Source organism: Telmatherina bonti (assembly GCF_933228915.1).
Source record: "Telmatherina bonti genome assembly, chromosome: 5".
Lineage (NCBI taxonomy): Eukaryota > Metazoa > Chordata > Actinopteri > Atheriniformes > Telmatherinidae > Telmatherina > Telmatherina bonti.
In genome coordinates this window covers 42233149-42377327 of record NC_136623.1, presented here as the reverse complement: position 1 = coordinate 42377327, position 144179 = coordinate 42233149, and the positions used below count along the sequence as shown (strand labels likewise).

At 51.2% G+C, this 144179-nt stretch overlaps 2 protein-coding genes across 4 annotated transcripts; both read right to left on the bottom strand.

Annotated features, from left to right (window-relative positions):
- Positions 1–27995: 27995 nt before the first annotated feature.
- preb (prolactin regulatory element binding) lies at positions 27996–78727 on the bottom strand. 3 transcript variants are annotated; one of them, XM_079240931.1, is made up of 10 exons: positions 78580–78727; positions 43595–43802; positions 43081–43258; positions 37952–38205; positions 37783–37863; positions 37568–37695; positions 37313–37486; positions 36631–36703; positions 28590–28749; positions 27996–28509 (listed from the first exon to the last, which is right to left on the bottom strand). In XM_079240931.1, exons 2-10 carry the CDS (start codon positions 43727–43729, stop codon positions 28415–28417), a joined length of 1278 nt encoding a protein of 425 aa, XP_079097057.1. In that variant the 5' UTR covers positions 43730–43802; positions 78580–78727; the 3' UTR covers positions 27996–28414. The 3 variants fall into 3 exon arrangements, with proteins under 3 accessions (XP_079097057.1, XP_079097055.1, XP_079097056.1); XM_079240929.1 differs by having other exon boundaries at positions 27996–28749; XM_079240930.1 differs by lacking the exon at positions 78580–78727 and adding an exon at positions 74368–74499 and having other exon boundaries at positions 27996–28749.
- A 1659-nt stretch (positions 78728–80386) lies between these two features.
- wdr26a (WD repeat domain 26a) lies at positions 80387–128697 on the bottom strand. The gene is made up of 14 exons (XM_079240060.1): positions 128403–128697; positions 109042–109141; positions 108877–108933; positions 98711–98847; positions 96526–96623; positions 96291–96447; positions 96055–96193; positions 95835–95975; positions 94189–94308; positions 93960–94105; positions 88909–88987; positions 88686–88815; positions 88324–88518; positions 80387–82115 (listed from the first exon to the last, which is right to left on the bottom strand). The coding sequence occupies exons 1-14, from the start codon at positions 128654–128656 to the stop codon at positions 82093–82095; spliced, it is 1776 nt and encodes a 591-aa protein (XP_079096186.1). The 5' UTR covers positions 128657–128697; the 3' UTR covers positions 80387–82092.
- Between the last annotated feature and the right edge of the window lie 15482 nt (positions 128698–144179).

The following is a 144179-nucleotide window of genomic DNA, read 5'->3' as shown; positions in this document are numbered from 1 at the left end:
GGAATTGTGGTCTTGATATCTCAAGGAACTAATAATTATATAAGATTTCATTCATGTTGGAGCATGTGCTCCACCTACTTTCAGTTTGCTATTGACAGAAAAGGAACAGCACCTGAGCAAATTTATGACATGAAATTTAAGCAGCGGATTATTACTTTCTAACAGCGAGATGAGACGAGCAGTGCTGTGCAGCCATTCTGTTGAAGAGCGACCATTATAAGTTGAATTTTGAATTTTGGGGCCAGTGACGGCTCTCTGGTTTAAGTTGCTGGGAGCTCTGGTTGTTAGGGCGGCTGCCCCTGGCTTGTCCTGGTCCTCTAGGGCCCTGGAAACGGGGGGAGTGCCAAGTGCCGCTGGCGGCTCATCTTCTGGAGGTATCTCACTTTCCTCTGGACAAAAATCCCCGGTCCCTTCTCCTTCCCCGCTCCCCATCACACACAGGTAGGGCGTTGGGGGGTGGGCACGGTGTGCTGGGTGGTGAGAAAGGTCATCAAGGTGGTCTTGATCACTGCACCCAGTATCTGCTCACCTCTCAGTTTTAATCACATTTAGTCACCACAACACAAAACACTGACGACTCATGGACAAGTTTTGGGGGGGCGGGACATGCAGTGTACGGCGGGTGGGGCTGCTTAGGCGGTTCCTCCCCCGACACGGCGCGGTTACCCCCCTCAATATTAATTGCAATTAACAGACACTTCACAATCATTCATTAGCGGTGGAGGAGGCAGGGGCGATGGGGTCCTCCCATGCCCCCATTTCCCCATTGTGTGGGTGGGGCCAGATTGGCATGATCACTCCTCTCTGAACACGTTCCCAAAAAAAAAAAAGAAAAGAAAAATAATAAAAACAAAAACTACTGCAACCTGAATTAAATTGTAAATTGTTTATGAAGAAATGAATTCCTGTCTCTGTAACATTTTAAAGTATAATGCATTGAAACAGTAGCATGTTAATTCTTATCAAGCTAGAGGAGGTGAACATTGCGAAACAATGCTATGGTGTAGCTTACTTTAAAACCTTCAGCAGCTAGAAAGAGTTCTAGAACATTCATTAGATGCCGCCACAAGCACAGTGTTTGGTTAAAGCTTTGCATGATACCGGTGCTGTTTGGACGTGAGTTGGTGAACTGAGAAGCATTGCGGTGTCTTAGTTTTAGTACTTAGCCATGTCCCGGGCTGTCTGTGTATGCGCGAACCGGCCTGTTTTAGGCGGTGAAAACCTCATTTCACTTTTATCCTTTGTAAAGTTAGTTATGTAAACTTAGCTAAACAATGCTAGTGTAGGCACTATAAAACTTTTAAACCGTTAGCAAGAGTTTGATAACATTCACTCCATTACCCAGAAGCATGTTCATATTACTTGGTTTAATGTTTGCAGGTGCTCTTTGCAGATGATTTGGCAGTGTAGAGGCAGCCTTTGTATCATTACTTAGCCTTGTCCCACACACACCAGAGTGGATGAGTTGAAGCTGTGGGTCAGGCCATGGAGCAGGAAAGATGACATTAGGTTACTTTAACTGTTTTATTGCAGTAACCAAATCGTCTGAGATTGTCAAAGGTGCTGGTGGCAGTATCATCAAAGTAAACCCTGGCTAGTTTAATAGTTTTTGTCATGTTTCCAGTTCATATGGCTAATGCTTTTCTTCTAACACTAAAATATATGTTCTGGATTTTAGGAAGTTTGGCTACAAGGGCAACTGCGGATGAAGTGGAGTTGGAAGTTTTTTAGTTTTGCCACATACAATGAAAGAACCATTGTGAGTCATTATAAAGACCCTCATGGATTCTGTACTTTTTCAGCACCAACCATCAGACACTATTTTCTTAATTTAAAGAAACATGTGATATCTCAAGAGACTGTAAATTGTCCAATTGCAGGGTGCTCTTTCAATTCAATTCAATTCAATTCAATTCAATTCAATTTAATTCAACTTTATTTATATAGCGTCAAATCACGGCAATGCCATCTCAAGATGCTTTACAGACAGAGGGGAAAACATAATGAAGGCCAATTCATAATAGTCTATATGAGGAAACCAACAGATTGAGTTGAGTCCAACTCAATCTCCCATCCTGAGCAAGCACACTGGCGACAGTGGGAAGGAAAAAACTCCCTTTTAACAGGAAGGAAACCTCCGGCAGAACCCGGCTCAGGACAGGCAGCCATCTGCCTCTGCTGTGTGGGGGGAAGAGGACAGAAAGACAACAGACAACAGGAACTGCTACTCCCGGCCAGGGAGACCTGCTGAGACAGGAGACATACATGTTAATGATGCTACACTGTTATGGGGGGGGGGGGGGGAATAAAAGAGACAGATAAAGAGAAAGAAGCTCAGTGTATCAGGAAATGTCCCTCAGCAGTCTAAACCTATAGCAGCATAACTAAGGGATGCTAACCATCCCTAGCTATAGGACTTATCAAAAAGATAAGTCTTCAGCCCAGTCTTAAAGGTGGGGAGGGTGTCTGCTTCCCTAACACTAACTGGGAGCTTATTCCATAAGAGAGGGGCCTGATAACCAAAGGCTCTGCCTCCTGCTCGGCTCTTTGAGACTCTAGGAACCACAAGTAAGCCTGCAGTCTGCGAACGAAGTACGCTGCTTGGTATATAAGGAACTATGAGGTCTTTGATATATAGTGGTGCCTGGTTGTGGAGGGCTTTATATGTAAGGAGAAGGATTTTAAATTCTATTCTAGATTCAACAGGCAGCCAATGAAGAGAGGCTAAAACTGGAGAAATATGATCTCTCATGCTGGTTCTGGTCAGGACTCTGGCTGCAGAGTTCTGGATCAGCTGAAGGCTTTTCAGGGCATATTTAGGACAGCCCAGTAATAGAGAGTTACAGTAATCTAGTCTCGAAGTAACAAAAGCGTGAACCAGTTTTTCTGCATCACTCTGAGACAGAATGTCCCTAATTTTGGCTATATTACGTAAATGAAAGAAGGCTGTTTTAGTAACCTGCTTAATATGTGGGCCAAAGGACAGGTCAGGGTCAAATATTACTCCAAGGTTTCTCATTGTAGCACTGGAAGCTAAAGTAATGCCATCCAGGTTCATTACAAAACCGGAAAATTTAGCTCTGAGTTTTTCAGATCCAACGAGAATTACTTCAGTCTTATCTGAGTTTAAGAGGAGAAAATTTCTAGACATCCAAGTCTTTATGTCTATGAGACAATTTTGTAGCCTATTGGGCTGATTTGTTTCATCTGGTTTAAAGGATAAGTATAGTTGAGTATCATCTGCATAACAATGAAAGTTTATTCCATGCTGTCTAATAATTTTGCCTAAAGGGAGCATATATAGCTTGAAGAGTATTGGTCCAAGTACAGAACCTTGAGGAACTCCATGACTTACTGTAGTTTGTGAGGAGGACTTGTCATTTACATGAACGAACTGAAGTCTATCAGATAAATATGATTTAAACCAGCTTAACGCTGTACCTGTAATTCCAATCACCTGTTCTAGTCTTTGTAACAGAATGTTATGATCGACTGTATCAAATGCAGCACTAAGATCAAGTAAGATAAGTACGGACACAAGTCCTTTGTCTGAGGCCATAAGAAGGTCATTAGTAACTTTCACCAATGCTGTCTCAGTGCTATGATGAGCTCTAAATCCTGACTGAAACTCCTCGCATAAATTATTTCTGCTCAGGTGGGCATGTAGCTGAGCTGAAACTATTTTCTCCAGAATTTTGGACATAAACAGGAGGTTAGATATAGGTCTATAATTTGCTATCACCTCTGGATCCAGAGATTGCTTTTTAAGTAAAGGCTTGATGACAGCAGTTTTAAATGATTGTGGTACATATCCTGTCACTAAAGACATATTGATAAGATTTAATAGAGATGTATCAATTAAAGGGAAAATGTCCTTAAAGAGGCTCGTTGGGAGAGGGTCTAAGATACAGGTGGATGGTTTAGATGAAGCTATTGTTTTAGTTAATTCAGAGGGTTGGACAGGACAGAAACTATTTAGACACAAGTCAGATCCTGGTTCTAAGGATGCTTCGGAGACCACAACAGGCTCAACATTATAGGTAGAAGGAAGAGTATTGTGAATTTGATCTCTAATAGTGTCAATTTTATTCCTGAAAAAATACATGAAATCATCCCAGCTAAGTGAGAAAGGAATACATGGCTCCACAGCGCTCCGGCTCCTAGTAAGCCTAGCTACAGTGCTGAAAAGAAACTGAGGGTTGTTTTTGTTTTCCTCTATCAATGATGAATAATAAGCTGTTCTTGCCGTACGTAAGGCTTTTTTGTATACGATTAAACTTTCTTTCCAGGTTAAGCGAGACTCCTCTAGTCCTGATGAACGCCATCTGTTTTCCAAACGCCTTGACGCTTGTTTTAGAGCTCGAAGCTGGGAATTAAACCAGGGAGCCTTCATAATCTTACCTAATTTCTTCTTCTTTAGGGGAGCAACATTATCCAAAGTTGTACGCATTGAAGCTGTTATAGTATCAGCATGCTGATCAATCTGAGCAGGAGTAAAGCTTAAAGGGGGACTCTCAGTCATGCTAACACATGGTAGAGGGGAAAAATGTATTCAATTGATTGTTTAAATTTTGTAATATTATTGTCTGATAAACATCTACTATAGTAGAATTTATTTTTGGTCAGCGAGTAATCAAATAAAGTGAATTCAAAGGTTAATAGGAAGTTATCGGACAAGACAGGGTTTTGAGGAAATACTTTGAGCTTATCAGTCTCAATACCAGATGTTAGAACCAGATCAAGAGTATGACCATGAGAGTGAGTGGCTCCATGGACATTTTGTGAAAACCCAATTGAGTTTAGAATAGAGCTAAAGGAAATGTTTAAACTATCATTTTCATGGTCAACATGAATATTAAAATCACCTAGTACAATGACCTTATCAGTAGTCAGCACTAACTCAGACAGGAGATCAGAGAATTCGGTCAGAAACTCGGAGTAAGGTCCAGGTGGGCGATACACTAATGCTAAAAGCAGCAGTTTCTCTGAATTCCATTTTGGATGAGATAAATTTAATGTCAGGAATTAAAAGGATTTATAGTTAGTTTTGTGCTTAGGATTAATTAAAAATTCTGACTTAAAGATAGCTGCAACACCTCCTCCTTTGCCTGTAGTTCTAGGAATGTGAAAGTTTAACTAGTTAGCTGGCGTAGCTTCATTAATACTAACATAATCCTCTTGCTGTAACCAGGTTTCCGTAAGACAGAATAAATCAATGTGGTGATCACCTATCAAGTCATTGACTAATAAAGACTTATTTGGGAGGGATCTGATATTCAGTAGGCCACACTTTATTGTCTTGTTTTCAGATTTTATTAGATCCATTGTTTTTATTTTTATGAGGTTTTCACGATTAACCCCAGAAGTGTTTTTGTGTTGTTTAATTCTTACTGCTGGGAAGTTGTATAAGGTCGGAATGGGGTTTTGGGTGGGCGGCGGCAGGTGGGAAGCTGCAGAAAAGTGTGTAGGACTACAATTCTGCCTCCTGGTCCCAACCCTGAGTTGTCAATTTAGCTGACTAATAAAAGAGTCCATATTGCTAGATAAGAGAGCGGCTCCATCCAACGTGGGATGGATGCCATCTCTCCTAATAAGACCAGGCTTTCCCCAAAAAGCGCTCCAATTATCTATAAAACCCACGTTGTTATCGGGACACCACCTAGACAACCAGCGGTTGAAAGATGACATGCGGCTAAACATGTCATCGCTGATTAAATTTGGCAAGGGACCAGAGAAAACTACGGAGTCCGACATGCTCTTGGCAAAGTTACACACCGAAGCAACATTAATTTTAGTGACCTCCGATTGGCGTAACCGGGTGTCGTTACCGCCGATGTGAATTACAATCTTACGGTATTTACGTTTAGCCTTAGCCAGCAGTTTCAAATACGATTCGACGTCGCCCGCTCTGGCCCCAGGAATGCATTTGACTATGGTCCCCGGTGTCTCTAGAGCCACGTTTCTGACTATGGAACTACCTATAATCAGGGTTTCTGCCTCAGCGGGTGTGTCGCCGAGCGGGGAAAATCTGTTAGAAACGTGAACAGGTCGGTGGTGGCCAGTGGGTTTTGGTTTGGGGCTACGCTTCCGCCTGACCGACGTCCAGCCCGCCTCGGCTACCGGCTGCGCGGGAACTGTTGAGTGACGGCTCGGGATGGCTGCCCTGGCTGGTAGCTCCGCACTGGCTAATGGGGGCTTGCTGACTAACTGCTTCCCTAACTGAGTGCGGAGCTGGGCTTCTAACTCGCAGAGCCTCGCCTCCAAAGCTGCCAAGCTGCTACACTTAATACACCTACCGTTATCACTAAAGGAGGCGGAGGAGTAGCTAAACATCAGACACACCGAGCAAGAAAAGGCAGGGGACCGGGGTGTGGGAAGAGAGCTAGCAGCCATGATAAAACCGAGTGCTTGAGTTGTTTAAGTCAGTAAACAGAAAGCCAAAGATCCCAAAAATAAATGCAATATATAGAACAGTGGTTTGAGAAGATTTTGTGCGCTGAAGTGAGTGGTTGGTTAACAATAGATAGAAGTTAGAAAGAAGTTAAAGGAGCCAACGGCTCGTAGCAATCCGCAGTGATACACGCTAAGGAAACAGGAAATGACACAATACGTTACCGCAACGTCAGCACGTCGGGACACAGAGAAGCTAGTTACAGCCAAATCCAGGTTTTTCTCAACTTTCACTGCTCATAAGAGTCGATGTCGTTATGCTGTTACATTTGTTGATTTTAAGCCTGACGTTGTAGTAAAATGTCCAAGTTCAACATTTGTAAATGATGAGGAAGAAGACTTGGATGATTTAGTGTCATCAGATTTATCGTTGCTGGAGTGTGAATTTCAGCCTGTTCATATTTCCATTCAGTGGCAGATTGCATCCCTTTTACTTCGCCTACAAGCAGTGCTTCAGTGTCACAGTCAGCAATTTAAGAAATAGCTGAGTTTTTTTATGTTGGCAAATGGGCTGGACAATTGACTAGGCAAACAATTGAGGAACTAACAGCATCTTTGACTAAAGCATTACAGAGTGTCAAATCACTCGGTTTACTTTCATGAGAGGGGCCTTTAGGAACTGAATTTAAAAGACATTTTTATAAACGGAACTTTACTGTAATTGAACCTGTTGAATATGTCTTAGCTATACATAAAAGGTCTCATACTAGTCTATGTCTCAATTCAAGTGCTTTCTGAAATTTTCAAAAGAGATGAGGTGCTGCATGAATTAAGGGTAAATAGACCAACTGAGCAGCCTGGGCAGTACAAGTCATGTCTGGATGGTGACTAAGGAATCAAATTCTGTCATATGGAGATGTTAATGTATAGGTTTGTACATAGATGACTGACATTTGTAATCCCTTAGACACATCCAGAAAAAACACAAGGTTTGTGGTGTTTATTGGGTTCTTTCCAATTTGCCAAGAAGATAAAGGTCATCATTGTCATCAATCTACCTAGCATTACTCTGCAAGACAGAACATGTCAAGATTTATGGGTATAATAATGTGTTGGGGTCACTGATAAAAGACATTCAGCATCTAGAAACAGTGGGTGTGTTTGTTAAGAAACTTGCTTGTTATATAAAATTGACCATTTTCAATGTTGCTGCAGACAACTTGGCTGCACACTCCTTAGGGGGCTTCCAAGAGTCATTTAATGTGGACAAATTTTGTAGGTTTTGTCTGTGTAATCGTGAACAAATACAGACTTTGGTTTACGAACACCAGATTTGTATAATGAATCTAAATTTGTTGAAGTGTCTGTTGATGGTGTAAAACAAGAATGTCCTCTAAACAGACTGACAGGTTTTCATGCATGCCAAGGTTTTCTACCAGACTTTCTACATGATGTGCTGGAAGGTATTGTACCTATAGAGCTAAGTCTGTGCCAAGCAGATTTTATTTCTAAGAACTATTTCACATTGGATGAGCTTAATAGTGAAATACAAGGCTTTCTTTTTAAGCTCTCTGACAAGACAAACCGGCACCAGAAAGTTCCATCAGTCTTAAAGTGGAATCGAACTCTGGGTGGAAATGGACACAAAAACTGGACTCTTGTGCATTTCCTTCTTCTCATCATTGGTCACTGTATTCCATAAGGTGATCAGACTTGGGAATTAGTCCTAGAACTTAAAGACTTGGTGGAGTTATTGTCAACACCATATTTCAATTCAGATTCACTTTGTTATTTATAAGCAAAGATATCCCCCTTTTAAAGAAGGGGGACCGGAGGTGTGTTCCAATTACAGGGGAATCACACTCCTCAGCCTCCCTGGTAAGGTATATTCAGGGGTTCTGGAGAGGAGGGTCTGTCGGCTAGTCGAATCTCGGATTGAGGAGGAAGAGTGTGGTTTTTGTCCTGGTCGTGGAACAGTGGACCAGCTCTATACCCTCTTTGGGGTCCTGGAGGGGGCATGGGAGTTTGTCCAACCAGTCTACGTGTGCTTTGTGGACCTGGAGAAGGCGTTCAACCGTGTCCCCCCCTCGGGTACCCGACCCTGAGCTGTGGGTCGTGACTGAAAGAACAAGATCTTGTATGCAAGTGGCTGAAATGAGTTTCCTCTGCAGGGTGGCCGGGCTCTCCCTTAGAGATAGGGTGAAGAGCTTGGTTATCCAGGAGGAGTTTAGAGTAGAGCCGCTGCTCTTCCACATCAAATGAAACCAGTTGGCTCGGGTATCTGGTCAAGATGCCTCCTGGACGCCTCCCTGGTGAGGGGTTCTGGGCACATCCCTTGGGGAGGAAATGCTGGATAAGACCCCGGACACGCTGGAGGGATTAAATCTCTTGGTTGGCTTGGGAACGCCTTGAGAACCTCCTGCAAAATTTTCAAATGTGGCTCGGGAGAGGGACGTCTGGGCTTCCCTGGTTAGGCTGCTGCCCCTGCAACCCAACCCTGGATAAGTAGCAGAAGATGGATAGATGTAGATTCCAGCAGTCACATTTCAAGCTTTGTTATCAAAACTGTAAGATCTTCAGACTAAAGATTTTATCATCTGCACACAGGAAAAAATTCCTCTGGTGGCCTATCATTTTCATAGATATTGCTATAGGCTCACCCCAAAATGGTATACCTATTTTAAAACCAGTTAAAAGACAGTGGGGAGAGGAACACAGCTTTACTACAACCCCTATCCCTGTGACTACAACCCTTATCCCTGTGGATACAACCCCTATCTCTGTGGATACAACCCCTATCCCTGGATCCCTGCTGACAAACTACTTTACTACAGTTTATTTCTCTAAATTTCCCTATATTGGTATTATCATGATTATTATGTTGCTATGTAACTTTGTGACCCTCTAGCTCTGAATTCTGGACTTGTTTGATGGCACACTGACATTTATTCTGCATATTTCTGGGCCATTGCTGTCCAGTAGCATCCAGAAGCTGACAAACTGCTGATGTTACAGATGACCTTCTCTTCACATGCCTGGCCACCCCACTGGAATTTTCCCCATATATGACGCGTGCTGAGCCATGTTATCTTCATTCACTCATTATCCACACCCCTTCGTCCGAATAAGGGTCGCAGGGAAGCTGGAGCCTATCCCAGCAGTCTTTGGGCAAGAGGCCCTTGTTATCTTAATGAACATTTTTCATGATTTTTGTTTCTGAATATTTTTTTCCAAAACATTTTTATTTGAGTTTTCACAGTTTAAACAAACACAGTACAATTATTAGTTGTGACAGTGTTAGTATTGCTTAAAGACACTGTGTTAAATCAAATTAAAATAATATTTATAATCTAACAAAAGGAAACAAAAGAAAAAAGAAAGAAAAACCTGAACAAGTGCCCCACATAGAGTTTTGGTCATAGTGCAACCTATCTAAAACTATAAGTTATCTACATAATGATATATAAAATACAGCAGTGCAACTACATTGGCAACTGCAGTAAATGCCTCTCATTGCTAATCTGTACCATCCTCCAGCATGCTCAGATCTTTAGCATATTCAACAAAGGGATTCCAGATACATTCAAACAAACCTTGTTTTCCTTTCTGTATATATGTAATCTTTTCCAGAGGGAGAAGAGTTAGCATCTGTCGAATCCATTGGTTGATCGTCGGTCTATGTGTCTTCTTCCAAAATGACAATATAATGACAATATGGTGGAGTCCTGATCTACCTGAAGACCTGTGAGATTCTGACAAGAACTAGCAGGCTGCCAGAATTCTGCAATGGTATGTGCCGGGCTAGCAGTGCACAGACCGGACTCGACCGTAAGCAAGATGCCCGTTGGTCCATACTGGTCATTTGGCCGAGGTCCCGGAGCTGGTCCACAGAGTCGATAACAACATGGAGAAGATGTCTGCTAGAATCGGTAGAAATTGATCCCCCTATTCGGCTGTCTGGAGCTGCCAGCCTGAGACCAGTTATGGACTCAAGGCCGAGGGCAAACTGTTTTCCTCGCCTGGAACCTAAACAACAATCATATATGGATTCGGCTTCCCAGCGGCCTTGGGCCGACGCAACCCCCCCTGAGAACGGAAGAAGACATGTTCATAGACGCTCTGTCCCCCCTCCTCATCTACCCCTAGATTTAGTCCTGTGTGTAGGGTGCTTAGTATATTAAAACATCATGGACCTCAACTGCACTGCATAATAATACAGAAGAAAATTTGGACATTTCAACCCACCACGTTCATAAGGAAGGTACAATAAAGATAAACGAAGTCTTGGCTTCTTGTTGTTTCATATAAAATATGTTATCTTCTTCTTTATTTGTGAAAAGAATTCATGATGTGGTGGAAGGGCAATGTTTTGGAATACATATAACAATTTTGGCGGTATGTTAATTTTCATTGTATTTATTCTCCACAACATATATTAGCAAAGGCATCCATCTCTTGATTAATCTATCAATTTAATTTTTCATAAGTCTGTCATTGGTCTCAACGACTTGTTTGAGATCTAAAGAAATATGTATTCCCAGATATTTCAATTCTGTCACTACTCTAAATTGTACTATATTTGAGGTTGAACTAATTATTTCATTTGTATTTATTAACAGAATAGATGATATGGTATTATTTATTTTGTAGTCAGATACGTTACTAGATACTTTAATAATTTCTTTTTTTTTTTTTCTTTTTTTTTCGTGTCTTGTCCAGCATTTAAACAAGCAGAATGATGGTCTGGATGCTGTGTTCTGCTGAGCAAATTTACTTTGCCAAAGGGAGCATTACTGGTATGATGATCCCCTTGATTTTCTGGATTCTTATTTTATATCTTTATTTATTTTCTATAATTGTAATACAGAGTTTACAATTAATTGTAATACAGAGTCTGTAATACAGAGAAAGAAAAAAACAGACATTTGCATGAACATATGCATATACACCCATACGTATTCCCCTATATAAACGCATGTACACACACATTCACAAACATATACTCAAACAGGCCAATCTTAGATTCATGCTCCCCCTGCGGAGGACTAAGCTATCAAGTGACAGCAGCACCAAAAACTGTTGGGTTAAATATTAATGGGAGACAAGGAAAACCAGCTGCTGTAAGTGAATAAACCTGCAGACGACTCAGTGACTGTGTCACATGCAGAACATGCAGAGTGGAACGTGTTCAGAGAAGAGTGGTCATGCCAATGTGACCCCGCCCACACAAAGACAAGGAGCAGGCCAGGAGGACCCCGAGACTCAGGTAGCTGGCAGCCACCCCCAAGCACAGGAGCCAACCACCCCGGAGCCAGCTATGGACCCACCCAGGAGGTGTGAGGGGAGCCCCAGCCGGAGTCCCCCCGCCGGCCACCCAGGGCAGATAGAGTGCAGGCCCCAGGGCCCCAAGAGCCCTAAGGCAACCTCGCCCCCGCGGGCAGAGGGCCCAGCCCACACCGATGGAGAACCAGGATCCCCGGACCACCGCCGAGTGGCAGTCAGGCCGCACCCCAGTGCACCAACCGCGCTCCCCGGGCACAAGCCCCCCCAACACACACACACACACACACACACACACACACACACACATATACAGGGATACACTGCCACCCACACACCTATTCCCACACACACGTACCAACTCACTCACACGCACATACTCCCTCCCGACACAACATACCCACACACTCCATCTCACACTCCCCTACCCCCCTGTAGGGGAGTGTGAGAAGAAACAGGGCAAGCCCTATTTCTTCTTTAGTGATTTCAAATCATCTTTGCTCTCATTTGAGAGCTTAGGAATGTCTAAAGTCTGTAAAAACGTATTTATATCCTTCGGTTCTGTACTTGTTTGTGCTTTATACAGCTCTTCGTAATAGTCCTTAAATGCAACATTAATGTCTTGGGGATCTTGCAAGGTTTGTCCGTTAATTATGATAGATGTAATTGGCTGTTTGGTTTCTAGTCATTTTCTTTGCCATGCTAGCAGCTTGCCTACTTTATCATCCTGTTCGTAGAATGTTTGCATAAGACTTGACGCAGCTCTTGAAGCAGAGTGTTTATCATATTCTGCTCTCAAAATCAATAGTTCCTTTTCTATTTGAGGATCATTGTCCTTATTTACTTTATCTTTCTATTTTATTTAGTATTTTTTATTCTGTTTTCTAAAAATATCCTAGCTTTTGTAGTTTGTTTTGATTTAGACCCTGTATAACAACTAATATGGCCTCTAAAGAAGGCTTTAAATGCTACCCATTTTATGCATGCTGTCATTTGTTTTGTATTAATTTGAAAAAATTTGTTTCCCAAAGTATTTCACAAAATTTTTGTCTTGCAGCTATTTATGCTGAAATTGCCATCTTGGAGGGTCTTTCCTCAATTTATCTTCTTTGTAGGTCAGATTACATGGAGCGTGATCTGAAATTACAATATTGTCATAAGAGCAGTCTTGGATTTTGAACTGTAATTCTGTAGAAATTAAGAAAAAATCTATTCTAGAGTAAGTTTTGAAAGTGCCTGAGTGACAAGAGTAGGTTTTAGTCTCTGGATTCCTCTCTCCATACATCCAGCACCTTCAGTTCCTTCATCAGTTTATGAATCGCAGCTCTACACTTGCCATGTGACTGATCTATCCCAGTCAACTTGTCCATACCAGGGTCCAATGTACAATTAAAGTCACCCCCAATTATATGTGATCCCTTAAGTGCAGAAAGTGTAAGAAAAAGGTAATCATACAAGCTACTGTCGTCTACGTTTGGGCCATAAATGTTGGTCAAAATTCGAGTTTCTGAGAAGAGGGAGCCTTAGAGTATTAAGTATCTTCCTCTTTTGTCCTTAAGTTTTTAATTGTGTTACGTTCCGAGACAAAAAAACATAAAAACATAACTTGTAGGTTGCTCAGTGTTATAGTCATGTGAGGCACATCAAAACTGGATGTTAGAATATATATCCAACAAATAAAACACAAATAATTCCCATCTTCCAAGCCACAGTTATTATGGCTCTGTTATTGCCGAAGACCAATCCACACCGAGTGAGGATTAGTTGAAACTATCGCTGTCTCTGCTAGCAACAATTTTAACCCCTGTTCACTAATATCAATTAAAAATTGAACAGCTTTACATTGATAGCTTTTAGTATTTACTTAGGATCACAAAAATAGAACAAATCAAATGTATTATATAAGAAAGTAGAAACAAAGTGAGAGTAGTTCCGAAAAAATTTCAGTTTCCCAATTTTCATAGTCTGTTCATAACTACATACTGTACCATCTTTGGCATCCTTCTTTATTCATTGTCTTGCTTGCCTCGAGTCTTCTTGGATTTTCCTGAGGAGCATATTTTCCTCCGCGGTTGTCTTGAATGACAATGTTTTGTTTTCATAAGTCACTAGAAGTGTCGCCATTACGAATGCCCAATTATCGAAGCTCATCTCAAATCAGACCGAATTTCTTCTTCTGCAGGTGTACCACGGTGGCCAAGTCAGGGTAAAAGTGAACTCGGTCTTTGAAGTAGATGTCTTTCTTGTCCCGTGCAGCTCGAGTGACAGCTTGCTTGTCTCGGTAATTGAGGAATCTCATTATCATGGCTCTCGGACGTGAAGCGCTGTCTCCTCTCGGACCAATTCTGTGAGTTCTTTCTACATTTATCGAGAGCCATGGCTTCCCATCTCCTAATGCTTTAGGAATCCATTTCTCCAATAAAGCACACACGTCTTGTCCCTCGGCGCCTTCTGGTAGATTTACAAGTCTCAAGTTATTTAAGTGGGACCTTGTTTCTAGATCTGCCAGGTTGTCCTCAATCGTTTAATTTTGGCCTGTAAGATGAACACTTTAGCCTGTAGGTTAGCTACTTCATCCTCAGCGGTAGCAATGTGCTCTTCTACTCATGACATACGTTCATTATAGTCTTTCATTTCCCTTTTCACATCTTGTAATGTCGTTGTCACATTATCAAGTTTCGAGGAAAACTCGCTTCTTAAAGATTCCAGTGCAGCCAGTATTTGTGGTTTTCTGACTCGCTTACCTCTTCTTGTGTGCCACGTTTTTGTTAGCGTCTTCAGCTTCCCCTCAAAGGTTGTGGTCAAACAGCTTTGTTTGTTTGGATGCCTGATTTTTTCCTTTGTTTCCTTTAGTTGAGTTAGGCATTATACCTTGAATGGGCCCACTTTAGCATTAGTTGTATGTGAACAAGTTGTTTTAAGATCCTATTACTGCAGAGCGAGCTCCAACACATCTTCCTACGGGGCCACTATAACTGGAAGTCCTTCTGAATATTTTAAACAATATTTTCAACAACTATAATTGCTGTATTTGCTGAGAAATATGAGACACTTGTGTCTATCAGAGGTCAGATAAAAAACAAGCTTGATAACTAATTCTAGAGCCTACATACCTTCTTTCTTTATTTTATCACATGACTCATTCAGGGACCAAAAACCCTTCCAAATCCCACCTCTTTTGGGGACAATGTCTGGAAAGGGTTGCTATGGTGACAAAGCAGGTCCTCAGGAGTGTGATAATGTTGTTTACAGTAGCATTTATTAATTTGGGTTTGAATGAAAACTGATATTTTTACCATAAAATGTTTTTCATTTGATTGCATGCAGGTTTATTATCCCACTTAAATTTAAAAGTAGAATTTGAAATGACCTTGAAAAGATCTATTAAAGTTATGAAGCAGTCCCAAAATAACAGCAAACTAAAGAAAAAATTGTATGTACCCTCCAAGGTGACTTTGACTGTTGCTGATGTGAGAAAGCGTGTGGTGATAAATCTAGGGCAATAAAGAAGGACAGAAAACCCCTGAGTATATTTCACATAATGCTGGACATGAGGAGCACACCCTGAAACACTGACATATTTTTATTGGGGGAGGGGGAACTCAGACATACAAGGGACTGTATTCTCACCATTTCTCTTCAAACTGTACAACTGAGACTTCTAGTACAACTCTGAGTCCTGTCATCTGCAGAAATACTCTGATGATTCTGTAGTTAAGGGAGTATCAGCTGAGTGCAGAGAAGAAGTCAGTCAGTATGTTAGATGGTGCTGAAACAATAACCTTATGTTGAATTTCAACCAAACTGAAGCAGAGAATGTTGACTTCTGTTGACATTTGACACTTGCTTTTATCCAAAGCAACAGACAGAGATAAGTGATCAAGTAACTCAACACATTTTGTTGGTGGGAAGAAGCTGGAGTATCTGTAAGGATATAGGGCAAACTACACACAGAAAGGCTGCTTCTCAAACATCTCCCCATAGCCAAGTTGCTGTGAGGTCACCATGCTGCCCACTTCAGGATGAACAGGAGAAATCAAAAGACTGTTTATATCCTGGGAGAAGAGGGCAAGGTGGTGGACAACAGACTCAATTCAATGTTCATATCAGCTTTGTTTCCCATGTCATCTCACTTTACCATCAACTCCAGTCGATTCATCAGAAATAATAGTCTTGTTAAGGAAAACAGACAGAATGGAGCCTTGATTTGGATCAAATCCTCCATCCTGAACTGCACAAGGCAATAGTGGAAAGGAAAAACCTCCTGGGAGGGCAGCCATCTGCCTGGACTGGTGGGGTGGAGAGGACAGGAAAGAAAGACCAACATGATGTCACTTTTATCCAGGAAGACCTGCAAAAAGAGGAGAAATGTCAATTCTGTTTCTACATGAAAGATGAGCAGGGAGATGAAGAGGAAGAGCTCAGTGCATCATCTTCAGCGGTATAAGCCTGGCAACATCACTAAGAGATTTCTTGTTGTTTCTACTTAATCATTTCACAGCTTAGTTATTCAAAGATGCCTAACTGTAGTGAAATATTGTTTGTGGCTCTAAGTCTGCAAAAGACATCTGTAAAGAATACACACCTTCTGTAATCTATAAAAGAGTGAGCTGATCTCCTGTGTCCAGAGCCCTCATTCAGAATCCTTGTGGGTCTGTGTGACAGTTCTCCTCATACATAAGTCTTAATAAACTTTTGGTTGATTTTCTCATCAAGACTCATCAATAACTTCTTTTTTCCCATTAAAAAATGGTCTTCATCTTGATCTTAAAGGTAAAGAGGGAGTCAGACTGGGATCTGGCTCCATTGGAGCCTTATAGCCTAAGGGCACATTCACATCAGCCTCTCTGATCCGAATCCGAGTCCGTTTTTTCAGAAAGTCTGCTTTGTCTGGGAAAATGTGAACGTGGCATACGAATTCTGATTTGGACCAAAGAACTCGGTCCGCCTTCAAACACAGGTCTCGGTCCGTTTCAAGTGGAACAAATGCAAGAGGTGGACTACAAACCAAGTCCCTTCCTGCATGTGGCGTAGCATTGCATTGTGGGTAAATCCATAGCGATGGCGTTAAGGATCCTCTGCCCCGTCTGGTGTTCATACTGCATCCATTGTTGCAGTGGATTTCTGCAGTATATTTGCATAAGACACAATAAAAACCCAAAACAGCCATAGTTTGGTCTCCATGTTTAACTGGCAGGTGGAGGAAACAGAGTTTTCTTCTTCACGCCGGTCTGGTCCTCTCTTCTGCTAAATACTAGTGCAGCGCCACCTCTGGTGGGAATGGGGACATATTATTCTAATGGTTTGGCTGGTTTCACCAAAGTGCAGCTTGAACACGATCTCGTTCCAGCTGGATACACCCCCCTACAATTCCAAATTCTGCATAGAACTCATTATACAGGACACAGGATGTTCAAGATGGGTCTGTTACACTCACATATCTGTCCACACTGTACTGACAACATGATTGACAGCTACTACCATGCCTTATGGTCTTGTCCACCTGTCCAGAGGTTCTGGCTCCAGGTATGTAAAGATCTGTCAGACTGGTTTAAATGTAAAATCCCTGCAAACCTCAAACTGTGCCTCTTGAGTCACTTAGGTGAAAATAACAGGGTTTAATTTAGCAAAACCAATCCTCAGCAGCCTGTGCATTGCAAAGAAAACTATCCTTGTGAACTGGAAAAGCAAACAGAATCTGTGTATCCAGCAGTTTAGAAATCTGTTATTAGATTACATCAGCATGGAAATGATGTCTGCCTCCTCAAAGGATCAGTCAGCTGGATTTCACTCTCTCTGGTCTCCTGTGATCAGCTCCATCACTTAGTATGGGTGGGGGGGGGGGGGGGGGGGGGGGGGGGGGGGAATGTGACCTCGATGCACTGGGGGTTGGGGTTGGGTTGGAGGTCTCTGGTGGCTGCGGGTCGGTGGTGGGCCCCTGAGTGGGGATCTTGCCTGCCTCACCACTGGGTTCCCAGCCCTGGGGGGGGGCCTTGGGTGGGTCAGTGGTTGGGCTTGCCTCGCGGTGGATGGACGAGGCCACTGGCGAAGGCTGGGTCGGCAGGTTCTGGCTCTGTGGCGGGGTGGGCTGATGGAAACCAGGGTAAAAATCACACAAATACAGCTTGTCTTTATGGGGTCTTGGTTTCACTCCTTTTTATCAAAGAATACACCAACTTAAACATGAGGCACATGTAATGGGGCTAATAAGTCACCAATATGTGAAACCTTGATACAGCAGTATAGAAATATGAGCAGTTATTAGGTGGTACAATACAGCACTGGCTCCTAAATGAATAAATAGGAAGAATAATCACCACGCTGCCTCTTTACATGATAATACAAATACTGTGCAAAACATATCACAAAAAATTCCTCATCCAAAATAAATGGGAACATATTACACAAAACAAAATGATAAAACTGCATTTAAGCAAAAGGCAATGACATGTAACACACAGATGCTGGCATTCCATTCCCATGGAGCACAGCAATAACAGAATATGTAGATTGTATTTAGCATAACAACAAAACTCTGTCATTATATTAACAGTATTGTGGTAATTGCTTATTAAATATTATAGGATGGTTAGCAAGTCTTTCCTCTCTTCTGACATGTGCAATCATCCCCTTCCAGAATGCCTGGAATTAGTTTCCCATGAGCACCTCTACCAAAGGGATCACCTTAAATATAAATAGGCCCTCTGCTATTCACAATGGACAGCTTGTCCATCCATCCATCCATCCATATATTTCCTTATCTGGGGTCGGGTCGCGGGGGCAGCAGCCTAAGCAGGGAAGCCCAGACTTCCCTCTCCCCAGCCACATTTGCCAACTCTGCGGGGGGGATCCCGAGGCGTTCCCAGGCCAGCCGAGAGATATAATCCCTCCAGCGTGTCCTGGGTCTTCCCCGGGGTCTCCTCCCAGAGGGACGTGCCTGGAACACCTCACCAGGGAGGTCCAGGAGGCATCCTGACCAGATGCCCGAGCCACCTCAACTGGTTCCTCTCGATGCGGAGGAGCAGCGGCTCTACTCTGATCTCCTCCCGGATGACCGAGCTCCTCACCCTATCTCTAAGGGAGAGCCCGGCCACCCTGCGGAGGAAACTCATTTCAGCCGCCTGTATACGAGATCTCCTTCTTTCGGTCACGACCCACAGCTCATGACCATAGGTGAGGGTAGGAACGTAGATCGACTGGTAAATCGAGAGCTTCACCTTCTGGCTCAGCTCCTCCTTCACCACGACAGACCGGCGCAGAGTCCGCATTACTGCAGACGCCGCACCGATCCGTCTGTCGAACTAGCGCTCCATCCTTCCCCCACTCGTGAATGAGACCGCAAATTGCTCAAGTGAGAGCTGGAGATCACGACCAGATGAAGCCAACAGGACCACATCATCTGCAAAAAGCAGGGACCCAATCCTGAAGCCACCAAGCCGGATCCGGCGTCTGCAGTAATGCGGACTCTGCGCCGGGCCGCACCGATCCGTCTGTCCATCTCGCGCTCCATCCTTCCCTCCTGAGATATTTAAACTCCTCCACTTGAGGCAGGACCTGACTCCCGACCCGGAGAGGGCAATCCACCCTATTCCGGCTGAGGACCATGGTCTCAGATTTGGAGGTGCTGACTCTCATCCCAGCCGCTTCACACTCAGCCGCAAATCACTCAAGCGAGAGCTGGAGATCACGACCAGATGAAGCCAACAGGACCACGTCATCTGCAAAAAGCAGGGACCCAATCCTGAGGCCACCAAGCCGGATCCCCTCAACACCTCGGCTGCACCTAGAAATTCTGTCCATATAAGTTATGAACAGAATCGGTGATAAAGGGCAGCCTTGGCGGAGTCCAACCCTCACCGGAAACGAATCCGACTTACTACCGGCAATGCGGACCAAGCTCTGACACCTGTCATACAGGGACCGGACAGCTCGTACAAGGGGGTCCGGTACCCCATACTCCCGGAGTACCCCCCACAGGAGCCCCCGGGGGACACGGTCGAATGCCTTCTCCAGGTTCACAAAGCACATGTAGACTGGTTGGGCAAACTCCCATGCCCCCTCCAGGACCCCAAAGAGGGTATAGAGCTGGTCCACTGTTCCGCGACCAGGACGAAAACCACACTGCTCCTCCTCAATCCGGGATTCGACTATCCGGCGGACCCTCCTCTCCAGGACCCCTGAATAGACCTTACCAGGGAGGCTGAGGAGTGCGATTCCCCTGTAATTGGAACACACCCTCCGGTCCCCCTTCTTAAAAAGGGGGACCACCACCCCAGTCTGCCAGTCCAGCGGCACTGTCCCCGATGTCCACGTGATGCTGCAGAGGTGGGTCAGCCAGGACAGCCCCACAGCATCCAGAGCCTTAAGGAACTCCGGGCGGATCTCATCCAGCCCCGGGGCCTTGCCGCCAAGGAGCTTTTTGACCACCTCAGCGACTTCAGCCCCAGAGATAGGAGAGTCCACCCCTGAGTCCACCAGCTCTGCTTCCTCATCGGAAGACGTGTTGGTAGGATTGAGGTGGTCTTCAAAGTATTCCCTCCACCGACCCACAACGTCCCGAGTTGAGGTCAGCAGCTCCCCACCTCCACTGTACACAGTATTGATGGAGCACTGCTTCCCCCTCCTGAGCCGCCGGATGGTGGACCAGAATCTCCTCAAAGCCGTCCGGAAGTCTCTCCATGGCGTCGCCGAACTCCTCCCATGCCCGAGTTTTTGCCTCGGCAACACCCCTCCCTGAGCCGTCACCTTATCGTGGTGGAGGGGTTTGTGCGTCCCAAAGATCCTAGCAGCTATGTTGTCGGGGGCTTTATGCCCCTGGTAGGGTCACCCCTGGCAAACAGGTGTCTAGGGGAGGGACCAGACCAAGCACGGCTCATAGACCTCTACGATGACGACCAACCTGGGCATGAATGATCCCTTGCCCGGACGCAGGTTACTGGGACTCCCCCCTCTGGAGCCAGGCCTGGAGGTGGGGTACGAGAGCGAGCGTCTGGTGGCTGGGCCTTCGCCCATGGGGCCCGGTCGGGCTCAGCCCGAAAGGGTTACATGGGCCCCACCTCCCGTAGGCTCACCATCTGCGGGAGGAGCCGTAGGGGTCGGGTGCAGTGTGAGCTGGGCGTCAGCAAGAGGCGGGGAGCCTGGCGGTCCGATCCCCGGCTGCAGAAGCTGGCTCTAGGGATGTGGAACGTCACCTCTCTGGTGGGGAAGGAGCCTGAGCTTGTGCGCAAGGTTGAGCGGTTCTGACTAGATATAGTTGGACTCACCTCGACGCATGGCTTGGGCTCTGGAACCAGAACCCTCGAGAGGGGCTGGACCTTCTTCCACTCTGGAGTTGCTCATGGTGAGAGGCGCCGAGCAGGTGTGGGCATTCTCATCAGCCCCCAGCTTGGTGCCTGCACGTTGGGGTTTACCCCGGTGGATGAAAGGGTAGTTTCCCTCCGCCTCCAGGTGGGGGGACGGGTCCTGACTGTTGTCTGTGCTTATGCACCGAACAGCAGTTCAGAGTACCCACCCTTTCTGGAGTCCCTGGAGGGAGTGCTGGAGGGTGCTCCTTCTGGGGACTCCATTGTTCTGCTGGGGGACTTCAATGCTCACGTGGGCAATGACAGTGAGACCTGGAGGGGAGTGATTGGGAGGCATGGTCCCCCCCCTCTGAACCCAAATGGTGTTTTGTTATTGGACTTCTGTGCTCGTCATGGATTGTCCATAACGAACACCATGTTCCAACATAAGAGTGTCCATATGTACACCTGGCATCAGGATTCCCTGGGCCGCAGTTCGATGATGGATTTTGTAGTCGTATCGTCGAACCTGCGGCTACATGCCTTGGACACTCGGGTGAAGAGGGGGGTGGAGCTTCAACTGATCACCACCTGGTGGTGAGTTGGCTCAGATGGTGGGGGAGGAAGCTGGTCAGATCTGGCAGACCCAAACGTGTTGTGAGGGTCTGCTGGGAACGTCTGGCTGAGTCCCCTGTCAGAGCGAGCTTCAACTCCCACCTTCAGCAGAGCTTCAACCATGTCCCGAGTGAGGCGGGGGACATTGAGTCTGAATGGACTGTGTTCCGTGTCTCTATTGCTGAGGCGGCCAGCCGGAGCTGTGGCCGTAAGGTCGTTGGTGCCTGTCGTGGCGGTAATCCCAGGACTAGTTGGCGGACACCAGCAGTGAGGGATGCCGTCAAGCTGAAGGAGTCCTATCGGGTCTTCTTGGCCTGTGGAACTCTGGAGGCAGCTGATGGGTACCGGCAGGCTAGGCGGCATGCGGCGGCAACCTCAACTCTATAACTGAAAGTGTCCAACAGATTGCACCTAATTAGAGAGATGTCCACAAATGTCTGCCTTTGGCATGGCTGGCCGCAGAATTTAGCTGAATTGAAGAAACTTAGCTGTGTGTCCATGCAGATCCAGAGGAAAAATATGTGAGTAGTTAGATATTTAGGTTGCTAGCATAAGGGCTCTTTATGCCTTACTGATCTGTAGTGACTGTGGGTGATCACCTGCTCCAACCTTGGTGAAAGTATTGGAAAACAACCAGTTGCAGTTACAGCTCCTCCTTTGGTGGATCAATCTGCTCACCGTGCCCTTCCTCAGCGCACCGCGAAACAACAAAGTCTTCCTCCTTCAAAAAGGAGTATTAAAAAATAAAACTTTACCATATTGGCGACAAATGGAACATCCCTGTTCATCATACCAGTTGAAAGGTTTGCGGGCCATTTCATTGTCTCCACTGTGGCCTCGGGGATAATGGGGCTGGTTGGGGAGGATGGTCATGGAGCTGTCTGTTGAGTAGAGCCTTCGCTATGATTTTGGTTGGTGGGCACAGCTAACCCTAGGCCCAATTCTGCCTTCAGCCCCTTAACCAGTTCTTGGGCAATGGCAAACATTTGGTCCTTCATCTCAGCAGCAACCTCTTCCTAATGGCCTTTTTCATGTGCTGATGTCCAGAGATGCAATGGTGCGTGTGTCTTCCCAGCAGCCTGGTGGCAATAGGTAGCTGACTCCAGATCCTCCTCCTCGTTTCTGCTCCGTGCTTCAGTCTTTACAAAGGTAATAGAGGGTGTAGAAGAGATTATTGACTTTAGGTCTCTCCTTAAATGTTTGTCCAAGCTACCATCCACAAACTGATCCCAGCGTAGACGATCCATGTCCGCCAAGCAATCTGGATCCCTTCTCTTCAGCTTGTGGAATAGCTCCTGCAGCCTCAATGAGAGATCCACCACTGCCTCTCCCAGATTCTGTCTGCAGCCAAAGCACAAGAAGCGGAGGGTGAAGAGGGGCATTTTCTAACCATAAAGCTCATTCAGTATTTGGAAAATCATGTCCACAGTTCTTTTAGATTCATCAAAAATGATAACATGCCTCTTAGCTTCCCCCTCTCAACAGCTAATGGCCATGTCTGTCTGACCCTGTTCAGATACATTGTCTAACCGAAACATTTTCAGGTTAGTTTGCCTTTCCTCCAAGTTCACCTTTAAATATTCCCTGAAAGTTTGTGCCCCCATACCCCCAGAAAGAAATGGTAACATAAATGAAACGCCCATCTGGCTTGGTTGCTCTGATGAGGACATGCTACCTGCTAAAGCTTGCTGGTAAGTCTGCCCATCACAAAAATCCTACCAACAGCACCAATTATGTAACACCAACAGAGGAGGCAAAGAAGAAGTGGCCCCCTTAAGCTGCCCTGGTAAGGACACCCCTAGGCAGAGCACTTCAGCGAGCCAAGGACTAGTTGATGATTAAAACATTTATCGTTTCCTGCGCATTACAAGGCCTGTCTGCCACCTGTAATGAGTATAAGATTGACTGATTTTAAGTGGTGCAGAACCCTAACCCACCAAACCAATCATAAAGAAGCAATAAAGCTAAAAGTACATGCAATTTAAAAAAAAAAAAAAAAAAAAAAAAAAAAGCCACTAAAATCCAATCTAAAAATCATACTCGACCATCAGGCAGGCAGAGGTAGTTCAGTGCAGCAGAACACTAAAAGACAAACAGATAAAACAGTTAAAATATAAAAAGTACTAAGACAAATGTTAATGGGAATCACAATGAAAATAGAATATATACAAGAAGAGAAAGGGAAACCTCCCAAAGCCCAACCAGGGTGAGTGACTGGGGTTCAACAGTCTTAAGACTCAAGGTTATCAACTTTACAAAGTTCACAAGCTTTTACGTTACCAGTCCTCCTTGCCACTTTCACCCTGCTTGCTCCAGGACCAGCTCCAGTGTCTATTATAATGCCATTGGTTCTGATTACCAATTGGCAGCACCTGTGACCCAGACGCAGCAGGAAGGCCAGGTGAAGCAGAGGATTGAGAGAATAGTTCTGCCCAGGTGCTTACATTAGTAAAACAACTTTGTTTTATAATAGTAAGTAGTTTATTTCTAAACTAAAACTAACCAACTTTTCTTTGTGTTCATGATGAAAGGTTATCAAGTGGTGTTGGAACTCATTTGGCTTCATACTTTATGTTAGATTATAATATTTTAATACATGCAGCACACTGTGGTCTCTTCATGACCCACCATTGATTATTAGTTAGCTGACCATTACCTGGACAAGAAAGGGCAGATATGCTCCCTATAGCGTTGAGCCTGTCCACACCAGATGTCAAAACAAGGCTGAGTTCTCCTCCTACAATTACAATATCATCTAGGTGGTTTGAGAGTGCAGCAAAATAGCAGTGGAAGGAGGAGTCGTCATCAACATTTGGACCGTAAACATTAGCTATGCATATTTTAAGATTCTGAATAGACAAGGTAACTCTAATAAATCTACCTTCAGCGTCTGTGCTGTTTAGGGTGAAATTCATTTTCCTATTTAAGAGGATTGCGACACCTCTCTGTCTAGAGTTATAACAGGCTGCAAATACATGGGGAAAGATTTTAAACCTCTTTTCTCTGGAACCAGCTCCATGTACATTCCATGTTACAAAGGCAAATGTTTTCAGGTCCGGGTTACAATAAAGTGTCCACAAAAGTGTGCATGCACATATGCGTGTGACATTGTAAGAGGGCTGTTGTGTGTAGGATGTCATCTTATCTAATACTGTCTCATGCAGGACATTACAGGTGCTGTTTACATGATTAATATCAAATAAACTACAGGTGAAGTCAGCAGTGATAAGGTGAAAAGTTAGAAAGAAAAAAAGGAAAGATAGAAGAGATATGAGAAAAGAAAGAAAATGTTTATGCCCAAAAAAAGAACAGAAAACCATCTTAGAGCCTCTGAGACTGGCAGTGATGTTAAATTCTTTAGTCTGAACTAGATACATTTAACCCTCAGTGCAGAAAAAAGAAGTCAAAAGAAGGAAAGAGAAATAATTTTTACAGCTGACATGGGATTAGTAAAGCCAAGGTGTAATGGACTGTTCCCTGTAGAGCGTCCCGTGAGCAATCCTCCATGAATCTTTTCCTAATTGGGAACAGAATCCTGCGTCGCTCCAAGATCTGACGGGGAAACTGGTCACTAAGGCCAATTGGAACCTTTGAGCTCTTTCCCACAACGTTTGACCTGTTCTTTTTGCTTGAAGTGCTCACACTTTGCCACGATGGGTCGTGGTTGGCTGAGAGCGGGTCTTCTAGTTCTGATATGGTGGACCCGGTGAAACGTAATATTTAAAAAAAAAAAACAACACACACACCTCCAAACATAAAAAGCACACGTTCACAGATACAACAAAGGGGAACAAATGGTGGGGGTCTCCCAGAACTTGCTGTCCGTGAGTGGAAGGAGGGGCAAGGTCAAGAGAAGGCGGTGAAAGATCTATCTGTAACAGTGAGTGTGTGTTCAGTGAGTGAGTCTGAACTATCCCCAAGTCCATCCCAGTCTGCCACCTGTTGATGTAAATGTGGCCTTGAGAGCTGAGAGCGGGGGTGAGGGCGTGACCACCGACTATCAGACAACAGAATTGATAACCAGCCTGCAAGGCCAGTCAGGGAGCCAGATCCAGATAACAGCTTTGGCTGTTTGTTTGGCTCAGCCTTAAGTCCTTAGTGGTCTCAGTCGGACTCCAAACCAGCCAAATCGGGAGTCAGTTTCCACCAAACCAAGCATCAGCTCTCCAAGATGTTTCCCACCCCAGCTCCAGAACCACAACCAGTCTGCCAGTTCGGGCCAGACTGGCATCCAGTTTACGGTCCAGCCCTATCACCGCATGAGTTGGAATGCTGCTAGCTGCTCGGCGTAGTCCATCACAGATCTTCCAGAATCTGCGACACACCAGGAAACTGCACACACCAAACAGCAGAGACCAGTTATCATCAATCCAGTTGTGTAGAAATCCTCCACGGAAAGAAGCAACAGACACATGACCTTCATAACGTATCCAGCAGCATGAACCCAGTCAGGACAGGCGGATCCACTTCGCCTGTTCTTCGGGTAGAAAAGATTTCATCAGTTGCATTGAGAGACCAGCTGACCAGATTATTTAAATCCAGAAGGAAATGCAGAAAGATGCTCAGATAGACGATACAAAGAAGCAGCAGGCTGAGTGGGAACAGGAGGGAGAGAAAAAGTCTCCATCCTCTCCGAAGGCAGGAAGTGAAGTTTTGAATTGGATATTAAATGAACGAATGACACACAGACCATATGAGGTGTCACAATAAATGTATGAATGACTTAAATTTAACATATTTCTGAGGCTAATTAATATCTCAAAGAACCCCTCATCCATCACCGTCATTCAATCACCCATCTTTGTTTTGTTTTGTTTTTTTTAAATGGTCAAACTTCCTGTCTGAAGAGTAACTGGTTGCTCTGGTCACAGTTGTATGGCTGCAAGGTCTTCTTTCCTTTTGTTTTCTTGGCAACCAAGCCAGTGGGTGCATTACTGCCATCAACTGGTCAGCAGTGTGGACCAGAATTTCAGCTGCAACAACCAAGTGGCAACCATAGTCATCCTTTAGATAATGCAGTAAAAATTAAAAAAAAAAAAAAAAATTAACGAGTTAATAACCAAAATGAATCTTCGCATTCACACGTTTTGTATGATCAGTGATTTGTGCTGTGATTCCATAAAAGGTCCATTGGAGGTTATGATACTGACAGTAATTTTAGCTTTTTCTGAAACAGTCCTTATTATGTAAGACAAACTTTTAACCCAAATATTATCCTAATGTGAGCAATAATGGAGGACTTCTGTGGTCAATATCCAGTACTTGATGCATATTGGCCCTGTGATGGAGTGGTGGCTTGTCCAGGTGTACCCTGCCTCTCATATGCTAATTGCTGGCATAGCCCCAGCCCCCCCCCGCCCGCCACTAAACACACAGCGGGCTCTGCTTTGTGCTACTTTTTCCACCTTCAACTCAAGTTTATCATGACTAAATGAAGTAAAAGAGGCCAGAAAGAGAAAGCTGGGAAGGGATTGCTCTAGGGCAGGGGTGTCCAAAGTTGGTCCACGAGGTCCAATGTATCCTTGTTCCAACACACCTGATTCAAATGAATGTATCACTGTGCAATACTTCATTGGTAGTTGGATCTAATTAACGGGAATCAGGTGTGTTGGATAAGGGACACATGGAAAACCTGCAAGACATCGGTTTTTGGGGACCAACTTTGGACACCCCTGTTCTGGAGACAAGTCCACCTCGGTAAAGAATTGTCTGGTTGGAGTCTGACGAAAGAACAGTGTGGATGTAAAACCCAGTCTCTGTTTGCCTCAGTACTATAACACTAAGTTAGCTCTTTGCCTGTTGTGCAAACGTGCCAACATGTGGTTTATTTGTTCACATTTTCAGCCAGTGTTTATCAAAAACAATGGCATTAAGTGCCTGATGACTGCAAAACGGAGTATACGTCTGGTTCTTTATTTTTGTGTGTTTAGATTCAACTAGCCGCATTTATTTTCGATTAATCAGCTACATAAGTTGGGCTGGTTTCCAGCAATAAAAGTATTTACAACTATTCAGGAACATATCAGAGAAGTAACAGAACAATCAGCAACTGGCCTGGTTTAATTTGATGGACTTTCTGTTCAATAGGAAGCAGTACTCCTGTAATGTCCCATTAGCTAAGAGCTAATGCAGACGTTTGCATTACAATAAGTCTGAGTTGTTGCAAAGTTATTGCTACATTCGATTATCAAAACACTGACTTATCGAAGAGAGTGTTGAAGCTTGCAACGGTGTCATGTAGCGTGCGAGAAGTTGCCAGTTTAACGCCCGAAGTGCTCAAAAGTTGCACATTATCCCTTTAAAAAAGCACCTAAAAAAAATGTAGAAATGTTAAATTTAATGAAATTCAACATTTTGGTCTCAGTCACTTTGTTTTCATGTAAAAGAAGTTTATATAGATTCTGAAACAAACAGTTTGAGATCTTCGTGGCAGATCTGAGATATTACTGTGGAGTCTTCAGTAAAAGCCCTGGTCAGGAGGTCAGCAACATTTTGATGAATTTACATTAATTCTTGTTTGTTTGAACATGTATACCATCAAAATGGACTTAACGTTCTCTTCTGGAAAACAAACAACATAGCTGTTTAAACAGTATTGAAAACAAAAATAAATTCTAGCTATGTTTTCACATTTCTCTGAATGTATCCAGAACACAGTCCTACAGAGTCATTAACCCTTTCAACAGTAGATCATTTCTAAACAGAAATAGAGGAATTAACAGCTATTAATCCAGAATAAATACCACAACGTCTTGGTCAGGATACAGTGGGGGCAGATACCTTGTAGTACAGTTGTAGTACAACATTAACATGTTGGTCTGAGCACTGGCAAAAATAAATATGATTATTTAAATAAATCCTGGAAACAGGTGCTGAAGGAGAAGGATCACCGCCACGACCATAAGGCCACAGAAGAACAGCACCAGCCAGACTGGGAAATATCCTGAGGAATACACCAACAGTCAATGGTCAGTGGTCTGTAGTTCAGGAATTTATTCTGCAGAATGATGATGCCAAACTTACTTCTGTTAGGTATAGCATGAAGCTGGCAGCGACTGTCCACAGCTACACTCAACATGGTCGTTTCGTTGTTCCCTTTTATATTTCTGCCTTTCAGGGAGCCAGGCAGGAAGGCCAAATCTGTCACAACAATACCGTGGGACTCCCGAACATAATACAGCTTCTGCATATGAAGAACAGAAAAATCAAATTGTTCACTCGCTGATTGCTGATCATTAAGTCCGACTCGGTCGCTGATTTCTGACCAGTAAGTCCGATTCAGTCGCTGATTTCTGACCAGTAAGTCCGACCCGGTCGCTGATTTCTGACCAGTAAGTCCGACCCGGTCGCTGATTTCTGACCAGTAAGTCCGATTCAGTCGCTCATTTCTGACCAGTAAGTCCGACTCGGTCGCTGATTTCTGACAAGTAAGTCCGATTCAGTCGCTGATTGCTGATCATTAAGTCCGACTCGGTCGCTGATTTCTGACCAGTAAGTCCGATTCAGTCGCTGATTTCTGACCAGTAAGTCCGACCCGGTCGCTGATTTCTGACCAGTAAGTCCGACCCGGTCGCTGATTTCTGACCAGTAAGTCCGACCCGGTCGCTGATTTCTGACCAGTAAGTCCGACTCGGTCGCTGATTTCTGACCATTAAGTCCGATTCGGTCGCTGATTTCTGACCAGTAAGTGCGATTCAGTCGCTCATTTCTGACCAGTAAGTCCGACTCGGTCGCTGATTTCTGACCAGTAAGTCCGATTCAGTCGCTCATTTCTGACCAGTAAGTCCGACTCGGTCGCTGATTTCTGACCATTAAGTCCGATTCGGTCGCTGATTTCTGACCATTAAGTCCGATTCGGTCGCTGATTTCTGACCATTAAGTCCGACTCGGTCGCTGATTTTCTGACCATTAAGTCCGACTCGGTCGCCGATTTCTGACCATTAAGTCCGACTCGGTCGCTGATTTCTGACCATTAAGTCCGACTCGGTCGCTGATTTCTGACCATTAAGTCTGATTCGGTCGCTGATTTCTGACCAGTAAGTCCGACTCGGTCGCTGATTTCTGACCATTAAGTCCGACTCGGTCGCTGATTTTCGACCATTAAGTCCGATTCGGTCGCTGATTTCTGACCATTAAGTCCGACTCGGTCGCTGATTTCTGACCATTAAGTCCGACTCGGTCGCCGATTTCTGACCATTAAGTCCGACTCGGTCGCAGATTTCTGACCATTAAGTCCGACTCGGTCGCCGATTTCTGACCAGTAAGTCCGACTCGGTCGCCGATTTCTGACCATTAAGTCCGATTCGGTCGCTGATTTCTGACTATTAAGTCTGATTCGGTCACTGATTTCTGACCATTAAGTCCGATTGGGTCGCTGATTTCTGACCATTAAGTCCGACTCGGTCACTGATTTCTGACCATTAAGTCCGACTCGGTCGCTGATTTCTGACCAGTAAGTCCGACTCGGTCGCTGATTTCTGACCAGTAAGTCCGACTCGGTCGCTGATTTCTGACCATTAAGTCTGATTCGGTCGCTGATTTCTGACCATTAAGTCCGACTCGGTCGCTGATTTCTGACCAGTAAGTCCGACTCGGTCGCTGATTTCTGACCAGTAAGTCCGATTGGGTCGCTGATTTCTGACCAGTAAGTCCGACTCGGTCGCTGATTTCTGACCATTAAGTCCGACTCGGTCGCTGATTTCTGACCATTAAGTCCGACTCGGTCGCTGATTTCTGACCAGTAAGTCCGACTCGGTCGCTGATTTCTGACCATTAAGTCTGATTCGGTCGCTGATTTCTGACCATTAAGTCCGACTCGGTCGCTGATTTCTGACCATTAAGTCCGACTCGGTCGCTGATTTCTGACCAGTAAGTCCGACTCGGTCGCTGATTTCTGACCATTAAGTCCAACTCGGTCGCTGATTTCTGACCAGTAAGTCCGACTCGGTCGCTGATTTCTGACCATTAAGTCCAACTCGGTCGCTGATTTCTGACCATTAAGTCCGACTCGGTCGCTGATTTCTGACAAGTAAGTCCGATTCAGTCGCTGATTGCTGATCATTAAGTCCGACTCGGTCGCTGATTTCTGACCAGTAAGTCCGATTCAGTCGCTGATTTCTGACCAGTAAGTCCGACCCGGTCGCTGATTTCTGACCAGTAAGTCCGACCCGGTCGCTGATTTCTGACCAGTAAGTCCGACCCGGTCGCTGATTTCTGACCAGTAAGTCCGACTCGGTCGCTGATTTCTGACCATTAAGTCCGATTCGGTCGCTGATTTCTGACCAGTAAGTGCGATTCAGTCGCTCATTTCTGACCAGTAAGTCCGACTCGGTCGCTGATTTCTGACCAGTAAGTCCGATTCAGTCGCTCATTTCTGACCAGTAAGTCCGACTCGGTCGCTGATTTCTGACCATTAAGTCCGATTCGGTCGCTGATTTCTGACCATTAAGTCCGACTCGGTCGCTGATTTCTGACCATTAAGTCTGATTCGGTCGCTGATTTCTGACCAGTAAGTCCGACTCGGTCGCTGATTTCTGACCATTAAGTCCGACTCGGTCGCTGATTTTCGACCATTAAGTCCGATTCGGTCGCTGATTTCTGACCATTAAGTCCGACTCGGTCGCTGATTTCTGACCATTAAGTCCGACTCGGTCGCTGATTTCTGACCATTAAGTCCGACTCGGTCGCCGATTTCTGACCATTAAGTCCGACTCGGTCGCAGATTTCTGACCATTAAGTCCGACTCGGTCGCCGATTTCTGACCAGTAAGTCCGACTCGGTCGCCGATTTCTGACCATTAAGTCCGATTCGGTCGCTGATTTCTGACTATTAAGTCTGATTCGGTCACTGATTTCTGACCATTAAGTCCGATTGGGTCGCTGATTTCTGACCATTAAGTCCGACTCGGTCACTGATTTCTGACCATTAAGTCCGACTCGGTCGCTGATTTCTGACCAGTAAGTCCGACTCGGTCGCTGATTTCTGACCAGTAAGTCCGACTCGGTCGCTGATTTCTGACCATTAAGTCTGATTCGGTCGCTGATTTCTGACCATTAAGTCCGACTCGGTCGCTGATTTCTGACCAGTAAGTCCGACTCGGTCGCTGATTTCTGACCAGTAAGTCCGATTGGGTCGCTGATTTCTGACCAGTAAGTCCGACTCGGTCGCTGATTTCTGACCATTAAGTCCGACTCGGTCGCTGATTTCTGACCATTAAGTCCGACTCGGTCGCTGATTTCTGACCAGTAAGTCCGACTCGGTCGCTGATTTCTGACCATTAAGTCTGATTCGGTCGCTGATTTCTGACCATTAAGTCCGACTCGGTCGCTGATTTCTGACCATTAAGTCCGACTCGGTCGCTGATTTCTGACCAGTAAGTCCGACTCGGTCGCTGATTTCTGACCATTAAGTCCAACTCGGTCGCTGATTTCTGACCAGTAAGTCCGACTCGGTCGCTGATTTCTGACCATTAAGTCCAACTCGGTCGCTGATTTCTGACCATTAAGTCCGACTCGGTCGCTGATTTCTGACCATTAAGTCTGATTCGGTCGCTGATTTCTGACCATTAAGTCCGACTCGGTCGCTGATTTCTGACCATTAAGTCCGACTCGGTCGCTGATTTCTGACCAGTAAGTCCGACTCGGTCGCTGATTTCTGACCATTAAGTCCAACTCGGTCGCTGATTTCTGACCAGTAAGTCCGACTCGGTCGTTGATTTCTGACCAGTAAGTCCGACTCGGTCGCTGATTTCTGACCATTAAGTCCGACTCGGTCGCTGATTTCTGACCATTAAGTCCGATTCGGTCGCTGATTTCTGACCATTAAGTCCGACTCGGTCGCTGATTTTCTGACCATTAAGTCCGACTCGGTCGCCGATTTCTGACCATTAAGTCCGACTCGGTCGCTGATTTCTGACCATTAAGTCCGACTCGGTCGCTGATTTCTGACCATTAAGTCTGATTCGGTCGCTGATTTCTGACCAGTAAGTCCGACTCGGTCGCTGATTTCTGACCATTAAGTCCGACTCGGTCGCTGATTTTCGACCATTAAGTCCGATTCGGTCGCTGATTTCTGACCATTAAGTCCGACTCGGTCGCTGATTTCTGACCATTAAGTCCGACTCGGTCGCTGATTTCTGACCATTAAGTCCGACTCGGTCGCTGATTTCTGACCATTAAGTCCGACTCGGTCGCCGATTTCTGACCATTAAGTCCGACTCGGTCGCCGATTTCTGACCAGTAAGTCCGACTCGGTCGCCGATTTCTGACTATTAAGTCTGATTCGGTCACTGATTTCTGACCATTAAGTCCGATTGGGTCGCTGATTTCTGACCATTAAGTCCGACTCGGTCGCTGATTTCTGACCATTAAGTCCGACTCGGTCGCTGATTTCTGACCAGTAAGTCCGACTCGGTCGCTGATTTCTGACCAGTAAGTCCGACTCGGTCGCTGATTTCTGACCATTAAGTCTGATTCGGTCGCTGATTTCTGACCAGTAAGTCCGACTCGGTCGCTGATTTCTGACCAGTAAGTCCGACTCGGTCGCTGATTTCTGACCAGTAAGTCCGATTGGGTCGCTGATTTCTGACCAGTAAGTCCGACTCGGTCGCTGATTTCTGACCATTAAGTCCGACTCGGTCGCTGATTTCTGACCATTAAGTCCGACTCGGTCGCTGATTTCTGACCAGTAAGTCCGACTCGGTCGCTGATTTCTGACCATTAAGTCTGATTCGGTCGCTGATTTCTGACCATTAAGTCCGACTCGGTCGCTGATTTCTGACCATTAAGTCCGACTCGGTCGCTGATTTCTGACCAGTAAGTCCGACTCGGTCGCTGATTTCTGACCATTAAGTCCAACTCGGTCGCTGATTTCTGACCAGTAAGTCCGACTCGGTCGCTGATTTCTGACCATTAAGTCCAACTCGGTCGCTGATTTCTGACCATTAAGTCCGACTCGGTCGCTGATTTCTGACCATTAAGTCCGACTCGGTCGCTGATTTCTGACCAGTAAGTCCGACTCGGTCGCTGATTTCTGACCATTAAGTCCAACTCGGTCGCTGATTTCTGACCAGTAAGTCCGACTCGGTCGTTGATTTCTGACCAGTAAGTCCGACTCGGTCGCTGATTTCTGACCATTAAGTCCGACTCGGTCGCTGATTTCTGACCATTAAGTCCGATTCGGTCGCTGATTTCTGACCATTAAGTCCGACTCGGTCGCTGATTTTCTGACCATTAAGTCCGACTCGGTCGCCGATTTCTGACCATTAAGTCTGACTCGGTCGCTGATTTCTGACCATTAAGTCCGACTCGGTCGCTGATTTCTGACCATTAAGTCTGATTCGGTCGCTGATTTCTGACCAGTAAGTCCGACTCGGTCGCTGATTTCTGACCATTAAGTCCGACTCGGTCGCTGATTTTCGACCATTAAGTCCGATTCGGTCGCTGATTTCTGACCATTAAGTCCGACTCGGTCGCTGATTTCTGACCATTAAGTCCGACTCGGTCGCTAATTTCTGACCATTAAGTCCGACTCGGTCGCCGATTTCTGACCATTAAGTCCGACTCGGTCGCCGATTTCTGACCATTAAGTCCGATTCGGTCGCTGATTTCTGACTATTAAGTCTGATTCGGTCACTGATTTCTGACCATTAAGTCCGATTGGGTCGCTGATTTCTGACCATTAAGTCCGACTCGGTCGCTGATTTCTGACCATTAAGTCCGACTCGGTCGCTGATTTCTGACCAGTAAGTCCGACTCGGTCGCTGATTTCTGACCAGTAAGTCCGACTCGGTCGCTGATTTCTGACCATTAAGTCTGATTCGGTCGCAGATTTCTGACCAGTAAGTCCGACTCGGTCGCTGATTTCTGACCAGTAAGTCCGACTCGGTCGCTGATTTCTGACCAGTAAGTCCGATTGGGTCGCTGATTTCTGACCAGTAAGTCCGACTCGGTCGCTGATTTCTGACCATTAAGTCTGATTCGGTCGCAGATTTCTGACCAGTAAGTCCGACTCGGTCGCTGATTTCTGACCAGTAAGTCCGACTCGGTCGCTGATTTCTGACCAGTAAGTCCGATTGGGTCGCTGATTTCTGACCAGTAAGTCCGACTCGGTCGCTGATTTCTGACCATTAAGTCCGACTCGGTCGCTGATTTCTGACCATTAAGTCCGACTCGGTCGCTGATTTCTGACCAGTAAGTCCGACTCGGTCGCTGATTTCTGACCATTAAGTCTGATTCGGTCACTGATTTCTGACCATTAAGTCCGACTCGGTCGCTGATTTCTGACCATTAAGTCCGACTCGGTCGCTGATTTCTGACCAGTAAGTCCGACTCGGTCGCTGATTTCTGACCATTAAGTCCAACTCGGTCGCTGATTTCTGACCAGTAAGTCCGACTCGGTCGCTGATTTCTGACCATTAAGTCCAACTCGGTCGCTGATTTCTGACCAGTAAGTCCGACTCGGTCGCTGATTTCTGACCATTAAGTCTGATTCGGTCGCTGATTTCTGACCATTAAGTCCGACTCGGTCGCTGATTTCTGACCATTAAGTCCGACTCGGTCGCTGATTTCTGACCAGTAAGTCCGACTCGGTCGCTGATTTCTGACCATTAAGTCCAACTCGGTCGCTGATTTCTGACCAGTAAGTCCGACTCGGTCGTTGATTTCTGACCAGTAAGTCCGACTCGGTCGTTGATTTCTGACCAGTAAGTCCGATTGGGTCGCTGATTTCTGACCAGTAAGTCCGACTCGGTCGCTGATTTCTGACCATTAAGTCCGACTCGGTCGCTGATTTCTGACCAGTAAGTCCGACTCGGTCGCTGATTTCTGACCATTAAGTCCGACTCGGTCGCTGATTTCTGACCAGTAAGTCCGACTCGGTCGCTGATTTCTGACCATTAAGTCCGACTCGGTCGCTGATTTCCGACCAGTAAGTCCGACTCGGTCGCTGATTTCTGACCAGTAAGTCCGACTCGGTCGCTGATTTCTGACCATTAAGTCTGATTCGGTCGCTGATTTCTGACCATTAAGTCCGACTCGGTCGCTAATTTCTGACCATTAAGTCCGACTCGGTCGCTGATTTCTGACCAGTAAGTCCGATTCGGTCGCTGATTTCTGACCAGTAAGTCCGACTCGGTCGCTGATTTCTGACCAGTAAGTCCGACTCGGTCGCTGATTTCTGACCAGTAAGTCCGACTCGGTCGCTGATTTCTGACCATTAAGTCTGATTCGGTCGCTGATTTCTGACCATTAAGTCCGACTCGGTCGCTAATTTCTGACCATTAAGTCCGACTCGGTCGCTGATTTCTGACCAGTAAGTCCGACTCGGTCGCTGATTTCTGACCATTAAGTCTGATTCGGTCGCTGATTTCTGACCATTAAGTCCGACTCGGTCGCTAATTTCTGACCATTAAGTCCGACTCGGTCGCTGATTTCTGACCATTAAGTCCGACTCGGTCGCTGATTTCTGACCATTAAGTCCGACTCGGTCGCTGATTTCTGACCATTAAGTCCGACTCGGTCGCTGATTTCTGACCAGTAAGTCCGACTCGGCCGTTGATTTCTGACCAGTAAGTCCGACTCGGTCGCTGATTTCTGACCAGTAAGTCCGACTCGGTCGCTGATTTCTGACCAGTAAGTCCGACTCGGTCGCTGATTTCTGACCATTAAGTCCGACTCGGTCGCTGATTTCTGACCAGTAAGTCCGACTCGGTCGCTGATTTCTGACCAGTAAGTCCGACTCGGTCGCTGATTTCTGACCAGTAAGTCCGACTCGGTCGCTGATTTCTGACCAGTAAGTCCGACTCGGTCGCTGATTTCTGACCAGTAAGTCCGACTCGGTCGCTGATTTCTGACCAGTAAGTCCGACTCGGTCGCTGATTTCTGACCAGTAAGTCCGACTCGGTCGCTGATTTCTGACCAGTAAGTCAGACTCGGTCGCTGATTTCTGACCAGTAAGTCCGACTCGGTCGCTGATTTCTGACCAGTAAGTCCGACTCGGTCGCTGATTTCTAACCATTAAGGCCGACTCGGTCGCTGATTTCTCACCAGTGATTTGACACTCGTACCTGTAGGGAAAAAGCGATGTAGATTGCTACAGATCCAGTCACAGTTCCAAGGCCAAGAAATGTCCCAGAGTCACTGTGAAAGACAAGTTCAGCTTAAAGACTCACAGACACCTTTCTAAACAATACTTCCTCCATCAGAAGAACCAGACAGACAAAACATAGACTTGCATAAAGTGGCTGAAGGACGTAACAATGCCAAAAAAACAAAAGTCAGGGTCAAGCCTTATCTGAAAAATGTGGATTTGCTGAGATACAGTTCCAGTCCCGGTTATGCCATGTGGGTTTTCCCTACACAGCATGTTTACATCTGTCAAGGAAATTCCAATTCATATTTTACATTAATAAATATTTTTGGTCAGAAAAGGGGCAAGTTATACAAGGCTAATCTTTCTTGCCTCCTTTTGTCCATGTAAAAAAATATTAATGTTGCTGTAAAATACTGCATTAAATTGACAATAAAGTAACAAATTCTTGTCACTTTATATTAACAGGAGTAACCCCTGCAGAAAGATCTGGCTGTTCTCTTTAGCCTAGCTATTTAGTTTTTTCTCTTTATTGTATCTGGTGTACATCTGTTTAGATCTAGATCTACGCCACATATAACCCTCTGGAAATAGATGCTACAGGTATTCCATCAGAAAAAAGAAAAAATCTTGGTTGTGCAGACGTTACCATCAGTTACCTAACGGCCAGGCTGGAGACGACCTCAGTCCCGCAGGGAGACGTCAGCATCGGCAGGAAGCTCTTCCCATCCCACTTTGTTAGATAACAGGAGAGGGGCTTTCGCTCTCGTTTGTGGGGGATTTGAACTGTGTAGAGCCTCAGAGCATCTTTTTGGTCCTCTACCTTCCCAAACCTGAAATACAACACAGCTATATGCATCGATATTTGTATTAAGAGCTTTGTTTTTTTCAAAACAATTGTAATAATATTTCACCTGCAAGCCAGATATCGGTAAGACTTTTCATCCAAATGAGGCATGGTTTCATTCCATTTCAAACCCATAGCCAACTGGTTACCACTCCATACACTGCAGGAGAAATCTCTGCCCACCGTCACCAGGTGCTGCATGAAGACACGACATGCTGATGATAAGCAATGAACTCGTACCACTTTTATTTTCACACTCCCAATAAACAACACAGTGGTCACCTTATTCCCTGGACTGATATCCAAGTCTTCAATCTCTCCTTCATGTGCTCTAAAATCAAATTTCTTCTTCAGGGATGGAAACTGGAGGAAACACGGACATGTCCTGGACTGTAAACACAAGGTTCAAAACAAATAAATGAGTATAAAAATGACAAAAGACAGTGTTTACCTCCCAGACTCTGATGTGTCCGTCAGTGCCTCCCGTCAGCAGAAGACTCATGTCAGGACTGAACCGGACCACTTTCTGAAGCGGGTCCTGTGGGTTCAAGTCCGACTGAACTTCAGTGAGTCCAATCACTGTAATTTGATCCGTCTCATCCACAGTATTTGATACGTCTCCGGGCCCTGCGGTTCCATCCTTCTCAGCCTTTTCTCCTTTCCCTGCTCGACGCCGGGTGCTAGTTTGCTGCTCATCATCCCTGGCTGCAGAAATAATGGTTGATTGACTTTATAGCAGATTAAAGAAGTGAGACACAACTTCATATAGAGTCAAAGCATGATTTAAAAAAAAACAAAACACCGCAACGTGTCTGCTGACTGTTTTTACAGATTTGGACATGAAAAGAAAAGTAAGAAGTTGGAACTGCAGGGCTTTTTAATCACTGTTTAATCTTGGACATTTCTCTGAAGTGACCCAGACAGTTTATCTGTGTTATTCTGCTAATGGTCTGTATCAAACGGTCTTTAGGAAGACCAGAGCATAACCCTAAAAACCTAATCTAACAGAACTAAACATGCTCAGTTATCATTATCAGATTATATCAACTATGCATCAAGTATCCCAACAAGAACAGTAATGTGCTTTCCAGCCCTGGATCACCACTGACCTAAAAAGCTGCAAAACAATAAAGAAAGCCTTCAGCAATAAAGACAGGGAGCTATTTTTAAAGTTAACCCCAAAGTTAGCAGATCTAATGACACAAAAGGCCTATTTATGATGGGATATGCAAGTTCATCCCATGTTGCAGAGAAGATCTTCATGTGGACATCTCAGGGTTCATTGCGAAAACAGAAACCAATGGACTGGTTGGAAGACAGTCAGAAGTAGGCTCACTCTTCTCCACCACAAGCAGCAGGTCTGGCTCTTTAAACACACCAAAAAACATTTCTGTCACGGAGAGATCCTCTCTAAGCATCAAGAAGCTGCAGCAGAAACACGTCGAGATGTTCGGAGCGTTGCAAAAAAAGAAAGAACAGCAAGAAACTGGTCGACTTGAAGCTGAACTTAGAAAGAAGGCTACGGAGCATTGCTTAGACAGCGGCTGGTGTCTGAGAGGTGGAAGAAACCAGCCAATAATAGTTTGTTTTCTGTAGTTTTCTTCCTTTTGGTTTGTTTTTAGTCAAAGTAAAACGAACATATGTCGGCAAAAACATAACTTTAAACTACTTCCTGGACAGACAGTTTAAACTGGACATTAATCTAAATGGACCAAACAGAGACGACAGAATGATGTTAGTTTACATCCCACTCTGTAAGCCAGGCTGGGATCAGCCGTGGATTTGCATGTGCACTATTCATTGTGACCGTGCACGTGGACTTGTGCAGGTGTCCTCTCTGCTCCTCTGACCTGGGAGTGCGTTATGATGGGGAGAGGCTCCCACCGCTCGTTCCTGACAGTCACTTCTAAACAAGATGTGCTTTCAGGTCAGTCGCCAAAACCCCAGTAACGTCTCCAGTAACGTGTCCAGTAACGTCTCCAGTAACACCAGAAACGTCTCCAGTAACTCCAGTAACGTCTCCAGTAACACCAGAAACGTCTCCAGTAACACCAGTAACGTCTCCAGTAACACCAGAAACGTCTCCAGTAACGTCTCCAGTAACACCAGTAACGTCTCCAGTAACACCAGAAACGTCTCCAGTAACACCAGAAACGTCTCCAGTAACACCAGTAACGTCTCCAGTAACACCAGTAACGTCTCCAGTAACACCAGAAACGTCTCCAGTAACACCAGAAACGTCTCCAGTAACACCAGTAACGTCTCCAGTAACACCAGTAACGTCTCCAGTAACACCAGTAACGTCTCCAGTAACACCAGAAACGTCTCCAGTAACACCAGAAACGTCTCCAGTAACACCAGAAACGTCTCCAGTAACGTCTCCAGTAACACCAGTAACGTCTCCAGTAACGTCTCCAGTAACGTCTCCAGTAACACCAGTAACGTCTCCAGTAACACCAGTAACGTCTCCAGTAACTCCAGTAACGTCTCCAGTAACACCAGAAACGTCTCCAGTAACACCAGAAACGTCTCCAGTAACGTCTCCAGTAACACCAGTAACGTCTCCAGTAACTCCAGTAACGTCTCCAGTAACTCCAGTAACGTCTCCAGTAACGTCTCCAGTAACACCAGTAACGTCTCCAGTAACTCCAGTAACGTCTCCAGTAACACCAGTAACGTCTCCAGTAACACCAGTAACGTCTCCAGTAACTCCAGTAACGTCTCCAGTAACTCCAGTAACGTCTCCAGTAACACCAGTAACGTCTCCAGTAACGTCTCCAGTAACACCAGTAACGTCTCCAGTAACTCCAGTAACGTCTCCAGTAACACCAGTAACGTCTCCAGTAACACCAGTAACGTCTCCAGTAACGTCTCCAGTAACACCAGTAACGTCTCCAGTAACTCCAGTAACGTCTCCAGTAACTCCAGTAACGTCTCCAGTAACACCAGTAACGTCTCCAGTAACACCAGTAACGTCTCCAGTAACGTCTCCAGTAACACCAGTAACGTCTCCAGTAACACCAGTAACGTCTCCAGTAACGTCTCCAGTAACACCAGTAACGTCTCCAGTAACGTCTCCAGTAACTCCAGTAACGTCTCCAGTAACACCAGTAACGTCTCCAGTAACACCAGTAACATCTCCAGTAACACCAGTAACGTCTCCAGTAACGTCTCCAGTAACACCAGTAACGTCTCCAGTAACTCCAGTAACGTCTCCAGTAACACCAGTAACGTCTCCAGTAACACCAGTAACGTCTCCAGTAACACCAGTAACGTCTCCAGTAACGTCTCCAGTAACACCAGTAACGTCTCCAGTAACTCCAGTAACGTCTCCAGTAACTCCAGTAACACCAGAAATGTCTCCAGTAACACCAGTAACGTCTCCAGTAACGTCTCCAGTAACGTCTCCAGTAACTCCAGTAACGTCTCCAGTAACACCAGTAACATCTCCAGTAACACCAGTAACGTCTCCAGTAACTCCAGTAACGTCTCCAGTAACACCAGTAACGTCTCCAGTAACACCAGTAACGTCTCCAGTAACACCAGTAACGTCTCCAGTAATGTCTCCAGTAACACCAGTAACGTCTCCAGTAACACCAGTAACGTCTCCAGTAACACCAGTAACGTCTCCAGTAACGTCTCCAGTAACACCAGTAACGTCTCCAGTAACTCCAGTAACGTCTCCAGTAACTCCAGTAACACCAGAAATGTCTCCAGTAACTCCAGTAACGTCTCCAGTAACACCAGTAACGTCTCCAGTAACACCAGTAACGTCTCCAGTAACGTCTCCAGTAACACCAGTAACGTCTCCAGTAACACCAGTAACGTCTCCAGTAACACCAGTAACGTCTCCAGTAACGTCTCCAGTAACACCAGTAACATCTCCAGTAACACCAGTAACGTCTCCAGTAACACCAGTAACGTCTCCAGTAACGTCTCCAGTAACACCAGTAACGTCTCCAGTAACTCCAGTAACGTCTCCAGTAACTCCAGTAACGTCTCCAGTAACACCAGTAACGTCTCCAGTAACGTCTCCAGTAACTCCAGTAACACCAGAAATGTCTCCAGTAACACCAGTAACGTCTCCAGTAACGTCTCCAGTAACACCAGTAACGTCTCCAGTAACTCCAGTAACACCAGAAATGTCTCCAGTAACACCAGTAACGTCTCCAGTAACGTCTCCAGTAACACCAGTAACGTCTCCAGTAACGTCTCCAGTAACACCAGTAACGTCTCCAGTAACGTCTCCAGTAACACCAGTAACGTCTCCAGTAACACCAGTAACGTCTCCAGTAACACCAGTAACGTCTCCAGTAACGTCTCCAGTAACTCCAGTAACACCAGAAATGTCTCCAGTAACACCAGTAACGTCTCCAGTAACGTCTCCAGTAACACCAGTAACGTCTCCAGTAACACCAGTAACGTCTCCAGTAACACCAGTAACGTCTCCAGTAACGTCTCCAGTAACTCCAGTAAAAGTCGCCAGATTTATCCAAAACGTCGCCAAGTGTCAGGTGGTGTAAGGATCCACCGTTTGTTGAGGGAGAAAGAGGGAGCGCTTGTTTTGATGCAGTCCAAGTCTGAAATGCGGTACATTCATGGTCTTTTTTTTTTTATTTGACATCGTCGTCATTTGAAAATGGATCGTATACGAGTATGAACGATTAATTGTGCAGCTCTACTGGAAACTTTCATGTCCAACACGTCCGACAGATACAAAGGACATTCCTGGACAAGGAAAGATTACTCTACCTGTGGAACGATGTGAATGGACAGGCAGTGAATCTAAGCTGATGAATGGAAGATTCTAGATGACATTCACAAAGGCTTCCAGAGACGTGGTACAAGCATGGTCCCCTCAGATAACAGCCTTGAACTGAGAGACTATGCAGATTTCTTTTGCAGTGCTGAAGCTGCTGCGTTTCAGATAAAGTCCTGAGAGGTCCTAAATGACTGGACTGAAGATTCTTCCTCCCAGACTGGCTTGCCTGCAGCTCGAACCACAACATGATTGAAATTGAAGGGACATTGTTGTTTGGACATTTCCTGATACACTGAGCTTCTTTCTCTTTATCTCTCTCTTTTCTTTCTGTCCTCTTCCCCCCACACAGCAGAGGCAGATGGCTGCCTGTCCTTGAGCCGGGTTCTGCCGGACGTTTCCTTCCTGTTAAAAGGCAGATATCCTGGACAAACAGATATTCTGCTGAAAGAAAACTGGACGTGTAAGCCAGCTTTGCGGTGTCTTATAAATTCTCTACTCAGGTTTCCAGAAGAAGGCGGCTCCCAAGCCCAGGTGGAGGTCCTGGAGCCTGCCTTTATTTATCTAGGACTTGTTGTCCTTCTATTACAGCCACCAACAGATGTAAATAACAAAAGAGCAATAAGGAGTGTTGTTGTGGTTTTTACACATTTATATTGTCTGATTATTCCTCTGATAATCACAATGAAGACATCTAGAATCCCTAACTTCCATTGGAGATGTGTCGATAGGGCGGTCCTTTTCTCCGCTGCTGCCCAGCAGGACGGTGGACTGAGCGGAAGCTGTGATCTGATCAGAGAATGTGACAGAGCCAGTCTCACCGTCTGGTGTCTTTCTGCAGCGTTTATAAGACAGGAGGCAGCAGGTCCCGTCCTGTCCTGCAGCTATAACCCCGTTGGCCACAGCCATGTTCATGGTAGCACGCGTGTCAGTGTCATGTGAGTGAAGGAGACTGGTGCTGTACTGGTTTTCTCCCACCAGATGAAAATCCAGGAAGTGCTGAAACACACAGAAGTGCTGGATGGCAGATTTAATCATTTTCATCTCACTCCTCTTCATGGAGTCATGGATCTCAGCAGAAGCCCTGCAGGCTGACATGAAGGTTCTGAACTTCCCACCAGCTTCAAGCTGCAGATTAAATATGTAATTCAACGTATTATCTTAACATCTTATCATTCATGGATTTAAAGTTGCCTGAACTTCATCACAGCAATGATCTTTAAACATTTAAAGGGAACAAGGAAAATTTTCAGCTGCTGCAGAACCAAGAGTTTACTTTCTACCCAACGTTTGGTTTATGCCGTCAGAAACCCGCAGCTGATCTTCAGGACTCACCACGGCGTTCTTTATGCCCGTTTTAGAGGCCCCCCCGCCTCCCGCCGTGATCACCAGCCCTGTGCTGGGGTCCACTTTGATGCTGTAGAGTGGAAAGGGGGCTCTGTACAGATCTGGTACCCTCCTCTTCCTCATGGTTCTGGATGGAAGTTCTGCTTTAAACTACAGCAATAGCAGCGTTGATCTCCTGCAAAGACGGCTTCTTCACCTTCAGCAGCAAAATATCAAACATTAAATAAAAACATTTACTTGGTCAAACTGTGGGCTGTAGAACTGAACTTATTGGCATAGAAAATGATAACAGAAAAGCATGGCAGAATACACGATGAACTGCTTCAATGTTAAATACATTTTATTGATATTTTATCTGAGAATCCGCAGCAAGAAGAAAACCATGAATTCCATTCGGTCTCAGTTTATCTTCTCATCACCGGGTCAGATGGGCTTCCTGTTCCATCTCTTCTACTGATATTATGTCTACATGGCCCTGTCTACACGGGCCATGTAGACAGGGCCATGTAGACATGGCCCGTGTCTACATGGCCCCTGTCTACATGGCCCGTGTCTACATGGTCCGTGTCTACATGGCCCCTGTTTACATGGCCCCTGTCTACATGGCCCCTGTCTACATGGCTCCTGTCTACATGGCCCGTGTCTACATGGCCCGTGTCTACATGGCCCCTGTCTACATGGCCCCTGTCTACATGGCCCCTGTCTACATGGCCCCTGTCTACATGGCCCGCCCCTGTCTACATGGCCCGTGTCTACATGGCCCCTGTATACATGGCTCCTGTCTACATGGCCCCTGTCTACATGGCCCCTGTCTACATGGCCCCTGTCTACATGGCCCCTGTCTACATGGCCCGCCCCTGTCTACATGGCCCGTGTCTACATGGCTCCTGTCGACATGGCTCCTGTCGACATGGCTCCTGTCTACATGGCTCCTGTCTACATGGCCCCTGTCTACATGGCTCCTGTCTACATGGCCCCTGTCTACATGGCTCCTGTCTACATGGCTCCTGTCTACATGGCCCGTGTCTACATGGCCCGTGTCTACATGGCCCCTGTCTACATGGCCCCTGTCTACATGGCCCGTGTCTACATGGCCCCTGTCTACATGGCCCGTGTCTACATGGCCCCTGTCTACATGGCCCCTGTCTACATGGCCCCTGTCTACATGGCCCGTGTCTACATGGCCCCTGTCTACATGGCCCGTGTCTACATGGCCCCTGTCTACATGGCTCCTGTCTACATGGCCCCTGTCTACATGGCTCCTGTCTACATGGCCCGTGTCTACATGGCCTGTGTCTACATGGCCCGTGTCTACATGGCCCCTGTCTACATGGCCCCTGTCTACATGGTCCGTGTCTACATGGCCCCTGTCTACATGGCCCCTGTCTACATGGCCCGTGTCTACATGGCCCCTGTCTACATGGCCCCTGTCTACATGGCCCCTGTCTACATGGCTCCTGTCTACATGGCCCCTGTCTACATGGCCCCTGTCTACATGGCCCCTGTCTACATGGCCCCTGTCTAAGTGGTCCGTGTCTACATGGCCCCTGTCTACATGGCCCCTGTCTACATGGCCCCTGTCTACATGGTCCCTGTCTACATGGTCCCTGTCTACATGGTCCCTGTCTACATGGTCCGTGTCTACATGGCCCCTGTCTACATGGTCCGTGTCTACATGGCCCCTGTCTACATGGCCCCTGTCTACATGGCCCCTGTCTACATGGTCCCTGTCTACATGGCCCCTGTCGACATGGCCCCTGTCGACATGGCCCCTGTCGACATGGTCCCTGTCTACATGGTCCCTGTCGACATGGCCCCTGTCGACATGGCCCCTGTCGACATGGCCCCTGTCTACATGGCCCCTGTCTACATGGCCCCTGTCTACATGGCCCCTGTCTACATGGCCCCTGTCTACATGGCCCCTGTCTACATGGCCCCTGTCTACATGGCCCCTGTCTACATGGCCCCTGTCTACATGGTCCGTGTCTACATGGCCCCTGTCTACATGGTCCGTGTCTACATGGCCCGTATCTACATGGTCCCTGTCTACATGGCCCCTGTCTACATGGTCCCTGTCTACATGGTCCCTGTCTACATGGCCCCTGTCTACATGGTCCCTGTCTACATGGTCCCTGTCTACATGGCCCCTGTCGACATGGCCCCTGTCGACATGGCCCCTGTCGACATGGCCCCTGTCGACATGGCCCCTGTCGACATGGCCCCTGTCTACATGGCCCCTGTCTACATGGTCCGTGTCTACATGGCCCGTGTCTACATGGCCCGTGTCTACATGGCCCCTGTCGACATGGTCCGTGTCGACATGGCCCCTGTCGACATGGCCCCTGTCGACATGGCCCCTGTCGACATGGCCCCTGTCGACATGGCCCCTGTCTACATGGCCCCTGTCGACATGGCCCCTGTCTACATGGCCCCTGTCTACATGGCCCGTGTCTACATGGCCCCTGTCGACATGGTCCGTGTCGACATGGCCCCTGTCGACATGGCCCCTGTCTACATGGCCCCTGTCTACATGGCCCCTGTCTACATGGTCCCTGTCTACATGGTCCCTGTCTACATGGCCCCTGTCTACATGGCCCCTGTCTACATGGCCCCTGTCTACATGGCTCCTGTCTACATGGTCCGTGTCTACATGGTCCGTGTCTACATGGTCCGTGTCTACATGGCCCCTGTCTACATGGCCCCTGTCTACATGGCCCGTGTCTACATGGCCCCTGTCTACATGGCCCCTGTCTACATGGCCCGTGTCTACATGGCCCCTGTCTACATGGCCCCTGTCTACATGGCCCCTGTCTACATGGCTCCTGTCTACATGGCCCCTGTCTACATGGCCCCTGTCTACATGGCCCCTGTCTACATGGCCCCTGTCTACATGGCTCCTGTCTACATGGTCCGTGTCTACATGGTCCGTGTCTACATGGCCCGTGTCTACATGGCCCGTGTCTACATGGCCCCTGTCTACATGGCCCCTGTCTACATGGCCCCTGTCTACATGGTCCGTGTCTACATGGCTCCTGTCTAAATGGCCCTGTCTACATGGCCCCTGTCTACATGGCCCGTGTCTACATGGCCCGTGTCTACATGGCCCCTGTCTACATGGCCCCTGTCTACATGGCCCCTGTCTACATGGCCCCTGTCTACATGGCCCCTGTCTACATGGTCCGTGTCTACATGGCTCCTGTCTACATGGCCCCTGTCTACATGGCCCGTGTCTACATGGCCCGTGTCTACATGGCCCCTGTCTACATGGCCCCTGTCTACATGGCCCCTGTCTACATGGCCCCTGTCTACATGGCCCGTGTCTACATGGTCCGTGTCTACATGGCCCCTGTCTACATGGTCCGTGTCTACATGGCCCCTGTCTACATGGCCCCTGTCTACATGGCCCCTGTCTACATGGCCCCTGTCTACATGGCTCCTGTCTACATGGTCCGTGTCTACATGGCCCCTGTCTACATGGCCCCTGTCTACATGGCCCGTGTCTACATGGCCCGTGTCTACATGGCCCGTGTCTACATGGCCCCTGTCTACATGGCCCCTGTCTACATGGCTCCTGTCTACATGGCCCCTGTCTACATGGCCCCTGTCTACATGGCCCGTGTCTACATGGCCCCTGTCTACATGGCCCCTGTCTACATGGCCCCTGTCTACATGGCTCCTGTCTACATGGCCCCTGTCTACATGGCCCGTGTCTACATGGCCCGTGTCTACATGGTCCCTGTCTACATGGTCCCTGTCTACATGGCCCCTGTCTACATGGTCCCTGTCTACATGGTCCCTGTCTACATGGCCCCTGTCTACATGGTCCGTGTCTACATGGTCCGTGTCTACATGGCCCCTGTCTACATGGTCCGTGTCTACATGGCCCCTGTCTACATGGCCCCTGTCTACATGGTCCCTGTCGACATGGTCCCTGTCTACATGGTCCCTGTCTACATGGTCCCTGTCGACATGGTCCGTGTCTACATGGTCCCTGTCTCCATGGCCCCTGTCTCCATGGCCCCTTTCTCCATGGCCCCTGTCTACATGGCCCCTGTCTACATGGCCCCTGTCTACATGGCCCCTGTCTACATGGCCCCTGTCTACATGGTCCCTGTCTACATGGCTCCTGTCTACATGGTCCGTGTCTACATGGTCCGTGTCTACATGGCCCCTGTCTACATGGCCCCTGTCTACATGGCCCGTGTCTACATGGTCCCTGTCTACATGGCTCCTGTCTACATGGCCCCTGTCTACATGGCCCCTGTCTACATGGCCCCTGTCGACATGGCTCCTGTCGACATGGCCCCTGTCTACATGGCCCCTGTCTACATGGCCCCTGTCTACATGGCCCCTGTCTACATGGCTCCTGTCTACATGGCCCCTGTCTACATGGCCCCTGTCTACATGGCCCCTGTCTACATGGTCCGTGTCTACATGGCCCCTGTCTACATGGTCCGTGTCTACATGGCCCCTGTCTACATGGTCCGTGTCTACATGGTCCATGTCTACATGGCCCCTGTCTACATGGTCCGTGTCTACATGGTCCGTGTCTACATGGTCCGTGCCTACATGGCCCCTGTCTACATGGTCCGTGTCTACATGGTCCATGTCTACATGGCCCCTGTCTACATGGTCCGTGTCTACATGGTCCGTGTCTACATGGTCCGTGCCTACATGGCCCCTGTCTACATGGCCCCAGTCTACATGGCCCCAGTCTACATGGCTCCTGTCTACATGGTCCCTGTCTACATGGCCCGTATCTACATGGTCCCTGTCTACATGGCCCCTGTCTACATGGTCCGTGTCTACATGGCCCGTGTCTACATGGTCCGTGTCTACATGGCCCGTATCTACATGGTCCCTGTCTACATGGCCCCTGTCTACAGGGTCCGTGTCTACATGGCCCCTGTCTACATGGCCCCTGTCTACATGGCCCCTGTCTACATGGCCCGTGTCTACATGGCCCCTGTCTACATGGCCCCTGTCTACATGGCCCCTGTCTACATGGCCCCTGTCTACATGGTCCGTGTCTACATGGCCCGTGTCTACATGGCCCCTGTCTACATGGCCCCTGTCTACATGGCCCCTGTCTACATGGCCCCTGTCTACATGGCCCGTGTCTACATGGCCCGTGTCTACATGGTCCCTGTCTACATGGTCCCTGTCTACATGGCCCGTGTCTACATGGCCCGTGTCTACATGGTCCCTGTCTACATGGCCCCTGTCTACATGGCCCCTGTCTACATGGTCCGTGTCTACATGGCCCCTGTCTACATGGCCCCTGTCTACATGGCCCCTGTCTACATGGCCCCTGTCTACATGGCCCGTGCCTACACGGCCCGTGTCTACATGGCCCGTGTCTACATGGCCCGTGTCTACATGGTCCGTGTCTACATGGCCCCTGTCTACATGGCCCCTGTCTACATGGCCCCTGTCTACATGGCCCCTGTCTACATGGCTCCTGTCTACATGGTCCCTGTCTACATGGCTCCTGTCTACATGGCCCCTGTCTACATGGCCCGTATCTACATGGTCCCTGTCTACATGGCCCCTGTCTACATGGCCCCTGTCTACATGGTCCGTGTCTACATGGCCCCTGTCTACATGGCCCGCCCCTGTCTACATGGTCCGTGTCTACATGGCCCGTATCTACATGGTCCCTGTCTACATGGCCCCTGTCTACATGGCCCCTGTCTACATGGTCCGTGTCTACATGGCCCCTGTCTACATGGCCCGCCCCTGTCTACATGGTCCGTGTCTACATGGCCCGTGTCTACATGGCTCCTGTCTACATGGCCCATGTCTACATGGCTCCTGTCTACATGGCCCCTGTCTACATGGCTCCTGTCTACATGGCCCCTGTCTACATGGCCCCTGTCTACATGGCCCCTGTCTACATGGCCCCTGTCTACATGGCCCCTGTCTACATGGCCCGTGCCTACATGGCCCCTGTCTACATGGCCCCTGTCTACATGGCCCGTGCCTACATGGCCCGTGTCTACATGGTCCGTGTCTACATGGCCCCTGTCTACATGGTCCGTGTCTACATGGCCCCTGTCTACATGGTCCGTGTCTACATGGTCCGTGCCTACATGGTCCGTGCCTACATGGCCCCTGTCTACATGGCCCCAGTCTACATGGCTCCTGTCTACATGGTCCCTGTCTACATGGCCCGTATCTACATGGTCCCTGTCTACATGGCCCCTGTCTACATGGTCCGTGTCTACATGGCCCCTGTCTACATGGTCCGTGTCTACATGGCCCGTATCTACATGGTCCCTGTCTACATGGCCCCTGTCTACAGGGTCCGTGTCTACATGGTCCGTGTCTACATGGTCCGTGTCTACATGGCCCCTGTCTACATGGTCCGTGTCTACATGGTCCGTGTCTACATGGCCCGTATCTACATGGCCCGTATCTACATGGCCCGTGTCTACATGGCCCGTATCTACATGGCCCGTATCTACATGGCCCGTGTCTACATGGTCCGTGTCTACATGGTCCGTGTCTACATGGCCCCTGTCTACATGGCCCCTGTCTACATGGCCCCTGTCTACATGGTCCCTGTCTACATGGCCCCTGTCTACATGGTCCGTGTCTACATGGCCCGTGTCTACATGGCCCGTGTCTACATGGCCCCTGTCTACATGGCCCCTGTCTACATGGCCCCTGTCTACATGGCCCGTGTCTACATGGTCCGTGTCTACATGGCCCGTGTCTACATGGTCCCTGTCTACATGGCCCCTGTCTACATGGCCCCTGTCTACATGGCCCGTGTCTACATGGTCCGTGTCTACATGGCCCCTGTCTACATGGCCCCTGTCTACATGGCCCCTGTCTACATGGCCCCTGTCTACATGGCTCCTGTCTACATGGCCCCTGTCTACATGGCCCCTGTCTACATGGCCCGTATCTACATGGCCCCTGTCTACATGGTCCGTGTCTACATGGCCCCTGTCTACATGGCCCCTGTCTACATGGCCCCTGTCTACATGGCCCCTGTCTACATGGTCCGTGTCTACATGGCTCCTGTCTACATGGCCCCTGTCTACATGGCCCCTGTCTACATGGCTCCTGTCTACATGGCCCCTGTCTACATGGCCCCTGTCTACATGGCCCGTGTCTACATGGCCCGTGTCTACATGGCTCCTGTCTACATGGCCCCTGTCTACATGGCCCCTGTCTACATGGCCCCTGTCTAAATGGCCCCTGTCTAAATGGCCCCTGTCTACATGGCCCGTGTCTACATGGCCCCTGTCTACATGGTCCGTGTCTACATGGTCCGTGTCTACATGGTCCCTGTCTACATGGCCCCTGTCTACATGGTCCGTGTCTACATGGCCCCTGTCTACATGGCTCCTGTCTACATGGCCCCTGTCTACATGGCTCCTGTCTACATGGCCCCTGTCTACATGGCTCCTGTCTACATGGCCCCTGTCTACATGGCCCCTGTCTACATGGCCCGTGTCTACATGGTCCGTGTCTACATGGCCCGTGTCTACATGGCCCGTGTCTACATGGTCCCTGTCTACATGGTCCCTGTCTACATGGCCCCTGTCTACATGGCCCCTGTCTACATGGCCCCTGTCTACATGGCCCCTGTCTACATGGCCCCTGTCTACATGGTCCGTGTCTACATGGCCCCTGTCTACATGGCCCCTGTCTACATGGCCCCTGTCTACATGGTCCCTGTCTACATGGCCCCTGTCTACATGGCCCCTGTCTACATGGCCCCTGTCTACATGGCCCGTGTCTACATGGCTCCTGTCTACATGGCCCCTGTCTACATGGCCCGTGTCTACATGTCTACATGGCCCGTGTCTACATGGCCCGTATCTACATGGCCCCTGTCTACATGGTCCGTGTCTACATGGCTCCTGTCTACATGGCCCCTGTCTACATGGCCCCTGTCTACATGGCACCTGTCTACATGGTCCGTGTCTACATGGTCCGTGTCTACATGGTCCGTGTCTACATGGCTCCGGTCTAAATGGCCCCTGTCTACATGGCCCCTGTCTACATGGCCCGTGTCTACATGGCTCCTGTCTACATGGCCCCTGTCTACATGGCCCCTGTCTACATGGCCCCTGTCTACATGGTCCGTGTCTACATGGTCCGTGTCTACATGGCCCCTGTCTACATGGCCCCTGTCTACATGGCCCCTGTCTACATGGTCCGTGTCTACATGGTCCGTGTCTACATGGTCCGTGTCTACATGGCCCCTGTATACATGGCCCCTGTCTACATGGTCAGTGTCTACATGGTCCGTGTCTACATGGCCCCTGTCTACATGGCCCCTGTCTACATGGCCCCTGTCTACATGGCCCGTGTCTACATGGCGCGTGTCGACATGGCCCGTGTCGACATGGCCCCTGTCTACATGGCCCCTGTCTACATGGTCCCTGTCTACATGGTCCCTGTCTACATGGTCCGTGTCTACATGGCCCCTGTCTACATGGTCCGTGTCTACATGGCCCGTATCTACATGGTCCCTGTCTACAGGGTCCGTGTCTACATGGCCCCTGTCTACATGGTCCGTGTCTACATGGTCCGTGTCTACATGGTCCGTGTCTACATGGCCCGTGTCTACATGGTCCGTGTCTACATGGCCCCTGTCTACATGGCCCCTGTCTACATGGCCCCTGTCTACATGGCTCCTGTCTACATGGCCCCTGTCTACATGGCTCCTGTCTACATGGTCCCTGTCTACATGGCCCCTGTCTACATGGCCCCTGTCTACATGGCTCCTGTCTACATGGTCCCTGTCTACATGGCCCCTGTCTACATGGCCCCTGTCTACATGGCCCGTGCCTACATGGCCCCTGTCTACATGGCCCCTGTCTACATGGCCCGTGCCTACATGGCCCGTGTCTACATGGTCCGTGTCTACATGGCCCCTGTCTACATGGTCCGTGTCTACATGGTCCGTGCCTACATGGTCCGTGCCTACATGGCCCCTGTCTACATGGCCCCAGTCTACATGGCTCCTGTCTACATGGTCCCTGTCTACATGGCCCGTATCTACATGGTCCCTGTCTACATGGCCCCTGTCTACATGGTCCGTGTCTACATGGCCCCTGTCTACATGGTCCGTGTCTACATGGCCCGTATCTACATGGTCCCTGTCTACATGGCCCCTGTCTACAGGGTCCGTGTCTACATGGTCCTTGTCTACATGGTCCTTGTCTACATGGTCCTTGTCTACATGGCCCCTGTCTACATGGCCCGTGTCTACATGGCCCGTGTCTACATGGCCCGTGTCTACATGGCCCGTGTCTACATGGCCCGTGTCTACATGGCCCCTGTCTACATGGTCCGTGTCTACATGGTCCGTGTCTACATGGCCCCTGTCTACATGGCCCCTGTCTACATGGTCCCTGTCTACATGGTCCCTGTCTACATGGTCCCTGTCTACATGGCCCGTATCTACATGGCCCGTATCTACATGGCCCGTGTCTACATGGCCCGTATCTACATGGCCCGTATCTACATGGCCCGTATCTACATGGCCCGTGTCTACATGGTCCGTGTCTACATGGCCGCTGTCTACATGGCCCCTGTCTACATGGCCCCTGTCTACATGGCCCCTGTCTACATGGTCCCTGTCTACATGGCCCCTGTCTACATGGTCCGTGTCTACATGGCCCGTGTCTACATGGCCCGTGTCTACATGGCCCCTGTCTACATGGCCCCTGTCTACATGGCCCCTGTCTACATGGCCCCTGTCTACATGGCCCGTATCTACATGGTCCGTGTCTACATGGCCCGTGTCTACATGGTCCCTGTCTACATGGCCCCTGTCTACATGGCCCCTGTCTACATGGCCCCTGTCTACATGGTCCGTGTCTACATGGCCCCTGTCTACATGGCCCCTGTCTACATGGCCCCTGTCTACATGGCCCGTGTCTACATGGCCACTGTCTACATGGCCCCTGTCTACATGGCCCCTGTCTACATGGCCCCTGTCTACATGGCCCGTGTCTACATGGCCACTGTCTACATGGCCCCTGTCTACATGGCCCCTGTCTACATGGCCCGTGTCTACATGGCCCGTGTCTACATGGCCCCTGTCTACATGGCCCCTGTCTACATGGCCCGTATCTACATGGCCCCTGTCTACATGGTCCGTGTCTACATGGCCCCTGTCTACATGGCCCCTGTCTACATGGCCCCTGTCTACATGGCCCCTGTCTACATGGTCCGTGTCTACATGGCTCCTGTCTACATGGCCCCTGTCTACATGGCCCCTGTCTACATGGCCCCTGTCTACATGGCCCGTGTCTACATGGCCCCTGTCTACATGGCTCCTGTCTACATGGCCCCTGTCTACATGGCCCCTGTCTACATGGCCCCTGTCTAAATGGCCCCTGTCTAAATGGCCCCTGTCTAAATGGCCCCTGTCTACATGGCCCGTGTCTACATGGCCCCTGTCTACATGGTCCGTGTCTACATGGTCCGTGTCTACATGGTCCCTGTCTACATGGCCCCTGTCTACATGGTCCGTGTCTACATGGCCCCTGTCTACATGGCTCCTGTCTACATGGCCCCTGTCTACATGGCTCCTGTCTACATGGCCCCTGTCTACATGGCCCCTGTCTACATGGCCCGTGTCTACATGGCCCGTGTCTACATGGTCCGTGTCTACATGGCCCGTGTCTACATGGTCCCTGTCTACATGGTCCCTGTCTACATGGCCCCTGTCTACATGGCCCCTGTCTACATGGCCCCTGTCTACATGGCCCCTGTCTACATGGCCCGTATCTACATGGCCCGTGTCTACATGTCTACATGGTCCGTGTCTACATGGCCCCTGTCTACATGGTCCGTGTCTACATGGCCCCTGTCTACAGGGTCCGTGTCTACATGGCCCCTGTCTACATGGTCCGTGTCTACATGGTCCGTGTCTACATGGTCCGTGTCTACATGGCCCCTGTCTACATGGTCCGTGTCTACATGGTCCGTGTCTACATGGCCCGTATCTACATGGCCCGTATCTACATGGCCCGTGTCTACATGGCCCGTATCTACATGGCCCGTATCTACATGGCCCGTATCTACATGGCCCGTGTCTACATGGTCCGTGTCTACATGGTCCGTGTCTACATGGCCCCTGTCTACATGGCCCCTGTCTACATGGCCCCTGTCTACATGGTCCCTGTCTACATGGCCCCTGTCTACATGGTCCGTGTCTACATGGCCCGTGTCTACATGGCCCGTGTCTACATGGCCCCTGTCTACATGGCCCCTGTCTACATGGCCCCTGTCTACATGGCCCGTGTCTACATGGTCCGTGTCTACATGGCCCGTGTCTACATGGTCCCTGTCTACATGGCCCCTGTCTACATGGCCCCTGTCTACATGGCCCCTGTCTACATGGTCCGTGTCTACATGGCCCCTGTCTACATGGCCCCTGTCTACATGGCCCCTGTCTACATGGCCCCTGTCTACATGGCCCCTGTCTACATGGCCCGTGTCTACATGGCTCCTGTCTACATGGCCCCTGTCTACATGGCCCCTGTCTACATGGCCCGTATCTACATGGCCCCTGTCTACATGGTCCGTGTCTACATGGCCCCTGTCTACATGGCCCCTGTCTACATGGCCCCTGTCTACATGGCCCCTGTCTACATGGCTCCTGTCTACATGGCCCCTGTCTACATGGCCCCTGTCTACATGGCCCGTGTCTACATGGCCCGTGTCTACATGGCTCCTGTCTACATGGCCCCTGTCTACATGGCCCCTGTCTAAATGGCCCCTGTCTAAATGGCCCCTGTCTAAATGGCCCCTGTCTACATGGCCCGTGTCTACATGGCCCCTGTCTACATGGTCCGTGTCTACATGGTCCGTGTCTACATGGTCCCTGTCTACATGGCCCCTGTCTACATGGTCCGTGTCTACATGGCCCCTGTCTACATGGCTCCTGTCTACATGGCCCCTGTCTACATGGCTCCTGTCTACATGGCCCCTGTCTACATGGCTCCTGTCTACATGGCCCCTGTCTACATGGCCCCTGTCTACATGGCCCGTGTCTACATGGTCCGTGTCTACATGGCCCGTGTCTACATGGCCCGTGTCTACATGGTCCCTGTCTACATGGTCCCTGTCTACATGGCCCCTGTCTACATGGCCCCTGTCTACATGGCCCCTGTCTACATGGCCCCTGTCTACATGGTCCGTGTCTACATGGCCCCTGTCTACATGGCCCCTGTCTACATGGCCCCTGTCTACATGGCCCCTGTCTACATGGCCCCTGTCTACATGGCCCCTGTCTACATGGCCCGTGTCTACATGGCTCCTGTCTACATGGCCCCTGTCTACATGGCCCGTGTCTACATGTCTACATGGCCCGTGTCTACATGGCCCGTATCTACATGGCCCCTGTCTACATGGTCCGTGTCTACATGGCTCCTGTCTACATGGCCCCTGTCTACATGGCCCCTGTCTACATGGCACCTGTCTACATGGTCCGTGTCTACATGGTCCGTGTCTACATGGTCCGTGTCTACATGGCTCCGGTCTAAATGGCCCCTGTCTACATGGCCCCTGTCTACATGGCCCGTGTCTACATGGCTCCTGTCTACATGGCCCCTGTCTACATGGCCCCTGTCTACATGGCCCCTGTCTACATGGTCCGTGTCTACATGGTCCGTGTCTACATGGCCCCTGTCTACATGGCCCCTGTCTACATGGCCCCTGTCTACATGGTCCGTGTCTACATGGTCCGTGTCTACATGGCCCCTGTATACATGGCCCCTGTCTACATGGTCAGTGTCTACATGGTCCGTGTCTACATGGCCCCTGTCTACATGGCCCCTGTCTACATGGCCCGTGTCTACATGGCGCGTGTCGACATGGCCCGTGTCGACATGGCCCCTGTCTACATGGCTCCTGTCTACATGGCCCCTGTCTACATGGCCCCTGTCTACATGGCCCCTGTCTACATGGTCCGTGTCTACATGGTCCGTGTCTACATGGCCCCTGTCTACATGGCCCCTGTCTACATGGCCCCTGTCTACATGGTCCGTGTCTACATGGTCCGTGTCTACATGGCCCCTGTATACATGGCCCCTGTCTACATGGTCAGTGTCTACATGGTCCGTGTCTACATGGCCCCTGTCTACATGGCCCCTGTCTACATGGCCCGTGTCTACATGGCGCGTGTCGACATGGCCCGTGTCGACATGGCCCCTGTCTACATGGCCCCTGTCTACATGGTCCCTGTCTACATGGTCCGTGTCTACATGGCCCCTGTCTACATGGTCCGTGTCTACATGGCCCGTATCTACATGGTCCCTGTCTACAGGGTCCGTGTCTACATGGCCCCTGTCTACATGGTCCGTGTCTACATGGTCCGTGTCTACATGGTCCGTGTCTACATGGCCCGTGTCTACATGGTCCGTGTCTACATGGCCCCTGTCTACATGGCCCCTGTCTACATGGCCCCTGTCTACATGGCTCCTGTCTACATGGCCCCTGTCTACATGGCTCCTGTCTACATGGTCCCTGTCTACATGGCCCCTGTCTACATGGCCCCTGTCTACATGGCTCCTGTCTACATGGTCCCTGTCTACATGGCCCCTGTCTACATGGCCCCTGTCTACATGGCCCGTGCCTACATGGCCCCTGTCTACATGGCCCCTGTCTACATGGCCCGTGCCTACATGGCCCGTGTCTACATGGTCCGTGTCTACATGGCCCCTGTCTACATGGTCCGTGTCTACATGGTCCGTGCCTACATGGTCCGTGCCTACATGGCCCCTGTCTACATGGCCCCAGTCTACATGGCTCCTGTCTACATGGTCCCTGTCTACATGGCCCGTATCTACATGGTCCCTGTCTACATGGCCCCTGTCTACATGGTCCGTGTCTACATGGCCCCTGTCTACATGGTCCGTGTCTACATGGCCCGTATCTACATGGTCCCTGTCTACATGGCCCCTGTCTACAGGGTCCGTGTCTACATGGCCCCTGTCTACATGGTCCGTGTCTACATGGTCCGTGTCTACATGGTCCGTGTCTACATGGCCCCTGTCTACATGGTCCGTGTCTACATGGTCCGTGTCTACATGGCCCCTGTCTACATGGTCCTTGTCTACATGGTCCTTGTCTACATGGTCCTTGTCTACATGGCCCCTGTCTACATGGCCCGTGTCTACATGGCCCGTGTCTACATGGCCCGTGTCTACATGGCCCGTGTCTACATGGCCCGTGTCTACATGGCCCCTGTCTACATGGTCCGTGTCTACATGGTCCGTGTCTACATGGCCCCTGTCTACATGGCCCCTGTCTACATGGTCCCTGTCTACATGGTCCCTGTCTACATGGTCCCTGTCTACATGGCCCGTATCTACATGGCCCGTATCTACATGGCCCGTGTCTACATGGCCCGTATCTACATGGCCCGTATCTACATGGCCCGTATCTACATGGCCCGTGTCTACATGGTCCGTGTCTACATGGCCGCTGTCTACATGGCCCCTGTCTACATGGCCCCTGTCTACATGGCCCCTGTCTACATGGCCCCTGTCTACATGGTCCCTGTCTACATGGCCCCTGTCTACATGGTCCGTGTCTACATGGCCCGTGTCTACATGGCCCGTGTCTACATGGCCCCTGTCTACATGGCCCCTGTCTACATGGCCCCTGTCTACATGGCCCCTGTCTACATGGCCCGTATCTACATGGTCCGTGTCTACATGGCCCGTGTCTACATGGTCCCTGTCTACATGGCCCCTGTCTACATGGCCCCTGTCTACATGGCCCCTGTCTACATGGTCCGTGTCTACATGGCCCCTGTCTACATGGCCCCTGTCTACATGGCCCCTGTCTACATGGCCCGTGTCTACATGGCCACTGTCTACATGGCCCCTGTCTACATGGCCCCTGTCTACATGGCCCGTGTCTACATGGCCCGTGTCTACATGGCCCCTGTCTACATGGCCCCTGTCTACATGGCCCGTATCTACATGGCCCCTGTCTACATGGTCCGTGTCTACATGGCCCCTGTCTACATGGCCCCTGTCTACATGGCCCCTGTCTACATGGCCCCTGTCTACATGGTCCGTGTCTACATGGTCCGTGTCTACATGGCTCCTGTCTACATGGCCCCTGTCTACATGGCCCCTGTCTACATGGCCCCTGTCTACATGGCCCGTGTCTACATGGCCCCTGTCTACATGGCTCCTGTCTACATGGCCCCTGTCTACATGGCCCCTGTCTAAATGGCCCCTGTCTAAATGGCCCCTGTCTAAATGGCCCCTGTCTACATGGCCCGTGTCTACATGGCCCCTGTCTACATGGTCCGTGTCTACATGGTCCGTGTCTACATGGTCCCTGTCTACATGGCCCCTGTCTACATGGTCCGTGTCTACATGGCCCCTGTCTACATGGCTCCTGTCTACATGGCCCCTGTCTACATGGCTCCTGTCTACATGGCCCCTGTCTACATGGCCCCTGTCTACATGGCCCGTGTCTACATGGCCCGTGTCTACATGGCCCGTGTCTACATGGTCCGTGTCTACATGGCCCGTGTCTACATGGTCCCTGTCTACATGGCCCCTGTCTACATGGCCCCTGTCTACATGGCCCCTGTCTACATGGCCCCTGTCTACATGGCCCGTATCTACATGGCCCGTGTCTACATGTCTACATGGTCCGTGTCTACATGGCCCCTGTCTACATGGTCCGTGTCTACATGGTCCCTGTCTACATGGTCCGTGTCTACATGGCCCCTGTCTACATGGCCCCTGTCTACATGGCCCGTGTCTACATGGCCCGTGTCTACATGGCCCGTGTCTACATGGCCCGTGTCGACATGGCCCCTGTCGACATGGCCCCTGTCGACATGGCCCCTGTCGACATGGCCCCTGTCTACATGGCCCCTGTCTACATGGTCCCTGTCTACATGGCCCCTGTCTTCATGGTCCCTGTCTACATGGCTCCTGTCTACATGGCCCCTGTCTACATGGTCCCTGTCTACATGGCCCCTGTCTACATGGTCCGTGTCTACATGGCCCCTGTCTACATGGCCCCTGTCGACATGGCCCCTGTCGACATGGCCCCTGTCGACATGGCCCCTGTCGACATGGCCCCTGTCGACATGGCCCCTGTCGACATGGCCCCTGTCTACATGGCCCCTGTCTACATGGCCCCTGTCTACATGGTCCCTGTCTACATGGCCCGTGTCTACATGGCTCCTGTCTACATGGCCCCTGTCTACATGGCCCCTGTCTACATGGCTCCTGTCTACATGGTCCGTGTCTACATGGCCCCTGTCTACATGGCCCCTGTCTACATGGCCCCTGTCTACATGGTCCGTGTCTACATGGCCCCTGTCTACATGGCCCGTGTCTACATGGCCCCTGTCTACATGGCCCCTGTCTACATGGCCCCTGTCTACATGGCCCCTGTCTACATGGCTCCTGTCTAAATGGCCCCTGTCTACATGGCCCCTGTCTACATGGTCCGTGTCTACATGGTCCGTGTCTACATGGCCCCTGTCTACATGGTCCGTGTCTACATGGCCCCTGTCTACATGGTCCGTGTCTACATGGCCCCTGTCTACATGGCCCCTGTCTACATGGCCCCTGTCTACATGGCTCCTGTCTACATGGTCCGTGTCTGCATGGCCCCTGTCTGCATGGCCCCTGTCTACATGGCCCGTGTCTACATGGTCCGTGTCTACATGGCCCCTGTCTACATGGCCCCTGTCTACATGGCCCCTGTCTACATGGCCCCTGTCTACATGGCCCGTGTCTACATGGCCCCTGTCTACATGGCCCCTGTCTACATGGCCCCTGTCTACATGGCCCGTGTCTACATGGCCCCTGTCTACATGGCCCCTGTCTACATGGCCCGTGTCTACATGGCCCGTGTCTACATGGTCCCTGTCTACATGGTCCCTGTCTACATGGTCCCTGTCGACATGGTCCGTGTCGACATGGTCCGTGTCTACATGGCCCCTGTCTACATGGCCCCTGTCTCCATGGCCCCTGTCTCCATGGCCCCTGTCTACATGGTCCCTGTCTACATGGTCCCTGTCTACATGGTCCGTGTCTACATGGCCCCTGTCTACATGGCCCCTGTCTACATGGTCCCTGTCTACATGGTCCCTGTCTACATGGTCCGTGTCTACATGGCCCGTGTCTACATGGCCCCTGTCTACATGGTCCCTGTCTACATGGTCCGTGTCTACATGGCCCGTGTCTACATGGCCCCTGTCTACATGGCCCCTGTCTACATGGCCCCTGTCTACATGGCCCCTGTCTACATGGCCCGTGTCTACATGGCCCGTGTCTACATGGTCCCTGTCTACATGGTCCCTGTCTACATGGTCCCTGTCGACATGGTCCGTGTCGACATGGTCCGTGTCTACATGGCCCCTGTCTACATGGCCCCTGTCTCCATGGCCCCTGTCTCCATGGCCCCTGTCTACATGGTCCCTGTCTACATGGTCCCTGTCTACATGGTCCGTGTCTACATGGCCCCTGTCTCCATGGCCCCTGTCTACATGGCCCCTGTCTACATGGTCCGTGTCTACATGTCCCCTGTCTACATGGCCCGTGTCTACATGGCCCGTGTCTACATGGCCCGTGTCTACATGGCTCCTGTCGACATGGCTCCTGTCGACATGGCTCCTGTCGACATGGCCCCTGTCTACATGGCCCCTGTCTACATGGCCCCTGTCTACATGGCTCCTGTCTACATGGTCCCTGTCTACATGGCCCCTGTCTACATGGCCCCTGTCTACATGGCCCCTGTCTACATGGCCCGTGTCTACATGGTCCCTGTCTACATGGTCCCTGTCTACATGGCCCCTGTCTACATGGCCCCTGTCTACATGGCCCCTGTCTACATGGCCCCTGTCTACATGGCCCCTGTCTACATGGCCCGTGCCTACATGGCCCGTGTCTACATGGCCCGTGTCTACATGGTCCGTGTCTACATGGCCCCTGTCTACATGGTCCGTGTCTACATGGTCCATGTCTACATGGCCCCTGTCTACATGGTCCGTGTCTACATGGTCCGTGCCTACATGGTCCGTGTCTACATGGTCCATGTCTACATGGCCCCTGTCTACATGGTCCGTGTCTACATGGCCCCTGTCTACATGGTCCGTGTCTACATGGTCCATGTCTACATGGCCCCTGTCTACATGGTCCGTGTCTACATGGTCCGTGCCTACATGGCCCCTGTCTACATGGCCCCTGTCTACATGGCCCCAGTCTACATGGCTCCTGTCTACATGGTCCCTGTCTACATGGTCCGTATCTACATGGTCCCTGTCTACATGGCCCCTGTCTACATGGTCCGTGTCTACATGGCCACTGTCTACATGGCCCCTGTCTACATGGCCCCTGTCTACATGGCCCCTGTCTACATGGCCCCTGTCTACAGGGTCCGTGTCTACATGGCCCCTGTCTACATGGCCCCTGTCTACATGGCCCCTGTCTACATGGCCCCTGTCTACATGGTCCGTGTCTACATGGTCCGTGTCTACATGGTCCGTGTCTACATGGTCCGTGTCTACATGGCCCGTGTCTACATGGTCCGTGTCTACATGGCCCCTGTCTACATGGCCCGTGTCTACATGGTCCGTGTCTACATGGTCCGTGTCTACATGGCTCCTGTCTACATGGCCCCTGTCTACATGGCCCGTATCTACATGGCCCCTGTCTACATGGCCCGTGTCTACATGGTCCGTGTCTACATGGCCCCTGTCTACATGGCCCGTATCTACATGGCCCCTGTCTACATGGCCCGTATCTACATGGCCCGTATCTACATGGCCCGTATCTACATGGCCCGTATCTACATGGCCCGTATCTACATGGCCCGTATCTACATGGCCCCTGTCTACATGGCCCCTGTCTACATGGCCCCTGTCTACATGGCCCGTATCTACATGGCCCGTATCTACATGGCCCGTATCTACATGGCCCGTATCTACATGGCCCGTATCTACATGGCCCCTGTCTACATGGCCCCTATCTACATGGCCCGTATCTACATGGCCCGTATCTACATGGCCCCTGTCTACATGGCCCGTGTCTACATGGCTCCTGTCTACATGGCCCCTGTCTACATGGCCCCTGTCTACATGGTCCGTGTCTACATGGCTCCTGTCTACATGGCCCCAGTCTACATGGCCCCAGTCTACATGGCCCCTGTCTACATGGCCCCTGTCTACATGGCCCCTGTCTACATGGCCCGTGTCTACATGGCCCCTGTCTAAATGGCCCCTGTCTACATGGCCCGTGTCTACATGGCCCGTGTCTACATGGCCCCTGTCTACATGGCCCCTGTCTACATGGCCCCTGTCTACATGGTCCGTGTCTACATGGCTCCTGTCTAAATGGCCCCTGTCTACATGGCCCGTGTCTACATGGTCCGTGTCTACATGGTCCGTGTCTACATGGCCCCTGTCTACATGGTCCGTGTCTACATGGTCCGTGTCTACATGGCCCCTGTCTACATGGCCCCTGTCTACATGGCCCCTGTCTACATGGCCCCTGTCTACATGGTCCGTGTCTGCATGGCCCCTGTCTACATGGCCCCTGTCTACATGGCCCCTGTCTACATGGTCCGTGTCTACATGGCCCCTGTCTACATGGCTCCTGTCTACATGGCCCCTGTCTACATGGCCCGTGTCTACATGGTCCGTGTCTACATGGTCCGTGTCTACATGGTCCGTGTCTACATGGTCCGTGTCTACATGGCCCCTGTCTACATGGCCCCTGTCTCCATGGCCCCTTTCTCCATGGCCCCTTTCTCCATGGCCCCTGTCTACATGGCCCCTGTCTACATGGCCCCTGTCTACATGGTCCCTGTCTACATGGTCCCTGTCTACATTGTCCCTGTCTACATGGTCCGTGTCTACATGGCCCGTGTCTACATGGCCCGTGTCTACATGGCCCGTGTCTACATGGCTCCTGTCTACATGGCTCCTGTCGACACGGCTCCTGTCGACATGGCTCCTGTCGACATGGCTCCTGTCTACATGGCCCCTGTCTACATGGCCCGTGTCTACATGGCCCCTGTCTACATGGCCCCTGTCTACATGGTCCGTGTCTACATGGTCCGTGTCTACATGGCCCCTGTCTACATGGCCCCTGTCTACATGGCCCGTGTCTACATGGCCCGTGTCTACATGGCCCGTATCTACATGGCCCCTGTCTACATGGCCCGTATCTACATGGCCCCTGTCTACATGGCCCGTGTCTACATGGTCCGTGTCTACATGGCCCCTGTCTACATGGCCCGTATCTACATGGCCCCTGTCTACATGGCCCGTATCTACATGGCCCGTATCTACATGGCCCCTGTCTACATGGCCCGTATCTACATGGCCCCTGTCTACATGGCCCCTGTCTACATGGCCCCTGTCTACATGGCCCGTATCTACATGGCCCCTGTCTACATGGCCCCTGTCTACATGGCCCGTATCTACATGGCCCCTGTCTACATGGCCCCTATCTACATGGCCCGTATCTACATGGCCCCTGTCTACATGGCCCGTGTCTACATGGCTCCTGTCTACATGGCCCCTGTCTACATGGCCCCTGTCTACATGGCCCCTGTCTACATGGCCCCTGTCTACATGGCTCCTGTCTACATGGTCCGTGTCTACATGGCTCCTGTCTACATGGCCCCTGTCTACATGGCCCCTGTCTACATGGTCCGTGTCTACATGGCTCCTGTCTAAATGGCCCCTGTCTACATGGCCCGTGTCTACATGGCCCGTGTCTACATGGCCCATGTCTACATGGCCCCTGTCTACATGGCCCCTGTCTACATGGCCCCTGTCTACATGGTCCGTGTCTACATGGCTCCTGTCTAAATGGCCCCTGTCTACATGGCCCCTGTCTACATGGTCCGTGTCTACATGGTCCGTGTCTACATGGCCCCTGTCTACATGGTCCGTGTCTACATGGTCCGTGTCTACATGGCCCCTGTCTACATGGCCCCTGTCTACATGGCCCCTGTCTACATGGCTCCTGTCTACATGGCCCGTGTCTACATGGCCCATGTCTACATGGCCCCTGTCTACATGGCCCCTGTCTACATGGCCCCTGTCTACATGGTCCGTGTCTACATGGTCCCTGTCTACATGGCCCCTGTCTACATGGCCCCTGTCTACATGGTCCGTGTCTACATGGCCCCTGTCTACATGGCCCCTGTCTACATGGCCCCTGTCTACATGGCCCGTGTCTACATGGCCCCTGTCTACATGGCCCCTGTCTACATGGCTCCTGTCTACATGGCCCGTGTCTACATGGCCCCTGTCTACATGGCCCCTGTCTACATGGCCCGTGTCTACATGGCCCCTGTCTACATGGCCCCTGTCTACATGGCCCCTGTCTACATGGCCCGTGTCTACATGGTCCCTGTCTACATGGTCCCTGTCTACATGGTCCCTGTCGACATGGTCCGTGTCTACATGGTCCGTGTCTACATGGTCCGTGTCTACATGGCCCCTGTCTACATGGCCCCTGTCTACATGGCCCCTGTCTCCATGGCCCCTTTCTCCATGGCCCCTGTCTACATGGCCCCTGTCTACATGGCCCCTGTCTACATGGCCCCTGTCTACATGGCCCGTGTCTACATGGCCCGTGTCGACATGGCTCCTGTCGACATGGCTCCTGTCGACATGGCTCCTGTCGACATGGCTCCTGTCTACATGGCCCGTGTCTACATGGCCCGTGTCTACATGGCCCCTGTCTACATGGCCCCTGTCTACATGGTCCGTGTCTACATGGTCCGTGTCTACATGGCCCCTGTCTACATGGCCCGTATCTACATGGCCCGTATCTACATGGCCCGTATCTACATGGCCCCTGTCTACATGGCCCGTATCTACATGGCCCCTGTCTACATGGCCCGTGTCTACATGGTCCGTGTCTACATGGCCCGTGTCTACATGGCTCCTGTCTACATGGCCCCTGTCTACATGGCCCCTGTCTACATGGCCCCTGTCTACATGGCTCCTGTCTACATGGTCCGTGTCTACATGGCTCCTGTCTACATGGCCCCTGTCTACATGGCCCCTGTCTACATGGCCCCTGTCTACATGGCCCCTGTCTACATGGTCCGTGTCTACATGGCTCCTGTCTACATGGCCCCTGTCTACATGGCCCCTGTCTACATGGCCCCTGTCTACATGGCCCCTGTCTACATGGCCCCTGTCTACATGGTCCGTGTCTACATGGCTCCTGTCTAAATGGCCCCTGTCTACATGGCCCCTGTCTACATGGTCCGTGTCTACATGGTCCGTGTCTACATGGTCCGTGTCTACATGGTCCGTGTCTACATGGCCCCTGTCTACATGGTCCGTGTCTACATGGCCCCTGTCTACATGGCCCCTGTCTACATGGCCCCTGTCTACATGGTCCGTGTCTACATGGCCCCTGTCTACATGGCCCCTGTCTACATGGCCCCTGTCTACATGGCCCGTGTCTACATGGTCCGTGTCTACATGGCCCCTGTCTACATGGCCCCTGTCTACATGGCCCGTGTCTACATGGCCCCTGTCTACATGGCCCCTGTCTACATGGCCCCTGTCTACATGGCTCCTGTCTACATGGCCCCTGTCTACATGGCCCCTGTCTACATGGCCCCTGTCTACATGGCCCGTGTCTACATGGCCCCTGTCTACATGGCCCCTGTCTACATGGCCCCTGTCTACATGGCCCGTGTCTACATGGTCCCTGTCGACATGGTCCCTGTCTACATGGTCCCTGTCGACATGGTCCCTGTCTACATGGTCCCTGTCTACATGGTCCGTGTCTACATGGCCCGTGTCTACATGGCTCCTGTCTACATGGCCCCTGTCTACATGGCCCCTGTCTACATGGCCCCTGTCTACATGGCCCCTGTCTACATGGCCCGTGTCTACATGGCTCCTGTCGACATGGCTCCTGTCGACATGGCTCCTGTCGACATGGCTCCTGTCTACATGGCTCCTGTCTACATGGTCCCTGTCTACATGGTCCCTGTCTACATGGCCCCTGTCTACATGGCCCCTGTCTACATGGCCCCTGTCTACATGGCCCGTGTCTACATGGTCCGTGTCTACATGGCCCCTGTCTACATGGTCCGTGCCTACATGGCCCCTGTCTACATGGTCCGTGCCTACATGGCCCGTGTCTACATGGTCCGTGTCTACATGGTCCGTGCCTACATGGCCCCTGTCTACATGGTCCGTGTCTACATGGCCCCTGTCTACATGGTCCATGTCTACATGGCCCCTGTCTACATGGCCCCTGTCTACATGGCCCCTGTCTACATGGTCCATGTCTACATGGCCCCTGTCTACATGGCCCCTGTCTACATGGCCCCTGTCTACATGGTCCGTGTCTACATGGCCCCTGTCTACATGGTCCGTGTCTACATGGTCCATGTCTACATGGCCCCTGTCTACATGGTCCATGTCTACATGGCCCCTGTCTACATGGTCCGTGTCTACATGGTCCGTGCCTACATGGCCCCTGTCTACATGGCCCCTGTCTACATGGCCCCAGTCTACATGGCTCCTGTCTACATGGTCCCTGTCTACATGGCCCGTATCTACATGGTCCCTGTCTACATGGCCCCTGTCTACATGGTCCGTGTCTACATGGCCCCTGTCTACATGGTCCGTGTCTACATGGCCCCTGTCTACATGGCCCCTGTCTACAGGGTCCGTGTCTACATGGCCCCTGTCTACATGGTCCGTGTCTACATGGTCCGTGTCTACATGGTCCGTGTCTACATGGCCCGTGTCTACATGGTCCGTGTCTACATGGTCCGTGTCTACATGGCCCGTGTCTACATGGCCCCTGTCTACATGGCCCCTGTCTACATGGCCCCTGTCTACATGGCCCCTGTCTACATGGCCCGTGTCTACATGGCTCCTGTCTACATGGCCCGTGTCTACATGTCTACATGGTCCGTGTCTACATGGCCCGTATCTACATGGCCCCTGTCTACATGGCCCCTGTCTACATGGCCCCTGTCTACATGGCCCCTGTCTACATGGCCCGTGTCTACATGTCTACATGGCTCCTGTCTACATGGCCCCTGTCTACATGGCCCGTATCTACATGGCCCCTGTCTACATGGTCCCTGTCTACATGGCTCCTGTCTACATGGCCCCTGTCTACATGGCCCCTGTCTACATGGCCCCTGTCTACATGGCCCCTGTCTACATGGCCCGTATCTACATGGCCCCTGTCTACATGGTCCCTGTCTACATGGCCCCTGTCTACATGGCCCCTGTCTACATGGTCCGTGTCTACATGGCTCCTGTCTACATGGCCCCTGTCTACATGGCCCCTGTCTACATGGCCCCTGTCTACATGGCCCGTGTCTACATGGCCCGTGTCTACATGGCCCGTGTCTACATGGCCCCTGTCTACATGGCCCCTGTCTACATGGCCCGTGTCTACATGGCCCGTGTCTACATGGCCCGTGTCTACATGGCCCCTGTCTACATGGCCCCTGTCTACATGGCCCCTGTCTACATGGCCCCTGTCTACATGGTCCCTGTCTACATGGTCCCTGTCTACATGGCCCCTGTCTACATGGTCCCTGTCTACATGGCCCGTGTCTACATGGTCCGTGTCTACATGGCCCGTGTCTACATGGCCCGTGTCTACATGGCCCCTGTCTACATGGCCCCTGTCTACATGGCCCCTGTCTACATGGCCCCTGTCTACATGGTCCCTGTCTACATGGTCCCTGTCTACATGGCCCCTGTCTACATGGCCCGTGTCTACATGGCCCGTGTCTACATGGTCCGTGTCTACATGGCCCGTGTCTACATGGCCCGTGTCTACATGGCCCCTGTCTACATGGCCCCTGTCTACATGGCCCCTGTCTACATGGTCCCTGTCTACATGGTCCCTGTCTACATGGCCCCTGTCTACATGGTCCCTGTCTACATGGCCCGTGTCTACATGGCCCCTGTCTACATGGTCCGTGTCTCCATGGCCCCTGTCTCCATGGCCCCTGTCTCCATGGCCCCTGTCTCCATGGCCCCTTTCTACATGGCCCCTGTCTACATGGCCCCTGTCTACATGGCCCCTGTCTACATGGCCCCTGTCTACATGGTCCGTATCTACATGGTCCCTGTCTACATGGTCCCTGTCTACATGGTCCGTATCTACATGGTCCGTATCTACATGGTCCCTGTCTACATGGCCCGTGTCTACATGGTCCCTGTCTACATGGTCCCTGTCTACATGGCCCCTGTCTACATGGTCCCTGTCTACATGGCCCCTGTCTACATGGCCCCTGTCTACATGGTCCCTGTCTACATGGCCCCTGTCTACATGGTCCCTGTCTACATGGTCCGTGTCTCCATGGCCCCTGTCTCCATGGCCCCTGTCTCCATGGCCCGTGTCTCCATGGCCCCTTTCTCCATGGCCCCTGTCTACATGGCCCCTGTCTACATGGCCCCTGTCTACATGGCCCCTGTCTACATGGTCCGTGTCTACATGGCCCCTGTCTACATGGTCCGTATCTACATGGTCCGTATCTACATGGTCCCTGTCTACATGGCTCCTGTCTACATGGTCCCTGTCTACATGGCCCCTGTCTACATGGCCCCTGTCTACATGGCCCCTGTCTACATGGTCCGTGTCTACATGGCCCCTGTCTACATGGCCCCTGTCTACATGGCCCCTGTCTACATGGCCCGTGCCTACATGGCCCCTGTCTACATGGCCCCTGTCTACATGGCCCCTGTCTACATGGCCCGTGTCTACATGGCCCGTGTCTACATGGCCCCTGTCTACATGGTCCGTGTCTACATGGTCCGTGTCTACATGGCCCCTGTCTACATGGTCCGTGTCTACATGGTCCATGTCTACATGGCCCCTGTCTACATGGCCCCTGTCTACATGGCCCCTGTCTACATGGCTCCTGTCTACATGGCTCCTGTCTACATGGCCCCTGTCTACATGGTCCCTGTCTACATGGTCCCTGTCTACATGGTCCGTGTCTACATGGTCCGTGTCTACATGGCCCCTGTCTACATGGCCCGTGTCTACATGGCCCGTGTCTACATGGCCCGTATCTACATGGTCCCTGTCTACATGGCCCCTGTCTACAGGGTCCGTGTCTACAGGGTCCGTGTCTACATGGTCCGTGTCTACATGGCCCCTGTCTACATGGCCCGTATCTACATGGTCCGTGTCTACATGGTCCGTGTCTACATGGTCCGTGTCTACATGGTCCCTGTCTACATGGTCCCTGTCTACATGGCCCCTGTCTACATGGCCCCTGTCTACAGGGTCCGTGTCTACATGGTCCGTGTCTACATGGTCCGTGTCTACATGGTCCGTGTCTACATGGCTCCTGTCTACATGGCCCGTATCTACATGGTCCCTGTCTACATGGCCCCTGTCTACATGGCCCCTGTCTACATGGCCCGTGTCTACATGGCCCGTGTCTACATGGCCCGTGTCTACATGGTCCGTGTCTACATGGCCCCTGTCTACATGGCCCCTGTCTACATGGCCCCTGTCTACATGGTCCGTGTCTACATGGTCCGTGTCTACATGGCCCCTGTCTACATGGCCCCTGTCTACATGGTCCCTGTCTACATGGCCCGTATCTACATGGTCCGTGTCTACATGGCCCGTGTCTACAGGGTCCGTGTCTACATGGCCCCTGTCTACATGGTCCGTGTCTACATGGCCCGTGTCTACATGGCCCCTGTCTACATGGCCCCTGTCTACATGGCCCCTGTCTACATGGTCCGTGTCTACATGGTCCGTGTCTACATGGTCCGTGTCTACATGGCCCCTGTCTACATGGCCCGTATCTACATGGCCCGTATCTACATGGCCCGTATCTACATGGCCCCTGTCTACATGGCCCGTGTCTACATGGCCCGTGTCTACATGGCCCGTGTCTACATGGTCCGTGTCTACATGGCCCCTGTCTACATGGCCCGTGTCTACATGGCCCGTGTCTACATGGCCCCTGTCTACATGGCCCCTGTCTACATGGTCCCTGTCTACATGGCCCCTGTCTACATGGCCCGTATCTACATGGCCCCTGTCTACATGGCCCCTGTCTACATGGCCCCTGTCTACATGGCCCGTGTCTACATGGCCCGTGTCTACATGGCCCCTGTCTACATGGCCCCTGTCTACATGGTCCGTGTCTACATGGCCCCTGTCTACATGGCCCCTGTCTACATGGCCCGTATCTACATGGCCCCTGTCTACATGGCCCGTATCTACATGGCCCCTGTCTACATGGCCCCTGTCTACATGGCCCCTGTCTACATGGCCCCTGTCTACATGGCCCGTATCTACATGGCCCGTATCTACATGGCCCCTGTCTACATGGCCCGTATCTACATGGCCCCTGTCTACATGGCCCCTATCTACATGGCCCGTATCTACATGGCCCCTGTCTACATGGCCCGTATCTACATGGTCCCTGTCTACATGGCCCGTATCTACATGGTCCGTGTCTACATGGCCCCTGTCTACATGGTCCCTGTCTACATGGCCCCTGTCTACATGGCCCGTATCTACATGGCCCCTGTCTACATGGCCCCTGTCTACATGGCCCCTGTCTACATGGTCCCTGTCTACATGGCCCCTGTCTACATGGCCCCTGTCTACATGGCCCCTGTCTACATGGCCCCTGTCTACATGGCCCGTATCTACATGGCCCGTATCTACATGGTCCCTGTCTACATGGCCCCTGTCTACATGGCCCCTGTCTACATGGCCCGTATCTACATGGCCCGTATCTACATGGCCCCTGTCTACATGGCCCCTGTCTACATGGCCCCTGTCTACATGGCCCGTATCTACATGGTCCCTGTCTACATGGCCCCTGTCTACATGGTCCCTGTCTACATGGTCCGTGTCTACATGGTCCGTGCCTACATGGTCCGTGCCTACATGGCCCCTGTCTACATGGCCCCTGTCTACATGGTCCCTGTCTACATGGCCCCTGTCTACATGGTCCCTGTCTACATGGCCCCTGTCTACATGGCCCCTGTCTACATGGTCCCTGTCTACATGGCCCGTATCTACATGGTCCCTGTCTACATGGCCCCTGTCTACATGGCCCGTATCTACATGGTCCCTGTCTACATGGCCCGTATCTACATGGCCCCTGTCTACATGGCCCCTGTCTACATGGCCCCTGTCTACATGGCCCCTGTCTACATGGCCCGTATCTACATGGCCCGTATCTACATGGCCCGTATCTACATGGCCCGTGTCTACATGGCCCCTGTCTACATGGCCCGTATCTACATGGCCCCTGTCTACATGGCCCGTGTCTACATGGCCCGTATCTACATGGCCCCTGTCTACATGGCCCCTGTCTACATGGCCCCTGTCTACATGGCCCCTGTCTACATGGCCCGTATCTACATGGCCCGTATCTACATGGCCCCTGTCTACATGGCCCGTATCTACATGGTCCCTGTCTACATGGCCCCTGTCTACATGGTCCCTGTCTACATGGTCCGTGTCTACATGGTCCGTGCCTACATGGTCCGTGCCTACATGGTCCGTGCCTACATGGCCCCGGTCTACATGGCCCCTGTCTACATGGCCCCTGTCTACATGGCCCCTGTCTACATGGCCCGTATCTACATGGCCCGTATCTACATGGCCCCTGTCTACATGGCCCCTGTCTACATGGCCCCTGTCTACATGGCCCCTGTCTACATGGCCCGTATCTACATGGCCCCTGTCTACATGGCCCCTGTCTACATGGCCCCTGTCTACATGGCCCCTGTCTACATGGCCCGTATCTACATGGCCCCTGTCTACATGGCCCCTGTCTACATGGCCCGTGTCTACATGGCCCGTATCTACATGGTCCCTGTCTACATGGTCCGTATCTACATGGCCCGTATCTACATGGCCCCTGTCTACATGGCCCGTATCTACATGGCCCCTGTCTACATGGCCCCTGTCTACATGGCCCCTGTCTACATGGCCCCTGTCTACATGGCCCGTATCTACATGGCCCCTGTCTACATGGCCCCTGTCTACATGGCCCGTGTCTACATGGCCCGTATCTACATGGCCCGTATCTACATGGCCCCTGTCTACATGGCCCGTATCTACATGGCCCCTGTCTACATGGCCCCTATCTACATGGCCCGTATCTACATGGCCCCTGTCTACATGGCCCGTATCTACATGGTCCCTGTCTACATGGCCCGTATCTACATGGCCCCTGTCTACATGGCCCCTGTCTACATGGTCCCTGTCTACATGGCCCGTATCTACATGGCCCGTATCTACATGGCCCGTATCTACATGGCCCCTGTCTACATGGCCCCTGTCTACATGGTCCCTGTCTACATGGCCCGTATCTACATGGCCCGTATCTACATGGCCCGTATCTACATGGTCCCTGTCTACATGGCCCGTATCTACATGGCCCGTATCTACATGGCCCCTGTCTACATGGCCCCTGTCTACATGGTCCCTGTCTACATGGCCCGTATCTACATGGTCCGTGTCTACATGGTCCCTGTCTACATGGCCCCTGTCTACATGGCCCCTGTCTACATGGTCCCTGTCTACATGGCCCCTGTCTACATGGCCCCTGTCTACATGGCCCCTGTCTACATGGCCCGTATCTACATGGCCCCTGTCTACATGGCCCCTGTCTACATGGCCCCTGTCTACATGGTCCCTGTCTACATGGCCCCTGTCTACATGGCCCGTGTCTACATGGCCCGTATCTACATGGCCCGTATCTACATGGCCCGTGTCTACATGGTCCCTGTCTACATGGCCCCTGTCTACATGGCCCCTGTCTACATGGCCCCTGTCTACATGGCCCGTATCTACATGGCCCCTGTCTACATGGCCCCTGTCTACATGGCCCCTGTCTACATGGCCCGTGTCTACATGGCCCGTGTCTACATGGCCCCTGTCTACATGGTCCCTGTCTACATGGCCCGTGTCTACATGGCCCCTGTCTACATGGCCCCTGTCTACATGGCCCGTGTCTACATGGTCCCTGTCTACATGGCCCCTGTCTACATGGCCCCTGTCTACATGGTCCCTGTCTACATGGCCCGTGTCTACATGGTCCCTGTCTACATGGTCCCTGTCTACATGGCCCGTGTCTACATGGCCCCTGTCTACATGGCCCCTGTCTACATGGTCCCTGTCTACATGGTCCCTGTCTACATGGTCCCTGTCTACATGGCCCGTGTCTACATGGTCCCTGTCTACATGGTCCCTGTCTACATGGCCCGTGTCTACATGGTCCCTGTCTACATGGTCCCTGTCTACATGGTCCCTGTCTACATGGCCCGTGTCTACATGGCCCCTGTCTACATGGTCCCTGTCTACATGGCCCGTGTCTACATGGCCCGTGTCTACATGGCCCCTGTCTACATGGTCCCTGTCTACATGGCCCCTGTCTACATGGCCCGTGTCTACATGGCCCGTATCTACATGGCCCGTGTCTACATGGCCCGTGTCTACATGGCCCCTGTCTACATGGCCCGTATTTACATGGCCCCTGTCTACATGGCCCGTGTCTACATGGCCCCTGTCTACATGGCCCGTGTCTACATGGCCCCTGTCTACATGGCCCGTGTCTACATGGCCCCGGTCCACTCCCTCCATGTCTACTCGCTCTATGTCTCCATGTTGCCTGTCTACTGATTCCATGTCTACACGTTGCAGCCGGCTCCCCGGTGTTACTCCGTGCTGTTGCTAACTGAGCGTTGCTCTGTGCTGTTGCTACATGGTGTTGGTCCGTGCAGTTGCTACCTGGTGTTGCTCCGTACTGTTGCTACCTGGCGTTGCTTCCCTAGTGTTGCTCCTTGCTGTTGCCCCGTGCTGTTGATACCTGCTGTTTTTCCGGGCTGTTGCTACCTGGAGTTGCTACCTGCTGTTTCTCCGTGCTGTTGCTACCTGGCGTTGCTACCTAGTGTTGCTCTGTGCTTTTGCTATCGGGTGTTGCTCCGTCCTGTTGCGTTGTGACGTTGTTTTGCTCCGTGCTGTTTCTACCTGGCGTTGCTACCTGGTGTTGCTCGGTGATGTTGCTACATGGCGTTGCTCGGTGATGTTGCTACATGGCGTTGCTCCGTGCTGTTGCTACCCGGCGTTGCTCCGTGCTGTTGCTACCCATTGTTGCTCCATGCTGTTTCTCCGTGCTGTTGCTACCTGGTGTTGCTCTGTGCTGTTCCTCCGTGCTGTTGCTACCTAGTGTTGCTCCGTGCTGTTGCTACCTGGTGCTGCTCCGTGCTGTTGCTACCTGGTGTTGCTCCGTGCTGTTGCTATCTGGCGTTGGTACCTAGTGTTGCTCCGTGCTATTGCTACCTGCTGTTGCTACCTGCTGTTGTTACGTGGCGTTGCTACCTGCTGTTGCTCCGTGTTGTTGCTACCTGCTGTTTCTCCATTCTGTTGCTACGTGGCGTTGCTACCTGGTGTTGCTCTGTGCTGTTGCTACCTAGTCTTGTTCTGTGCTGTTGCTACCTGGTGTTGCTACCTAGTGTTGCTACCTAGTGTTGCTACCTAGTGTTGCTACCTATTGTTGCTCTGTGCTGTTGCTACCTAGTGTTGCTCTGTGCTGTTGCTACCTAGTGTTGCTCTGTGCTGTTGCTACCTAGTGTTGCTCTGAGCCGTTGCTGCCTAGTGTTGCTCTGTGCTGTTGCTACCTAGTGTTGCTCTGTGCTGTTGCTACCGAGTGTTGCTCTGTGCTGTTGCTACCTGGTGTTGCTCTGTGCTGTTGCTACCTGGTGTTGCTCCGTGCTGTTGCTACCGAGTGTTGCTCCGTGGCGTTGCTCTGTGCTGTTGCTACCTAGTGTTGCTCTGTGCTGTTGCTACCTAGTGTTGCTCTGAGCTGTTGCTGCCTAGTGTTGCTCTGTGCTGTTGCTGCCTAGTGTTGCTCTGTGCTGTTGCTACCTGGTGTTGCTCCGTGCTGTTGCTACCGAGTGTTGCTCCGTGCTGTTGCTACCTGGTGTTGCTCCGTGCTGTTGCTACCGGGTGTTGCTCCGTGCTGTTGCTACCGAGTGTTGCTCCGTGGCGTTGCTCTGTGCTGTTGCTACCTAGTGTTGCTCTGTGCTGTTGCTACCGAGTGTTGCTCTGTGCTGTTGCTACCGAGTGTTGCTCTGTGCTGTTGCTACCGAGTGTTGCTACCTGGTGTTGCTACCGAGTGTTGCTACCTGGTGTTGCTACGTGGCATTGCTACCTGGTGTTGCTCTGTGCTGTTGCTACCTGGTGTTGCTCCGTGCTGTTGCTACCTGGTGTTGCTCCGTGCTGTTGCTACCGGGTGTTGCTCCGTGCTGTTGCTACCTGGTGTTGCTCCGTGGCGTTGCTACCGAGTGTTGCTACCTAGTGTTGCTACGTGGCATTGCTACCTGGTGTTGCTCCGTGGCGTTGCTCCGTGCTGTTGCTACCTGGTGTTGCTCCGTGCTGTTGCTACCGGGTGTTGCTCCGTGCTGTTGCTACCGGGTGTTGCTCCGTGCTGTTGCTACCGGGTGTTGCTCCGTGCTGTTGCTACCTGGTGTTGCTCCGTGCTGTTGCTACCGGGTGTTGCTCCGTGCTGTTGCTACCTGGTGTTGCTCCGTGGCGTTGCTCTGTGCTGTTGCTACCTAGTGTTGCTCTGTGCTGTTGCTACCGAGTGTTGCTCTGTGCTGTTGCTACCGAGTGTTGCTCTGTGCTGTTGCTACCGAGTGTTGCTACCTGGTGTTGCTACCGAGTGTTGCTACCTGGTGTTGCTACGTGGCGTTGCTACCTAGTGTTGCTACGTGGCATTGCTACCTGGTGTTGCTGCTACCTAGTGTTGCTCTGTGCTGTTGCTACCTAGTGTTGCTCTGTGCTTTTGCTACCGGGTGTTGCTCCGAGCTGTTGCTACCGGGTGTTGCTCCGTGCTGTTGCTACCGGGTGTTGCTCCGTGGCGTTGCTCGATGCTGTTGCTACCTAGTGTTGCTCTGTGCCGTTGCTACCTAGTGTTGATTTGTGCGGTTGCTACCTAGTGTTGTTCCGTGCTGTTGCTACCTGCTGTTGCTCCGTGTTGTTGCTACCTGCTGTTTCTCCGTGCTGTTGCTACGTGGCGTTGCTACCTGGTGTTGCTCTGTGCTGTTGCTACCTAGTCTTGTTCTGTGCTGTTGCTACCTAGTGTTGTTCTGTGCTGTTGCTACCTAGTATTGTTCTCTGTTGTTGCCACGTGCTGTTGCTCCGTGCTGTTGCTACCTGGTGTTGCTCTGTGCTGTTGCTCCGTGCTGTTGCTACCTGGTGTTGCTCTGTGCTGTTGCTACCTGCTGTTGCTATCTGGCGTTGCTACCTAGTGTTGCTCTGTGCTGTTGCTACCTGCTTTTGTTACGTGGCGTTGCTACCTAGTGTTGCTCCGTGCTGTTGCTACCGGGTGTTGCTCCGTGCTGTTGCTACCGGGTGTTGCTCCGTGCTGTTGCTACCGGGTGTTGCTCCGTGCTGTTGCTACCGGGTGTTGCTCCGTGCTGTTGCTACCGGGTGTTGCTACCGGGTGTTGCTCCGTGCTGTTGCTACCGGGTGTTGCTCTGTGCCGTTGCTACCGGGTGTTGCTCTGTGCCGTTGCTACCGGGTGTTGCTCTGTGCCGTTGCTACCGGGTGTTGCTCTGTGCTGTTGCTACCGGGTGTTGCTCCGCGCTGTTGCTACCGGGTGTTGCTCCGCGCTGTTGCTACCGGGTGTTGCTCCGCGCTGTTGCTACCGGGTGTTGCTCCGCGCTGTTGCTACCGGGTGTTGCTCCGTGCTGTTGCTACCGGGTGTTGCTCCATGCTGTTGCTACCAAGTGTTGCTCTGTGCTGTTGCTACCAAGTGTTGATTTGTGCTGTTGCTGCCTAGTGTTGCTCTGTGCTGTTGCTACCTGGTGTTGCTCCGTGCTGTTGCTACCGGGTGTTGCTCCGTGCTGTTGCTACCGGGTGTTGCTCCGCGCTGTTGCTACCGGGTGTTGCTCCGCGCTGTTGCTACCGGGTGTTGCTCCGTGCTGTTGCTACCTGCTGTTGCTCCACGCTGTTGCTACCAAGTGTTGCTCTGTGCTGTTGCTACCTAGTGTTGATTTGTGCGGTTGCTGCCTAGTGTTGCTCTGTGCTGTTGCTACCTGGTGTTGCTCCGTGCTGTTGCTACCGGGTGTTGCTCCGTGCTGTTGCTACCGGGTGTTGCTCCGTGCTGTTGCTACCTAGTGTTGCTCTGTGCTGTTGCTACCTAGTGTTGCTACCTGGTGTTGCTCTGTGCTGTTGCTATCTAGTGTTGCTACCTAGTGTTGCTCTGTGCTGTTGCTATCTAGTGTTGCTACCTAGTGTTGCTCTGTGCTGTTGCTACCTAGTGTTGTTCTGTGCTGTTGCTACCTAGTGTTGCTCTGTGCTGTTGCTACCTAGTGTTGTTCTGTGCTGTTGCTACCTAGTGTTGCTCTGTGCTGTTGCTACCTGGTGTTGCTCTGTGCTGTTGCTACCTGGTGTTGCTATCTAGTGTTGCTACCTAGTGTTGCTCTGTGCGGTTGCTACCTAGTGTTGTTCTGTGCTGTTGCTACCTAGTGTTGCTCTGTGCTGTTGCTACCTAGTGTTGCTCTGTGCTGTTGCTACCTAGTGTTGCTCTGTGCTGTTGCTACCTGGTGTTGCTCTGTGCTGTTGCTACCTGGTGTTGCTATCTAGTGTTGCTACCTAGTGTTGCTCTGTGCGGTTGCTCTGTGCTGTTGCTACCTAGTGTTGCTCTGTGCTGTTGCTACCTAGTGTTGTTCTGTGCTGTTGCTACCTGCTGTTTCTCCGTGCTGTTGCTACGTGGCGTTGCTACCTGGTGTTGCTCTGTGCTGTTGCTACCTGGTGTTGCTCTGTGCTGTTGCTACCTGGTGTTGCTACCCAGTGTTGCTCTGTGCATTTGCTACCTGGTGTTGCTACCCAGTGTTGCTCTGTGCATTTGCTACCTGGTGTTGCTCCGTGCCGTTGCTACCTGCTGTTGCTACATGTAGCTGTCGGTAGCCGCTGGGTTTATCCCCATCCACCTACCTGTGTGGGTATTCCGGCTTATCTCCTGTTGGGGTGTAACAGCTGACTCAGAAATAAATCTTTCATGTTGGACTTTTCACCTTTTCAGAAAGTTTTAATCTGAGGAAGAGCGAAGCACAGCCAAGCTAGCGGAAAATCAACCGGAAGCTCATTACCTACACGTCAGCAACGTCTGTCAGCGGCTGTCGCTGCGTCCTACGTCACTTCGACGTAATTTGCCTTTTTCCCCACAAGCTTTATTGAAAAATAAAAGTTAGTAAAAATAAAACCAGACCAGAGACCAGGCCAAGGACCAGACTAGAGTCCGGACCAGAGTCCAGGCCAGAGACTAAAGCAGAGTCCCGACCAGAGACCCAGTCCAGAGACCAGTCGGTGTGCTAATTCTGATGTTCAGGCTGGTGGACTGGCGAACTGTGCAGGGTGTACCCTGCCTTTCGCCCAAAAGCCAGTCTGGATAGGCTTCAGCTTCCCAGCAATCCTGAATTAGATTAAGCGGTTTAGAAAATGAATGATTGAATGATCAGGCTGGGACTGGCATTATACAGTATCAAGCAAATGGAGAGCAGATATGTTGTTTTATGTGGTAGTTATATCAAGTTACATTTTCATGACGAGACATCAAACTTGAGCCAAAAAATGACACCTTTTTCAAAACAGTTAACTTCCTGTTTAATTTTAGCCCATATGCCCAAGAGACATTTTGTACATACTGCCATCTTCTACTGTCATGCAAAATTTTATCCATGTAGCTGAATGTAGTGGGTGGGACTGGTTTATTGAACTATTGTTGGGGGCGCTATGGAGCCATACTGTATGTCATCCAGTATATTTTATATGAACACTGGTCAAGGCCTGACTGTCATCAGTCATGGTAAATTTGGTGGAAATCTAAGGTCTTATGACTTGGAAACAAGTACTTTCTGTTTTATGGCATCAGACCATGATTCGCCATGGTTACATTTATCCGGGCTTGGGACCGGTCCTCAGAGAACAATCCTCCTCCGGACTGCAGCAGCGTATGGAAGCAGAACTCCCCAACCAACCATCAGGTCACAAAACTAGCGTCTCCACCACCCGAGCCACTGTCACCCCATTACATTTGGCTTAGTAAAAGGTTTGATATGTTGTATAGCAGTTTCATTTATTTGAAGAGAACTGTACAATGTCAAAAAAAGCATGTCCTTGTGGTAGTGGGTGTGCCTTAGGCATAGACTGGAAATGGTCATAATCTATTCAGGACCAGACCCAGACTGATCCCTTTAAGTTTTATGGTAATCGGCTACCCACTCTTTCTCCAGAGTGATCAAGGGACAAAGCTGAAAGACAATGAGTATGCCCACACCTGCTCAGCACTCACAGGGAGCAACTCCGGAGTGGAAGAGAGTCCAGTCCTTCTCAAGGACACTGGTTTCAGATCCCAAGCAAGTGTCAAGGTGAATCCAACTATATCCAACTGGAATTGCTCAACCTCCCTGCCAGATAGGTGACATTCCATGTCCTTAGAGCTAATTTCTGTAGCCGAATCACACTGCACTTGACCACTATGGTTCCTTCTGCATGGGGCGAGGGAGGCCCATCGTACCCCTTCGGGCCCCATGGACAGAGGCCCAGCCAGGTAGTCACCCCCATTCCCCAACCCCAGGCCTGGTTCCAGAGATGGGACCTCAGTCATTTATGGGTAAGGAAAACCTTATGTCAATGTTTCTATTCATCATAGGGGTCTTTGAGCAGTGCTTAGTCTGCAAAGTGATGCTAGATCTACTTGGCTAACACTCCTGGATCAAGAGGTATAAAAGGAAAGGCTTGATTACAACAGTATTAAACAAATGAGGAACATATACTGTCAATGGAGATGAACAAATTTACTCTTGATGCATTCATTGAGGGGAAAGCTTCCTTGAAGACAGGTTGGGATGGAGTCTAAAATTCAAGTGCAAAGTTTAGATTAAGTTGTTATTCTGTTATCCAGTTTAATTGTGTTCAGAAACATCAGGGACCAAAGCCCATCCAGGAGGTAGGTCAACAGGTTGCCAGCCCATCAGCACTTCTAGAGTGAAGTTACCATTTCGAGCTATTATACCTTACATGCTTGTTTTCAGAGTTGAAATAACCCACACAAATTCAGAGAGGACATACTTGGAAGGTTCCTGCTGCTCAGGTCTGCAGTCATACAACTTTGTCAAAGACAGAGCAAACAAAATTTTATTTAAAATCATGGTTTCTCTAATGTAAAATATGCAGACAGAAGAAAAAATCCTACAACTATACTGAACAGAAAAACCACTTTGTAATATTTTGAAATTGGAAAAGGATTTGTGGAAACTACTAGCAAGCTAGTACCGTTCATTTGGCAAGAAGAGAAAAGAAAAGGAAGAGGAAGACTCCACACTAAAAGTCTGAAGTCCAAGACTGAGATGAACATCTGCTTTACCAGAAAAAATAAAAGCTGGTGGTATTTGGACAGTCCCAGTTTCTTTGCAGGGGGCTGTTATCTGGAAACACAGGGTTCCTACAGTCCGGGTTGTTTTTTCAGGACTACAGGGATTTCACAAAGACTTGAGGACAGAATTGGATATTTAATCTTTAAACATTAGTGTTAAGATGAAACCTTGTCAGAAGTAGAGAAAACTGGAAGAAATCTAGACAGCTGCTGTAAAGGAAACTGTCCATGTCATCTCTGATGTGCTGACTATCTGAGGTAAAACTGAAGTTTGACCCATTTAACACTGACCAGAGTAACCAGTGGAGATGAATCCACAGTAACGATGGTCCCCAGAGCAAGTGCCTTGCTACACCTACCCTACACCTAACCCCTGAAATGTTTAACATGTCCAGTTCAAAGAAGTGTTTTGATATTTCTTGTTGGAAAAAAATGGAAAAAAAACCTCTTTCATGTCCAAAAAGTCTTGTTCATGTCCAAAGCCAACTTTGAGCAAATTAAAAAGGATCACAATGATAAATAAAACTTAAGGAAAAACTACAAAACAGAAACTAAATATGAGCTGTTTGTATTACAGGTGAAATGGCAGACTGCAATAATAAAAAAATAACTAAACAAAACCAGCCTTATCTGGAATGAATCTGGACACTGAAAATGCAAACATGTCAACATGATCACAGATGGAGAGGGAAAACTAGCTCGCCAACAACCTGGTGGAACATGCTCATCAATATTCTGCAAACATCATTAAGTTACACAGTTTTCTTAAAATAAAAAAGCAATATTCAGTGAAAATAGAACAGCATGAAGGTTCAACAGAGAAAGAAAACGTTGAATCTTCTTCATGTGAGAGAAAAGAAAACCCTGCTTTAGATCAGCGTCTGAGAATGAACTTAGTTTAGAGGACAAACAGCAGGCGAGTGGTCCTGGAGGAGGATGTGGGTCAGATCAGGTCCTTTGCCCAGCTTCAACACGTCCAGATTAGAGTCCGATATCCTCTCCCAGAGCCACACCTCTCACCAACATTTCCCACTTCATGGATTAAAGTGGCCACAGAGTCTTCATGGTGGTCATCAGCTGTCCATGGTGCAGCATTCTGATTGGTTAGAAAACACAGGTTAGCATTTTCTCAAGAAGCCTGATCCCACAGGTCTGCTGACAGGTAACACTAGGATTCAGATATATTTAATGTTAAGACTCCGTCGCCATCTGTCTCTCTCCACCGCTGTGCTTGTAAAACTTACATTATAAACAGCAGGTACATGGAAATCCATGTGTGGTTTAAAATGGCTGTGATGTTAATGTTTACACTGTGGGAATTCTTTAAGTGTCCTTATCTAACTCGCCGCGTGGCGACGACCGGCCCTCTGACGTGAACTCGCCGCGTGGCGACGACCGGCCCTCTGACGTGAACTCGCCGCGTGGCGGCGACCGGCCCTCTGACGTGAACTCGCCGCGTGGCGACGACCGGCCCTCTGACGTGAACTCGCCGCGTGGCGACCAGCCCTCTGACGTGAACTCGCCGCGTGGCGACCGGCCCTCTGACGTGAACTCGCCGCGTGGCGACGACCAGCCCTCTGACGTGAACTCGCCGCGTGGCGACGACCAGCCCTCTGACTGAACTCGCCGCGTGGCGACGACCGGCCCTCTGACGTGAACTCGCCGCGTGGCGGCGACCGGCCCTCTGACGTGAACTCGCCGCGTGGCGGCGACCGGCCCTCTGACGTGAACTCGCCGCGTGGCGGCGACCGGCCCTCTGACGTGAACTCGCCGCGTGGCGGCGACCGGCCCTCTGACGTGAACTCGCCGCGTGGCGACCGGCCCTCTGACGTGAACTCGCCGCGTGGCGACCAGCCCTCTGACGTGAACTCGCCGCGTGGCGACCAGCCCTCTGACTGAACTCGCCGCGTGGCGGCGACCGGCCCTCTGACGTGAACTCGCCGCGTGGCGGCGACCGGCCCTCTGACGTGAACTCGCCGCGTGGCGGCGACCGGCCCTCTGACGTGAACTCGCCGCGTGGCGGCGACCGGCCCTCTGACGTGAACTCGCCGCGTGGCGGCGACCGGCCCTCTGACGTGAACTCGCCGCGTGGCGACGACCGGCCCTCTGACGTGAACTCGCCGCGTGGCGGCGACCAGCCCTCTGACTGAACTCGCCGCGTGGCGACGACCGGCCCTCTGACGTGAACTCGCCGCGTGGCGACGACCAGCCCTCTGACGTGAACTCGCCGCGTGGCGGCGACCAGCCCTCTGACTGAACTCGCCGCGTGGCGACGACCAGCCCTCTGACGTGAACTCGCCGCGTGGCGACGACCGGCCCTCTGACGTGAACTCGCCGCGTGGCGGCGACCGGCCCTCTGACGTGAACTCGCCGCGTGGCGGCGACCGGCCCTCTGACGTGAACTCGCCGCGTGGCGACGACCGGCCCTCTGACGTGAACTCGCCGCGTGGCGGCGACCGGCCCTCTGACGTGAACTCGCCGCGTGGCGACGACCGGCCCTCTGACGTGAACTCGCCGCGTGGCGGCGACCGGCCCTCTGACGTGAACTCGCCGCGTGGCGGCGACCGGCCCTCTGACGTGAACTCGCCGCGTGGCGGCGACCGGCCCTCTGACGTGAACTCGCCGCGTGGCGACGACCGGCCCTCTGACGTGAACTCGCCGCGTGGCGACGACCGGCCCTCTGACGTGAACTCGCCGCGTGGCGGCGACCGGCCCTCTGACGTGAACTCGCCGCGTGGCGGCGACCGGCCCTCTGACGTGAACTCGCCGCGTGGCGACGACCAGCCCTCTGACGTGAACTCGCCGCGTGGCGACGACCAGCCCTCTGACGTGAACTCGCCGCGTGGCGACGACCAGCCCTCTGACGTGAACTCGCCGCGTGGCGACGACCAGCCCTCTGACGTGAACTCGCCGCGTGGCGACGACCAGCCCTCTGACTGAACTCGCCGCGTGGCGACCGGCCCTCTGACGTGAACTCGCCGCGTGGCGACGACCAGCCCTCTGACGTGAACTCGCCGCGTGGCGACGACCAGCCCTCTGACGTGAACTCGCCGCGTGGCGACGACCAGCCCTCTGACGTGAACTCGCCGCGTGGCGACGACCAGCCCTCTGACTGAACTCGCCGCGTGGCGACCAGCCCTCTGACGTGAACTCGCCGCGTGGCGACCGGCCCTCTGACGTGAACTCGCCGCGTGGCGACGACCGGCCCTCTGACGTGAACTCGCCGCGTGGCGGCGACCGGCCCTCTGACTGAACTCGCCGCGTGGCGACGACCGGCCCTCTGACGTGAACTCGCCGCGTGGCGACGACCAGCCCTCTGACGTGAACTCGCCGCGTGGCGGCGACCGGCCCTCTGACTGAACTCGCCGCGTGGCGACGACCGGCCCTCTGACTGAACTCGCCGCGTGGCGACCGGCCCTCTGACTGAACTCGCCGCGTGGCGACGACCAGCCCTCTGACGTGAACTCGCCGCGTGGCGACCGGCCCTCTGACTGAACTCGCCACGTGGCGGCGACCAGCCCTCTGACGTGAACTCGCCGCGTGGCGACCAGCCCTCTGACTGAACTCGCCACGTGGCGGCGACCGGCCCTCTGACGTGAACTCGCCGCGTGGCGACGACCGGCCCTCTGACGTGAACTCGCCGCGTGGCGACGACCGGCCCTCTGACGTGAACTCGCCGCGTGGCGACGACCGGCCCTCTGACGTGAACTCGCCGCGTGGCGACGACCAGCCCTCTGACTGAACTCGCCGCGTGGCGACGACCAGCCCTCTGACTGAACTCGCCACGTGGCGGCGACCGGCCCTCTGACGTGAACTCGCCGCGTGGCGACGACCGGCCCTCTGACGTGAACTCGCCACGTGGCGGCGACCGGCCCTCTGACGTGAACTCGCCGCGTGGCGACGACCAGCCCTCTGACGTGAACTCGCCGCGTGGCGACGACCGGCCCTCTGACGTGAACTCGCCGCGTGGCGACGACCAGCCCTCTGACTGAACTCGCCGCGTGGCGACGACCGGCCCTCTGACTGAACTCGCCGCGTGGCGACGACCAGCCCTCTGACGTGAACTCGCCGCGTGGCGACGACCGGCCCTCTGACGTGAACTCGCCGCGTGGCGACGACCGGCCCTCTGACGTGAACTCGCCGCGTGGCGACGACCGGCCCTCTGACTGAACTCGCCGCGTGGCGACGACCAGCCCTCTGACGTGAACTCGCCGCGTGGCGGCGACCGGCCCTCTGACTGAACTCGCCGCGTGGCGACCAGCCCTCTGACGTGAACTCGCCGCGTGGCGACGACCAGCCCTCTGACGTGAACTCGCCGCGTGGCGACGACCAGCCCTCTGACTGAACTCGCCGCGTGGCGACGACCAGCCCTCTGACGTGAACTCGCCGCGTGGCGACGACCAGCCCTCTGACGTGAACTCGCCGCGTGGCGACGACCGGCCCTCTGACGTGAACTCGCCGCGTGGCGACGACCAGCCCTCTGACTGAACTCGCCGCGTGGCGACGACCAGCCCTCTGACGTGAACTCGCCGCGTGGCGACGACCAGCCCTCTGACGTGAACTCGCCGCGTGGCGACGACCAGCCCTCTGACTGAACTCGCCGCGTGGCGGCGACCGGCCCTCTGACGTGAACTCGCCGCGTGGCGGCGACCGGCCCTCTGACGTGAACTCGCCGCGTGGCGACGACCAGCCCTCTGACTGAACTCGCCGCGTGGCGACGACCGGCCCTCTGACGTGAACTCGCCGCGTGGCGGCGACCAGCCCTCTGACGTGAACTCGCCGCGTGGCGGCGACCAGCCCTCTGACGTGAACTCGCCGCGTGGCGGCGACCAGCCCTCTGACGTGAACTCGCCGCGTGGCGGCGACCGGCCCTCTGACGTGAACTCGCCGCGTGGCGGCGACCAGCCCTCTGACGTGAACTCGCCGCGTGGCGACGACCAGCCCTCTGACTGAACTCGCCGCGTGGCGACGACCAGCCCTCTGACGTGAACTCGCCGCGTGGCGGCGACCGGCCCTCTGACGTGAACTCGCCGCGTGGCGGCGACCGGCCCTCTGACTGAACTCGCCGCGTGGCGACGACCAGCCCTCTGACGTGAACTCGCCGCGTGGCGACCAGCCCTCTGACGTGAACTCGCCGCGTGGCGACGACCGGCCCTCTGACGTGAACTCGCCGCGTGGCGGCGACCAGCCCTCTGACGTGAACTCGCCGCGTGGCGACGACCAGCCCTCTGACTGAACTCGCCGCGTGGCGACGACCAGCCCTCTGACGTGAACTCGCCGCGTGGCGGCGACCGGCCCTCTGACTGAACTCGCCGCGTGGCGACGACCAGCCCTCTGACGTGAACTCGCCGCGTGGCGACCAGCCCTCTGACGTGAACTCGCCGCGTGGCGGCGACCGGCCCTCTGACTGAACTCGCCGCGTGGCGACGACCAGCCCTCTGACGTGAACTCGCCGCGTGGCGACGACCGGCCCTCTGACGTGAACTCGCCGCGTGGCGGCGACCGGCCCTCTGACGTGAACTCGCCGCGTGGCGACGACCAGCCCTCTGACGTGAACTCGCCGCGTGGCGACGACCGGCCCTCTGACTGAACTCGCCGCGTGGCGACGACCAGCCCTCTGACGTGAACTCGCTGCGTGGCGACGACCGGCCCTCTGACGTGAACTCGCCGCGTGGCGACGACCAGCCCTCTGACGTGAACTCGCCGCGTGGCGACGACCGGCCCTCTGACGTGAACTCGCCGCGTGGCGACGACCAGCCCTCTGACTGAACTCGCCGCGTGGCGACGACCAGCCCTCTGACGTGAACTCGCCGCGTGGCGACGACCAGCCCTCTGACTGAACTCGCCGCGTGGCGACGACCGGCCCTCTGACTGAACTCGCCGCGTGGCGACGACCGGCCCTCTGACTGAACTCGCCGCGTGGCGACGACCAGCCCTCTGACTGAACTCGCCGCGTGGCGACGACCGGCCCTCTGACGTGAACTCGCCGCGTGGCGACGACCGGCCCTCTGACGTGAACTCGCCGCGTGGCGACGACCGGCCCTCTGACGTGAACTCGCCGCGTGGCGACGACCGGCCCTCTGACTGAACTCGCCGCGTGGCGACGACCAGCCCTCTGACGTGAACTCGCCGCGTGGCGACGACCGGCCCTCTGACGTGAACTCGCCGCGTGGCGACGACCGGCCCTCTGACTGAACTCGCCGCGTGGCGACGACCGGCCCTCTGACTGAACTCGCCGCGTGGCGACGACCAGCCCTCTGACGTGAACTCGCCGCGTGGCGACGACCGGCCCTCTGACTGAACTCGCCGCGTGGCGACGACCGGCCCTCTGACGTGAACTCGCCGCGTGGCGACGACCGGCCCTCTGACGTGAACTCGCCGCGTGGCGACGACCGGCCCTCTGACTGAACTCGCCGCGTGGCGACGACCGGCCCTCTGACGTGAACTCGCCGCGTGGCGACGACCGGCCCTCTGACGTGAACTCGCCGCGTGGCGACCGGCCCTCTGACGTGAACTCGCCGCGTGGCGACGACCGGCCCTCTGACGTGAACTCGCCGCGTGGCGACGACCAGCCCTCTGACGTGAACTCGCCGCGTGGCGACCGGCCCTCTGACGTGAACTCGCCGCGTGGCGACCGGCCCTCTGACGTGAACTCGCCGCGTGGCGACGACCAGCCCTCTGACGTGAACTCGCCGCGTGGCGACCGGCCCTCTGACGTGAACTCGCCGCGTGGCGACGACCAGCCCTCTGACGTGAACTCGCCGCGTGGCGACGACCGGCCCTCTGACGTGAACTCGCCGCGTGGCGACGACCGGCCCTCTGACTGAACTCGCCGCGTGGCGACGACCAGCCCTCTGACGTGAACTCGCCGCGTGGCGACGACCGGCCCTCTGACTGAACTCGCCGCGTGGCGACGACCAGCCCTCTGACGTGAACTCGCCGCGTGGCGACGACCAGCCCTCTGACGTGAACTCGCCGCGTGGCGACGACCGGCCCTCTGACGTGAACTCGCCGCGTGGCGACGACCGGCCCTCTGACTGAACTCGCCGCGTGGCGACGACCAGCCCTCTGACGTGAACTCGCCGCGTGGCGGCGACCGGCCCTCTGACTGAACTCGCCCTGAGGTCTTAATTCGCCCTGAGGAGAGCCTAGCCCTACGACTGTTTTCGTAGTCTGGTAGTACCCGTGGCACAGAATATTCAGTCCTAACTGAAGAAGCTGAACGTATTGTTTGGTTGGGAAACCAGAAACATGATCAGTCTCCATATTATTTCATTTTCTTATGATAAAGTTCATGTTCATACCACTGAGCCTCTCTGTGTCTGGAACATCCTGGAATGGGGTCGGTCCCCAGATCCGGATGGTCCCATCATCTGAGGCGCTGGCGAGCAGTCCAGGCAGAACGGGGTTCCAGCTCACACAGTTGACGGTGCGAGTGTGGCCGCTCAGTTCTGCGATGGGAAGCTCACTGCGCTGATGCCATATGTACACTTTGTGGTCTGTAAGAAGACATACATGTCATCAGCTGCTCTTAGATCAGACCTCATGGTGACTCCACCAGGGATTAGACAGAACTATTCTGCTTTTTTTTTTATTTTTTAGTTCTTGCTGAATGATGTTTTAAATCCCAGAATTAAGCCCAACAGAATAAAAACTGTTGTCCTACCTTCACTTCCACTAGTGATGAAGTCTTCATTGTGTCCTCCGAAACAGGAGTGGATGGTGTAGAAGCCTTGGGTAACTCCCTGGTACTTTCTGACCAGCACACAGTCCTGTAGGTCCCACAGGTGCACTCCCTGCAGAGAAACATCCACTCAGCTGACACCATCAGAGCTACGGAAACAGCCGTGGACAGGGTGGGGGGGCGTGGACGGGGGGAGGGGGCTCACCTGAGTGGCAACATTCAGAAGAGCCAACCGTCCACTTCTTGAGACAGTGAACGACATGATAGGATGATCCTCCTGGACTCTGGAATGACATACATAGGCTCAACCATAGAGAAAATGGATTCCCTGGCACATCAGAAACCTGTTCACCTGTACTGGATCCATCCTTAACGGAGTGCCTGATATTTTCTAAATGAAGTGTATCTTTCAGTTCCATAAACCATCTTTTCAGTGTGGGAACCTTTGTCTCCTTCCAACACATTAAAATTAGCTTCTTAGCTGTGATCAAACCATATGACAAAAAAAGTTGCTGAGTTACTCTTGGGGGTCTCAATCTGTCTAAACTGCCCAGAATAACTAGACCAGGCTCAGGTTGTATCTGTACTTCAAGTATTTTAGAGAACACATTAAAATGTCAACCCAATAATCTTGCAGTTTAGGACACAAAACAAAGCTGTGCAATAAATCAGCTTCTTCAGACAGGCATTCATCACATAGGGGTGAAACTTCAGGGAAAATGTTATGTAACTTTGTTTTTGAATAGTGAATTCTATGAAGCACTTTAAACTGAATTAGGTGGTGTCTAGCCTTTAGAGAGCAGGTATGAACGTATTCTAAGATAGACTTCCAAATATTATCAGTAAATTGTATTCCAAATCCCCTTCATTTTATTTGAAGTGTAGGCCGTATTAAATCCATGTATACCAATATGCGATCTGATAGTTTGCGCAAGTGACTCCAGAGCTAAGGCGAATAGTAAGGGACTGAGTACACAGCCTTGCTTGCATCCTCTGCTAGGTGTAAATTGTGAAGATAAGGTATGATTGGTTAATATCCTGGCACTGGGGTTACTACACAATAACTTAACCCAAGCAATAAACTTTTCTCCAATTTTAAACTTCTCCATTACAGTGTACAGATATGACCGTTCGACTTGGTCAAACACTTTTTCTGTGTCTAAAAGAAGGATGGCCAACTCCTCCTTGGGATTTCTAGAGGAATACATGATGTTAAAGAGACGTCTAAGATTATAAAATGAGTTCTGCTTGGGCATAAAGCTCGTCTGGTCAGGGTGCACCATCTTACCCATACATGTGCTGAGGCGTCTTGCTAAGGTTTTAGTCAAGATCTTTCGGTCTGTGTTTAAAAGACAAATAGGGCTATAAGACCCCACTTTCTCTGTGTCTTTGCCTTTCTTGGGGATGAAAGTAATAATGGCTTCGTTCATAGTAGGGGGAAGAGTACGCTCCTCTTTCACCCTGTTGTATATTCTGGGAAGATAGGGGGCCACGATCTCACTAAATTGTCTTTATAACTCATTGCTTAGACCATCTGGTCCTGGACTTTTGCCGTTCTTGAGCAATTTAATGGATTGTATGATTTCTTCAGCTGTAATCTCTGTATCTGGTAATCTCTGGATCTAAGTATTGGCGGACAGCCTGGTCCAGTTCTGGCAATTTACAGGAGTCCAAGAATGACTGCATTACACCTGTAGGAGCCCTGTTCTGAGATGTCTATAGTTTCTTATAAAACATTTTAAATTCTGCATTGATATCCTCGTGTCTTGTATAAACACAGCACCAGATTCTGATTTTATTTTATGAATACATCTATCATTTTCCAGTTTACGTAATTGACTTGCTAACAATTTGTGTGGTTTATCTCCAAATTCGAAAAGCCTTTGTTTTGTATAAAATGTTCTATTTATTCGTTCGGATAGCAAGTTGTTGAGTTTGTATTTTAATGCAGAGATATCTTTATGTTTTTCCATTGTCGGATTTTGGGCATTGTCTAAGTCTAATTGTTTAATTTTCTCTTCCAGCGCTTTTTGTTCAGCCATATTTTGTTTTCTAGTGCTGGATTGGTAAGAAATAATGCACCCTCTCAAGTATCCTTTAAAGGTCTCCCATAGTAACGCAGGTAAATATCATCCTTATCATTGGAGTAAAAGAATAACTTAATATGCTGTTCCAAATATTCACAGAATTTTCTACTCTCAAGTAAAAGAGGATTACACCTCCAATACCTCTGGGACTTTGTATATTTATCCAATTTTAAAGAAAAGGTAACTGGGCTATGATCGGAGGTTATGATATTATGATATTTTGGTTGGAAGCCTATGGCAGCACCCTCCCATCTACTAGGATATAATCAATCCTGCTATAAACGTTATGAACTTTGGAATGAAATGAGTATTCTCTGCCTGACTGGTTGAGAATTCTCCAAATGTCTACTAGGTTCATGTTCTTCATATATGATAAGATAAGATAAGACTATGTTTCCACAAAATTACATGAGTTGGAGGGGGGATACTCTGTAAGTGCCAGATCCATCCAGATAAGGGTCAAAAACAAAGTTCAAATCGGCACCTATAATTAAGTTTGTATTAGATATCTATTTGGGATCAATCCTAAAACGTTTCTAAAAAATTCTGGGTCGTCGTGATTTGGGCTGTATAGGTTCAATAACGTTAAATGCACCGATTGCAGTTCCCCCAATACCATCACATAGCGTCCATTTTCATCAGCTAAGGTAGAGCAGTGTTTAAAAGGGGTGTCTTTACGGATCAGAATTGCTACTCGGGAGGGGGGGCGCCTCCTGGTATCCATACAAATAAAAGGGAAAAGAAAAGGTGGACAAACATCTCAATAGGTCAAGATCTTACCATATAGAGAAGCGTTCAATTCAAGTTGATTTTCAAATGTACAAACCTCCTAGGCTCTATCTTTTCAACTTAATATGATAAACAATGCCATCTGTTTAGTGAGGTAAAGGCACCCTGAATATATATGTGTATGATATATGCATGCATATACATATACACACATACATACATTTACGGATTCACACACATACACGTATATGCATATACATACATTCACATGCACACATACACACACACACAATACACTTAATGCTTAAAAAAAATAAATAAGCTGGCCACACAGATTAAGAAAGGAAGGAGAAAAAAAAAAAAGAACAAAAAAAAAAAAAAAAAAAACACACTCTTACAACTTCAAAACACAACACGCACTGGGGTTAATGTTGCTCGGCAACCAGGTGTTGCATTCATGGTCTGACAACGGAAGAATTGTAGCTTACTTAATCAGTGAAGGAATAACTGAAGGTTCTTGATTAATATCTTTTTTTCTTTTACATAAGCTGGGCCACATAGGAGTTGGTTCTGGGCTGCATGTGGCCCGCGGGCCGCCATTTGAAGAGGCCTGCTGTAGAATATCATTTTATCCTCCAAAATCCAAACCAGGTGACAGCCTAGGTGTCATGGCAGCAACATTATGACCATCTCATAATGTTATTACGATGTGTGTATCTGGCCAGTGTCTTTAATGCTTATATAATACTCTACTGTTGATTTATTTAGCTGAGGAATTTGGGATTAATGGTGAAAACCAGCTGTTGGAACAAACAAGAGTTCAACTCTACAACAGCAGTAGAGAGGATGTTAAAACATGTTAATCAAAAGGAAAATTGAAATGAAAGATGACATAATTCAAGGTAATAGTTTTTGAGAATAATGAATATTATATATTTATTGTGTTACCACTGTGTAATTATATTGTATCAGGACATAATGTGTAAAATTATTCAAGATGCTAGAAAGTATCATTAACTTTCTTTTATGTTCCATAACATTCCATGACTGACATTTTCAATCTTTAAAAAATTATTTTTCTCTCACTCCAGTTTTCATCACTTCAAAATTTTGTTTTCTTTGGATTTCCTTTATACTTTATCAGAATGCTGCATGTCTGCGAGCTGCTGCAGTGTTTTTGTCGGACGGAGAATCACATCCAGAGATGCTTTATGTGGTGGTTTATTTACCATACAGTGGTGGTGATAATAAAACAATTGTGTGCTATCCACACATTTAAACAGTCATAACATAATGAAATCCCAGTTTGACACCACCATTTCAAAAAGTTGTACTGATGCTCTATGAGCAGCACCAAAAATGAAGAGTGCTCCCGTAAGTCACCACCAGATCACCGTAAAACTATCCCAACATCCTGCCCCTCCCCGTTCTCCCTGTGTACGCGTGGGTTCTCTCCCGGTATTCTGGCTTCCTGCCACCGTCCCAACATGCTGTTACGTTAATTTGTTGCTCTAAAATGTCCCTAGCAGTGAGCATGAGCATGAACGGTTGTTTGTCTATCTGTTTGCCCTCTGATGGACTGGTGACCCGTCCAGGTGGTATCCTGGTATAGGCTTCCATAAGCCACCATTGGTTAAGAAAATGGATGAAGCTGAAACAGGAGACTGGGGATGAAGGTAGGGTGCTGCCTCTCCAGTCTCCCTACGTTCCAGTGTTGTGTTTCCAGGTCCAGTTTTATGTCCAGCCTACTGCGTCGTGAAACCAGGGAGTTTCATGTGTCTACACTGATCAATGTCATTAAGTTGGAAGATAGAGCTAAACAAATATCAGGTTTTCAATTTGATTTAGTTTTTAACTTTACTCTCACATGAACTTGAGGTGAAGAAAACTCTCATACAGGATGAACGAGCCGGGCAGAGGTCTACTTCTGGTCTGCTGGAACAGCAGCAGCTCTAGCTTCTCTCCTGGACTTCTGGGTTTTAAACTTCCAACTCTGGAGCTTCGCTAACGTCCCAAATGAGAAGGCAGAAGTGTTTGTTTGCAGATCCCGTTTGCTCCATTCACGTGGCAAGTCTAGTTGCTTATCTCATGCCCAAATTCAGATTTTTCATATTTGCTACGTTTCCACTGGAGTTTAATTCCTCTTTAATTCTGAATAAAAGTTAATTAAACAACCATGTAAACACTTAATTCCAAATGCAGATTTCTATTGGGAATTAAACTTCATCCCGCTGTAAGTTACTGGTTTATTCATGTAAACCTTCATTCTGCTCTAAGTTAATTCCGTTCGTTCTGAGCATGCTCGTTACTTTGTCCTGTAACGAGGACGCGTGTTGTTTTGCCTCCTGTGTTCAGTGGTCCATCGTTCTTCTCCTTCTCAGTTGCTTTCTTCTACATGATCCTTCTAATCCACGAGGACCCAGTTCTGGTTGTAACTTACATGTTTCTGTCCGTCAGGTCCTCAAAATTGTATCCTCGAATTCTCTGGTGTGTGTCGGATGCCAGGACAGTCCGACTGTCATTGAGACACCACAAGCACTGCACCCGGACCCCCTCCCATGAGTCCAGCAGGTTTCCATCTAAATCCTACCAGAAAACCACAAAGACCAATGTCAGGGGGGGACTGGACTCAGAGCAGGGATGGAGATGGGGTCTTTGAAGATACTCACACACTGGTAGAACTGGCCTCTCTGGCCACCAGTGACAAAACGTTTTCCATCTGGATTCCAGGCAACACTGGTCAAGCTGTCCTCATGGGACTGACTCATCTTGGTTCGTAAGTCTCCCGTCTTCCCCACCATGGACAGAAAACATCACAGATCAGTAACCAGAACAACAATCTGACCTGGATGGACGTGTATCGTAAAAAGCTGATTGGCCATCTGCGGATGGAAGGTCTACTTGACTGACATCCAGTTATAGAGATCGGGATGGCGCCATTAGAGCACAAAATACTTCCAGACATAAAAATGTTTGGTTTTTTCTCTGTGGGGGGGGGTCCAGCATTCTCAGGTGCAGGTGCAACTACTTCAACATTGTGTACATGTTTACGGTCCTTTTCTATGGTCCCCAACGTAGCGATCAAACCGTGCCGGTACTCCAGGGTTAAGGAAAACCATTTGGCTTTTGTGTTCAAGTCAGTCATGATTTTTGCCGTTTGTTTTAAGTGATTAGTTATAAATTGTGAGTTTTTTCTTTAAAAGTAGCTGCTGGATTGCAAACATGTGGTTTAAACCAGCCCTGCAGGTAATCTTACTGCTGATCAACATATTTACATCTCAACCTTACAGCTGCACAGGAAGACTTGCAGGGAACTTCTGCTTTTTAATCATCAGCACAAAACCTGCAACCGCTGCGGACAGATGCAAATCTGTCCCAACAGCAGACGTCCTCCAGCTCCACATGCTGTCGCACTGACAAGCCTTTTCCCCTAGGGTTTACCGATTTAGAAAATGTTGATATCAAAACGTTTCATTCGTTCGGGACATAGGTGTTCAGACTTTTCTATTTTATAACTTTTATGGTTTTCAAAAAGTTTGACTTTAAAACGTTTTATTTCTAACTTGTCCTGTCCAGCATTAAAGCAGCTGTGATGTGCTGAGCACATCTGCTTTTTCAAGAGACGGAAACGTAGAAACTGATTTTACAGAGTACTGCTGGACCAGACTGGAGAAGAACTTTGAAACTGTTTGTCATTGAAACGAATGGAAATGCCATCTTTGTCTTCTCTTCCCCACTTTTCTCATCTGTCATGTCTTCAATCAGCAGATTTCAAGAATCTTCAACTTTCTTTTGCTCATTTCATTTCAACTTTGAACCATTTTCAGCACTCAAACACCATTTTACTTACATTTACTTCAGCTGAGCATTCATTCTTCCATTTGTTTCAGCTCAACTTTCAGCCATTTTAACGCTGTTTAAACGTCGGTTTCTGCTTTAAACACATCAAGCTTCTTTTCATTCAGCTTTGCTTAGCATTACAGCTCATGACAGCATTCAGAACAGCTCAGTTTCTAGTTGACCTTTGATTTTTGTTACACAATACATGCTGTTAAATGATTTTGTCAGCAGATCTGGTGGACTGTGTTGTCACTAAGCCCATTACATCCTTGCAATAAAAAAATCATTTTGAAATGAAATTCCTTTGGATGGGATTTAAGTTTGCAACGAAAAGGCAGCAGCACGTGTGTCTGCTGGACTTGGGCTTCAGCATGTCTGATGTGACCGTGGAGCTGGCAGATTTTAGTTCAGTCTCTTTTTAAAAAGGGAATAATTAGACGAGTTAGGAAGAAAATGCCTTTGGGGCACGGTGTACCTGCACGTTCCACAGCCACAGCTCAGAGCAGTCATCAGGACCACAAGCTATTAGGTAGGTATCATCAGGACTCCAGGCCAGATAGGAGACGCCATAGGCATGACCCTCCAGAGTCTTCATCAGCTTCAGCTGCTGAGTTTCCTGTTAGCCAGTAAAGCCACATATTTATCACCTCTTCAGTTTAAAGTCCTGTCTCACATTCTCCCGATCACTGACTTACCGTGTCAACCTGCCACACGATGACCGTGGTGTCTTTGGACCCAGTGGCCAGTTTTGTGCCATCATTGGAGAACTTGCAGAACCAAACTTCGTTGCAGTGTTCAGTGAGAATCTGCTGAGTGTAGCACGGGAACTCCTCCCTACATCCATATGAAGAAAGACAGAAGCAGTGGAACAGGGAACAACAGTGAGAAATGGGATGTAATGGGCTGTGCATCGGCGTGGGGGGGCTCTGACCGGCTGCAGGCGTGGTCCAAAAGCAGAGACATGGAGTCCAGTCCACTGTCCAGTTTGGTGTTGTGATAAAGGCAGCGCTCTCTCTGCAGCTCCACAGCCTGCTTCAGCAGAGTTTGTAGGCGGCGAGGAGGCAGCATGACTGATGGAGGCAGGTATGCTGCACGCGAAACAAGCCGCTTTACTTCTACTGCTGTCTCTGACAAAACCTGAATAACTGCACACATAATCAACTCACCCTGTAGCTTGTCCAGCAGCTTGGCCCGGGAGGCCGTGCCTTTACCCTCCCACTCTGCTCTGGCCCTCAGGTCCTCTGCATGGCTGCACATCAGGTACCTTCAGAAGCCGCCACAAACATTTTCCTTCAGATAAAACAAGACAAACCAACTCGCCGCTTCTCGATAAGGTCAGTGTTTTCTGCCTCCAGGCTGAAACAACATATCCTAGCTAAATGAAGGACTAATGGTAGGAGAGTGGTCCGCTGACAGAGACACAGGGTATCAGGTATGTTCAGCCACCGAGAAGAAGTGCTCGCACTGCCCCCTGGAGGACCCCACATCACACTGCAACTCACTGAGATTCACTCTGATAACAGAACTTCCAACTGGACCTGGACCAGTCCAGAAGTCCGACCCAGTTCTCCAGCCTGTCTAGGACTCTGTGATCTACAGAATCAATGTGAGATCCAGCAGAACCAGGACTGATATGGAACCAGAATCAGTGTTAAAGCTGATGATACATCTGTTTCAGTGCTGTGAAGAGGTCCCAAGTCTCGCTAACATTTTCTCAGATTTCTGCTTTATTTTAACGGTTTAAATACAACTTGCTCAGTAATGTTGGACCTAAACCAGACCGTGGTGGTCTGGGGGTCCTGGCTCTCCGGCAGCATGGGCTGGGTACTCTGCCTGCGGGGTGGGGGGCTGCCTTCAGGCTCTTCAGCCTGGGGCCCGTGTTCTGTCTGCCCTGCAGGGCCAGGCTTTGCTGGTCCCCCTGACTGTGGTGTGGGGTGTATGACCTCCCTACAACGCCTGGGCATGCTCCTGATGAGGCGGTGGATGTTCTCCTGAGGGATCTCCTCCCAGACCTGGACTAAAGCATCCGCCAACTCCTGGACAGTCTGTGGTGCAACTTGGCGTTGGTGGATGGAGCGAGACATGATGTCCCAGATGTGCTCAGCTGGATCCAGGTCTGGGGAACGGGCGGGCCGGTCCATAACATCAATGCCTTGGCGTTGCAGGAACTGCTGACACACTCCAGCCACATGAGGTCTAGCATTGTCTTGCATTAGGAGGAACCCAGGGCCAACCGCACCAGCATATGGTCCCACAAGGGGTCTGAGGATCTCATCTCGGTACCTAATGGCAGTCAGGCTACCTCTGGAGAGCACATGGAGGGCTGTGCGGCCCTCCAAAGAAATGCCCCCCCACACCATTACTGACCCACTGCCAAACCGGTCCTGCTGGAGGATGTTGCAGGCAGCAGAACGTTCTCCACGGCGTCTCCAGACTCTGTCACGTCTGGCACATGTGCTCAGTGTGAACCTGCTTCCATCTGTGAAGAGCTCAGGGCGCCAGTGGAGAATTTACCAATCTTGGTGTTCTCTGGCAAACGCCAAACATCCTGCACGGTGTTGGGCTGTAAACACAACCCCCACCTGTGGACGTCGGGTCTTCATACCACCCTCATGGAGTCTGTTTCTGACTGTTGGAGCAGACACATGCACATTTGTGTCCTGCTGGAGCTCATTCTGCAGGGCTCTGGCAGTGCTCCTCCTGTTCCTCCTTGCACAAAGAAGGAGGTAGCGGTCCTGCTGCTGGGTTGTTTCCCTCCCACGGCCTCCTCCACGTCTCCTGATGTACTGGCCTGTCTCCTGGTAGCGCCTCCATGCTCTGGACGCTACGCTGACAGACACAGCAAACCTTCTTGCCACAGCTGGCATTGATGTACCATCCTGGATGAGCTGCACTACCTGAGCCACTTGTGTGGGTTGTAGACTCCGTCTCATGCTACCACTAGAGTGAAAGCACCGCCAGCATTCAGACCAAATCATCATCCAGAAAGCATCGGAACTGAGAAGTGGTCTGTGGTCTCCACCTGCAGAACCACTCCTTTATTGGGTGTGTCTTGCCAGTTGCCTCTAATTTCCACCTGTTGTCTGTTCCATCTGCACAACAGCAGGTGGAACTGATTGTCAATCAGTGTTGCTTCCTAAGTGCACAGTTCCATTTCACAGAAGTCTGGTTGACTTGGAGTTACATCGTGTTGGTTAGGTGTTCCCTTTTATTCTTTTGAGCAGTGTATATATATATATATCTATATATACATATATATATATATATATGTTTGTGTGTGTGTGTGTGTAACTGAGTGATTTCCTGTAAACATATATAGGAAAAAATGAAGAAATCTCTTTTTTAACCCACCCAGTCAGAATGTGGATCCTCTCGGTGTTGTATTTCAGAGGCGTGAGCTCAGCTCTGAGGACCTGGAGAGCCTCCATGACTTTACCATCCTCCAGATATTCCAGATACTTCTGCTGCAGCAGCAAAAACTTCATCTGCTGCACATGAACAAGAAGACAAGGGAAAACAAACACATCACAATACTCTCATCTGTCCGGGTTTGACCTGCAGCATGTGCACAAAGCAACACACTTCCATCCCATCTGGACTGAAAGTCTGTGGAATCGTTTCAGAAACGATTTAGCAGTGCAGGCATCTTTAAATATCTACAGCAGCATCTTTTTGTGGATGTTAACCCGCTACTTTCATTGAGCTTCAATCTTTAGTGTGGAATTTGGAGATGGACCATTGTGAGGTGTGATTAACATACCCTGAACATCTGTTATGTGGGTTGACGAAACCCAGACGTTCACCATCTGGATAAGTGGAACAATGAAGCTGGTTACCAGCTGGCAACTCAACCCTCTTCCCGTGCTGATCAGTATGCACTCGCATAGAAAGGCAGCGATCAGGTCCTCACTTCTCTGATTATTCTGATTGTCTGGTTTCTTTCCCTGCACCACATTCTTGTTTATGTGGTGTTGGGAGGGTAAACAATGGGTTTTATCTTCCTGTAGGGCTTTGTTAGCACAGGGTTAAGTTAGTCGGTTTATTTGTTGTTTTGGCCTTGGTTCACCCTGACGTTTTTGCTTTTTCAGGCTTGGTGACACATGAATCATACTCCTGTAAATAAATAGATCATTGAAAGTTGTTTGTTTCTGATTGAGGGCTGGGACTGGGAATTGTGTTCTTCTTGTGCTCCTTCAAACTAGGTAGGAAGTAATACAAGATGATACCTTCATTTCTGTCATGAGAATCCTTCTTTACAAATATTCTACCCCAGTCATTCGTCATGTACTGTAACATAAAAAATGTTCATTTCCCTCACAGCCTAATAAAACTAACATACAGTACAAACTGTTCCCTGGTACTGCACACCAAAAATAACTATTAAAGTGAATATACAACCCATCCTTCTAAAGAAACAATAAAACAAAAAGCCAAATAAAGAGAAGTTCTAAAACCAGATAATACATCCCAAAACTTGACAGAATGCCACGTGTCTTCCTCCCTGTATGGTCAGACCCTCTCCCCGAGTAGACCTTAACACGCCTAACGAGACCTTGTCGGACGACTCTGTAGACGTGTTCTATGTCCAAATCCTGAGTAGATTCAGGATAGTTTCTGCACAAACTTCAGCATTTCATTCCCTCTAACCCTTCTGTCTCCCTTCATCTTCTGCCGCTTATCCGGGGTCGGGTCGCGGGGGCAGCAGCCTATGTAGGGAAGCCCAGACTTCCCTCTCCCCAGCCACATTTGCCAACTCTGCGGGGGGGATCCCGAGGCGTTCCCAGGCCAGCCGAGAGATATAATCCCTCCAGCGTGTCCTGGGTCTTCCCCGGGGTCTCCTCCCAGAGGGACGTGCCTGGAACACCTCACCAGGGAGGTCCAGGAGGCATCCTGACCAGATGCCCGAGCCACCTCAACTGGTTCCTCTCGATGCGGAGGAGCAGCGGCTCTACTCTGATCTCCTCCCGGATGACTGAGCTCCTCACCCTATCTCTAAGGGAGAGCCCGGCCACCCTGCGGAGGAAACCCATTTCAGCCGCCTGTTCTCTGCACATTTCTTTCTTGGAGTGTGATTAGGAGGGTTTAGGAAGTGTGATTATCTCCCAGCACTGAGCTAAAAACAAAATTGCATCGAGACTGGAATTCATGAACAAAAGTTTCACTCCGAAGTGGACTTTTTAAATGCTCGTAACTAAACCCAGTACGAGCACTACTTTGTGAATCTTTTGGAGTTTTCTTTGGAATTTTTTGATAGATTTCAAGACACAGATTTCAGTTTTTCTCACTACCTTCAAGCAATTAGGAAAAAAAGAATCAAACACAATAAAAACCCTTTATTAGAATGGACAAAACTGTAATACAGAGAGGACATGATTATTTTTTAGTGACACTCTCCATCAGTCCAACCACGGCGCTGCTTTTGTCTTCCAGGCTGTCCAGCAAGCCGGACGTGGCGCTTCCATTGCAGTCTGTCCTCTCACCTGTCTCGGTACTCGAGCAGCCGCGTTCCGCTTTCGTTCACCTGTCCATCACAAAAATAATGGAAACTGCAATCAGGACAAAGTGTGTCAATCCAAACTTTGTATACATTTCAAGACGTTGAATCATACACTATTCACAAAAAGTTATGGATATTCAGCTTTTGGGTGAAATTTCCCAACAAGCCTAAAATGCATTCAAACCTGTACAGGTGAACTTAATGTGATCTTCTCTAAGCTTTTAAATGCACATGTCCAACTGTTAAATGTTTCAATAAATTTTGCACAAGTTGCTGTTCTCTAACAAGGAGCTTAACGGCAAAAATCACGGCTTGAATTGACCAATAAATGTCCCGGTTCAATTAGAGCTGGTGTTTAAACAGTTGTCCTCATCATGCTGTTCACATTTTGACATCATGAGACCAAGACGACACCTAACAATGGAACAACAGTCCCTTGCCATTGCCATGCTTCAAACAGGACGTTCTCAGACAGAAGTGGCCACTGAGCTTGGAGTGTCACAGAGTGTCATCAGCAGGTTGCAACAGAGATATGGAGAGACTGGAAGAGTCACAGAAAGGCCTAGAAGTGGACGTCCTTTGGCCACATCCCGTGCTGATGACCGCTACATTGTGAACACTGCCCTGAGAAACCGGATGATGAATGCCACTCAACTCCAGGCACGTTTAAGAGAGGTGAGAGGCACCCAAGTGTCACGTCAGACCATTCCAAACCGTTTCCATCAGCGTGGTCTGCGTGCTAGACGACCTGCACGGGTACCTGACCACACCACCAGGCACAGGCATCATCGTCTTGCATGGGCCAGGGAGCATTTACGCTGGACGAGGAACCAGTGGGCCTCAGTGCTGTTCTCTGATGAAAGTCGATTCACACTGAGCAGAAATGATGGCCGGCAACGATGTTGGAGACGTCAGGGAGAGCGCTATGCATCAGCCACTGTTGTCACCAGGCCAGCTTTTGGTGGTGGCGGTGTTACAGTGTGGGCAGGGGTGTCCACTTGGTACAGAACTGCCCTACACTTTGTGAATGGTACAGTGACAAGCCCATACTACCTGAATAACATCATTAATCCAGTGATTGTGCCCCTACATGAACAGCACAGGCCTCATTTCATCTTCATGGACGACAATGCTCCTGCTCATCGAGGCCGCATCATCAGGGAACGGCTGTTGGAGACTGGTGTACCTCAAATGGAACGGCCTGCACTCTCTCCAGACCTGAATCCCATTGAAAACCTGTGGGATCAGCTGAGCCGTCGTGTAGAGGCTCGAGACCCTGCACCCCAGAACCTCAATGACCTGAGGGCTGCCCTTCAAGAAGAGTGGGATGCCATGCCTCAGCAGGCAATAAGTTGCCTTGTGAACAGCATGAGACGTCGTTGTCAAGCTGTAACTGATGCTCAAGGACACATGACCAGATATTGAGACGTTCACATTTCTTGTTGTGGTGTAACTACCATTGTTGTTACCTTTTGTGTTGAATGAATCTTTTGAGATGAGGAAATCAGTAGTGCATCCTTCTACTTAAATGTCTTACTTTTATGATATTATATCACTGTAGCATGAACATATTGCATTTTCCATAAATTTCACCTGAAAGCCAAATATCCCTAACTTTTTGTGAGTAGTGTAACTGCTTTAAAGCACTTCTGAGAGAAACCGTCAGATATTGTTTACATTGTTTACCTGGCCTGCAAGACGAGGACTGGATTCCTGGTGAAGGTGAGCTGCATGCCACGACCGAAGTGTATTACAACTCCAGTGATGCCAATTCTGATCATAAAAAAAAAAAAAAAAAGGGTTTTATATTTTATTTATAAAATCTATAAACATGCAAACATGTTACGTGACCAGATTTTTTTGGCTATTGTTAGCACGTTAGCATAGCTAACAAAAGACAGAAGTTTTAAACGATTCAATCCACAACTTATCTAATACTAAAAACCATCTCGCATTGCATATCAGTCACACTATAAACAGCTGCTCTTACCAGATTCCACTGCGGCGGCGACCACCATGGACAGGAGGACGGACTCAGTCGTGACAGGTTCGTGGCGTCGGCTGTTCAGTTTGCCGGCCGTTCACCAACAACAGAAATCAGGATCTGAAAATGTGGCTTTCATCCATTGCTGATGCGTCCCAGCTCCCTTTTCTGCTCCCTGAAACCTTTTCTGAGTTTTAAATTTGTTGACCGGTGGATGAAGCTCCATTTGCAGCGGGCTGCAGCCGTCTGCTGTTAGCGCTGCTGGACCTCAGGCTTTGTCCGGATCTCCATCGAGTCTCCTCCTCCAACCAATGTCAACCCTAACCCACTGACAACGTGAAGCAGTTCTCACTCCGGCGCATCGAAGCGCCCGTACCAGAAGCCGGTGCTTCATCTTCATTCACGTGACTCCGGTCGGTCCGCAGACCGGAAGACGTGACTCCGGTCGGTCCGCAGACCGGAAGACGTGACTCCGGTCGGTCCGCAGACCGGAAGACGTGACTCCGGTCGGTCCGCAGACCGGAAGACGTGACTCCGGTCGGTCCGCAGACCGGAAGACGTGACTCCGGTCGGTCCGCAGACCGGAAGACGTGACTCCGGTCGGTCCGCAGACCGGAAGACGTGACTCCGGTCGGTCCGCAGACCGGAAGACGTGACTCCGGTCGGTCCGCAGACCGGTAGACGTGACTCCGGTCGGTGACTCCGGTCGGTCCGCAGACCGGTAGACGTGACTCCGGTCGGTCCGCAGACCGGAAGACGTGACTCCGGTCGGTCAGCAGACCGGAAGACGTGACTCCGGTCGGTCCGCAGACCGGAAGACGTGACTCCGGTCGGTCCGCAGACCGGAAGACGTGACTCCGGTCGGTCCGCAGACCGGTAGACGTGACTCCGGTCGGTCGGCAGACCGGTAGACGTGACTCCGGTCGGTCCGCAGACCGGTATACGTGACTCCGGTCGGTCCGCAGACCGGTAGACGTGACTCCGGTCGGTCAGCAGACCGGTAGACGTGACTCCGGTCGGTCCGCAGACCGGTATACGTGACTCCGGTCGGTCCGCAGACCGGTAGACGTGACTCCGGTCGGTCAGCAGACCGGTAGACGTGACTCCGGTCGGTCCGCAGACCGGTAGACGTGACTCCGGTCGGTCAGCAGACCGGTAGACGTGACTCCGGCCGGTCCGCAGACCGGTAGACGTGACTCCGGTCGGTCCGCAGACCGGTAGACGTGACTCCGGTCGGTCTGCAGACCGGTAGACGTGACTCCGGTCGGTCCGCAGACCGGTAGACGTGACTCCGGTCGGTCAGCAGACCGGAAGACGTGACTCCGGTCGGTCAGCAGACCGGAAGACGTGACTCCGGTCGGTCCACAGACCGGTAGACGTGACTCCGGTCGGTCCGCAGACCGGTAGACGTGACTCCGGTCGGTCCGCAGACCGGTATACGTGACTCCGGTCGGTCCGCAGACCGGTAGACGTGACTCCGGTCGGTCCGCAGACCGGTAGACGTGACTCCGGTCGGTCCGCAGACCGGTAGACGTGACTCCGGTCGGTCCGCAGACCGGTAGACGTGACTCCGGTCGGTCCGCAGACCGGTATACGTGACTCCGGTCGGTGACTCCGGTCGGTCCGCAGACCGGTATACGTGACTCCGGTCGGTGACTCCGGTCGGTCCGCAGACCGGTATACGTGACTCCGGTCGGTCCGCAGACCGGTATACGTGACTCCGGTCGGTTAGCAGACCGGAAGACGTGACTCCGGTCGGTCCGCAGACCGGTCGACGTGACTCCGGTCGGTTAGCAGACCGGAAGACGTGACTCCGGTCGGTCAGCAGACCGGTCGACGTGACTCCGGTCGGTTAGCAGACCGGAAGACGTGACTCCGGTCGGTCAGCAGACCGGTCGACGTGACTCCGGTCGGTTAGCAGACCGGAAGACGTGACTCCGGTCGGTCCACACACCGGTAGACGTGACTCCGGTCGGTCCGCAGACCGGTAGACGTGACTCCGGTCGGTCCGCAGACCGGTAGACGTGACTCCGGTCGGTCCGCAGACCGGTAGACGTGACTCCGGTCGGTCCGCAGACCGGAAGACGTGACTCCGGTCGGTCCGCAGACCGGTAGACGTGACTCCGGTCGGTCCGCAGACCGGTAGACGTGACTCCGGTCGGTCCGCAGACCGGTAGACGTGACTCCGGTCGGTCCGCAGACCGGTAGACGTGACTCCGGCCGGTCCGCAGACCGGTATACGTGACTCCGGTCGGTCCGCAGACCGGTATACGTGACTCCGGTCGGTCCGCAGACCGGTAGACGTGACTCCGGTCGGTCCGCAGACCGGTAGACGTGACTCCGGTCGGTCAGCAGACCGGTAGACGTGACTCCGGCCGGTCCGCAGACCGGTAGACGTGACTCCGGTCGGTCCGCAGACCGGTAGACGTGACTCCGGTCGGTCCGCAGACCGGTAGACGTGACTCCGGTCGGTCCGCAGACCGGTAGACGTGACTCCGGTCGGTCCGCAGACCGGTAGACGTGACTCCGGTCGGTCCGCAGACCGGTAGACGTGACTCCGGTCGGTCAGCAGACCGGTAGACGTGACTCCGGCCGGTCTGCAGACCGGTAGACGTGACTCCGGCCGGTCTGCAGACCGGTAGACGTGACTCCGGCCGGTCCGCAGACCGGTAGACGTGACTCCGGCCGGTCCGCAGACCGGTAGACGTGACTCCGGCCGGTCCGCAGACCGGTAGACGTGACTCCGGCCGGTCTGCAGACCGGTAGACGTGACTCCGGTCGGTCCGCAGACCGGTAGACGTGACTCCGGCCGGTCTGCAGACCGGTAGACGTGACTCCGGCCGGTCTGCAGACCGGTAGACGTGACTCCGGCCGGTCTGCAGACCGGTAGACGTGACTCCGGTTGGTCCGCAGACCGGTAGACGTGACTCCGGTTGGTCAGCAGACCGGTAGACGTGACTCCGGCCGGTCCGCAGACCGGTAGACGTGACTCCGGCCGGTCTGCAGACCGGTAGACGTGACTCCGGTTGGTCCGCAGACCGGTAGACGTGACTCCGGTCGGTCAGCAGACCGGTAGACGTGACTCCGGCCGGTCTGCAGACCGGTAGACGTGACTCCGGCCGGTCCGCAGACCGGTAGACGTGACTCCGGTCGGTCAGCAGACCGGTCGACGTGACTCCGGTCGGTCCGCAGACCGGTAGACGTGACTCCGGCCGGTCTGCAGACCGGTAGACGTGACTCCGGTCGGTCCGCAGACCGGTAGACGTGACTCCGGCCGGTCTGCAGACCGGTAGACGTGACTCCGGTTGGTCCGCAGACCGGTAGACGTGACTCCGGTCGGTCAGCAGACCGGTAGACGTGACTCCGGCCGGTCTGCAGACCGGTAGACGTGACTCCGGCCGGTCCGCAGACCGGTAGACGTGACTCCGGCCGGTCTGCAGACCGGTAGACGTGACTCCGGCCGGTCTGCAGACCGGTAGACGTGACTCCGGCCGGTCCGCAGACCGGTAGACGTGACTCCGGCCGGTCTGCAGACCGGTAGACGTGACTCCGGTTGGTCCGCAGACCGGTAGACGTGACTCCGGTCGGTCCGCAGACCGGTAGACGTGACTCCGGCCGGTCTGCAGACCGGTAGACGTGACTCCGGCCGGTTAGCAGACCGGTAGACGTGACTCCGGCCGGTCCGCAGACCGGTATACGTGACTCCGGCCGGTTAGCAGACCGGTAGACGTGACTCCGGCCGGTCCGCAGACCGGTAGACGTGACTCCGGTCGGTCCGCAGACCGGTATACGTGACTCCGGCCGGTTAGCAGACCGGTAGACGTGACTCCGGCCGGTCTGCAGACCGGTAGACGTGACTCCGGCCGGTTAGCAGACCGGTAGACGTGACTCCGGTCGGTCCGCAGACCGGTATACGTGACTCCGGCCGGTTAGCAGACCGGTAGACGTGACTCCGGCCGGTCTGCAGACCGGTAGACGTGACTCCGGCCGGTTAGCAGACCGGTAGACGTGACTCCGGTCGGTCCGCAGACCGGTATACGTGACTCCGGCCGGTTAGCAGACCGGTAGACGTGACTCCGGCCGGTCTGCAGACCGGTAGACGTGACTCCGGCCGGTCCGCAGACCGGTAGACGTGACTCCGGCCGGTCTGCAGACCGGTAGACGTGACTCCGGTCGGTCCGCAGACCGGTAGACGTGACTCCGGTCGGTCCGCAGACCGGTAGACCGCGTACCCTCGTGTTGCCAGGTCTGGAAGAGTACATGGAATTCATTCAGTGGATCGAGTGTTTCTCTTTTCCTTCAAACTATGAAATAGTTTTCTTTTGTGAAAAAAACTGAAACAGTGAAAAATACTTCATCTATTAATGTCTTCCTAATCATGTCCTGAAACACAACAAACCAGCGTGCATTATTTAGTAAACAAATGAAACATATATACTGTAAAAAAAAAGGTGAAAATCCTGATGAATCAGACAAGAACACCCCGTTCCCGTGTGTTCTCTTAGCTGCTGTAAATCTGGAACATCTGGAAGAACTGGACAGCAACACTTTTAATATAAAACATTTCAAACAGACCTCATGCTGCTCTCTCGATCTGGATAACAAGTAGAAATGTACTCGTACACGATCACACCTTTCCGGTCCGATAACCTCCGTTATCTGCATACTGCAACGGTGCCGAACCACAGAACACGGCCAAGCAAAGCAGGAGCAAAGCTGCACATTACAATGTTGATTTGACTTGAGACAATAAACACAGTTACTCAGGCAGCACCCAAAGGGGAATCCAGGCAAATCCTGGAAGCAGATCTGCCGCCATTTCTCCACAATGCTGCCATCGTAGTAACTCTGTCGCTGTTTCTCAAGGATTCCTCCTTATAGCGACCGATCTATTGACCTCTCTGGGTCTTTTTAGAGACTTACACCAACACAACAGGCCTTGTGGCGCGGGCAGCTGCCTCAGTCTGCCTGTTCCTGGTTGGACTGGTTGTACTGGAAGTCATTTGGTTGTGCCAGGACGCTGCTACAATGACAATAAAAGCTTCTGAATGTGATTCTAATGCAACCCCATCCCATCAGAGATGCAGGCTGATAACAAGCTGGATGCTCCCTCTCCTCTTTAGTCTGCAGGACACGCCGTCCATGCTGTCCACAAACTATTCCACATCTTCATCCAGGTTTCCACTCAGAACATTTTAAATGAGCTTTGGTCCAGAGAAGACGGCGTGTTTCTGGATCCTCTTCACATATGATGGAGCTTTAACCTGCATGAACTGGGTTCACACTGGTTTCTGGAAGCTTCCTGCAGTCATTTTCAGTCGAGAATCATACCTATATTTAATGCAGAGCTGTCTGAGGACCCCAAATCACCAGTATTGTGTATCACAGTGTGAACTTCAACCTTGTACCATGCATACAGGGATTTCTTCAGATAATCTGGATCCATTCATCCTTTTTCTACTTGGCTTATTCCAGCTGAGGGTTGCAGGGAGGCTGCAGGTGAGAGGCCTGACCCTGGACTGATCACCAGTCCATCACAGGGCCAACGCAGTACCGGACTAACAACCATTCATGCTTACACCCCCCCCCTCAGGAAAGTTTAGCGTTCAGTGACCTAACATACACGTTTTCAGACAATAGGTTGAAGCCGAAGTATCCAAAGAGGATACACAGAAACACCCCTGCTCGAACCCTAACCCTCTAACCACAGCCCAGTCGAGGTTCAAATCACCTTGACCTTTTTGCATAAGGTCATGGTGGGAATCACCAAACCACCAGTCCTCTAATCCCCTAACCACAGAAATACCACTCCCCCATATCCATACCCACCAGACCCCTAAAAACCAAACCACCACCCCCCACATCCACAACCACCAAACCAATAGCTTCCAAGATCCTCTCTGGATCTCCACATGGAGATGGAGGGATCTTCAGGTCCTCACTAATGTCAGGAACATGTTTGTGTCAGGTTGGTGAAGCTCTGTCTGAACAACCAGTTAATGTCCAGTCATGTTACTGGGCTACTGGTGAACTTACCACTGTAGCACTGGGAGCGTGCATTAATGCCTTCAGTTCATTCAGGTCACTCTCAGCCTGAAAACATGAGAAAAACTGCGTGATTCAGCGTGATTCATTTATACAGTGTATAAATCACATCATGCAGGTCTAATCAGGGTGTAGTCACATCAGCCTTCATCTTACCTTGTCCCACTCTGCCTCGATGACATGATTTCTGAACTTGGTGGCCGACGGATGTTCCAGTCTGCATCCAGACTCCTGCATCAGCAGCTCCACTGTTTGACTGCAGCAAAAATAAAAAATAATCAGTCAATATTCTGGCTGCTCGGAAACGCTCTGGCTTCGTGTGTTTGTAATATTTTAAAGCAAACTAAAAGTTCAACTGAACCACAGTAGATATGGACCGTATAACACCAGACTAAACTTGGATTTAGACCCGCGTACGGTCAGCAGCTGGCACTGTTTCTCCTCTGTTAACTTCACAAACTCTACAAGAAGCTACAGAAACAGGTCATCACAAACTGACTAATCACAGGGGAGAAAAGGTGCAGGCCTCTGTGAAGCATTCAGCGACATAACTGGGTGGAAATCCAGCTGAATGTTAGAGCTGAACAATTAACCGTTAAAAAATCACGATCTCGATTAATACTTGTAAACGATCCATTTTCAAATGACATGCCGTGATACGCTGTGATTCACCATGACGTGCCGTGATTCACCGTGACGTGCCGTGATGCACCATGACGTGCCGTGATGCGTCATGACGTGCCGTGATGCGTCATGACGTGCCGTGATGCACCATGACGTGCCGTGATTCCCCATGACGTGCCGTGATTCACAATGACGTGCCGTGATTCACAATGACGTGCCATGATACACCATGACGTGCCGTGATGCGTCATGACGTGCCGTGATGCGTCATGACGTGACGTGATGCGTCATGACGTGCCGTGATTCACCATGACGTGCCGTGATGCACCATGACGTGCCGTGATGCGCCGTGACGTGCCGTGATGCACCATGACGTGCCGTGATGCGTCATGACGTGCCGTGATGCACCATGACGTGCCGTGATTCACCATGACGTGCCGTGATTCACCATGACGTGCCGTGATTCACCATGACGTGCCGTGATACGCTGTGATTCACCATGACGTGCCGTGATGCACCATGACGTGCCATGATGCGCCGTGACGTGCCGTGATTCACCATGACGTGCCGTGATTCACCATGACGTGCCGTGATTCACCATGACATGCCGTGATACGCTGTGATTCACCATGACGTGCCGTGATGCACCATGACGTGCCATGATGCGCCGTGACGTGCCGTGATGCGTCGTGACGTGCCGTGACTCACCATGACGTGCCGTGATGCGTCATGACGTGCCGTGATGCGTCATGACGTGCCGTGATGCGTCATGACGTGCCGTGATGCGTCATGACGTGCCGTGATGCGTCGTGACGTGCCGTGATGCGTCGTGACGTGCCGTGATACACCATGACGTGCCGTGATTCGCCATGACGTGCCGTGATTCGCCATGACGTGCCGTGATTCACAATGACGTGCCGTGATTCACAATGACGTGCCATGATACACCATGACGTGCCATGATGCGTCATGACGTGCCGTGATTCACCATGACGTGCCGTGATGCACCATGACGTGCCGTGATGCACCATGACGTGCCGTGATTCACCATGACGTGCCGTGATGCACCATGACGTGCCGTGATGCACCATGACGTGCCGTGATTCAGCATGACGTGCCGTGATTCAGCATGACGTGCCGTGATTCACAATGACGTGCCGTGATTCACAATGACGTGCCGTGATACACCATGACGTGCCATGATGCGTCATGACGTGCCGTGATTCACCATGACGTGCCGTGATTCAGCATGACGTGCCGTGATTCACAATGACGTGCCGTGATTCACAATGACGTGCCGTGATTCAGCATGACGTGCCGTGATTCACAATGACGTGCCGTGATTCACAATGACGTGCCGTGATTCACAATGACGTGCCGTGATACACCATGACGTGCCATGATGCGTCATGACGTGCCGTGATTCACCATGACGTGCCGTGATGCACCATGACGTGCCGTGATTCACCATGACGTGCCGTGATGCACCATGACGTGCCGTGATGCACCATGACGTGCCGTGATGCACCATGACGTGCCGTGATGCACCATGACGTGCCGTGATGCACCATGACGTGCCGTGATGCACCATGACGTGCCGTGATTCAGCATGACGTGCCGTGATTCAGCATGACGTGCCGTGATTCAGCATGACGTGCCGTGATGCACCATGACGTGCCGTGATGCACCATGACGTGCCGTGATGCACCATGACGTGCCGTGATGCACCATGACGTGCCGTGATGCACCATGACGTGCCGTGATGCACCATGACGTGCCTTGATGCACCATGACGTGCCTTGATGCACCATGACGTGCCTTGATGCACCATGACGTGCCTTGATGCACCATGACGTGCCGTGATTCACCATGACGTGCCGTGATTCACCATGACGTGCCGTGATGCACCATGACGTGCCGTGATTCACCATGACGTGCCGTGATTCACCATGACGTGCCGTGATGCACCATGACGTGCCGTGATGCACCATGACGTGCCGTGATGCGTCATGACGTGCCGTGATTCACCATGACGTGCCGTGATTCACCATGACGTGCCGTGATTCACCATGACGTGCCGTGATGCACCATGACGTGCCGTGATGCACCATGACGTGCCGTGATTCAGCATGACGTGCCGTGATTCAGCATGACGTGCCGTGATGCACCATGACGTGCCGTGATTCAGCATGACGTGCCGTGATTCAGCATGACGTGCCGTGATTCAGCATGACGTGCCGTGATGCACCATGACGTGCCGTGATGCACCATGACGTGCCGTGATGCACCATGACGTGCCGTGATGCACCATGACGTGCCGTGATGCACCATGACGTGCCGTGATTCACCATGACGTGCCGTGATGCACCATGACGTGCCGTGATGCACCATGACGTGCCTTGATGCACCATGATGTGCCGTGATGCACCATGACGTGCCGTGATTCACCATGACGTGCCGTGATTCACCATGACGTGCCGTGATGCACCATGACGTGCCGTGATGCACCATGACGTGCCGTGATGCGTCATGACGTGCCGTGATGCGTCATGACGTGCCGTGATTCAGCATGACGTGCCATGATTCAGCATGACGTGCCGTGATGCACCATGACGTGCCGTGATGCACCATGACGTGCCTTGATGCACCATGACGTGCCGTGATGCACCATGACGTGCCGTGATGCACCATGACGTGCCGTGATGCACCATGACGTGCCGTGATGCACCATGACGTGCCTTGATGCACCATGACGTGCCGTGATGCACCATGACGTGCCGTGATGCACCATGACGTGCCGTGATGCACCATGACGTGCCGTGATGCACCATGACGTGCCGTGATTCACCATGACGTGCCGTGATTCACCATGACGTGCCGTGATGCACCATGACGTGCCGTGATGCGCCATGACGTGCCGTGATGCGTCATGACGTGCCGTGATGCGTCATGACGTGCCGTGATGCGTCATGACGTGCCGTGATTCAGCATGACGTGCCGTGATTCAGCATGACGTGCCGTGATGCACCATGACGTGCCTTGATGCACCATGACGTGCCTTGATGCACCATGACGTGCCGTGATTCACCATGACGTGCCGTGATTCACCATGACGTGCCGTGATGCACCATGACGTGCCGTGATGCACCATGACGTGCCGTGATGCGTCATGACGTGCCGTGATGCGTCATGACGTGCCGTGATTCAGCATGACGTGCCATGATTCAGCATGACGTGCCGTGATGCACCATGACGTGCCTTGATGCACCATGACGTGCCTTGATGCACCATGACGTGCCGTGATGCACCATGACGTGCCGTGATGCACCATGACATGCCGTGATGCACCATGACGTGCCGTGATGCACCATGACGTGCCGTGATGCACCATGACGTGCCTTGATGCACCATGACGTGCCGTGATGCACCATGACGTGCCGTGATGCACCATGACGTGCCGTGATGCACCATGACGTGCCGTGATGCACCATGACGTGCCGTGATGCACCATGACGTGCCGTGATTCACCATGACGTGCCGTGATGCACCATGACGTGCCGTGATGCACCATGACGTGCCGTGATGCACCATGACGTGCCGTGATGCGTCATGACGTGCCGTGATGCGTCATGACGTGCCGTGATGCGTCATGACGTGCCGTGATTCAGCATGACGTGCCGTGATTCAGCATGACGTGCCGTGATGCACCATGACGTGCCTTGATGCACCATGACGTGCCTTGATGCACCATGACGTGCCGTGATGCACCATGACGTGCCGTGATTCAGCATGACGTGCCGTGATTCAGCATGACGTGCCGTGATTCAGCATGACGTGCCGTGATTCAGCATGACGTGCCGTGATTCACCATGACGTGCCTTGATGCACCATGACGTGCCGTGATGCACCATGACGTGCCTTGATGCACCATGACGTGCCGTGATGCACCATGACGTGCCGTGATACACCATGACGTGCCGTGATTCACCATGACGTGCCGTGATTCACCATGACGTGCCTTGATGCACCATGATGTGCCGTGATGCACCATGACGTGCCGTGATACACCATGACGTGCCGTGATTCACCATGACGTGCCGTGATACACCATGACGTGCCGTGATTCACCATGACGTGCCGTGATTCACCATGACGTGCCGTGATTCACCATGACGTGCCGTGATGCGTCATGACGTGCCGTGATGCGTCATGACGTGCCGTGATGCGTCATGACGTGCCGTGATGCGTCATGACGTGCCGTGATGCGTCATGACGTGCCGTGATGCACCATGACGTGCCGTGATGCACCATGACGTGCCGTGATTCACCATGACGTGCCGTGATACACCATGACGTGCCGTGATTCACCATGACGTGCCGTGATTCACCATGACGTGCCGTGATTCACCATGACGTGCCGTGATTCACCATGGCGTGCCTTGATACGCCATGCCGTGCCGTGATACGCCGTCATGCACCATGACGTGCCGTGATACGCCGCGATGCACCATGACGTGCCGTGATACGCCGCGATGCACCGTGATGCACCGTGACGTGCCGTGATGCGCCATGACGTGCCGTGATGCGTCATGACGTGCCGTGATACGCCGCGATGCACCGTGATGCGTCATGACGTGCCGTGATGCGCCATGACGTGCCGTGAGGCGTCATGACGTGCCGTGATGCGTCATGACGTGCCGTGATGCGTCATGACGTGCCATGATGCGTCATGACGTGACGTGATTCACCATGACGTGCCGTGATTCACCATGACGTGCCGTGATGCGCCGTGACGTGCCGTGATTCACCGTGACGTGCCGTGATTCACCCTGACGTGCCGTGATGAACCGTGACGTGGCGTGATGCACCGTGACGTGCCGTGATGCACCGTGACGTGCCGTGATGCGCCGTGACGTGCCGTGATGCACCATGATGTGCCGTGATGCGCCGTGACGTGCCGTGATGCGCCGTGAAGTGCCGTGATGCGCCGTGAAGTGCCGTGATGCGCCGTGACGTGCCGTGATGCACCGTGACGTGCCGTGATGCGTCATGACGTGCCGTGATGCGTCATGACGTGCCGTGATGCGTCATGACGTGCCGTGATGCGTCATGACGTGCCGTGATGCGTCATGACGTGCCGTGATGCACCATGACGTGCCGTGATGCGTCATGACGTGCCGTGATGCACCATGACGTGCCGTGATGCGTCATGACGTGCCGTGATGCGTCATGACGTACCGTGATGCGTCATGACGTGCCGTGATGCACCATGACGTGCCGTGATTCACCATGACATGCCGTGATACGCTGTGATTCACCATGACGTGCCGTGATGCACCATGACGTGCCGTGATGCACCATGACGTGCCGTGATTCACCATGACGTGCCGTGATACACCATGACGTGCCGTGATACACCATGACGTGCCGTGATACACCATGACGTGCCGTGAGACACCATGACGTGCCGTGATACACCATGACGTGCCGTGATACACCATGACGTGCCGTGATACACCATGACGTGCCGTGATTCACCGTGACGTGCCGTGATTCACCGTGACGTGCCGTGATTCACCGTGACGTGCCGTGATTCACCGTGACGTGCCGTGATGCGTCGTGACGTGCCGTGATGCGTCGTGACGTGCCGTGATGCGCCGTGACGTGCCATGATGCGCCGTGACGTGCCGTGATTCACCATGACGTGCCGTGATGCACCATGACGTGCCGTGATGCACCATGACGTGCCGTGATGCACCATGACGTGCCGTGATGCACCATGACGTGCCGTGATGCGCCATGACGTGCCGTGATGCGCCGTGACGTGCCGTGATGCGCCGTGACGTGCCGTGATGCGCCGTGACGTGCCGTGATGCGCCGTGACGTGCCGTGATACACCATGACGTGCCGTGATTCACCATGACGTGCCGTGATTCACCATGACGTGCCGTGATTCACCATGACGTGCCGTGATACACCATGACGTGCCGTGATTCACCATGACGTGCCGTGATTCACCATGACGTGCCGTGATGCACCATGACGTGCCGTGATTCACCATGACGTGCCGTGATACACCATGACGTGCCCATGACGTGCCGTGATTCACCATGACGTGCCATGATTCACCATGACGTGCCGTGATGCGCTGTGACGTGCCATGATGCGCTGTGACGTGCCGTGATACACCATGACGTGCCGTGATACACCATGACGTGCCGTGATACACCATGACGTGCCGTGATACACCATGACGTGCCGTGATTCACCATGACGTGCCATGATGCGCTGTGACGTGCCGTGATACACCATGACGTGCCATGATGCGCCGTGACGTGCCATGATGCGCTGTGACGTGCCATGATACACCATGACGTACCATGATACACCATGACGTGCCGTGATACACCATGACGTGCCGTGATTCACCATGACGTGCCGTGATACACCATGACGTGCCGTGATTCACCATGACGTGCCGTGATACACCATGACGTGCCATGATGCGCTGTGACGTGCCGTGATACACCATGACGTGCCGTGATACACCATGACGTGCCATGATGCGCGGTGACGTGCCGTGATACACCATGACGTGCCATGATTCACCATGACGTGCCGTGATACACCATGACGTGCCATGATGCGCTGTGACGTGCCGTGATGCACCATGACGTGCCATGATGCGCGGTGACGTGCCGTGATACACCATGACGTGCCGTGATACACCATGACGTGCCGTGATACACCATGACGTGCCATGATGCGCTGTGACGTGCCGTGATACACCATGACGTGCCGTGATGCGCTGTGACGTGCCGTGATGCGCTGTGACGTGCCGTGATTCACCATGACGTGCCGTGATTCACCATGACGTGCCGTGATTCACCATGACGTGCCGTGATGCACCATGACGTGCCGTGATTCACCATGACGTGCCGTGATGCACCATGACGTGCCGTGATGCACCATGACGTGCCGTGATTCACCATGACGTGCCGTGATTCACCATGACGTGCCGTGATTCACCATGACGTGCCGTGATTCACCATGACGTGCCGTGATGCACCATGACGTGCCGTGATTCACCATGACGTGCCGTGATTCACCATGACGCGCCGTGACGTGCCGTGATGCGCTGTGACGTGCCGTGATACACCATGACGTGCCATGATTCACCATGACGTGCCGTGATTCACCATGACGTGCCGTGATTCACCATGACGTGCCGTGATGCACCATGACGGGCCGTGATGCACCATGACGTGCCCATGACGTGCCGTGATTCACCATGACGTGCCATGATTCACCATGACGTGCCATGATTCACCATGACGTGCCGTGATGCGCTGTGACGTGCCGTGATACACCATGACGTGCCGTGATACACCATGACGTGCCGTGATACACCATGACGTGCCGTGATACACCATGACGTGCCGTGATTCACCATGACGTGCCATGATGCGCTGTGACGTGCCGTGATACACCATGACGTGCCATGATGCGCCGTGACGTGCCATGATGCGCTGTGACGTGCCGTGATACACCATGACGTCCCGTGATTCACTATGACGTGCCGTGATACACCATGACGTGCCGTGATTCACCATGACGTGCCGTGATACACCATGACGTGCCATGATGCGCTGTGACGTGCCGTGATACACCATGACGTGCCGTGATACACCATGACGTGCCATGATGCGCGGTGACGTGCCGTGATACACCATGACGTGCCATGATTCACCATGACGTGCCGTGATACACCATGACGTGCCATGATGCGCTGTGACGTGCCGTGATGCACCATGACGTGCCATGATGCGCGGTGACGTGCCGTGATACACCATGACGTGCCGTGATACACCATGACGTGCCGTGATACACCATGACGTGCCATGATGCGCTGTGACGTGCCGTGATACACCATGACGTGCCGTGATGCGCTGTGACGTGCCGTGATTCACCATGACGTGCCGTGATTCACCATGACGTGCCGTGATTCACCATGACGTGCCGTGATTCACCATGACGTGCCGTGATACACCATGACGTGCCGTGATTCACCATGACGTGCCGTGATTCACCATGACGTGCCGTGATACACCATGACGTGCCGTGATACACCATGACGTGCCGTGATTCACAATGACGTGCCGTGATACACCATGACGTGCCATGATGCGCTGTGACGTGCCGTGATACACCATGACGTGCCATGATTCACCATGACGTGCCATGATGCACCATGACGTGCCATGATTCACCATGACGTGCCATGATTCACCATGACGTGCCGTGATGCACCATGACGTGCCGTGATGCGTCATGACGTGCCGTGATGCACCATGACGTGCCATGATGCGCCGTGACGTGCCGTGATTCACCATGACGTGCCGTGATTCACCATGACGTGCCGTGATACACCATGACGTGCCGTGATACACCATGACGTGCCGTGATACACCATGACGTGCCATGATGCGTCATGACGTGCCGTGATTCACCATGACGTGCCGTGATGCACCATGACGTGCCGTGATGCACCATGACGTGCCGTGATTCACCATGACGTGCCTTGATGCACCATGACGTGCCGTGATACACCATGACGTGCCGTGATTCACCATGACGTGCCGTGATGCACCATGACGTGCCGTGATACACCATGACGTGCCATGATGCGTCATGACGTGCCGTGATTCACCATGACGTGCCGTGATGCACCATGACGTGCCGTGATGCACCATGACGTGCCGTGATTCACCATGACGTGCCTTGATGCGTCATGACGTGCCGTGATTCACCATGACGTGCCGTGATACACCATGACGTGCCGTGATGCACCATGACGTGCCGTGATTCACCATGACGTGCCGTGATGCACCATGACGTGCCATGATGCGTCATGACGTGCCGTGATTCACCATGACGTGCCGTGATGCACCATGACGTGCCGTGATGCACCATGACGTGCCGTGATTCACCATGACGTGCCTTGATGCGTCATGACGTGCCGTGATTCACCATGACGTGCCGTGATACACCATGACGTGCCGTGATACACCATGACGTGCCGTGATACACCATGACGTGCCATGATGCGTCATGACGTGCCGTGATTCACCATGACGTGCCGTGATGCACCATGACGTGCCGTGATGCACCATGACGTGCCGTGATTCACCATGACGTGCCTTGATGCACCATGACGTGCCGTGATGCACCATGACGTGCCGTGATTCACCATGACGTGCCGTGATGCACCATGACGTGCCGTGATACACCATGACGTGCCATGATGCGTCATGACGTGCCGTGATTCACCATGACGTGCCGTGATGCACCATGACGTGCCGTGATGCACCATGACGTGCCGTGATTCACCATGACGTGCCGTGATTCACCATGACGTGCCTTGATGCGTCATGACGTGCCGTGATTCAGCATGACGTGCCGTGATTCAGCATGACGTGCCGTGATTCAGCATGACGTGCCGTGATGCACCGTGATGTGCCGTGATGCACCATGACGTGCCTTGATGCACCATGATGTGCCGTGATGCACCATGACGTGCCGTGATACACCATGACGTGCCGTGATTCACCATGACGTGCCGTGATATACCATGACGTGCCGTGATTCACCATGACGTGCCGTGATTCACCATGACGTGCCGTGATACACCATGACGTGCCGTGATTCACCATGACGTGCCGTGATTCACCATGACGTGCCGTGATGCACCATGACGTGCCGTGATGCACCATGACGTGCCGTGATGCGTCATGACGTGCCGTGATTCACCATGACGTGCCGTGATGCACCATGACGTGCCGTGATTCACCATGACGTGCCGTGATACACCATGACGTGCCGTGATTCACCATGACGTGCCGTGATACACCATGACGTGCCGTGATTCACCATGACGTGCCGTGATTCACCATGGCGTGCCGTGATTCACCATGACGTGCCGTGATACGCCGCGATGCACCATGACGTGCCGTGATACGCCGCGATGCACCATGACGTGCCGTGATACACCATGACGTGCCGTGATTCACCATGACGTGCCGTGATTCACCATGGCGTGCCTTGATACGCCATGACGTGCCGTGATACGCCGCGATGCACCATGACGTGCCGTGATACGCCGCGATGCACCATGACGTGCCGTGATACGCCGCGATGCACCATGACGTGTCGTGATACGCCGCGATGCACCATGACGTGCCGTGATACGCCGCGATGCACCATGACGTGCCGTGATACGCCGCGATGCACCATGACGTGCCGTGATACGCCGCGATGCACCATGACGTGCCGTGATACGCCGCGATGCACCATGACGTGCCGTGATACGCCGCGATGCACCATGACGTGCCGTGATACGCCGCGATGCACCATGACGTGCCGTGATACGCCGCGATGCACCATGACGTGCCGTGATACGCCGCGATGCACCATGACGTGCCGTGATACGCCGCGATGCACCATGACGTGCCGTGATACGCCGCGATGCACCATGACGTGCCGTGATACGCCGCGATGCACCATGACGTGCCGTGATACGCCGCGATGCACCATGACGTGCCGTGATACGCCGCGATGCACCATGACGTGCCGTGATACGCCGTGATGCACCATGGCGTGCAGTGATACGCCGTGATGCACCATGACGTGCCGTGATACGCCGTGATGCACCATGACGTGCCGTGATACGCTGCGATGCACCATGACGTGTCGTGATACGCCGCGATGCGCCATGACGTGGCGTGATGCACCATGACGTGCCGTGATACGCCGTGATGCACCATGACGTGCCGTGATACGCCGTGATGCACCATGACGTGCCGTGATACGCCGCGATGCACCATGACGTGTCGTGATACGCCGCGATGCGCCATGACATGGCGTGATGCACCATGACGTGGCGTGATGCACCATGATGCACCATGACGTGCCGTGATACGCCGCGATGCACCATGACGTGTCGTGATACGCCGCGATGCGCCATGACATGGCGTGATGCACCATGACGTGGCGTGATGCACCATGATGTGCCGTGATGCACCATGACGTGCCGTGATGCATGTGGCAACTACCCCCTCTGACAATCACTCACCATGTGGGGAATAGTCCTCTGACATTACCATTAACCAGTTAATTCAGTCAGTTACCCAGAGTTTCAGTCAATTAACCAGAGTTTCAGTCAATTAACCAGAAATTCAGTCAGTTAACCAAAGTTTCAGCCAGTAAACCAGCTTCAGTCAGTTAACCAACGATTCAGTCAGTTAACCAGTTTCAGTCATTTAACCAACGATTTAGTCAGTTAACCAGAAATTCAGTCAGTTAAACAAAGTTTCAGTCTTTTTTTTTTTTGTCTTGTCCAGCATTTAAGCAGCAGACTGATGTTCTGGATGCTGTGTTCTGCTGAGCAAATTTATTTTGCCAAGGGGAACTTTTGTAGATGTAATGATCCCCTTGTATTTCTTGATTCTTATTTTATTTTTCAATTTGTTTTGGATAATAGCTTGTATTACAGAGTTTATGCTGCTGGACCCGACCGGAAAGGACAGGAAAGGGGCAGAAAGAGAACAGAAAAGAAAACATAAAAAAAACAAAAAAAAAACAAAAGAAAGATATCAATGCATACATGTATATGCACATACATACCCACCTACATATATATGTATATACACTCGCACATACATTATATATATACATATATACATACATACATACATATACACATACATACACATGCATACACACACATGTACACATACATGCATACATAAAGATAGATATACATACATACATATACACATACATAGACACACACATATATATATATATATACATATATACACATATACATACTCACATACATACACATACATATACACATACACACACATACACATACACTCACACATATGCATACATATATACATATCCATACACATACATACATACACATACACATACACATAAGTACACACACATACCCACCCACACACATAAATATATACACCCACACAAGCCAACTCTAGATTCGTGGAGAACAAACCAACTGACAACCAGGAGGACCAGAAACTAGCAAGTTAAGTCAAAAAGACAGAAAGAGAGCTTCCTGCTGTTAATGAATAAACTTGCTGGATGACTCAGTGACTGTGACACATGCAGAACATTCATGCAGAACATTCAGAGTGGAACGTGTTTAGAGAAGAGTGATCATGCCAATGTGACCCCGCCCGCCTACAGCTAGAGGAAGGCCAGGAGAACCCAGAGACCCGGGTAACCGACAGTCACCCCCAGGTACAGACCCCAACCCCCCCACTCCGGAGCCAGCCATGCATCTGCCCAGGAGGTGGCGAAGGAGGTCCCCAACCAGAGTCCCCCGCAGTCAGGGGGAACAGAACCCCAATCGCCCCCACACACGCTCACCCCCCCCCACACACACGCTCACACCCCGCCACCCCATCCCTCTACTTCTACCCAACCACACATGCCCCACCAAATACCCCTCCACCACCCATAGCCCCCCTCCAAACTTCACCCTTACTCACACATCCCATTCCGCATATACACCCCCCCCTACACACACACACACACACACACACACACACACACACACACACACACACACACACACACACACATACCCTCACTCCTCCAACACAGGCACACCCCAATACAACCCACGCGCCAACATACCCCTCCACACACACATCTACTCATCCTCACACATCCCTATCCCCTACCCACCTATATCCCCAACCCTAATCCCCCCCCAGCCATCCCACCATCCATCTGTAACCCCATACACCCACTCCCACACATCCTCACCTCACCCCTCCATCATGTCCCATGTGAGATACCTCAGAGGGGGCAGAGGACAGGATGGCCCCGATCAGGGCCCCCATAATTACCGCCCACCACTCCCAGCGTCCCCCCCACCACCCCACAGATGCAGCCGACCCAGCACCCCCCCAGGGCCGGCGACAACCCTCCTACAGCCAGGCCAGCCCAGACTTAGGCCTAATGGACGGCACTCTTCCCCCACCCCCAGTAAAGCCCCGAGAATAGGGGCATGAGAGGACCCTATCGCCCCCCCCCCCCCCCCCCCCCCCCCCCCCCGCTTATGACTGATTGTGAAGTATGTATTAGTTGCAATTAAAATTGAGGGAAGTGCCACGCGGTGTTGGGAGAGGGACCACCTAAGCAGCCCCGCCCACCATACACCACACGCCCCCCCCCCCCAATCATGAGTTGTCAGTGTTTTGGTGTTTTGATGTCTAAGTGTAATTAAAACTGGGAGGTGGGCCGAGGCTGGGTGCAGCGATCAAGACCACCTTGATGGCCTTTCTCACCACCCAGCGCCACGTGCACACCTCCCAATACCCTGCCTGTGTGTGATGGGGAGCGGGGAGGAAGAGGGGTCGAGGGATTTAAGTCTGGAGGAAAGTGAGCTTTCCTCCAGAAGGTGAGCCGCCCGCAGCACTGGGCATGCCCCCTACTCCCAGGGCCCCCCAAGGACCAGGACAAGCCGGGGACAGCCATCCCTGTAACCAGAGCCTTCGGCGACTCTAACCAGAGAGTCATCACCGACCCAAGAGGGGACCAACTCACCACATGCAGAAGGGGGGCACGAGGACAAAGAGGAGGCGGGGCGGCAGAAGGGGAATCCCAGACCGATTGTCCACCGCCCCCTCACTCACAGAGGACACCCCCACCTGGGGACATGAAGTCCCCCCTTGTCCACACATCGGCACCTCACACTGTCTCAGCACAAACCTACAGCCACACACACACACACACTTCCGGACACATTCAGGTCCACCCAGCCACCCGTTCAGCCCACCCTTAAAACCCTCCTCCTGACCCCCACGTCACATCCAAATCTCCCCCACTCCCATCCATCATATCTACACTTATCCACCAACCTACCACACACATGCACCACCCACTCCCCATACATACACCCCTGCCCCCCCCCCCCACACACACAGACAGCACGCCCCCCCTCCCCCCTCCTCCCCCCCCACACACACACACCCGTATACATGCACCACCGCCACTCCCAACATACACGCATCACCCCACTCCCCTACACACACGGCACTACCCCCCCCACAGACACCACGACACCCCCCCCACACACGCATCATCACACTTCCCCACCCACACACATCCACATACCTATGTACCGCCACCAGTCCTCAACACACACCCCCTACACACATCCCTCCATACACACTCACATCCCATCCACACTATCAAACACCCCCCACTCAACAAGTCCCAGGGTCGCAACCAGGCACCAGAGCACGTACCTGCCCGCCGCCGCAGCGGCAGGTCCAGGTCAGCCCAGCCCCCCCCCCGGCACAAGCCGACCCCCCACCCCCAAGAGACAGGGGACAACCCCGGGCACCGGAGCCCGGGACCCTGCCCAGCCCACCCCACGGCGGCACAGGCGCCCGTTACGGAGTCACGCCCGCCAACCCATCCCCCGCCAGCGACCTCGCCCCGCCGCTGCGCGGCAACTCCAGCCGCTGGCCCATCCAGGTCCACAGTAGGGCTAGAAACCTAGCCACTCCAGCAATGGAGCAGTCAAATTCCCCCCCCAGGAGCCCACCACAGACCCACAGCCCCCAGAGAACCCCAACCGGCCACCAACCCCGAGCGCAATAAGGTCACATTCTCCCCCCATACTAAGTGATGGAGCTGATCACAGGGGACCAGAGGGAATAAAGTTCAGCTGACTGATCTCTTGAGGAGGCAGACATCATCTCCATACTGATGTGATCTAATAAGAGATTTCTGAACTGCTGGATACACAGACTTTGTTTGCTTTTCCAGTTTAGAAGGATAGTTTTCTTTGCGATACATAAACTGGTGAGGATTAAGTTTGCAGAATTAAATTCTATGTTAGTTTCACCCAAGTGACCCAGTAGGCCCAGTTTGGGGTTTGTAGGGATGTTACATTTGAAGCAATTTGACAGATCTTTACATACCTGAAACCAGAATTCCTGGACAGGTGGGCAAGACCACAAAGCATGGTAGTAGCTGTCAGTCGTGTTGCCAGTGCAGTGTGGACAGATGTTTGATTGTGACAGACCCATCCTGAACATCCTGTGTCCTGTATAATGAGTTCTATGCAGGATTTTAAATTGTATTAGTTGCATGTTTGAATTCTTAGTCATTGTAAATGTATCTGAACAGATTTGTGACCATTCATTTTGGTCAAAGTTACTGGATAAGTCTGCTTCCCATTTAGAAGTTGGGAGACATATGGAATCGTCTAGCTTTGATAGTAATCTATATATTTTGGATAACAGCTTCGGGGCCTTAAGATTTAAGAATTCTGCAGCCCTGATAGGTAGCTGCAAGTTTAATTGATCAGGGGTGTATTTCTTACCTATAATAGATTTAAGTTGGTGGTATTCTAAAAATTTTGTGCTGCTGATTTCATATCGTGAAGTAATTGTATCAAAAGGGAGAAAGTTCCCATTTTCTATTAAATGTTCTAACTGTTTTATTCCTTTATTCTTCCACTGAGGGAAGTTTATCATTTTCCGGTTTTGCTGGATGTCGGGATTGTTCCAAATAGGTGTAAGTTTGCATGGAATAAGCAAGGATTTGGTTAGTTTAAGAAATTCCCACCAGGCCATTAGTGAGGAGCTGATATTAATGCTTTTAAAGCATTTTTGGCGTTTGACAGCTGTGCTGATAAATGGCAGGTCTGAAATTGCCATATCCTCACACATAGCTTCTTCTATATTAAGCCATGGTTCATCTAGATAGCTAGGTTTAAGCCATTTAGAGATGTATTGTAGTCTATTGCTTATAAAGTAATTTTGGAAATTAGGCAAGTCTAAGCCACCGCTATCTTTAGTCTTCTGGAGTGTTTTTAGACTAATCCGTGGTGGTTTGTCTTTCCAGAGAAATCTAGTAACATTAGAGTCCAGCGATTTAAACCAGGTCGATGGAGGTTTAATGGGGATCATTGAAAACAGATAATTGATTTTAGGTAGAATCATCATTTTTATAGTAGCAACTCTTCCCATTAGTGATATGGGTAAAGATTTCCACCGTGTGAGATCGTCCTCAACTGTTTTTAGTAGAGGGACATAATTTAGCTTTATAAGGTCTGACAGTCTAGGTGAGATGTTTATTCCCAAGTATCTAATATCTCCTGACTGTAAAGCAGTGTCAGGAGTATTATGGAAGGAACAGTTGATGGGTAGAACGGTGGTTTTAGACCAATTAATGGAATATTCAGAAATTGATGAGAATTTATTGATGAGTGTGATTGTTAACCAAAGTTTCAGTCAGTTAACCAGTTTCAGTCAGTTAACCAAAGTTTCAGTCAGTTAACCAAAGTTTCAGTTAGTTAACCAGTTTCAGTCAGTTAACCAAAGTTTCAGGCAGTTAACCAGTTTCAGTCAGTTAACCAAAGTTTCAGTCAGTTAACCAGTTTCAGTCAGTTAACCAAAGATTGTCAGTTAACCAGTTTTAGTCAGTTAGCCAAAGTTTCAGTCAGTTAACCAGAGTCTCAGTTTGTTCAACAGAGTTTCAGTCTGTTAACCAGTTTCAGTCTGTTAACCAAAGTTTCAGGCAGTTAACCAGTTTCAGTCAGTTAACCAAAGATTGTCAGTTAACCAGTTTCAGTCAGTTAACCAAAGTTTCAGGCAGTTAACCAGTTTCAGTCAGTTAACCAAAGTTTCAGGCAGTTAACCAGTTTCAGTCAGTTAACCAAAGATTGTCAGTTAACCAGTTTTAGTCAGTTAGCCAAAGTTTCAGTCAGTTAACCAGAGTCTCAGTTTGTTCAACAGAGTTTCAGTCTGTCAACCAGTTTCAGTCTGTTAACCAAAGTTTCAGGCAGTTAACCAGTTTCAGTCTGTTAACCAGTTTCAGTCTGTTAACCAAAGTTTCAGGCAGTTAACCAGTTTCAGTCAGTTAACCAAAGATTGTCAGTTAACCAGTTTCAGTCTGTTAACCAAAGTTTCAGGCAGTTAACCAGTTTCAGTTAGTTAACCAGAGTTTCAGTCTGTTAACCAAAGTTTCAGGCAGTTAACCAGTTTCAGTCTGTTAACCAGTTTCAGTCAGTTAACCAAAGTTTCAGGCAGTTAACCAGTTTCAGTCAGTTAACCAAAGATTGTCAGTTAACCAGTTTTAGTCAGTTAGCCAAAGTTTCAGTCAGTTAACCAGAGTCTCAGTTTGTTCAACAGAGTTTCAGTCTGTTAACCAGTTTCAGTCTGTTAACCAAAGTTTCAGTCAGTTAACCAGTTTCAGTCAGTTAACCAAAGTTTCAGGCAGTTAACCAGTTTCAGTCAGTTAACCAAAGTTTCAGTCAGTTAACCAGTTTCAGTCAGTTAACCAAAGTTTCAGGCAGTTAACCAGTTTCAGTCAGTTAACCAAAGTTTCAGTCAGTTAACCAGTTTCAGTCAGTTAACCAAAGATTGTCAGTTAACCAGTTTTAGTCAGTTAGCCAAAGTTTCAGTCAGTTAACCAGAGTCTCAGTTTGTTCAACAGAGTTTCAGTCTGTTAACCAGTTTCAGTCTGTTAACCAAAGTTTCAGGCAGTTAACCAGTTTCAGTCAGTTAACCAAAGTTTCAGTCAGTTAACCAGTTTCAGTCAGTTAACCAAAGATTGTCAGTTAACCAGTTTTAGTCAGTTAGCCAAAGTTTCAGTCAGTTAACCAGAGTCTCAGTTTGTTCAACAGAGTTTCAGTCTGTTAACCAGTTTCAGTCTGTTAACCAAAGTTTCAGGCAGTTAACCAGTTTCAGTCAGTTAACCAAAGTTTCAGTCAGTTAACCAGTTTCAGTCAGTTAACCAAAGATTGTCAGTTAACCAGTTTTAGTCAGTTAGCCAAAATTTCAGTCAGTTAACCAGAGTCTCAGTTTGTTCAACAGAGTTTCAGTCTGTTAACCAGTTTCAGTCTGTTAACGAAAGTTTCAGGCAGTTAACCAGTTTCAGTCAGTTAACCAAAGATTGTCAGTTAACCAGTTTTAGTCAGTTAGCCAAAGTTTCAGTCAGTTAACCAGAGTCTCAGTTTGTTCAACAGAGTTTCAGTCTGTCAACCAGTTTCAGTCTGTTAACCAAAGTTTCAGGCAGTTAACCAGTTTCAGTCTGTTAACCAGTTTCAGTCTGTTAACCAAAGTTTCAGGCAGTTAACCAGTTTCAGTCAGTTAACCAAAGATTGTCAGTTAACCAGTTTCAGTCTGTTAACCAAAGTTTCAGGCAGTTAACCAGTTTCAGTCAGTTAACCAAAGATTGTCAGTTAACCAGTTTTAGTCAGTTAGCCAAAGTTTCAGTCAGTTAACCAGAGTCTCAGTTTGTTCAACAGAGTTTCAGTCTGTCAACCAGTTTCAGTCTGTTAACCAAAGTTTCAGGCAGTTAACCAGTTTCAGTCTGTTAACCAGTTTCAGTCTGTTAACCAAAGTTTCAGGCAGTTAACCAGTTTCAGTCAGTTAACCAAAGATTGTCAGTTAACCAGTTTCAGTCTGTTAACCAAAGTTTCAGGCAGTTAACCAGTTTCAGTCAGTTAACCAAAGATTGTCAGTTAACCAGTTTCAGTCTGTTAACCAAAGTTTCAGGCAGTTAACCAGTTTCAGTCAGTTAACCAAAGATTGTCAGTTAACCAGTTTCAGTCTGTTAACCAAAGTTTCAGGCAGTTAACCAGTTTCAGTCAGTTAACCAAAGATTGTCAGTTAACCAGTTTCAGTCTGTTAACCAAAGTTTCAGGCAGTTAACCAGTTTCAGTCAGTTAACCACAGTTTCAGGGTAAACATAAGTCTGTAAACATGTTTCGGTAACCAACACCTGCTTCCCAGCAACAAAGGATATTATTCTAACCCTTCCGGTTGGAGCAGACTTACTTGAGTCCTAGATCGTGTAGATGTTGTCCTATCAGCCTGATAACATCATCCTCCGACTGAGACAGTTGTTTCTTCTTGATCCCGGAGTTTGCATCGGATCTGTTGTTGTTGTTGGACTGAGCCGCTCCTCCACTGCTGTTGTTGTTGACGGAATGAAAGCCGTTGGAATGAGCGGCCCCAGCAGAATCACCGTTATGGGGTCCCGGGTCCCGACCCTGTCCTGCCCCCTTAGCCTGCATCTTAGGACAGTTCATTCAGCTGACACGGTCTTCAGAAAAGGTCCGACAGACCCAGATCCTTCAGAATAGGTCTACGGACCCAGATCCTTCAGAAAAGGTCCGACAGACCCAGATCCTTCAGAACAGGTCTACGGACCCAGATCCTTCAGAACAGGTCTACGGACCGAGATCCTTCAGAAAAGGTCCGACAGACCCAGATCCTTCAGAACAGGTCTACGGACCCAGATCCTTCAGAAAAGGTCCGACGGACCCAGATCCTTCAGAAAAGGTCCTACGGACCCAGATCCTTCAGAAAAGGTCCGACAGACCCAGATCCTTCAGAAAAGGTCCGACAGACCCAGATCCTTCAGAAAAGGTCCGACAGACCCAGATCCTTCAGAAAAGGTCCGACAGACCCAGATCCTTCAGAACAGGTCCGACAGACCCAGATCCTTCAGAACAGGTCCTACGGACCCAGATCCTTCAGAAAAGGTCCTACGGACCCAGATCCTTCAGAAAAGGTCCGACAGACCCAGATCCTTCAGAAAAGGTCCGACAGACCCAGATCCTTCAGAAAAGGTCCGACAGACCCAGATCCTTCAGAAAAGGTCCGACAGACCCAGATCCTTCAGAAAAGGTCCGACAGACCCAGATCCTTCAGAACAGGTCTACGGACCCAGATCCTTCAGAAAAGGTCCGACAGACCCAGATCCTTCAGAACAGGTCTACGGACCCAGATCCTTCAGAAAAGGTCCGACAGACCCAGATCCTTCAGAACAGGTCTACGGACCCAGATCCTTCAGAAAAGGTCCGACAGACCCAGATCCTTCAGAAAAGGTCCGACAGACCCAGATCCTTCAGAAAAGGTCCGACAGACCCAGATCCTTCAGAAAAGGTCCTACGGACCCAGATCCTTCAGAAAAGGTCCTACGGACCCAGATCCTTCAGAAAAGGTCCGACAGACCCAGATCCTTCAGACAAGGTCCGACAGACCCAGATCCTTCAGAACAGGTCTACGGACCCAGATCCTTCAGAAAAGGTCCTACGGACCCAGATCCTTCAGAAAAGGTCCGACAGACCCAGATCCTTCAGAAAAGGTCCGACAGACCCAGATCCTTCAGAACAGGTCTACGGACCCAGATCCTTCAGAAAAGGTCCGACAGACCCAGATCCTTCAGAACAGGTCTACGGACCCAGATCCTTCAGAAAAGGTCCTACGGACCCAGATCCTTCAGAAAACGTCCGACAGACCCAGATCCTTCAGAAAAGGTCCGACAGACCCAGATCCTTCAGAAAAGGTCCGACAGACCCAGATCCTTCAGAACAGGTCTACGGACCCAGATCCTTCAGAAGAGGTCCAACAGACCCAGATCCTTCAGAAGACATCCGACAGACCCAGATCCTTCAGAACATGTTTACGGACCCAGATCCTTCAGAACATGTTTACGGACCCAGATCCTTCAGAACATGTTTACGGACCCAGATCCTTCAGAAGAGGTCCAACAGACCCAGATCCTTCAGAACATGTTTACGGACCCAGATCCTTCAGAACATGTTTACGGACCCAGATCCTTCAGAAGACATCCGACAGACCCAGATCCTTCAGAACATGTTTACGGACCCAGATCCTTCAGAAGAGATCCAACAGACCCAGATCATTCAGAACAGGTCTACGGACCCAGATCCTTCAGAACAGGTCTACGGACCCAGATCCTTCAGAAGAGATCCAACAGACCCAGATCATTCAGAACATGTTTACGGACCCAGATCCTTCAGAACATGTTTACGGACCCAGATCCTTCAGAAGACATCCGACAGACCCAGATCCTTCAGAACATGTTTACGGACCCAGATCCTTCAGAAGAGATCCAACAGACCCAGATCATTCAGAACATGTTTACGGACCCAGATCCTTCAGAAGACATCCGACAGACCCAGATCCTTCAGAACATGTTTACGGACCCAGATCCTTCAGAAGAGGTCCGACAGACCCAGATCCTTCAGAACATGTTTACGGACCCAGATCCTTCAGAAGAGGTCCGACAGACCCAGATCCTTCAGAGCAGGTCCTACGGACCCAGATCCTTCAGAAAAGGTCCGACAGACCCAGATCCTTCAGAAAAGGTCCTACGTACCCAGATCCTTCAGAAAAGGTCCTACAGACCCAGATCATTCAGAACAGGTCTACGGACCCAGATCCTTCAGAAGAGATCCGACAGACCCAGATCCTTCAGAACAGGTCTACGGACCCAGATCCTTCAGAAGAGATCCGACAGACCCAGATCCTTCAGAACAGGTCTACGGACCCAGATCCTTCAGAAGAGATCCGACAGACCCAGATCCTTCAGAACATGTTTACGGACCCAGATCCTTCAGAAGAGGTCCGACAGACCCAGATCCTTCAGAACAGGTCTACGGACCCAGATCCTTCAGAAGAGATCCGACAGACCCAGATCCTTCAGAACATGTTTACGGACCCAGATCCTTCAGAAGAGGTCCGACAGACCCAGATCCTTCAGAGCAGGTCCTACGGACCCAGATCCTTCAGAACAGGTCTACGGACCCAGATCCTTCAGAAGAGATCCGACAGACCCAGATCCTTCAGAACATGTTTACGGACCCAGATCCTTCAGAAGAGGTCCGACAGACCCAGATCCTTCAGAGCAGGTCCTACGGACCCAGATCCTTCAGAACAGGTCCTACGGACCCAGATCCTTCAGAACAGGTCTACGGACCCAGATGCAGCTCCGGACTGCCGCAACCTCTGCGGCCGGATCCCCGCCGCTGTAGCCGCAGAGGTTAACCGCTTCCAGCCGGGAGGAATCAGACGGGAGGACCGGGGTTATGGCGGCTGCATCTCGGGTGGGTTCGGTGGTTTTTAACCCGCAGCGCCATGTCAGCCTTCTTCTTCTTCTTCTTCTTCTTCTTCGTCTTCTTCTTCTTCTTCTTCTTCTTGTTTTCCTCTGACAGCTGCAGCTCTGCGGCGGCTGAACGCGGTGACGTCAACGGAAACGTCATCACGTCCTGTACTGGCGGCGTACGTCAGTGGCAGCAAACTGAATGCCTAAAGTTCACAACTCTAAACTAAACCTTTAAAATCAACCGGGCAAAGCAGTTTCTTAAAAGTCCTGTCTCCATTTGGAAGTTTATTCCCAACTACATTTTTCCCAGGTTTGGTGGTCTGAATTTTATATTAGGCTGCAACTACAATGTAGACAAAAGTTCCGGAAAAAGCTTCATTATTCCACAAGCAACTCCTTTTAACACGGTCCCTAATATATAAACATCATTTTTCCTCCCCATAAATATATGATTTGGAGCAATCGAGACATGTTATATAAGAATAAGTCATTATAGAGAAATGGATTGTCTGAGTGAATCAACAGGAATGGACAACTCATGTCTTACTCAGAATTCTTAAACATATATAAATTTCCAGCCACTACCAAAGAATTTGGTATAGTATTTGATGTGATATCTCCTGGTATACAAATGCTGTTCAGAACTACAACCTGCTTCTCTCCCCAATTCCATGGATACAAAAGTAGGATGAATCTCTTAAACTTTTTATAAAAACTCCAACAGGAAGATATGTTCCTTATTTCAGAAAGGGTACGCATCTGTCCCGCACACTGTATCATACTGGAATCCTCTTGTAAGTTATATAAAAACCGGAAGAAAATACAGACAATTCAAGTTTTTTTTGACAAATAAGGTGAAAGAAATCTGGTTTAAAATCATCCAAAAGTTTTATCCTGCAAACCTGGAGACGTGCAAAGGGATCATTGATGTGAGCTGCTCTTTTTGTGTTTTATTGCAGAATTAATAAAAAGCCATAAAAAGCCGACTCTGCCATCTGCAATCAACAACAATCTGTATATAAATGGTATTGACATCTCAAACACACAATGCACAAATAAACACATTAGGAAATGTTTCTATGATGCTAAGAAAACAACAGCAAGAGGGAAATTCTTCTGGGATGCTGTTTTTAATTTTGTTTCACAAACAAAATAAGAGAATTGCATTCAAGGAGTCTTCATAACATTTACCCATCTAACACGAGAATTCAAGATTTCATGATATCGACAGGCAATGAACCTTTCATCAAACTGAGCCTGAAAGTGTAACTCGCCTGTTTTATGGTTGCTCATGCAGTTGGACTCTTTGGAAAGAACTTGAGAACTATATACAATGTAAAAGAACATTTAAAATAAACTTAGAAGGGAAGAATATCGTCACTTATTATGATTCTAAAGATAAAAAATGAAGTTCTTTCTTATTGAATTTGATCGTTACTTAAAGTCACTAAAACTGATTAGAAATAAAAAAATATGATTCAATTATAAATATTCATTCAGAGCTTCTGAACAAATGAATTGTCACAAATTTATTGATCCTGTATATTGTGCATTATTTGTAGTCTGTCACACAGATTTTTAAAATTTTTCTTTTACTTTTTTTGTCATGATTTTATTTATCTTTAGTTACGGTTATGGACTGAACTGAATGGCGGATTTCTTGTTGTTCTTTGTCTGTTCAACATGTGACCGGCAGTGCAAAAGCAAAACCTTATCATTTCACAGAACTGCCCAGTCTAGAGTGTCAGAGGAAAACATGGTGCAAGAATGAGCACAGACAGTCCTCTGTCTGTCAACGTTTTATTTACCACTAGTGTGAACAACCAATAAAACTGAAAGTTTATTAACAAATAAGAAGAAAATTTATCTGTTAAAACGTAATAAAAAGAATCTGGAGTTGTCCACGAGAAGAGGGCTACAGCTCTGGACACAAGGATTTAATTTGTTAGGGTCAGGCGTTTCCTCACCACGACCAGGACAAAGCAAGAAAAAAACCACATGCAACTGATCTGACTTGGTGCTGATGTGAGGAAATGATTCCTAGGGATCCGTCCACACCAGGAGCAAGTCTCTGCATGCTCACAGGGGCCGTTGCCACAGCAACCGCACAACTCCCAGGCCAACCACGCAGCCGTAAAGCTGCAGTGCTGGACCCCGCGCCACCCAAACAGCAGCGGTCGCCATGGCAACAGCTCCCAGACCAAACAGGCAGGATCCCCATAAGGAAAACACTGGAGTTAAAACCAGAAGGTAAATAATCTTAAGAAACAGTCAGAAGAAATAAGAGCAACAATAATAAAAATACATCGAAAAGGACTTCACAATAAATAATCTGCTAAAAAGAAGAAGTCAAAGAAAATTAAAATAAGTTAAAGACAGATAAATAAATTAAACTAAAATAAGTAAATAAAATAAAGTGATAAAAGGATCTCTCTTGCCTTCAGGACCGATAATTCAAACTTCAGTCTTGTCCTGGTTGAGCTGTAAAAAGTTCTCTGCCGTCCATGACTTTATATCTGAAATACAGTTTAAAAGAACATGAAGTGGCTCATCAGGAGACACGAACCAGCAGTGATGTTAATCGTAGAGGTTCAGTAAGAAGAGTTCCTGCAGGAGTTTCTGTCCTGGTTTCAGGTCTTTGTTTGCTGCCGGGTTCTGTCGGTAACACGTTTCTCTGAGATCTGCAACAGCAGAGCCTGTGACGCGGGTCACACTCCCTGTTCACTGCTGGGGGAAGCAGAACGAGTTGGTTTCAGCCGGCTGACAGAAAGTCAGACAGACAGACAGAAAGTCAGACAGACAGAGAGACAGACAGACAGACAGACAGACAGACAGACAGACAGAAAGTCAGACAGACAGACAGACAAAGTTAGACAGACAGACAGACAGAAAGTCAGACAGACAGAGAGACAGACAGACAGACAGACAGAAAGTCAGACAGACAGAAAGTCAGACAGACAGACAGACAAAGTTAGACAGACAGACAGACAGAAAGTCAGACAGACAGAAAGTCAGACAGACAGACAGACAAAGTCAATCAGACAGACAGAAAGTCAGACAGACAGAAAGTCAGACAGACAGACAGAAAGTCAGACAGACAGACAGAAAGTCAGACAGACAGACAGACAGAAAGTCAGACAGACAGACAGACAGAGAGACAGAAAGTCAGACAGACAGACAAACAGAAAGTCAGACAGACAGACAAACAGAAAGTCAGACAGACAGACAGACAGACAGACAGACAGACGAGTTGGTTTCAGCCGGCTGTTAAACCAAGCGGAGTGGACTCAGCCGGGTCAGCTTCAGGTACGTCAGCAGCCCAGGTGCTAACGTCGCGTCAGCCACTGTGTCAGTCCACGTTTGGTGAGACCACTACGGGTGAAGACCTGCGAGTCTACCTGCGCCAGTCCACCGAGACACGAGCAGCTAAGCTCACATTACCACGTGTCTCCAACCATCCCCGTCTGATACGGGGACAGACCAAGGCCTGTCTCCCACAGACAAGGCAGTCCTCTAGACCTCTCTGGACCACCGTCTCCCACACTGTCCTCATCCTCTGTCACCTCCCGTCTCTGGAACTGTCAGTCCGTAGTAAATAAAACAGAATTCATCAGTTCTCTGATGTCAGTCTCAGACGTTCAGGTCCTGGTCCTGACTGAGACCTGGATCTGTCCAGAAAACACAGCGACTCCTGCTGTCCTCTCCCTTAACGCAGATTTCACCCAGACACCTCGCTCTGCTGGACGAGGAGGTGGAACGGGCGTCCTGCTTCCTAAAACATGGAGCTTTACCTCTCTGTGTCCCATGGCTTCCTGCTCATCATGTAATCCAGGTCTCTGCTCCGACCGATACATACATTCTGGTCATATATGGCCTCCAGGAGGCAACATGAACCACTTTATCTCTGAGATGGATATGTTACTCTCTGACACACCTGATGATGTCACACCGCTGGTTGTCATGGAGACCTAAATATTCACACTGGCAAAACTCAGATCAATGACTTAATGAACCTCCTTCAGTCTCAGACCGGTCCAGACTCCTCCGACACACTAAGCCGGCAGCACTATGGATCTGGTCCTGACCAGGAACTGGTCCACAGCTGATCTGCCAGTCCCCCCCCCGCACCTGTCAGACCACCTCCTGGTCACATTCTCAGCCCTCCTTCCTCATGACACTCCGGAGGCTCCAAAGCTGGTTTCCTAGCACAGAAAGCTGGGATGTGTCACCCCTACACAGCTGTGTGAGCAGGTTTCCTCTAGCGTCCCTTCCCACTCAGACTCCTCCTTCCTGTCTGTTAATGAGGCTCCAGAAACACTCTGCTCCTCTCTGGCCTCCTCTCTGGACAAACTCTGTCCTCTGCTGTCTGAAGCAGCCAGACTAAACCCTCCCAGTCCATGGCTCACTGAGACGTCACAGAGCAGGTCTCAGGCCAGCAGAAAGAAAAGAAGTCCCTGACTTGTCAGAGTCCCAGCAGAACCTCTCAGTCTTCACATCCAGCCTGACGGCTGCCAACATAGACTTTTATCAGAAGCAGATCCACAAAGCTCCCAACACACGGCAGCTGTTCATGGCCTTCAACTGTCTTCTTTCTCCAGCAGCTGCTCAGCCTCCCGCCACGCTGACTGCAGACATGTTGGCTTCCTGTTTTACTGAAAAGGTTGCTACCATCAGGAATCACTTCTCTGAGCCTGACCAGCTCAGTCCACCACATCCAGCTAGTGGTGCCTCACTTTGCTCTTTCTGCCCTCTGAATGAGGACCAAGTCTCTAAACTTCAGTCAACTCTAAAGCCACTAGCTGTCCTCTGGATCCGGTCCCTACCGACATCCTGCAGAGCATTTTACCTCCAATCAATCTGCAGTGACCCATATTATCATCTCCTCTCTGGAATCCGCTGTCTTTCCCTCTGTCTTCCAGCAAGCTCGGGTCACCCCGCTGCTGAAGAAACCCACACTCAACCCAGTCCAGGTTGGAAACTACCGGCTGGTCCCACTGGTGCCGTTCATGTCCACACTACTGGAGCGGGTCGTCTTCAGTCTCCCAGTTCCTCCATGATAGAAACCAGTTAGATCCACATCAGTCTGGCTTCACTCCACTGGAACTGGTCTCCTGTCGGTTACCGATTCCCTCCAGCTGGACCAGATCCACCGGTCAGTCCTGGTCCTGCTGGACCAGATCCACCGGTCAGTCCTGGTCCTGCTGGACCAGATCCACCGGTCAGTCCTGGTCCTGGTCCTGCTGGACCAGATCCACCGGTCAGTCCTGGTCCTGGTCCTGCTGGACCAGATCCACCGGTCAGTCCTGGTCCTGGTCCTGCTGGACCAGATCCACTGGTCAGTCCTCAGTCCTGGTCCTGCTGGACCTGTATGCTGCTTGTGACCCAGTCAACCATCAGGTTCTCCTCTCCATTCTCTGAGCTCGGCATCTCTGGATCTGTCCTCTCGTGGTCCACGTCCTACCTCTCAGGAAGATCCTTCAGAGTATCCTGGTGAGGAGAAGTGTCCAGATCACATGAAAACAGGGGAGCCTCAGGGATCGGTGCTCGGCCCTCTTCTCTTTCCACCATACACCTCCTCACTCAGTGCAGTTATAAGTTCTCACGGTTTCTCCTATCACTGCTATGCTGATGACACTCAGCTTTTCCTCTCCTTTTCTCCGGACACGGCCGTCTCAATGAGAATATCAGCTTGCCTTGCTGATACCGCTGCATGGATGAAGGATCGCCACCTTCAGCTCAATCTGTCCAAGACAGAGCTCATTGTCTGTCCAGCCGATCCTTCCTTACAGCTGCAATTAAGTGTGAAGCTTGACTCTGTCACACTTGTTCCTACCTCTGTTACCCAGAATCTTGGGGTCATGGTGGATGACCAGCTGACCTTTGAGGTCCATGTTGCCTCGGTTGCCCGTACCTGCCGATGTGCTCTCTTCAACATCAAGAGAATCAGACGTACCTGACAGAACATACAACTCAGCTGCTGGTTCAGGCTCTGGTCATCTCACACATCGATTACTGCAGTTCCCTACTGGCAGGTCTGCCTGCATGCTGGTTAAACCTCTGCAGATGATCCAGAACCAGCAGCACGTCTGGTTTTCAACCAACCCAAACGAGCTCATGTCACTCCGCTGCTAATCGCGCTTCACTGGCTTCCGGTCGCAGCATGCATCCACCCCCAGACTCCTTTCCTCTATTTTGCCACGATGGTGGAATGATCTCCCAAACTCTGCAGAGTCCCTGTCTACTTTTAAGACCCAGCTGAAGACTCAGCTCTTCAAGGAGAACTTCAACACTCAGTATAGCTGTATTTGTTGGAAAGTTGGAGAACTTAGCTGTCAGAGACCAGACAGAACGAGGAAGACACAAGTGACACATTTAAAGAGCTTATTGAATGTTAGGTGGAAAAGGCTGAGGGTCCAAAGGTCTGTGCGCTGTAACTGAGGAAGCTGAGTTAGTACAGGGGTTCCCTCGTCCATGATCCGAGGTCAGCAGTACTGGAACGGAGAAGTACAGAGCAGCAGTACAGGCAAGGGTAAGGCAGTAGCTGGTGTAGTAAGACAGAAGGCAGGTCAGGATTACCGATCAGAATAGGTCCGGGTTCACAGGCAAGAGTCAGAGGCGTAGGAAAAAAGGCAGGATACAGGTGCTGGTTTGCAGACGATCTGACAAAGTGTGGTTTGAAAGGCAGGAATTAAATACAGAGCCAGGTAATCAGGAGGTGCTGTGCAGCGGAAAGGTGACGAGACACAGGCGGGACTAATCAGAGAGAGCAGGGAAGGGAGGGGTGGAGAGAAAAACTTATGGTATTAGCCCAGTTCTTTGCAACAAACTTTATGGTAATAATCCTATGTATTATAATATAGGTGATATTATGGGGTGGAGTGGGAGTAAACAACAACTAAAAAAAAAGGCTGTAGCACTTCATGGAAGGACCTGAATCCAACTGGACAGTACATTCGCTAATTCCTATGATGACCTCTACTATTTGATTTTGTGCTTGTGTTGTTCGCTTTGCGGGAGGAGCCGTAGGGGTCGGGTGCAATGTGAGCTGGGCGGCAGCAAGGGGCGGGGACCCTGGCGGTCCGATCCCCGGCTGCAGAAGCTGGCTCTAGGAACGTGGAACGTCACCTCTCTGGTGGGGAAGGAGCCTGAGCTTGTGCGCGAGGTTGAGCGGTTCCGACTAGATATAGTTGGACTCACCTCGACGCATGGCTTGGGCTCTGGAACCAGAACCCTCGAGAGGGGCTGGACCTTCTTCCACTCTGGAGTTGCTCATGGTGAGAGGCGCCGAGCAGGTGTGGGCATTCTCATCAGCCCCCAGCTTGGTGCCTGTACGTTGGGGTTTACCCCGGTGGATGAAAGGGTAGTTTCCCTCCGCCTCCGGGTGGGGGGACGGGTCCTGACTGTTGTCTGTGCTTATGCACCGAACAGCAGTTCAGAGTACCCACCCTTTCTGGGGTCCTTGGAGGGAGTGCTGGAGGGTGCTCCTTCTGGTGACTCCATTGTTCTGCTGGGGGACTTCAATGCTCACGTGGGCAATGACAGTGAGACCTGGAGAGGAGTGATTGGGAGGCATGGCCCCCCCCCCCCTCTGAACCCAAATGGTGTTTTGTTATTGGACTTCTGTGCTCGTCATGGATTGTCTATAACGAACACCATGTTCCAGCATAAGAGTGTCCATATGTACACCTGGCATCAGGATTCCCTGGGCCGCAGTTCGATGATCGACTTTGTAGTCGTATCGTCGGACCTGCGGCCACATGCCTTGGACACTCGGGTGAAGAGGGGGGCGGAGCTGTCAACTGATCACCACCTGGTGGTGAGTTGGCTCAGATGGTGGGGGAGGAAGCCGGTCAGAGCTGGCAGGCCCAAACGTGTTGTGAGGGTCTGCTGGGAACGTCTGGCTGAGTCCCCCGTCAGAGCGAGCTTCAACTCCCACCTTCAGCAGAGCTTCGAACATGTCCCGGGTGAGGCGGGGGACATTGAGTCCGAATGGGCTGTGTTCCATGCCTCTATTGCTGAGGCGGCCGGCCGGAGCTGTGGCCGTAAGGTCGTTGGTGCCTGTCGTGGCGGTAATCCCAGGACTCGTTGGTGGACACCAGCAGTGAGGGATGCCGTCAAGCTGAAGAAGGAGTCCTATCGGGCCTTCTTGGCCTGTGGGACTCTGGAGGCAGCTGATGGGTACCGACGGGCTAAGCGGCATGCGGCTTCGGCCGTTGCCGAGGCAAAAACTCGGGCATGGGAGGAGTTCGGCGAGGCCATGGAGAAAGACTTCCGGACGGCTTCGAGGAGATTCTGGTCCACCATCCGGCGGCTCAGGGGGGGGAAGCAGTGCTCCATCAATACTGTGTACAGTGGAGATGGGGTGCTGCTGACCTCAACTCGGGACGTAGTGGGTCGGTGGAGGGAATACTTCGAAGACCTCCTCAATCCTACCAACACGTCTTCCGATGAGGGAGCAGAGCTGGTGGACTCAGGGGTGGACTCTCCTATCTCTGGGGCTGAAGTCGCTGAGGTGGTCAAAAAGCTCCTTGGCGGCAAGGCCCCGGGGGTGGATGAGATCCGCCCGGAGTTCCTTAAGGCTCTGGATGCTGTGGGGCTGTCCTGGCTGACACGCCTCTGCAGCATCGCGTGGACATCGGGGGCAGTACTGCTGGACTGGCAGACTGGGGTGGTGGTCCCCCTTTTTAAGAAGGGGGACCGGAGGGTGTGTTCCAATTACAGGGGAATCACACTCCTCAGCCTCCCTGGTAAGGTCTATTCAGGGGTCCTGGAGAGAAGGGTCCGCCGGATAGTCGAATCCCGGATTGAGGAGGAGCAGTGTGGTTTTCGTCCTGGTCGCGGAACAGTGGACCAGCTCTATACCCTCTCTGGGGTCCTGGAGGGGGCATGGGAGTTTGCCCAACCAGTCTACATGTGCTTTGTGGACCTGGAGAAGGCATTCGACCGTGTCCCCCGGGGGCTCCTGTGGGGGGTACTCTGGGAGTATGGGGTACCGGACCCCCTTGTACGAGCTGTCCGGTCCCTGTACGACAGGTGTCAGAGCTTGGTCCGCATTGCCGGTAGTAAGTCGGATTCGTTTCCGGTGAGGGTTGGACTCGGCCAAGGCTGCCCTTTATCACCGATTCTGTTCATAACTTATATGGACAGAATTTCTAGGCGCAGCCGAGGGGTTGAGGGGATCCGACTTGGTGGCCTCAGGATTGGGTCCCTGCTTTTTGCGGATGACGTGGTCCTGTTGGCTTCATCTGGTCGTGATCTCCAGCTCTCGCTTGAGCGATTCGCGGCCGAGTGTGAAGCGGCTGGGATGAGAATCAGCACCTCAAAATCTGAGACCATGGTCCTCAGCCGGAATAGGGTGGATTGCCCTCTCCGGGTCGGGAGTCAGGTCCTGCCTCAAGTGGAGGAGTTTAAATATCTCGAGGTCTTGTTCACGAGTGAGGGAAGGATGGAGCGTGAGATTGACAGACGGATCGGTGCGGCGTCTGCAGTAATGCGGACTCTGCGCCGGTCTGTCGTGGTGAAGAAGGAGCTGAGCCAGAAGGTGAAGCTCTCGATTTACCAGTCGATCTACGTTCCTACCCTCACCTATGGTCATGAGCTGTGGGTCGTGACCGAAAGAACGAGATCTCGTATACAGGCGGCTGAAATGAGTTTCCTCCGCAGGGTGGCCGGGCTCTCCCTTAGAGATAGGGTGAGGAGCTCGGTCATCCGGGAGGAGATCAGAGTAGAGCCGCTGCTCCTTCGCATCGAGAGGAACCAGTTGAGGTGGCTCGGGCATCTGGTCAGGATGCCTCCTGGACCTCCCTGGTGAGGTGTTCCAGGCACGTCCCTCGGGGAGGAGACCCCGGGGAAGACCCAGGACACGCTGGAGGGATTATATCTCTCGGCTGGCCTGGGAACGCCTCGGGATCCCCCCCACAGAGTTGGCAAATGTGGCTGGGGAGAGGGAAGTCTGGGCTTCCCTGCTTAGGCTGCTGCCCCCGCGACCCGACCCCGGATAAGCGGCAGAAGATGGATGGATGGATGGATGGTTGTTCGCTTTAGATAAAAGCATCTGTTACATGACTGTAAAACAGAATAAAATATGAGACACAGCGACGTAAAGCTGCGTATCATCGGGAGACACGGCGACGTAAAGCTGCGTATCATCGGGAGACACGGCGACGTAAAGCTGCATATCATCGGGAGACACGGCGACGTAAAGCTGCGTATCATCGGAAGACACGGCGACGTAAAGCTGCGTTTCATCGGGAGACACGGCGACGTAAAGCTGCGTTTCATCGGGAGACACGGCGACGTAAAGTCGCGTATCATCGGGAGACACAGCGACGTAAAGCTACGTGTCATCGGGAGACACGGCAACGTAAAGCTACGTATCATCGGGAGACACGGCGGGAACGTAAAGCTGCGTATCATCGGAAGACACGGCGACGTAAAGCTACGTATCATCGGGAGACACGGCAACGTAAAGCTGCGTATCATCGGGAGACACGGTGACTTAAAGCTGCGTATCATCGGGAGACACGGCGATGTAAAGCTACGTATCATCGGGAGACACGGTGACTTAAAGCTGTGTATCATCAGGAGACACGGCGGGGACGTAAAGCTACGTATAATCAGGAGACACGGCGACGTAAAGCTGCGTTTCATCAGGAGACACGGCGACGTAAAGCTGCGTATCATTGGGAGACACATCGACGTAAAGTTACGTATTATCGGGAGACACGGCGATGTAAAGCTGCGTATCATCGGGAGACACGGCAGCAAGGTAAAGCTGTGTATCACCAGGAGACACGACGGGCACGTAAAGTTGCGTATATTCGGGAGAAACAGCGACGTAAAGCTACGTATCATCGGGAGACACAGCGACGTAAAGCTGCGTATCATCAGGAGACATGGCGACGTAAAGCTGCGTATCATCGAGAGAAACGGTGGCGACGTAAAGCTGCATATCATCGGGAGACACGGCGACGTAAAGCTGCGTATCATTGGGAGAAACGGCGGGGACATGAAGTTGCATATCATCAGGAGACATGGCGGCGACGTAAAGCTGCGTATCATTGGGAGAAACGGCGGGGACATGAAGTTGCATATCATCAGGAGACATGGCGGCGACGTAAAGCTACGTATCATCGGGAGACACGGCGGGGACGTAAAGCTACGTATCATCGGGAGACACGGTGACGTGAAGCTACGTATCATTGGGAGAAACGGCGGGGACATGAAGCTGCATATCATCAGGAGACATGGCGGCGACGTAAAGCTACGTATCATCGGGAGACACGGCGGGGACGTAAAGCTACGTATCATCAGGAGACATGGCGGCGACGTAATGCTGCGTATAATCAGGAGACACGGCGACGTAATGCTGCGTATAATCAGGAGACACGGCGACGTAAAGCTGCGTATCATTTGGAGACACGGCGGGAACGTAAAGCTGCATATCATCAGGAGACATGGCGGCGACGTAAAGCTGCGTACCATCGGGAGACACAGCGACGTAAAGTTGCGTATCATCGGGAGACACAGCGACGTAAAGTTGCGTATCATCGGGAGAAACGGCGGGGACATAAAGCTACGTATCATTGGGAGACACGGCGACGTAAAGCTACGTATAATCGGGAGACACAGCGGCAACGCAAAGCTATGTATCATCGGGAAACACGGCGACGTAAAGCTACGTATCATCGGGAGACACGCCTGCAACGTGAAGCTACGTATCATCGGGAGACACGTTGACATGAAGCTACGTATCATCGGGAGACACGGCGGGGAAGTAAAGCTACGTATCATCAGGAGACACGGCTGCGACGTAAAGCTGCGTATCATCGGGAGACACGTTGACATGAAGCTACGTATCATCGGGAGACACAGCGAAGTAAAGCTACGTATCATCAGGAGACAAGGCGGGGACATAAAGCTGCGTATCATCAGGAGACACGGCTGCGACGTAAAGCTGCGTATCATCGGGAGACACGGCGACGTAAAGCTGCGTATCATCGGGAGACACCGCGACGCAAAGCTACGTATCATCGGGAGACACGGTGACGTGAAGCTACGTATCATCGGGAGACACGGTGACGTGAAGCTACGTATCATCGGGAGACACGGCGACTTAAAGCTGCGTATCATCAGGAGACACAGCAGCGACGTAAAGCTGCGTATCATCAGGAGACACGGCAGCGACGTAAAGCTGCGTATCATCAGGAGACACGGCAGCGACGTAAAGCTGCGTATCATCAGGAGACACGGCAGCGACGTAAAGCTGCGTATCATCGGGAGACACGGCGACATAAAGCTGCGTATCATCGGGAGACACGGCGACGTAAAGCTGGGTATCATTGGGAGACACGGCAACGTAAAGCTGGGTATCATTGGGAGACTCGGTGACGTGAAGCTACGTATCATCGGGAGACACGGCTGTGACGTAAAGCTGCGTATCATCGGGAGACACAGCAAGGTAAAGCTGTGTATCATCAGGAAACACGGCGGGCACGTAAAGCTGCGTATCATCAGGAGACACGGCGGGGACGTAAAGCTGCGTATCATCGGGAGACACAGCAAGGTAAAGCTGCGTATCATCGGGAGACACAGCGGGGACGTAAAGCTGCGTATCATCGGGAGACACGGCAGCAAGGTAAAGCCGCGTATCATCAGGAAAGAAGGCGACGTAAAACTACGTATCATCGGGAGACACG

Excerpts from the sequence above, each read along its gene's own strand:
- preb (XM_079240929.1), bottom strand. The coding sequence starts at position 43,729 with ATGAGGAAGAGGAGGGTACCAGATCTGTACAGAGCCCCCTTTCCACTC. Across the intron at positions 37,487-37,567 it reads TACCGATATCTGGCTTGCAG|GTTTGGGAAGGTAGAGGACC; the intron begins GTGAAATATTAT and ends GTTGTATTTCAG. Across the intron at positions 36,704-37,312 it reads GTCTCCAGCCTGGCCGTTAG|TGACTCTGGGACATTTCTTG; the intron begins GTAACTGATGGT and ends TGTCTTTCACAG.
- wdr26a (XM_079240060.1), bottom strand. The coding sequence starts at position 128,656 with ATGAACTGTCCTAAGATGCAGGCTAAGGGGGCAGGACAGGGTCGGGAC. Across the intron at positions 109,142-128,402 it reads CTACACGATCTAGGACTCAA|TCAAACAGTGGAGCTGCTGA; the intron begins GTAAGTCTGCTC and ends TTTTTGCTGCAG. Across the intron at positions 88,816-88,908 it reads TTCTGAATGTTGCCACTCAG|GGAGTGCACCTGTGGGACCT; the intron begins GTGAGCCCCCTC and ends GTTTCTCTGCAG.